This window comes from Helianthus annuus, chromosome 17 (genome assembly GCF_002127325.2).
Source record: "Helianthus annuus cultivar XRQ/B chromosome 17, HanXRQr2.0-SUNRISE, whole genome shotgun sequence".
NCBI classification, from domain to species: domain Eukaryota; kingdom Viridiplantae; phylum Streptophyta; class Magnoliopsida; order Asterales; family Asteraceae; genus Helianthus; species Helianthus annuus.
Genome location: NC_035449.2, coordinates 16,720,068 through 16,864,246, shown reverse-complemented (window position 1 = coordinate 16,864,246; position 144,179 = coordinate 16,720,068). Strand labels below are relative to the sequence as shown.

General features: G+C 36.0%; 6 protein-coding genes and 1 non-coding gene across 7 annotated transcripts; 4 read left to right on the top strand and 3 right to left on the bottom strand.

Annotated features, from left to right (window-relative positions):
• The first annotated feature begins 9,557 nt into the window (after positions 1–9,557).
• On the top strand, positions 9,558–12,386 carry LOC110925102 (F-box protein At1g67340). The gene is made up of 3 exons (XM_022169068.2): positions 9,558–10,463; positions 10,571–10,736; positions 11,512–12,386. The coding sequence occupies exons 1-3, from the start codon at positions 10,273–10,275 to the stop codon at positions 12,226–12,228; spliced, it is 1,074 nt and encodes a 357-aa protein (XP_022024760.1). The 5' UTR covers positions 9,558–10,272; the 3' UTR covers positions 12,229–12,386.
• A 23,489-nt stretch (positions 12,387–35,875) lies between these two features.
• LOC110922761 (mitochondrial import receptor subunit TOM20) lies at positions 35,876–38,001 on the bottom strand. The gene is made up of 6 exons (XM_022166967.2): positions 37,756–38,001; positions 37,272–37,350; positions 37,004–37,173; positions 36,868–36,915; positions 36,596–36,691; positions 35,876–36,164 (listed from the first exon to the last, which is right to left on the bottom strand). The coding sequence occupies exons 1-6, from the start codon at positions 37,852–37,854 to the stop codon at positions 36,051–36,053; spliced, it is 606 nt and encodes a 201-aa protein (XP_022022659.1). The 5' UTR covers positions 37,855–38,001; the 3' UTR covers positions 35,876–36,050.
• A 2,614-nt stretch (positions 38,002–40,615) lies between these two features.
• On the bottom strand, positions 40,616–47,376 carry LOC110926203 (mannosyl-oligosaccharide glucosidase GCS1). The gene is made up of 22 exons (XM_022169957.2): positions 46,923–47,376; positions 46,764–46,837; positions 45,649–45,900; positions 45,370–45,538; positions 45,190–45,276; positions 45,004–45,072; positions 44,818–44,914; positions 44,632–44,714; positions 44,397–44,504; positions 43,625–43,746; positions 43,427–43,534; positions 43,279–43,352; positions 43,076–43,201; positions 42,274–42,344; positions 42,029–42,178; positions 41,896–41,946; positions 41,758–41,814; positions 41,503–41,655; positions 41,320–41,411; positions 41,103–41,212; positions 40,968–41,031; positions 40,616–40,886 (listed from the first exon to the last, which is right to left on the bottom strand). Exons 1-22 carry the CDS (start codon positions 47,217–47,219, stop codon positions 40,742–40,744), a joined length of 2,559 nt encoding a protein of 852 aa, XP_022025649.1. The 5' UTR covers positions 47,220–47,376; the 3' UTR covers positions 40,616–40,741.
• Positions 47,377–53,199: 5,823 nt separating this feature from the next.
• Positions 53,200–55,025, top strand: LOC110921751 (aldehyde oxidase GLOX). Its single transcript, XM_022166099.2, has one exon. It carries the CDS (start codon positions 53,200–53,202, stop codon positions 54,868–54,870), a length of 1,671 nt encoding a protein of 556 aa, XP_022021791.1. The 3' UTR covers positions 54,871–55,025.
• Positions 55,026–78,773: 23,748 nt separating this feature from the next.
• LOC110926222 (U-box domain-containing protein 45) lies at positions 78,774–83,331 on the top strand. The gene is made up of 6 exons (XM_022169978.2): positions 78,774–79,120; positions 79,216–79,300; positions 79,501–79,686; positions 79,804–79,911; positions 80,422–81,539; positions 82,423–83,331. The coding sequence occupies exons 2-6, from the start codon at positions 79,247–79,249 to the stop codon at positions 83,198–83,200; spliced, it is 2,244 nt and encodes a 747-aa protein (XP_022025670.1). The 5' UTR covers positions 78,774–79,120; positions 79,216–79,246; the 3' UTR covers positions 83,201–83,331.
• Positions 83,332–98,917: 15,586 nt separating this feature from the next.
• On the top strand, positions 98,918–98,990 carry TRNAK-CUU. The gene has a single exon. It is a non-coding gene; the product is annotated as a tRNA-Lys (tRNA).
• A 104-nt stretch (positions 98,991–99,094) lies between these two features.
• LOC110926109 lies at positions 99,095–106,334 on the bottom strand. Its single transcript, XM_022169853.2, has 9 exons — positions 106,106–106,334; positions 104,833–105,530; positions 103,359–104,278; positions 102,957–103,155; positions 102,661–102,870; positions 101,815–101,988; positions 100,534–100,725; positions 100,314–100,427; positions 99,095–99,596 (listed from the first exon to the last, which is right to left on the bottom strand). The coding sequence occupies exons 2-9, from the start codon at positions 105,460–105,462 to the stop codon at positions 99,267–99,269; spliced, it is 2,769 nt and encodes a 922-aa protein (XP_022025545.1). The 5' UTR covers positions 105,463–105,530; positions 106,106–106,334; the 3' UTR covers positions 99,095–99,266.
• Between the last annotated feature and the right edge of the window lie 37,845 nt (positions 106,335–144,179).

Genomic DNA, 144,179 nt, shown 5'->3' with positions numbered 1-144,179 from the left:
TCATAAAGCCCCTGTGTAATCATTACTCTTTTTTCATTTTTAATTTTTTAATTCATTTTGTAAGTTTTTTAAAAATAAAATTCATTTCATTAAATAAAAAAAAGTACAATAAAATAAAAAAAAACATGAAACTAGAAAAAAAACATTAAACTAGCATAAAAAAAAAATTACACAATCAAGCGTTGGTACACGGTTTGAAAGTTTGTGCACCTCTTGTTTATATCGGTCCACTTCCCCGATATAGAGTCCGGTAGGCGGTATTCTCCCCTACCCATGAGCTCGAAAAAGAGTTCTCGTATTCGGTTCCAAAATACGGTTTTACTTTGATTGTTTGCTACAAACAAAACAATATTAAATGTTAGCTCAAAATTTAAAAAATAAAATCTGGAAATAATAAAAAACAGAAAAAAAATCAAAAAACAGAAAGTAATTAAAAACAGAAAAAAAAAACTGGAAATAATAAAAAACAGAAAAAAAAAACATAAAATAATAAACATAAAATAATAAAACAGAAAATAAATAACAGAAAATTATAAAACAGAAAATAAAAAAAAAACTGAAAATAAAAAAAACAGAAAAAAAATTTAAAAACAGAAAATAAATAACCGAAAATAAAAAAAAACAGAAAAAAAATATAAAAACAGAAAAAAAAAATAAACATACCTATGACCGGGTCCTCCGAAACATCGATGAAAGCGCGGGTTAACGCATACTCCTCTTCGGGCTCCCACGTTTGCACATTTTTTTTCGTTCGGGTGTTGGTTTCAACTTTCTTTTTATGTGCCCGTTTTGCTTTTCCTTTTCCTTTTTGCGTCTCCGGTTGCGTATCCGGTACCTCGGGTTGCGTCTCCGGAACAACATCGGGTTCGCGTAGTGGGGAGCCGAACGCTTGAGCCGACCCAAACGCTTGAGACGACCCCAACCCATCCATGTTTTGACTTGGGTTCCACCCGTAGAGATTAGGGTCCCATGATAGCGGTTGGTTCAAAAGATTCATGAACCCGGGACTTTGTTGATTGTAGTCGAGAAAACCGGAGCCGAAAGGATTGGGTCTAGTGGGAACCGGTGCCACGGGACGAGTAGGATTGCCACTAGATCGCGGAGGAATGAAGCCCCGGTTGAATGGATTCATTGTATAAAATATGAAGAATTGTAAAAAAATTTGGGAGAGATGAGAGTTTGAATGTGTGTGGTAAAAAAATAAAGAGATGAGATTGATTTTAAAGGAAAGTTGAAAAATAAATTGAATTTTTTTTTTTTTTTAATGAAAGTGACCGTTACAAACGGTCAAAAAAATTCAAAACAATTTCTTCACGCCGCTATGTTTATCGCGCTGGACAAAAAATTTAGAACATAGCGCCCAGGGGGGCGGTGTTCCAGGCGCCATGATGGCGCGATAATGGGCTAAAGCGCCCCAGTACACATGACCTTAGTAGAAAATGCTTAATAAACCAAAAAAATATGATTTCTTTTCTTAGTAAAAAATAAATAAAGAATGAATTATGCCGAAATTTTACATAATATCATGATGGAAAAGAAACAAAGATAATAAGTAAACCTGATCCGACCTATTTGCCCAACACATTTTATTTGTTTTCTAAAGTTGTTTGTTTCTGCCTACAACCTTACCGGACTCGAGTTCTAGTACTCATAATTATACTTTACCATAATCATCTTAAAAACGTTTATAAAAACATCTTACAATATAATATTTAATACATGTTTTAAGTATTTAACCGAACTAGTAAGTGTTATTATAATAATGTATTTTGATGTATAATATTAAATACGTGTTTTATACCCTAGTAATTGTTGTAATGAATACGTTATAGTTATAGTGTATGCTCTCATACCTTATATGCTTATGCTGAATAATGACGTGAACAAAAACCAAGAATCGATAAAAGTTCACATATTTGCCGCAATAACTTAATAAAAAACGGACAAAAGATATATACTCAAAAGTTTATAAATTTTTAGTGAGTTCGTTTGGTACGTTGCTTGGCATGCGAGATATGCTAACACCAAGTTCGTTCATTTGATGATTAAAAGTTTTCTAAAGGCGATCTGTAACATGTGTTTAAAACTTGTACAATATCATATTTATCTACAAAAGTTAAAACCAAATATACTCATTTTTATGCCTCTTCCTTTAAACATGCACAAAGATTACTCATTTTATGCCTTTTCCTTTAAACGTGCATAAAGATTAAAAGAAGGTAAAGTGTAAACATAATGTGAATGAAATAACAATCATATAATAAATTTATTTAATGTAAAAGATAAATATCAAACTTAAAATGTTTTGGAGTGAGTATCAGGGAGGCTCTAAGGAGGGGTAATTTGGGCGCCTGGCCGGGCTCACTTTTTCCAGGGACCCAAAAATTCTAAAAATGTCAGTTTTATATATATATATAGAGAGAGAGAGAGAGAGAGGAAGGTTAACGTACATTACGGCTTAGCGTACATCACGTACGACAGGTAATTACGCACGTTCATTTTAAAATCACTCACGTTATAACTAAAAAATCCAAAATCACGCATATTGAAACACAAAAGGTAATGTTTTTACGAAGAAGCGTACATGTCAATGAAAAGTTATACATGGAAACATGTTATATGATGATATTAATGTGTTCCATACATTAAAGTTGGAATCTTGTTATGATTTTAGTCCATAAGAGTAAAACTATCATTTTTAGGGTTTTGGCTAACGGAATGGAGTGATTACAGTCACTCGTGAACTCGATTCCTCCTGCTAACGAAATTGAATGATGTCGGTTACTCGTGAACGCAGTATCTTCAGCTAACGAAATGGAATGATGTTATATGCTATTAACATTATGATATGTTATGCTATACTATGTTACATCATGTTATGTTATGATACACGTTGAAGTTAATAAAAAATGCTTATGAAACTAGAATTCACTCAGCTATAGACTTATAGCATGCACCTTAGGTTAAAGTTTAGGTATGCTCTGGATGATAGGAAGGCATGGATCTAAAGGCTACTCTACTTCGTGATTGACATCCCATTTATATTTTGTTTTGCTTTGAACTATGACTTTTGTTTAAGGATTTATGTATTTAGTTTGGATGTCACGACTAGATGTTTATGTTGCTAACAAATAAAATTTCTAGTTTAATTAGAATCATGTAGCAATTTGTAAACCCAACCCGCGTCTGGTTGACAGGACCAAAACGCGGCCAAAGCTCGGCGTTTTGGTCCGGTCAACAGACCCGGCAGACACCCGTTAGTCTTTGTCTGGTTGACCGGACCAAAACACCGCGCTTTGGCCACAGCTCGACACTGTAGGGTATGCACATAGGACAAAAAACACCTTTTTAGGTTGGCTATCTATACACTTGGTGTGTCTGGTTGACAGGACCAAAACGCGGTCAAAGCTCGGCGTTTTGGTCCGGTCAACAGACCCGTCAGACACCCGTCAATCTTTGTCTGGTTGACCGGATCAAAACGCCGCACTTTGGCCACAGCTCGACACTGCAGGGTATGCACATAGAACAAAAAACACCTTTTTAGGTTGGCTATCTACACAGTTGGTGTGTAGATAGTTTGAGCATATTTCTACCGAATAATCAAGTAACAGATTATGTGACATGTTTAATGTGAGCTAAATAGTATTGTGTCACGTGTCATGATTTGTACGAGCCTAATATTATTTTCTCGTTTTTTTTATTTAACCAATTTGTATTCTATATCTTATTTTTCGTAAATATATAACATTTAACAATATCGATTTACATTTCAGAAATTTTTATTACCAACTATTTAAATTTTATTTTTTTCTATTTAACACATGTATTTAAAAAAAATCTCATTCTATTTTGAAACACTAGTTATAACTGTTGTTTAAAAAAAATCAAAAAGTTCTTATTTTCCATTAAACAATAGAGTCGACCGTAGGTCGACACCAACAAATATAAAATTATAATTATATAAAAAAATGGTTTAAAAGTTAAGCATACTAATTTATTTACGACCCGTTAAACTTGTTTAAAACATGATTACCCGTCATTTTGTATCAATTGTTTAGATAAACATGCCATATAAATCACATCTTAATTAAACGGGTTAAATGCGTCATTATTAAGTCAAAGCTTTTAATATGAATACTGACACATTATAGGATATCAACCTATCAACCCGAACATTTACCGCCTCATATTGTAAATAGACAACTTTAAGCTACTTAAGCTTTTGAAATCAGAGTTTGTCATATCATTTCATTAGATTTTTTTTGTGGTCATATTTTCCTTGAGCCAAACTTGAAAATAATCTTTTAGCTTTCGAATCAAGTTCAAACTTTGCATAACATCATCTAACGAGCCCTGAACTTTAGCTTTTCTTGACTCATTTGTGACCCAATTTATTTATGTTTTCTACTTAAACTCATGCTTAATATTGCGATAACCTTACATTTGTTTTCTTTCTCTAATTTCTCGTTTTCAGACATTAAGCTTTTCCTTGGATGTCCAAAATAAGCCTTAACTGACATCTTCTCTACTCTTATTTATTATTTAGTCACCATTAAAATAGTAAATAACTGCTTAATAGCAACTTTTGAATTTGATAATTATGGTAAACATCAACACATTTAAAGCAAATCAATTGTTTATAAGTAATCGAACACAATTCTCTCGTTGGCCCTTCATAAGTCATGTTTGCCAAGAAGTTTTGTGGCTTAATCACAAGTCTCATAGAATTAGGGTTTTTATTTATTGGAATGATCATGAGTGATGTTTCTTTAATTGTTGTTTCAATAAAGGCAAGTAGTTTTGGTGTTTTATATAGTAACTTGATGTTTAAGTTGAAGATGATGTGTTCATGTTAACATTGATCTAGTTCTTTGTTGATCATTCAAATTAGGTTAAAACACGGCTTTTGAAGATTTCTAGTAAGGTAATTTAATCAACATATAACTCCTTGATAATTGGTTTTTTACATTTTTTTTTTGTGCTTTAGGTATTAATCAAAACTTGTATGATCTAGTATGTCTCAGTGATGAAAAGATGTAAACTAGGTTTATTATCTCGAACCCTTTTATCTTTCAATCACAACAATCATTTATATCTCTGAATTGATACATTCTATTCATTTCGTAACTTTTAACAGTTTCATTGCCTTCCAATTAGGCTGAATGACATCTTAGTACGTGTGAGTGGTGTTCTTGTTGAATTTGTTATATAACATGATAGAATGCTTTGAATTTGTAATCTACAGTTTTATGTCGATCTTAAGTGTATCATCATCTATGTTAGCATGGATAAAGTTATTGGTTCCACTTATGAGTATGTTGGGGGGCTTTAAATCTATCTCGACCTTCGATTATTTTCAACCAGAGTCTTTAGAAACACCCTTATAACTTGTTTGGCTTATGTGTTGGTAAAAAAATTGTAATATCTCACATACCTAGGATATGCAAACCTAGAAAATATAAACTAGGTTCATTACATCAAATCCTTTTACCTTTTAATAATAACATTCGATATAATCTTCAATGTACTAGGTTTCAGCCTTTTTGTTATCATGTGTCGATCCAGGGTAGCTTTCTATTAGTTTGAGTTCTTTGTAATAGCTATGTGTAGTATCCCTGTGGAATTTGTTATTCAACACGATAGAATGCTCTATATTTATAACCTAGTGATTTATGCGAGCCTCGTGTGTATTTGCATTTTAAAATGCATCTCCTTATCAACTTGCATTTTCTTTTATAGAAAACAAATAAAGAGAAAGTAACACTTAAGTCTACAACGGAAGAAATTTATTTATAACATATAATAAAGATATTTCATTTTTGGCAACCCTTGATTCTAAATTATAAACGACATCATCTAACCTCTTAATCCATGTTTATCCACCATCAAAATAAGGAAATATGATTAATATTGACTTTCCAAATTTGACGCTTTCAAGACTGTTATTTTCTTTAGTGGATCAATACTTTTTGAGAATCTGAACACCGTTCTCACTTTGGGCCTTTCTAATTTAACGATTTTGGTCCAGACTACCATTTTTTCTAGTGGGCCATTTATTGTCATGAAATCAAACACCGTTATCACTTTGTCCCTTACATAGTTGTCTTGCTCGTTACTAGGTTTTGTGGCTTGATGACTAGTCCACTAGAATTAGGGTATGTAAATGTCACTTTAATCATCCCGAATGTACATAATTAAGTTTCAATCATCCACTAAACTCTTGTTTCATATAAGGCAAGTGGTTTGGTTGTTTCTTGCTCACTTGATAGAGACTCTTGCATCTTAATGAGAGGTCCTGGATTCTAAGCCAGGTAAGAGATGTATATATTAGAGTTGGGGGGGGGGGGGGGTGCCTATGGAATTCCAAGGTGTTGCCCTCCTTATCTGAGTCTCCAAGGTGTCGGTGTAAAAAAAGAAAGAAATCAAAGTAACTTGTGTTAGAGTTGAAGATGACTGGTGATATCCTAACATGGACTTAGTCTTGCCTTCACTTTCAATTTAATCTCCAATCTAGTATATTTAAGTTATTTTACTTTCTTGTTTCAATTTAGAGTCTTATTAGTTGCAATGGCTTCCTATTAGGCTAAATGTCATCTTAGTAAGCCTAATCTAATATATATAGTTTAACCTTTAGTTTCTTACATCTTAAACTCAAAATGCTACACATGAGTGGTGTTGTGTTGAATTTGTTATTCAACACGATAAAATGATATAAGTTTATACTCTATTGTTTTATTTCACCCTCAAATGTGTTTAATTTTTACAGCCCTAAAATGGTAAGGAATACCCCGAGCCACCTTCCCCTCGTTTTTTTCATTTCTATTATGGTGCACTTAGAGAGAGAAAGTGTTTAAGTTAGAGAAAAACCGGTTTCAAACTAAAAATACCATTTTCCATGATTTTTGCAATGGATGCTCACGGTTTGGTGTTGATTTTGTCATTTAAGACAAAGAGTGAATGTTATTGAGGTGTTCATTACTGAAAGAAGGGAAGATTTCGAGCTTGAAGAACTCGGTTCTCTTTCAACAACCAAAAGGTAATGTTTTTACGAAGAAGCGTACATGTCAATGAAAAGTTATACATGGAAACATGTTATATGATGATATTAATGTGTTCCATACATTAAAGTTGGAATCTTGTTATGATTTTAGTCCATAAGAGTAAAACTATCATTTTTAGGGTTTTGGCTAACGGAATGGAGTGATTACAGTCACTCGTGAACTCGATTCCTCCTGCTAACGAAATTGAATGATGTCGGTTACTCGTGAACGCAGTATCTTCAGCTAACGAAATGGAATGATGTTATATGCTATTAACATTATGATATGTTATGCTATACTATGTTACATCATGTTATGTTATGATACACGTTGAAGTTAATAAAAAATGCTTATGAAACTAGAATTCACTCAGCTATAGACTTATAGCATGCACCTTAGGTTAAAGTTTAGGTATGCTCTGGATGATAGGAAGGCATGGATCTAAAGGCTACTCTACTTCGTGATTGACATCCCATTTATATTTTGTTTTGCTTTGAACTATGACTTTTGTTTAAGGATTTATGTATTTAGTTTGGATGTCACGACTAGATGTTTATGTTGCTAACAAATAAAATTTCTAGTTTAATTAGAATCATGTAGCAATTTGTAAACCCAACGGATGAGATCCTTAAGTTTGGGGCGTTCCATCTTCGGATAAGTTAATAAGATGTTCAGAAGTTTTCTAAACTTGCAGTTGGCAAATAGTGTTTCTAGAAGAACATTGTTTAGTTTGTATCACTTTTGTGGTACAAGTATCTATAGTTGAATACTATAATGATCCTTTTAAAAGGTTGTTACTTACGGTTTTAAAAGACCTTATTGGTACATGATTGACCTTTGTATGTTATTTATAGTTATCTAGGATTTGTCGATCATGAAGTATGAAACAGGTTGGAATCATGATTCAGCCATTAAGGTGATCTTGAATGAGGTATGTTTGACCTTAGTATGTTGGAAATATGATTTCTGAAATTGAATCATAATACTTAGTCTCTTTATCTTTTATAACCCATGAATGACATTTTTGTTAACTTAAACGTTTCACATAAGTGATAACGTATTTCACTCTCAACCTAACTGAGTTTTGATATCATCCTTTGAACTGTTCGCTTCTCCAATTTGCTAGTATTAAAAGGTTGAAAGGTTAGTAGTTCAAAACAAGGCTATGCAATAGGTTGTGTTTGTTTCTCATTAACATCTAACATCAATATGTGTTTGTCTTTATTATTGGGCAAGAAACAACCTTCAATGTGGGGTTTAAAAGAAACACATAGTAGGTTATAAAGAGACATACTTCAACCCATTGTTAGTTTTTAAAAGAAACCCGATATTAACCCATACGTTTGCCATTACAAAAGTAGTTTGTGTTCAAATCGTACAAATGAAAGGTTATGTGATATTTACGAACAACAAAATTTGTTAGAAAAAAAACAATGCTAATATTAACAACGAGATTCTATCTCTTAATACAACACCCATTTTAATACCCATTTTAATGTATTTTATGCAAGATGCAATAAATGTGTATATACTATGGATGGTGGTTGTCAGATACAAAAGATTAAATGTATTTGATGAATAATAATAGTTTGCAGTAACACCAAAATCATGCACCTTTTACTTATTTTTTTTCTTTGAATAATGGTTAGGGTATTCAAATAATATTTAGTTACATTGTATCAAAGGGCATTTAGTCTAAGGGTTCCAAAGTTCTAAAAACTTATATGGTAACATACCTTTTATCTTTTTTTTTTTAACGGCAAATTTGGATCACTGACGGACCACTGAAGTATCATCGTGCCACCAGCAGAACCACCCGATCATGTCCATCCCCACTAGGCAATAATGCCTATACACCAATTCAAGAGGAAACCCAATAAATATAGAAAAACCCCCCTTTGTGAGAATCGAACCCATAACCTAATGGTCATAAGTCTTATCCCACCCCCAAGATACCACTAGGCTATAATGCCATGGGTAACATACCTTTTATCTTAGTGTAGAAAGTTTTAATATTATTAGATTGAATAATAAGCTGATTGATTTGTTTTGGACCAAAATCTTGTAGAAAGGAACATTATGGGGATAATATTCACAAGGACAACACCTAATAACGTTAAATAACTGTAATTTTTTTTATAAAATATTAAAATACGTATTCCTTTTTATTTTGCATAAAATTTTATAAAAATAAAATGTTAAAATGTCTTCTTTTTTTTTTTTACTTTATTCATTTATTGATAACCTTTTAGACTATAAACATTAAAATGTAATAAATAAATAAATAAATAAATAAAACAATATTATTTTATTGTTATAATTGTTTAGATTATATTTATCATTTACAGCCTGTATTACTCGCTAGACCGAGATCACATGTAAATCAAAAAAAAAAAAAAAAAAAATTAACGGTAAATTTGGTTTTGACGGACCACTATAGTATCATTGTGCCACCAGCAGATTCACCCGATCATATCTATCTTCACTAGACAATAATGCTTATACACCAATTTCACCCGATCATATCTATCTTCACTAGACAATAATGCCTATACACCAATTAAGGAGGAAACCTAAGGGTGAAGGGTATCATTCAATCACTTTAGGGTGTTTGAGTTTTCTCTATCCAATAATCTCATGCCATGAAAATTCCCCCCTTCACTCCCCATTTTCTACTCAAACACTAGGAATGGTTTAAATACCCACTCAATTAAAAAAAAATTGATTGGTTCTCTCTCTCTCCTCCATTTTTTCTTCTTCACATTCGGTGAATACTCACCGCCCACATCCATTCTCTCCTACACCCCACTCACCGATCCACCACCCGGAATCATTCCCCGTGCGGCTAACCCGATCTCCGATCACACTCCCCGCAATCGTACCGTCCCCTCTAATAAATATGGGAAAAACTCGTTTTTGTAATGGTTCTAAGAATTTAATAGTGAGTTGACTGTCAAACTTTAATATAATACAACCATTATTAAAACGACACAAAATATAACCTTAAAACCAGCAACAGTTATACATATATATTTTCCTTTTTGTTATTTCTAAGAAGAAATTAGTTGTCAACTAAAATCTATGTAATCACACTTCTTTCCCCTCAAAACAAAAAACGACAAATGCCCAGGGCATTACCGTAATTTACTCACCAGTCCCAATCCATTATATAAACTCACCAAAATCTCTCGTCAATGCACATCACTGTCTTCTTCTTTCTTTCACTCTAAAAATGAGAACCCGACGGGGCACCTCGTACCCGATTGTCGGAGCTCCGGTACCCAACAATCGGAAACGGGCGAAGTTAACGACGTCTGTTATCCGTAACTTCGATGCGTTACCAGACGACATCGTTTCGGCTATTCTTGTAAAACTCGGCTCTACTGCTGATTGTCCGGCTGATTTTGTGGTCGCTTTATTAACGTAAGGAACGAACCCGAAGAGAAACATTATTATTTTTGTTTTTATTTTTATTTTATTGAGTAGTTTTGTGACGTTGTTTTGTTGATTGGTGTGAAAATCATTATCAGATGCAAAAGATTCAATTGTTTGGGGTTAAATCCAGTGGTGTTATCACAAGCTGCTTCACCCGAAACGTTTGCGGTTAAATATACGAAATGGTCGCCGGAGGCTCAACGGTTTCTTCAACGGTGTGCCGATGCCGGAAATGCTGAAGCTTCTTATACACTAGGAATGGTCAGTTTTTGTTTAGCAGTCTGTTTTGTATATTTAATTAAACGGTTATTACACGTACGTGGTTTACTCATTTTCATATCTATTTATTTTATTTAAAATTATATCATTGGAAGTCATTTGTAAAAGTTTCTTTTTTTTTTTTTTTCCGAAAAGTCATTTGTAAAAGTTGGTTTCAACGTTGTAATTTTCAATAAATAAATATGAAAATGATAAAAATAGATAAAAGGAAAATCACGAAAATAGACAGTTGATTGGTAAAAATTACGAAAATGAACATGTTTCATGTCTGTGACTGTCTTAATCTTTAGAGATTGCATCTGTGGCTAACTGATAAATCATTAGATTTTTTTTTTTATGTTTTTCTATCACGATTTTTAAACGGGCATAACTTTTTATATGTTCATATCTTTTAAGAAAATTCACAACAAATTACAAAGAATTTTATCATTTTTAATTTGGTGTATTTTTTATAAAAAAATATAGACGTATGATAAAGTTATAATCGTTTAAAAATCGTATTGGAAAAAAATAGGAACGGAAACGCATGCACATTCTCTAACGCAAATTTTGTGTCTATTTTGTCCCACACACAAAAAGTGCATTGTTTTCAATGAAAGCGGTAGTCCTTGACACGTTCAATGTTTATTTTGATAAAGTGGTTGGTAAATTAAATGGTCGTGATTTTCTCATAGATAAATCACATGTAGTAACCATCCGTGTAATTATTTCTTGTATTTATATTAACGTTTTTATTTTGTTTTTATGTAATGCACAGATTCAATTCTACTGCTGTTGTAACCACAGAACTGGGGCTGCTCTAATGGCGAAAGCCGCGCTTAAATCACATGCTTCGGCACTGTACTCGCTCGCTATAATTCAGTTCAACGGCAGTGGAAGCTCAAAGTTCATCAAAGATTTAACAGGCGGCGTTACTCTATGCGCCCGCGCGGCTTTTCTGGGCCACATGGACGCTATTCGAGAGCTCGGCCACTGCCTAAAAGACGGTTACGGTATAAGTAAAAACATCTCAGAAGGCGAGCGGTTATTAGTTCAAGCTAACGCCCGCGAACTCGCAGTGATTTGTTCAACACCGGAGTTAATACCCGGTCCCAGGCTGCTACTGCCACCGTATCCGTACTGTGCTAACGGTATTGGGAGTGACTTAAGGTTTAGTTTATTGCCTCGGAAATGTCATCCGGCTAACCGGTTTCTAGCGGGTTGGAACCGTGGTAAGAGTTTGTATTCAGGGTATAGGATTTGTTCTTATGTGGGGTGTGGGCGATTGGAGACTAGGATGCACGAGTTTCGGAGGTGTTCGGTGTGTGGTGTGATGAACTATTGTTCGCGGGGATGTCAAGCGCGCGATTGGACGCTCGGGCATAATCGGAATTGCAGGCCGATGGTGAGGTTTGCTAATGTTAACGTTAACGGTGCTGGTGCTGGTGCTGGTGCTGGTGCGGGTGCGGGTGCGGGTGCGGGTGGGATGTGGTGAGAAAATAAGTTTGAGAGGAAAAAATCTATGAAGTGCAATTATGGAATTTGGAAGTTATGATTTTAAGAAGAAAAAGTTAAGTTTTAAGTTAAAAGGGTGGCAATTTTGTAAAAAATATAAATTATCAATATCAATATATAGCTACCTGTTTTTTCTTTTTTCTTTTAGCAAATATGAAATAAGTGTTAATTTTCAAATTTAGTCTTTTGCAGTGTTTTGAAAACCTATTCATACCGGCCGGTAGTGTTGGTCGAATCGTTTGGTAGAACCTGTTAAATCGCTCAATACACCCTGTTAAACTGGTTCTGAGTCCAATCCGATACGGTATAAAAACAGGATTTAAACATTGGTCTTTTGATCTCTAAAATAATACTAACCATCAAAGTTATTACATATTTTTTTTAAAATAGTTGATTTATTAATTTCAAAAATCAAGTCCATACACAGCCCGTATATATTTATTGCTACTACTAATAACAATATTTAAAAGTTATCAAAGCTAACCATTTGTTTATTTACTACCCGTTGTAATCATGAGATACACGAGCTCGCAAAAGAACAAAAACATGATGTTACTGCAAATAAAAGCATTATATGTTCCATTTAAGTTAATAGATTCATCATGTTGTTTTTATAAAATGTACGTTTATGTTGTACTAAAAAATGACATATTCTCTTTCATGAAATTCAAACATTAAATAATTTATTTCCAGGCATTAAGAATTTTAAAATATTTTAAGTGATCTTAGTTCAGTCAAATAAAAAATCAATTTAAAACAAATATAAGAGAATAAAAAGTCTGATGAAAAAAGCATTATCACCTATAGATCAATGTTAAAGCATATAGATAAAAACATTAGTTTTTTAAATTTAAAAATCTAAAACACAAAAAATGGTATTTTGCTTTAATTTATATTTGGTGGTTGGTTGTAGGAAAAGGCAAAAGCATTAAACATGCAAATTTCAAAAGGTATCCTATGAAATTTATCTATCATCTTTTTTTCATTTTAATTCATATTTCCCCCCTCTTCACGTTGAAAAAAATAAAGCTTTAATGTAAAAGCAAATGTATAATACCTTTTTATAACGTACGTAACTTAAATAAAAACCAAATCCATCATATTTTAAATTCCCGACGTAGTTTTTATAGAGGTCAAATGGATTAACGAAAACCGCATTGTTTTGAAAGGAAACATAATATGACTTTTGTGTATTATCGTAAAATCTTTTGCCGTTTAAAAAAACATAAATGGCATTGTTTTTGTGTATTATGCTAAACAATTGCTTACTTTCACATTTCTATTTTCCTTTTATTTGAGGTATAAATGGAGTATAATTATGTTCAAAATGTGAACGATAGTTTTGATTTATTTAAGGATCATCTCAAGCCGAATTAGCATATGGTTATGATGCATGATCTTACCTATTCCCTTTCTTAACAAAAAGATTTGAAAGAATAAAATTTGATTATTTCAAATTTCTCCTCAACAAGCATAAATAATCAAACATGGATTTGACGACTTGAGCACCAAAACCCTTAGTTGTAATTAATCGCTGACAGGAAGTAATTAACCATCAAACCTACGCTGGTCAGGAGTTACAAACGAAGCATGGTAGACTAAACACAATAACGCAAACCACTATATGCATTCCGAGAGTGTAAATGTAGCCACATGGTTATAATGTATACACTATAATATGTCATTATCCAACATACCATACCTTGGATTTGCTCCCACTCGACAAAGCATGGTATGTAACGATACATTTTATAATACTTTAGTGCATGCATTGAATGATGAACCGTGCCAAGGCCCATGGGTGTGCATTTCTTCATCATTTAATGTCGTATCAGTGTCACATCATTTTTCACTCCTATCACTTAAACCATGAAATACTCATCACTCACCATCACTCTACACTCCTCTTGAGGAGGGGGATTATTATCTCTTAATGTTCAATCATGTTCAACTTTATTATTATTTCAGTGAGCATTTTTATAAATAAACCACCTATAGTTAGATGAGATTTTTTAGTTACATGTTTATACCTTATTTCATATAAAAATATAATTATGTATAAATAAGGTCCAATATGGCAATATGTTTGACCATATAGACCAACTACCATGAAGGTAGCCCAAGGATCATAGGGCGTTTAGTGGCCCAAATCTGTATGATTGATGAACCATAAAAAAAATAAAAATAAAAATAAACCAAAAATAAAAATAAAAACTTTATCCGGATGATCTTGAACTTGTATAAACACAAAGCTGATTATCATATTCTAGTGTGTTTACACCCCTACTAAAAATGTAAACATAATTACGATTTCATTTACTGGAAATTATGGATCAAATTCTTAAACTTCATTTATTGGTTATTACTACTTTTGATATTTGGTCCTTGTACAATCTAAGCTAAAACTGTGATGTCTTAATATTTGATCATTTTGAAGTAATATTTTTCCGGAGCTATTTAAAGGCGATGATAAATAATCGAGTGTCATTGCTATGTGAATGATAACAAATTGAGGAGTAACATAAGTGAGAATCAAAATAAATAAAAAAATGATTTGGAGACATGGATGAGAAAATGGGTGGTTTTCAAATAGTATACTATGTTCAAGTTGTGAAGAGTAGTTGTTCAGCTAACATGGAGATTATGGTACTCGAAGATCTTGGCGATTGGGTTATCGATTTGGCTTTTGGGTATAATGGGGTGTCAAGTACGTTTTATTTTTTTTAGGTTAAAATATGCATTCATGCATATTGTGATTCAATGAAGAGTTATGGTTGGTCATAGTGAATCTCATTTCGACAATGTTGTCAGTACCGGACCAGTTGTCAAACCGGTCTCCTTACGGGGGTCCACTGGTCCGATCGGCCTGACCGGTTGGACTGGATGTAAGAACTAGATGTCGTCGTAAATATTATTAAAAATATATAGGGTAAAATGGGAAATTTCAATCAATTTCCGACTTAACACCCCAAAATTCTGGTTCAACCTCTCGGTTTTCCTGTCTGACCATCGGCCACTGACATTGCCAGCCGACTACATGTTGAACGGGTCTAACACCTTGAACCGGACTACCTAAGACTCTCGTTCGATCGGCCGGTCCCGGTCTGGATTTCAAAACATTGCATTTTTAGTGAAATAAACACATTGATAGTATATGATTATTAGTGGGGTATTTAGGATTTTGGTTCGAGATTGTTGGATTTTGACCCAAAAGGTAGTAGCATTAAGTATTAGATTAACGTGTGTATAGACTTCAATACATGTATAAGGCAACATATATGTGCATTAAAACTCATAAACAAAATAGCTTGTAGCTTAGTAGTATCAAGATGAGTGCATAGTGGTGTCTCTTTCACTATCGTTGAAGGTTTGAGTATCATGGTACACAATGTAGTAGATTTAGAAGTAGAATAATTTTTTTTTTTTTTTTTTTTTTGGGGGGGGGGGGGGGATTATGTTTTGTAGTTCTAAAAAGGTTTAGAACAAATGATTTGAGTTTGGAAAATCAACAGAGTCGGGATTCAGAAATTTGAGCTCCATAGGCTTGAGAACTAGTTATGTAACACGTGACATGAATTTCAGTTTTTCATGGGGTCACACATCAAACAATACGATCATATGTAACATTACACATGTCATACGTCATGTTGAAAATCCTGACATGGGAAAATCTATAGAGTATTTGGGGTTAGTTAATTCACATGTAAAACCTAGACGTGGTCATACATCATGCAACATGCTCATACTCTATGTTACACTTGTTTTTTGTTCGTTCTTGTTACAACTTGGGGTTTTTCATGATAAGAGTTCGTAGGAGTTTTGCCAAGGTTTTATGTGAAATTTAAAGAGTTATTAATCCATATGGAATACTTAAACAAGGTCACACATTATGTAACATGCTTGTACATTACATTATACATGTTCCATGATGTTTTTTACAACTTGGGTTTTCTTTAACGATAGGAGTTTGTAGGGTTTTTAGCTACGCTTGCTATATCCCCGCCCCCTACAAAAGATTTTTGTAACTGCCACTGGTTGGTCATAGTGAGTATCATTTTGAGTGAAATAAAAGCATTGACCAGATGATCACTAGCAGGGTATTATGATTTTGGTTCGAGGTTGGTGGATTTTGACCTAAAAGGTAGTAGCATTAAATTTGGATTAAGGTGTGTATAGTCTTAAATACATTATTAAAACAAGATATATGTGTATTTGAAGTCATGAACCAAAGGGCTTGAAGTTTAGTGTGTATCATGGTGTGTGTATGGTGGTGTCTCTCCCTATGAGGTTGAAGGTTCGAGTACCATTGTGAACACTGATGGAGATCTAGGTATAGAATAAAGAGAGGAGGTATGTTTGCAGTTCCAGAAAATAGAACTCATAATGTTTGGATAATCAACAAAGTTTGGGGATTTCTATAGGCTTGAGAACTAGTGACGTAATACGTGACATGAATTCGAATTGTTACGCCGAAAAAATAGGCAGGTTAGATGAAATTCTAGTTGGTTTGACATGACGCATAGAAGCCATTTCATGAGTCATGTTGAAAAGTTACAACATGAGAAAATCTATAGAGCACGTGTTGTAACGTGTGAAGTGAATCCACATGTAATGCTAAATTAGGGTCACACATCAGATAGTAGGATCACACGTAACATTACACATATCATACGTCATGCTGAAAATCCCGACATGGGAAAATTTATAGAGCACGTGGGGTAAGTAAATCAACATGCAAAACCTAGACATTGTCACACATCATGCAACATCCTCATATGTCACGTTATAAATGTCGTGTGGTTGTTCTTGTTACAACTTTGGGGTTTTTCACGATAGAAGTTCCTAGGGGTTTTGCCAAGGTTCTATGTGTAACTTAATGAGCTATTAATCCACATGCAATACTTAGACAAGGGCATACATTATGCAACATGCTCATACATTAAATTACACATGTCACCTATGTGTGTTTTTTTTACAACTTAGGTTTTTTTTTCACGATAGGAGTTTGTAGGGGTTTTACCTAGGCTTTATGAACAACATTAAGAGTTAATGTAAGGCCAAATTACGATGTGGATAGAACACCATAACATTTATTGCATTCGTTATTAAGATATGGATTGAACACCATAACATTAATTTGCATTCCTGTTATTAGAAAAAATGGAGGCAATCTGTTATTGTAAAAAATGGTATGCGATAATGAACAATATCAAACAACACAAAGATAAGCGACAAAAACGGTGACAAAACTTTATTGATTTACCCAAACCAAAAAGCCCCCAAAACCCTTTGATCTCACAAAACATGAGATCTAAAACTGTACAAAAGGAAGATGATCAACTGATGTATATCAGTTGATCTATACAAACCAAATACAAACAGATCTCACACGAGATCAAGCAGATCACAGATGATCAACTTCAACACAAACAAACGAACCCTAAATCGCCTGATGAGAGAGAGAACAGAGACTTTGAGAAGATAATCTACCAAACTCATCTGTTACACTCTTTATATATTGACGATAAAAGATACTTTCATAATAAACCTCCATGTTTCCTCTTTTAACACTTTAAACCCCAGAAGTTATATCTTTAGTCCCTGGACATAACAACCTGCACATCTTTTACCCAAAAGTTTTTAAAAACAATTTAACAAACTTATCAACTGTGTAACAGGATATTGAATGTTGCAACATGAATTATCATATTGCAATAATTTAATTTAACATGCCCCCATAATTCATGTGGCAAACATGTTATAAAGGCCCAAACTTTCACAAAGAGTTTGATGTTGGTTTACATTCAAACCCTTTGTGAAAATATCTGCTACCTGCATTTCTGTACTAACTTTTTCAGGTTCGACAATACCTGCAGCAATTTTTTCTCTTAGAAAATGTAAATCCAATTCAAAATGTTTAGTTCTCTCATGAAACACAGGATTTTGAGAGATTGAAATAGCTTACTTACTATCACAGTACAATTTGACAGGTAACTTATAAGCAACCTTTAATTCAGTTAAAACATTAATAATCCACACAATTTCACAGGTAGCTGAGCACATAGCTCTATACTCAGCTTCTGCAGTAGACCTAGAGATTACATTTTGTTTCTTGCTTTTCCAAGAAACAAGTGTTCCTCCCAAAAATATACCATACCCAATAACAGACCTTCTGGTCTTAAGACAATTAGCCCAGTCATAATCCACAAACCCAGTCATAACCATATCACTAGACTTTTTAAAACTAACTCCTTTTCCAGGAGATAATTTTAAGTATCTCAACAATCTTAAAGCAATATCAAGATGAGACTGACAAGGACTATGCATGTATTAACTTAAAAACTGAGCAGTATAACTAATATCAGGTCTAGTCAAAGACAAATATATCAGTTTCCCTATCAACCTTTGAAAACCATTAACATTTTGTAAAAGCTTTTGATCACTTTTACACTTATTTGTAACCAAAAAACTTTGTTCAATTGGTGTTGTAACAGGTTTACAACTGAAATACCCAAACTCATTTAACAACTCAAGACAATATTTTCTTTGGGATAAACAAATACAACCATCAGAGTATAACACTTCAATTCCTAGAAAATATCTAAGCAAACCAAGGTGTTTTTATATGAAAATTTTCTCTTAAACTTCTTTAACATTCTCTATTTCAGACTTATTATTACCTGTAACCACAATATCATCAACATACACAAGTAAGACAATAAACACATCCTGTTTAGACAACACAAACAAGGAATAGTCACAAATACTTTGAACAAAACCCATAGAAGTTAACACAGAGGTTAACTTTTCATTCCATTGCCTTGGAGCTTGCTTAAGGCCATATAATGATTTTACCAATCTACATACTTTGCTATTATCTTTTGAACTATAGCCTTGAGGTTGTGTCATAAAAACATCCTCGGACAATGTACCATATAAAAAAGCATTATTAACATCCATTTGATAAAGTGGCCAATTATTATTAATAGCAAGCTTCAAAACAATTCTAACAGTGGTCATTTTGACAACTGGTGAAAAAGTTTCACCAAAGTCAAGACTCTCTCTTTGATTAAACCCTTTGGCCACCAATCTGGCCTTATATCTTTCAACTTCCCCATTTGCCTTGTATTTAACCTTATAGACCCATTTACAGCCTATTGGTTTTCTACCTTTAGGGAAATCAACTAATACCCAAGTATTATTCCTATACAAAGCCTCCATTTCACTATTCATAGCATCAACCCACTTATCATCCTTAGCAGCTTCATTATAACAAGTAGGTTCTAAAATTTTATTTAACGAAGCAACAAAACACTTATTTTCATAAGACAAATTTGCATAATTAACAACCTTTTCTATACCATATTTAACTTTACCCTCAACAACAAAATCACCAAATTTTTTAGGCATAGAAGTATTTCTAGAAGATTTTCTAACATTAACATTACCCTCAGACTGGTTGGTCTCAACATTTGACCCTATAGTGTCCTCTGCCCTCTCATTTGTATCCTGTCCACTACTGCCCTCCTGCTCAGTTTGTTGAGTCACCTCAGCACCTGATACAGGGGCTGATGTAGAGGGAGACAATAGTTGTTGATCATCACTAATAGGATCTTGAGCACCATTTGTACCCTCTTCATCATTGGGTATGTTAGAAACTTCAGACGCAATATTATCAAAGAAATTAGCATGATTAAGTTGTTTATCAAAAATAGGTTCTTGATTATAAAAAACTTTTACCTTAAAAGGATATACACTTTCATAGAACTTAACATCTCTTGAAAACAATATTTTCTTACTATCCAAACTCCACAACTTATATCCCTTTTTAAAACTAGAATAACCAAGAAACACACATTTTTCAGCATTGTAAGAAAATTTATCTGAATCATGTAATATGGTACTAAAACACAAGCATCCAAAGTTTCTAAGATGAGATAATGAGGGTCTAAAATTAAACATCATTTCAAACGGACTCCTACCATTTCACACATAAGATGGCAACCTGTTAATAAGATAAACAACAGTCAATACACAATCAGACCAAAACCTTAAGGGTAGACCACCCTGAAACATCAAAGCTCTAGCAGTATTTAACAAGTGTCTGTGTTTCCTTTCCACCACACCATTTTGTTGTGGTGTATAGGAACACGTTGTTTGATGTAAATACCTTTGATTTTGCAAAAAATATCCATTTAGTTATTAACAAATTCTGTCCCATTATCACTTCGGATTATTTTAATTTTCTTTTTAAATTGAGTCAACACAAGTTCATAAAAAATCTTTAGATTTTCAAACACTTCAGTTTTATTAGTTAGAGAATAACACCATACAGCTCTAGAAAAGTCATCAACTATTGTTAAAAAAATATTTATAACCATCATAGCTTGTTACTCTATAAGGACCCCATACATCTAAGTGTATAAGATCGCCCACTGACTTTGACTTGTGTTCACTCAAAGGAAAAGGAACCCTAACTTGTTTAGCCCTATGACATATATCACAAGGACCATGTTCACTTGATTGAATTTTAAGACTATGTTATAATACTGCTAAAACCTGATCTAAAGGGTGTCCTAACCTACTATGCCAAGTAAAAGACTTAACAGAACTATTAAAACAAGCATTAATCATATTACCAGAATTGCCTACATAATACAGACCACAATCCTGACTACCACTCAGCAGGATTCTCTTTGAACTGGAATCCTATAACAAACAACTTGTTTCATTAAACACAACAGTCACATGATTATCCTTATACAATCTGTACACAGAAAGCAAATTCACATTATAACCAGGGACATAAAAGACATCTTTTAGCATTATTTCATTAGTTAGTTTTAGATCACCAATCTTTAACACCTTAACATTGGTTCCATTAGGATGACTAACAGTAATGTTAAACTCAGATACATCAACAACATTTACTAAGTCCCTATCAGTTCTAACCATATGTTGACTAGCCCCAGAGTCAACTATCCACCCATTCATATTAAAACCGACAGAACTAGAACAGCTAACAATGTTGGAAACATTAAGAACCTCACCTCCTACATTCTGATTCTGAGAATCTGATGCATTTTTTTCTCCAACTAGACTCAACAATTTTGCAATCTGCTCAGATGTAAAAGGAAAACCAGAACTCCCAACAGATGAAGAAGTACTATTAACAGTATTAGTTTTATTACTATTAGCCAAGTTAACTTTATTAGATTGATTGGTATTATTACTCCTTCTTTTAAACCCAGGTGGATACCCAATAATCTCAAAACACCTATCCACAGTATGTGTAACAACCCGCACGTTCGTGCATTGTTACTACTCGTTATACTCGTTACGCCTAGCACCAGAGATTCGGATCATAATGTAACTATATCGCATGCACCGCTATTTCGCAGTATTTTCGCATATTACGCATACTTTATCGCTATCACATCACATTGTACTTGCGGACAACCACGAAGATGTCAAGTGAGGACCAATTCTACCCTCCTTGATAGCCGTGATGTGTCGCAGTGCAACTCATTACACAAAAACGCACATCGCATCACACACATTAACGTTCACGATGACGTTGGGTGAGGACCTACTTTACCCTCCTCGATGGCCGTGAAGTGTCGCAAGTAACGCGTAATCGAAACGAAACCCGGTTATTGTATCACAACTTTGATATACGGATATGTACATACGACCCCCTTGTGATTAATTATATATATATATATATAATATGATAAATAAATATAGGAAAATGTGCAACCAAAACTCTCGCAACGCTCGCCACATAAATTGAACCGATGAAGTCTTCGCACCAAAGATCCAACCGGATTGGCTATCCGAACGGATTGCCATCCGAACGGATTGGCTATCCGAGCGGACTGCCCATCTGATCCGGATCACTGCACCTCTTCCTCCTCTCTTGCCTATAAATAGCCTTGCCACTTCACTTGAACAGTGATGTGACAACCTCCACTCGTCCAGAACGCTCTTGGCCCCCTTTCTCTCGATTTCTCGCGATTCCGGTAAGATTTCAACCTAAATCTTGTACTTCTATGATCTACACTCAATTCTACACCTTTCTATCTTTTAAAAATCAACTTTTAACCGTGAAATCTACTGATTTGAGGTGTTCTAAGATGATGTCATCAAGAGTTCATATGAACTTCAAAGTGTGACCTCATTTTCACCATGAACAGCTCAGATATGGGTAATGTCCACATGTCTTACAAACGATCCCATCTAAATCTATGTTATATAATCAAAAGTGTATGATTCCGGGTTAAACATGGGAAAAACTTCAAGAACGGCCAGATCTGACATAACGGGGTGGTTCCCGGCTGTTAGAACAGGTCGGATTTGATAGAGTTTCAGTTGTTTAACACGATGTCACACCGTCTCAGTCAAACCACTCGTATTCTTTCCAAAAACCATCAAGTACAGTTGACCAGGACGTTGGAACGAACTGTCCACCAATTTCGATGTCGTCCGACCGAACAGACCATCCGACCGGATAAGACCATCCGACCGGATAACCTCATCCGACCGGATAACCTCATCCGACTAGATAAGCTCATCCGACCGGATAAGGTCATCCGACCAGGTAAGATCATCCGACCAGGTAAGGTCATCCGACCGGATAAGCTCATCCGACCGGATTGACATCCGATCGGATTGCCACTAGGCCGATTACTCGACTCTTCACGTTTATCACACTGTGCATCGCTTACGATACCATTCCATGTTTAGGCTAACTCAGACGCGCTCTCAACCGATCCAATCAAGTTGTGTCCTAGCTAAACATGCACTGTGAGTATACTCGAACCCCCTTTTAATCGCATTTTTGGGTGTAACATACGTTCCTAATAAATCGAACTTATTAAACGAATTATTCAATCAATCTGTTTATCACTTGCGAATAACTGTTATGCATAATTATACGTGATGCTAGTTACATATGCGTTAGGACTTATACTCGCGAGGTCCCGCCTTAACTAGTATAGTACTATAGCACCCGACGGGGTCTAGTTAGGATGAATAGCAATCGCAATCGCAGCTTGAGTGACTTACTTGGTAGTATCTGTCTTATGTGCATATATGTTGAAGTATCTCGTTTATGTATTAGGTAATTCGCAGCACTTTCAACTATTTTACGCTACACTACCAAAACTTGTATACTCGCCAATACTTTTGTATTGGCGTTGTTTTAACGTATATTACAGGCTAGATCGCTATCTACATCAAATCAAGCTAGGAAGCCTAGAAACTTACCCAAAAGTCTAGGTTGTCGAATTTGTATTGTTCGAGAGGACAAGAAATCTGTGATGACTTATGTGATTGTATTATTTGTTAGTATGGGATAACAAATGTAATAAATATTATCGCAATATAGTCGTTATGGATTCTCTTGAGCAATCTGATTCGCCTAGTGCCGCGCCCCGATGATTCCGCCATCGGTTGGGGTGTGACAGATTGGTATCAGAGCCATAACTATAGGGAATTAGGTAAAATTTTGTGACTCGACCTAGTCCGGGTCGACGTCTTAGAAGTTGACCTAGTCTATTGTCTAAGTACCAACAGGCCGACTCGTACGAACCCAGTAGGGTTTGTATGGGCCTACTTGATGCTCTCGATCGACATTACTGAAAACTACAACTTTGTGTGAACACCGTGTACTATAGCTTCACACGAAGAAGCCTTTCCTAAGGCTAAAATATTACTTAGCCTTTCCTAAGGCTGACACAATGCACACGTTTTCGAAAATACTCGCATAACGAAACCGAGTGATCCAGTCGAGATCACGCGTGAAAACCAAGAACTCTCGACAAGATCGCTCCCTCAGCGCATTTTTCTAGCACGAGAACCTTCCATCGAGCTAGGAGTGACATCCACATCTCGACGGAAGTCTCCATTTTGAAATCTAGTGGAACTCACGAATTTATTCGAAGAGCATAACCACAAATAGGAACGAAGTAGTTAAGTCAGGGGTGAAACCCGTATCTTAATAAGCCGTTCCACTCTCTAAAATGGTTTTCAAAAAGCTCTAACCAAGGACTCGACCATAACGACGACTCGAGCCACGCAATGACCAGGAAGACGAATGTCATGAGTTGCATCCCAGTGGAAGCATGAGTCTTCCAGGTCAACGCGCTTGCACGAACTTGTTGGGTATAGTTGGGTTACTTTGGGTAGTCGACGCCTAAGACACCCGAGGCACTCCGATTATTTTGCTAAGCCTACGACTCGCCAGTTTTACGCTTTAATGAACTTAATTACGCTTTATGTATTTATTTTACGCCTTATCGATTTCTCGATTTATCAATTTTCGTTCCTTGTTTTACAAAACGCACAACTCGCACCGCCATCGCAATCTAAAACGAAACCCGAATGATCGCAACAAAGCTAATGTTTAATTACTCGCTTACGCTCTCGCTCTCTCCCTCTCATCGCGTCCTCGCGTATTCTACACCGATATGTATGTGGATAAGTATAAACTACAACTATCTATATCTAAATACAAGCAAATCATTGTGTGATAACTTAGGAATCTCGTGTCTCCTATGTGGCTCCTATGTGAAATCTATTATATTGCACGCTACAAGTTTTGATCGCGCTCAATCGCATCGCAAACTCAAAAACCATTATGATCGAATCTCACTCCAAATATCTCTCTGTCTAGATGCCTTCCAACAACCCTACCTCGAGACGAATAGCTAGGAGAAGAGCCAAACGAAGCGCCGATAAGAGGATTGCCTCGCTTGTGTCCAAGGAAGTGGCCAAAGACATTCCTCAAATTGTCGCTCAGGTGCACTCTCTCAACAACTCTCGAACCTCGGAAGACTTCAAGACAGAAGCGCCGCAATATGCTTTCCTCTACAAACACTTCAAAGCCTGTGATCCAATGGAATTCACGGGTGAAGGAGGTGTGTCCCAATTACTCCAGTGGTTCGAGTCTATCGAAGTTACCCTTCGACAGAGTGGGTGTCCTGATGGTTTTCGTACTACTTGCGCTACCGGAGTATTTCAATCGCGAGCGCTCGACTGGTGGACAGCTGAACGTAACAAACATGGAATCTCCTCAGCTTACGCTCTCTCTTGGGATGAGCTGAAAGAGCTCATGAAGAAAGAGTACTGCCCTCCCCACGAAGTCCAGAAACTAGAAGACGAATTATGGAAAACCAAGTCGAATGTGACAATAATGGCTACACCGCAAGGTTTAAACAGCTTAGCATAATCTGCATGAGTCAAGTAAACACTTCAAAGAAAGCCATCACGAAGTACATTCGCGGCTTGCCTGAATGTGTGGGCGATTTCGTCGAAGCTGCAAGACCTGCTACCATCGAAGAAGCCTACCGCTTGGCCGCAGAAATCAACAACAAACGAGTCTTGAACGGATTCTTCTCTAAGAATCCTGTCAAACAAGCACTTCAAGCAATCGTCATCGATTCATCCGATGATTCTACCAACGATCCTACCGACGATTGTTCTGAAGATTCCTCCGATGATATCTCCAGCGAATCATCAGACAAATCTGCCGACGATACTGCCTCATCTTAGGAAGCTCAGCCCAGCCGTGAACGAAAGACCATGAGCCCAAACTCTTCAACGACTAGACTGTCGCAACCAGAACCTCTCCAAGCAGCTCCAATTCACTTGAAACGCGCCTACAACAGAACTCATCCCCTGTGTTTCACATGTACGTATCATCACCCACTAGAAGCTAACTGTCGCTATTGCGCAAATTGCAACTGGTACGGTCATCTTACGCAACACTGTCGCACGGGACCGCAGCTTTGAAGAATTTCAGCAACAACCGCAGTCTCCGCAAAAGTACTCCATAGCAACGTTATTTTGCTTCTAATGTTGTTGTAATAATACGACTTATCGCCGTCAACTTCTTTTATGTGTGGAAACTTATTCAATCTCGCGACGCATGTGGATTCTATTTTCTCTCTCTTATACTCGCACACAATCTATATGCTAGCACTATGTACTATATAATGTATTTTGCCCTTACTATGCATTCTTGAGATAAGGTACGGTAAATATGCAAGGATCAGATTAATCACGGGTGCACACGGGATTATTGTGGTTAGTGCACGAAGATCGTAGTGAGTTTCAATGATGCCTCAACGTTCAGGGCATGGTTAAGCGTGGTGGATACGCCGCTGGTACTTCCTATATATAAGCGTCTTGACCATGTCTGACAAAGTGTGACACCTATTCACGAAACGAAGGTGTATGGTGTAAACATGACGGTGTTTCGCCATGCTAACCGAACTTTTGTGAAGAAAGTGCCATGTGGAGTTGGAACGTAAACCTATTATACTATTGTGGTGATTTTCGACACACTACACTACATCGCAAGGCGTAACAATCTCAATCGCAACTCAAGCGTGTGATCGCAAGACTTTTCGTAAGTCAACACGCTCGCAATCGCATTTTCGCTAGAATCTATCTCGCAAATCGCAATCGTTTATTATGTGTCTCGCGCTATCGCTTATTGTGTATTCGCAACTCGGACATTTATTATATGGATCGCTATCGCTTATGGTGTTTTCGCCAGATCGCATATTGTGCGTATCTCGGAATCTCTACCGCTGGTTATCACCTATTGTGTGAATCGCTATCGCTTTTGGTGTGTTCTCGCTTAATCGCTTATGTGTGTGTACCAGTTGTTATGCATCACTTATTACGTGTGTATCGCTCTATCACTTATTACTTACTGGGTATCGCTTGGTGTGGATCGCTAGACGAGTATCGCTAATCACTCGCCGCTTTTTGCTTTAACGCACTTCGCGCCTACCTCATCGCTTCGATACTCTTATCGCCTATCGCTATCGCTTATCGCGGTTCGTGTTATCTGCGTTATGTTAGCACTCATGACCTTGCCTCACGGGACGAAACTAATAGGGCTAAGGCATGGTGGTGTTTTAGCCATATCAGCAGACTTTTGTGGAAAAAGGCCATGTGGGGTCTAATGTTAGTTAAAATTTATGGTGTTGTTTAATCTAATCTAATCGAATCGCATATTCCCATCACTTGCAATGCATTGATCGTCGCCCATCGCTCGATGGTTGTCGTTATCGCTCGTCGCGTTTCGCTTATCGTCGCCGTCCTCGTTTTACTATGCTTGATGAATTGGTGTTTGCGTCATCAATTATCGCACTCGCTTATATCGCCAAACTGAGTTCGAAAACGACTTCATCACTCAGTTCGCCTGTCAAGACTTGATCCAACCCTTTCTCGCTTGGATCGAGTCTCGCAAATCTGTCTGTACTATGTCGACACGTATGACACTGCCTCACGAGACGGAAACCATATGGTTAAAACATGATGGATACGCCGCTGGTACTTCCTATATATAAGTGCTTTAGCCATATTGTGGAACTTTCGTGGGAAAGTGCCATACAGGGCCGACCCTAAAATTAAAAATTTTTGGTATAATAAAAAGGCTTTGCTTACACAAATTTTAAACTAATCTTTTCTTACAAAACTTTTCCCTATAAAACTTTTTCCAAATACCATTGTACAAAAAAAAACAAAAACAAGATTTTCTTGTAACACGGGTGTGACAATCGACTCAAGTCAACGCCGTGTGGCGAGCAAATTTCGTAAAACAAGTTTTAATCACTTTAAAATCTTTTAGTAACCTAACCAAAACTCTTCTCATAGCCCTGGTGTGGACATCAATACAGTTAACGCCGCACCGTGAGAAGATTTTCATAAACAAGTTTTCCAAATTAATTGACTTTTTGAAAATTTAAAGTGCTCTGGGATCGCATTTTTGTGTGTGTTATCGCCTTTGATCATACGAATCACTTTAACTCGTCACTCTCGCTTAGTCTTTGCAAGGATCTCGCGCGTTAATCGATCGCTCTCTATCCCGTCGCTTTTATCGCTTACTCGCTCGCATCAACCCTCGCAACCCTTCTTGTGGATTAATTTCGGGACGAAATTTCCTAAAGCAGGGGAGACTGTAACAACCCGCACATTCGTGCATTGTTACTACTCGTTATACTCGTTACGCCTAGCACCAGAGATTCGGATCATAATGTAACTATATCGCATGCACCGCTATTTCGCAGTATTTTTGCATATTACGCATACTTTATCGCTATCACATCACATTGTACTTGCTGATAACTACGAAGATGTCAAGTGAGGACCAATTCTACCCTCCTTGATAGCCGTGATGTGTCGCAGTGCAACTCATTACTCAAAAACTCACATCGCATCACACACATTAACGTTCACGATGACGTTGGGTGAGGACCTACTCTACCCTCCTCGATGGCCGTGAAGCGTCGCAAGTAACTCGTAATCGAAACGAAACCCGGTTATTGTATCGCAACTTTGATATACGGATATGTATATACGACCCCCTTGTGATTAATTATATATATATATATATATATATTATGATAAATAAATATAGGAAAATGCGCAACCAAAAACTCTCGCAACGCTCGCCACATAAATTGAGCCGATGAAGTCTTCGCACTAAAGATCCAACCGGATTGGCTATCTGAACGGATTGCCATCCGAACGGATTGGCTATCCGAACGGACTGCCCATCCGATCCGGATCCGGATCACTGCACCTCTTCCTCCTCTCTTGCCTATAAATAGCCTTGCCACTTCACTTGAACAGTGATGTGACAGGCTCCACTCGTCCAGAACGCTCTTGGCCCCCTTTCTCTCGATTTCTCGCGATTCCGGTAAGATTTCAACCTAAATCTTGTACTTCTATGATCTACACTCAATTCTACACCTTTCTATTTTTTAAAAATCAACTTTTAACCGTGAAATCTACTGATTTGAGGTGTTCTAAGATGATGTCATCAAGAGTTCATATGAACTTCAAAGTGTGACCTCATTTTCACCATGAACAGCTTAGATCTGGGTAATGTCCACATGTCTTACAAACGATCCCATCTAAATCTCTGTTATATAATCAAAAGTGTATGATTCCGGGTTAAACATGGGAAAAAACGTCAAGAACGGCCAGATCTGACATAACGGGGTGGTTCCCGGCTATTAGAACAGGTCAGATTTGATAGAATTTCAGTTGTTTAACACGATGTCACACCGTCTCAGTCAAACCCTCGTATTTTTTCCAAAAACCATCAAGTACAGTTGACCAGGACATTGGAACGAACTGTCCACCAATTTCGATGTCGTCCGACCGAACAGACCATCTGACCGGATAAGACCATCCGACCGGATAACCTCATCCGACCAGATAAGCTCATCCGACCGGATAAGGTCATCCGACTAGGTAAGATCATCCGACCAGGTAAGGTCATCCGACCGGATAAGCTCATCCTACCGGATTGACATCCGATCGGATTGCCACTAGGCCGATTACTCGACTCTTCACGTTTATCACACTGTGCATCGCTTACACCATTCCATGTTTAGGCTAACTCAGACGCGCTCTCTACCGATCCAATCAAGTTGTGTCCTTGCTAAATACACACTGTGAGTATACTCGAACCCCCTTTTAATCGCATTTTTGGGTGTAACATACATTCCTAATAAATCAAACTTATTAAACGAATTATTCAATCAATCTGTTTATCACTTGCGAATAACTGTTATGCATAATTATACGTGATGCTAGTTACATATGCGTTAGGACTTATACTCGCGAGGTCCTGCCTTAACTAGTATAGTACTATAGCACCCGACGGGGTCTAGTTAGGATGAATAGCAATCGCAATCGCAGCTCGAGTGACTTAGCTGGTAGTATCTGTCTTATGTGCATATATGTTGAAGTATCTCGTTTATGTATTAGGTAATTCGCAGCACTTTCAACTATTTTACGCTACACTACCAAAACTTGTATACTCGCCAATACTTTTGTATTGACGTTGTTTTAACGTATGTTGCAGGCTAGATCGCTATCTACATCAAATCAAGCTAGGAAGTCTAGAAACTCGCCCAAAAGTCTAGGTTGTCGGATTTGTATTGTTCGAGTGGACAAGAAATCTGTGATGACTTATGTGATTGTATTATTTGTTAGTATGGGATAACGAATGTAATAAATATTATCGCAATATAGTTGTTATGGATTCTCTTGAGCAATCTGATTCGCCTAGTGTCGCGCCCCGATGATTCTGCCATCGGTTGGGGTGTGACAGTATGTCCTAACATGTTACAGTGTGTACACTTTAAATTCAAATTAGAACCTCTATTAACCTTTTTTCTTTGATCAAAAGACTGATTTGATTTAGACACAAAAGCCACATTCTGAGTTTTTGACCCACTACTAGACATTCTATGTGATTCTTCTCTAGAAATAACAGAGAAGGCCACTTTAACAGAGGGTAATGGTTCTCTTGTTAATAGATTTGTTCTAACTGACTGATAAACATCATCCAGTCCCATGAGAAATTGCATCAATTTTATTAATGTTGAAAAATCATTAAATTCTTTTGCAGCTTGACAAGAACATGTAGGTAGATGTAACATAGCATCAAATTGTTTCCACATTGTTGTAAGCCTATTGTAATATTCAGCAACTGAAGTACCATTTTGAGAAACACTATTGATTTTTTTGTACAAATCATAAACAACAGAACCATCCACCCTATAGAAAGACTCTTTGAGATCTGTCCAGACCTCTGAAGCTAACTTAGAGAAGACTTGACCTAAGAAAAGTTCCTCAGATACAGAATTTAACAACCAAGTAAGAACCACAGAATTGCATTTGTCCCACTGACTGGCTAACACAGGATCACTCTCAGACCTAACACACTTTAAATCAATAAATGCATATTTGTTTTTGGCTTCTAGAGCCAATTTCATAGCACTAGACCATACAAAATAATTTTCTGTTCCTTTCAGCTTAATACTCACAATAGTCAAAGCACTAGAGTCACTTGGATGCAGATATAAGGGATCTCCTATATCTAACTTACCAATTAAAGTCTGTGAAGTACTACCAGTATCACCCATTTTCAAGCAACAGATAAAACAGATCACACAATAAAACAAGAATAGAGCACAATACAGTTATCAACAGATAACAAATAAGAAGCAAGCAAAAAACAACACAGTAGAACAACGGCGAAGCTGAGTCAGTGTCAAGACTCCAGGTTCATCACTCACAGGTGCCTGGACATGTCTTTACTCAGGAGCCACAAACAACAGTGAACACAACTAATAAGAAATGAACACTACAAAAAAAAAAAAAGGTAACACAGAATAGACAAGTAATCAACAATAACAAACAATCAACAGTTCCGGTCCTCACTATCCCGACTTCAACTAATCAACAACAACAGCAAAAAAAAAAAAAAAAAAAAAAAAGAACAGAATGAAACGATCTTACAGAGGGTGCGATTAACTCCAAAGCGGATCAGAACTATAGCCTTCACTTAGGGCTATAGTTACAGATCAGAAGACAAGAGAACAATATAACCGGTCAGTTTGCTCTATAGGCTTCTGGGGTTACAGAGACCAACACGGGTCTTCAAACCAATATAACCGGTCAGTTTGCTCTGTAGCCTTCTAGGGTTACAGAGACCAACACGGGTCTTCAAAGATACAGAATATCTTCGATTCACACCAAACCCTAGATTAGGGTTTCCAAATCTCCAAATATCAGAGATAAAAAAGAAACAGCGGAAAAAAGATGATAATCAAGAGCCTAAACGCTCCGATACCATGTAAAGAATGGTATGCGATAATGAACAATATCAAACAACACAAAGATAAGCGACAAAAACGGTGACAAAACTTTATTGATTTACCCAAACCAAAAAGCCCCCAAAACCCTTTGATCTCACAAAACATGAGATCTAAAACTGTACAAAAGGAAGATGATCAACTGATGTATATCAGTTGATCTATACAAACCAAATACAAACAGATCTCACACGAGATCAAGCAGATAACAGATGATCAGCTTCAACACAAACAAACAAACCCTAAATCGCCTGATGAGAGAGAGAACAGAGACTTAGAGAAGATAATCTACCAAACTCAACTGTTACACTCTTTATATATTGACGATAAAAGATACTTTCACAATAAACCTCCATGTTTCCTCTTTAACACTTTAAACCCCAGAAGTTATATCTTTAGTCCCTGGACATATCAACCTGCACATCTTTTACCCAAAAGTTGTTAAAAACAATTTAACAAACTTATCAACTGTGTAACAGAATATTGAATGTTGCAACATGAATTATCATATTGCAATAATTTAATTTAACAGTTATAAACTAAAAATCCAGGACTAGAAAGAAGTTAGACCAAAACACAACACCCCGAGTACATTACAAAATGAAGTAAAATTTACACCAATAACTCCAATCTATACTATCCACCTTGGATCTATTTTTGATCTATAGGAAACTAGCAGCCTTTATACCCCCCATGGTATTTCCAATGCAATCATTTTTGTTATTAAACACCTTTATCATTACGAGCCCGCTAAATACTCCAAAGAGTCACTAGGAAAATCCCATAAATAATCATTTGTTTCTTATCATTTCTCTAGACCATGAAAGGAGCTCCAAAAGATCTTTCAAACATAAATTAGGGATAGTCGTCAATGTAGGGCTAGCCCATTTGGTAGAGGGATATGCCTCTTAGAGGTGAGGTCCCAGGTTCAAACCTAGGCAAGTAGAATAATTTAGCGTTGTAGGTGTAATAAAGTAGGAGCAACATTTGTCGTTCAAAAATAAATTAGGGATAGTTGCCAATTTGCACCATAATTGAAGTTGCCACCGTATGTTTTTTTTTAGCAAAATCACAATGAAGTAGAACGTGCTTCAAGTCTTTGATATAAGACCGTGGGGTATGGTGGAGCGGGGGTTTGGGTATGGGTTGACACGTGGATTGGGGGGGGGGGGGCTTCGCTGGGCTAACGCTTATATTTTTTTTCTTTGTCTCTTCTCTCATCTCCAAGACTAGTTGCAACTCGTCACCCTGTAGGTGATCAATGGGCTGGGATAGAAATTTCAAATCATCCCGTTTTTGTTTCAGGGCATCTCTAGCATCTTTGCTCTTTCGAAGTTCGGCCCTTTGTTGTTGGAATACGTTGAATGTATCTAACTTGCATGCAATGTCATCCAACTGATCGTTGTATATTCCCCTACGCGAGCCCGAACTCCCAGCTGAAGGCGATGCCGTACTCGATCTTGATTTTTTTGCGCGCCTTTTGCGGCATCTCTTCCATATTCAGGTTGGTTTGGCGAATCGTCCAAAAGGTCCTCAAACTCTTGATCTCGTGCATCAGATTGGGCTTGGGACGAGGCCCTTGACCTTTTGGAAGACGTGTTCGATTCGCTACCACTGGGGATATTCGCCCACTTTGGATGGAATTTACAAATCTCCCAACAATGCATGAAACGGAAGTCGCTCCCCACATTTGTTTTGAATGTAACCAAAGCATTTGTCACAATGTCGGCTTCGGTTTCACCACTTTTGGGTTTTGTTTTGCTTTATTTAAAAAACCACTAAATTTTGTAAGTTGGCCGCTTATCTCGCTCCACTTCGAGGATAAGCTATCGTTTTCACGATAAGTCTCCCTTCCCATTTCTTCATGGAATGATCTACTAACCGCTTCCCACAAATGGGTTCGATGTTGAGGCGGAAGGACCATCGTTGGGTGGTTGAGTTCGGGGACGGTTTCGGTTTGTGAAAGGTCGATGGAGGTTGGTGAAAGGTTGATGGGCGTTTGTGTAAACGGGGTAGGTATCGAATCGTCGGTGTGTGGGAAGTTAGTAAACACACGATTCCTGAGATACGATGCATAACTCGCTTCAAGGGACATAGGGGAGTGTATGAAAAATGGACGACTGGACGAGGCATTGGACGATTGGGTGGTGGGCTAAGATTATTTTCTTGGAACCCAAACGGGTTGTTCGGGTCGTAAACACTATTATGGGGATGCATTTTCGGTTTTGTAGAATGAGAATTGAAGATGATTATAGAAGATGTGGAGTGTATTGTGGTTGAATGTGGTAAAAATAGAAATTGAAGTGTGATATTTATAGTGAAAAAATAATTTTTTTTAACATAGCCGTTGGCCAACGGCTAGTTTGCTTTGGTCATTGACAGCCTGCCATGTCACCTTGCTTCCCCCGCCCCACGCCCGGTTTCAAACCCAAGCCCCAAGGGCCACGCCCCGACCCAAGCCCACCCGGGGTGGTGACTTTAGCGTTTTCCCCCAACCCACGCCCCAACCCAAACCCCATACCCCATAGTCTAACGATCACAAATCAGACACAACCCATATGCATTTAGTAAAATCACCATCAATAGCATGAACTTAAGCAATCGAAACCAAAAAGAAGTACTTCCGTCTTTGACTCTCTACCATCATTTAGCTAAAAGAGAAATATTCATATTTTGGAGCCACAACTTTCTATACATAAACCACCCTTATATTTTGGAGCCACACCTTTCTCCCATGAAACCCATAAATTCTTTTATTAAAATTTGGACCCGACCATAGGATCATTTTCCGTATTTTATCCAAAGAAGCAATTTCATGAATTGGAGCCATAGAACAATGAGAACTATTATATAGGAAGGCAACCGCTTTAATCATAGTTAATCTCCCAACAAAAGATCATGATTTAGCCTTCCAAGTAGATAAATAGGATTTGAAAGTATCAATTACCGGTTCTACTGATGGCAATGGGGTGGGTTTGGCATGGGTTTAGCCGTTTAGGTAATCCGAACCCCAAACCTGATTAGACAAGCGTGTCCCAAACTCGTCCTAAAGCATGTCGAGTTTCTAGCGGGAAATTACCCATCGGGTATTGAGTAAACCCGTTAACCTAAAAAAAATTACTCGTTAGGTATACCCTTCTAAAAATCAGTCGGGTATTTATGGGATAATTACTAATAAATTACATTTAGCATTATCAATATAAAAATATATCAAATAACTACAATGTATATAAATAAAATACCAAAATGTATATAAAAATAGATGACATATATAGTATATACCAATAATTAATATATCATAACTAAAAAAACAAAGAAATTATATCAAATATATAACTGGGTGTACGGGCACACTTTATTGGGTAATCGGGTCGGCTAAACGGATATATCATCAAATCTCAAACCTGTCCAAACCTACAGAAAACATAAAAACTACTCCCAAACCCGAACACATACCCAAATATCCAACCCCAAACCCGCCCCAATAGTAATCCCCAAATATCGAAACGAAAACGTATCCTACTTGCCATAGAGCATCTAGCCAAGAGCATTCATCCGATTAGATTGCAAGCCAACACCATAACTATTGCTTTTATAAATAACTTTTAGACCGGAAGCTAAATGAAAACACCGAAAGTTTGCCAAAGAACCATTGTCAATAAAAATAGCATCATCGGCGTAAAAGAGATGGGAGACAACCATGAAAAATTCCTAAGTTCACTGCTTTTACGGCATACCAATTAGTGAAATATTTCCTAGATTGTTCAATTTGTTGAAAAGTGAGTCTATGCTGGTAAAACTGTGTACAGATTGAGATACAGTTTGTCAAATTTTATGCTTGAGTAATCAAATAAAATAGAGTCGAGATCGATCCGAGCTTTAGATAGAGCTCGAAAGGAGCCAACCTCGTACACTATTAATTTTTGCACTTGGAAATGAGCTAATTGCATTAAGAACTGCACATTCATGATTAGCATTGTGCGGTATAACCTCTCAAAAGACGCGCAAATGATACAAATCTTAACCATGTGTGAATAGTCTAATAACATATAACTTCTTCTCTAATGTTAAAAAAAAACTTCCAACTTACAAAAGGGACCAAAAGAAATTCTTATTGTGGCGTATGAGATTTGGCCATACCTACCCAAGCCATAATTCCAACTGCAAGAATTATCCATCCGCATATATCGTACTTCAAATCACTGCTCTTCTTATTCGCAGGTTTCTGTAACACATAACAACAATATAACATTATTTAAGCCACTAAGCCCACATCAGAATATAATTTCTTGATACATTACACAACTAATACATTTTCTTAAACCAAGAATACGTCAAATACTAGAAGAGAAATGTTCGGTTGATCAGCCAACACTCTTTTATCTTTCTAATAAAAGATTTCAAAAACTAATGTATTAATTACAATTAAAAAAATAAATATTATCATGAATTAAGTCGTTGAATAAAATGATTTAAAGAGTTTTTAGGCTTTAAAACCCATTTTGAATGGCTTTCAAATTGTTTGACCCGCTCCCCATTTAGCTTAAATTATTCAACCTGACCCATTTGGGGCAGAACATAGACACAAATCAACCCATTCACAAGCAAATGGGTCAAAATTTCCACCTTTAAAAAATACCAAAAAGAAACTACAACCTTTGCCTTTGATGAAGCAGCAGGTCCTGCGCCTAAAGACGGTTGGGGTTGATTAAACACTCCTTGTTTGACGATCTCGTTGTGCAAATCAGGTGCCTGCAAGGTTTTCGATCAAAATTGTAACAAACTCAGCAAAAGTAATTCACAGAGCTGAAAATAGAGAAAGATTCACAATTTTGATACAGAGTTACCAACTCTTTATCCAATAAAAAGCTATTAATAAAGATACAAATACAAAGTATAATTCAAACGTAACAACGGTGGTTAAATACCTTAGAAGAGTTAACCAATGATTGTAGATAATGTTCATTCCCTGGACACTGATACAGCAAATACAATTAACATCTCATAGATATTATATGCATACTTCGTACATACAAAGCAAACAAATAATATCGACAACAATACCTCATTCACCGCCTTTTGAAAACATTCAGCTGCTTGATCAAACTGAATCTGAGCCTCATCATGATCAGGGTTTAAAAATCCATTCGCAGTGTACGCGTTTCCTAAGCACCACAAAGCCTCGTGTTTCGCAGGGTTAATAGACAAAGCCTCATCCAGCTTAGAAATAGCATCTATAAATAACAACAAATTTCCACCAAACAGACAAAGTTTTAGTAATTCCTCGTATTCGTGTTAATCTGATATAAACTAAATCCGTTCAAAACAGTACCTTTAATCATGCTCTTTGATTCGTGAATATCTCCAAGTTGTGATAATTCTAGCAGAGCTCCACCCCATTTTGTCAAATTCTGTCACAAGTTATCATATATTATGTATTGACAACTTATGTTATACTGCCTTATTGCGATTCAAGCGTATCGAAAAACGCATCTAATCTCTATTTAAACCTTACCTTTATGGCTTTATGGTTTTGCTCAGTATTTCTTTCAAAAAATTAACAACTCAAAGAACAATTAACCAGTAATCATATGCCATATTAACAACAATTTGATTAAATTACATACAAATATTTGGTAATTTTATCTTCAAAATTGACGGAAATAACAGTCAATTTGACCTAGAGGATTAAAAACGATCTTAAATATGAAACAAATAGAATCATGTTACTAATGAAGAGCGTATTATAATCATGAAACTAATAACAAATTAAATAGAAACGATTTATAAAGCAAATTGAGAGTTGAGAAGCTTACATCGGCATCGTAAGGGTTCTTGGCGTATGCAGCTTCGGCGGTGATACGAGCATGTTCGAAGATCATGATCCTTTCGAAATCAATTTGAGTCGGATCCATTGTTGATCGATGTTTTGTTTTCTTGATGAACAGGCTAGGGTTTATGAAGAAGAAGAGGAAGCCGTGGTTACAGGGTTTTATGTAGGTGCGTGACGTTTTACACACGTCAGCGCATAGGGCCACCCGAGATTAAGCCCTATTTTTTTGTTTTTCGACAACATTTTTTTATGCTGAGTACCACTAAATCTTTTACATGTAATAAACATTTTGTAAGGGAGAGATGCGGTATTTTAAATGATTCAGGTTCACTTCTTGCCTTTACTATTTAGTTTCTGTGACACCTAATGATGATGGGAGAGTAGGTGAGTAGGCGGTGATCGCTAGTATGATTCTTGAATTAAGCAGGTTTTACCTCATCGCACTGTCGTGCCTTCGGGCAAGTGTTCACGGGCTTCAGCCCTAGGCGAGGGTTTTCCCCGGTTCAGAAGGCGAGTGTATCCTGCTATGGTGAATTTCGCCAGTAGCTCATTTGGAGGATAGTTGGTCGTTCAAAAAAAATAAACATGGTTGTAAGCCTTTAGTTACTCGTCGATTAATCGCTAGTCTCGGGTTTACCTAGTAATTTTATCTAATGTGTCAATTAATCAGTAGATAGTCAACCGTGGTCAAATCCAGTTCAAATTGGCCAAAAACCGGTAGTAGTCTAGTGATTCCGGCCAAATTTTGGCCAGATTCATGACCAAAACCTGTATATTCTGGAAATTAATTATATCTACTTGAAAATATGGGTCGAAGAAAGGTGTTAGTACATATTTACTTAAAAAATACCTATAATCTAAAAATGTGTGTGTATATATACAAAACTAAAAATTACATATAAAATCCTAATCCAATTAATCTCGATTAATGCCTATTACTCCCGATAAGTCGCTAGTCGGTACCCCACCGGCCGACTAACGGCTAGCGATTCTTACAACTTTGGTAATAAGAATTTGAATTCACGTCATATATTTGTAGAACTAATTACTTGATTGATTATTGTGATTTGCAGATATTATACAATTAATTCTCGTGGTTTAAAAATTACACATATGATCCTGCAAACAATCGGGACTAACTGTGTTGTTTTGAAACCACAAGGATCAACTACCACAATGACCAATTGAGCAATTAACTCTTATTGTTCCAAATCGAACAAGTCAACTATAACTGATTTGTTTATTTATCGTGACAAATCGAACCCGATGTCGTTTGAACAACATCACTACAGGTATTCGTTTTATAGTTTGCTCGACGGTCTGTCTAATATAAATTTCGTTGATATATCGAGTCTTGGTGTCGTACCAGTATTCGTTTTTATGGTTTTCAGTTGATGTAAAACACTTGTCAAATGCTATACCGAGTGTTGGTATCATACTGATGTTGTCATGAACCGTGATGTTACCAAACGAAACGTAGCGCGAGGAATCCCACTAGTTATATAACAAATGATAATATTAAAAGTCAAGGGGGCTTTTATGTAATTCATGTAACTCCAAACCAAATTTAAGAAGTCTAAGGGTCAAAATCATAAAAATCCAGAAAACGATATTTAAAAGAATATATATCTTTGTTGTTTATAAACAAGCATATATATCTTTGTTGTTTTTAAACAAGCATAACTGCATAAGGCTTCTGGCTTCATGCGCGTAAAGGAATCCGGCCTGCACAGTTTGGGCTCTATATTTGTGGGCTGTTTGTTGCTTTTCCTTGGCCCACACTTAAACCCCTCTCAACCAAATTACTACTATTTCTTTTGTTCCTTGGCTGGCTCACACGAAGCAGAACGAAGAAAAAAATATATTTTTGTGATCATATAGCTTCTTGTGAAACTCGTTGGTCGTAATATTCGAGTTTTCTAGGACATAATTATAAAACATGTTTTTAACCGACGACCACTATATGAGATTATTTCAACACATAACTCGTTGGTCACACGTCAAGGCTCTGCTCCACTCCACCAATAAGGGAGGACTCTTTTCTCTTATCCACTTCACCGGCAACACGAAAACTCTCCTCCCACTCGTGCGCCGGCTCACTACTAGCTCTTCCATTCTCTCCATCATAATCTACTCCATCCTTAAATCTCTATACATATACACATTATACATTACAAGTTTACATTTTTGTTATACAAACTACACAAATACACCACTGACTTGAGCATCAGAAGATGGTCATGAGACTACGACCTGGAAAATCCTTCGACTTGTTTATCTATGCTGCGGGTATATATAAAGCCCAGGAAAGGCTAGATCTTGTGAATACGAGTCCGAAGCCCAAACACGACAATCTATTGGTGGTATGTGTAATTTGGCCCAACTGAATTTGTATAATTTACTTTCTTTTAAATTGGCGATGGTAAACTGGTAAGTGGGTGAGAAGTTCGTTAAAATCACGAAACGTTGACCTTAGACCTGGCAGTCTCTACTCAGATGTGCAAGTTTGAATAGATTTGGACTCTTGATATAAAGGAATCGGTTGATTTGGGTTAGCTTATCAACATTGAGCAGTCAAGATGGGTAATTATAAAAGTAGCATGCTCCCATTGAATTATCCATCATAAACATCACCCGAGCATCCACCAAGTGTTCGATCACTTGCCTTGGTGAGGCTCGTAATCGTGATTGTCACAGCAGGCAAAGTGTCTTAAATAGAATTACCTTATACGAGTTCAACTGTATTTAACGTTTGTAGGAGAATTATGGCAAAATCTAAAACTGGCCCGTTCTGACTCACCAACCCGACCCGCCCATTTTGCCAGGTTGAGTACCAATGGACATGGACTTAAATTTCAAATATTTTGTGGGCTTTTAAAGTAACAGCTTTCTAAATACCATACAGATTACAGGTCCTGACAACGTGCAACAGATACTAACTTCTATAATGGTCAAAATTGTAACTTAACTTAACATTCACTATATGATTCTGCCATGATTAAAACAACCAGTGAAGTCCAACCAGTAAAAGGGTGTGCGCCTTTTCCATTACCCTTCTTCTGATCATATTGTTCCCATAAATAACCCGTCTGCTTGTAATTCTTCATCACATTTCTGTTGCACAAATAACCCGTATAAGTGTAAATGCTCAGAAATAACTAAGAAACTAGAAACGACAATGGTAAATAAACATACCTAATCAGATTGCCCCTCAACTCATTGTATATTGTCTCAGCTCTTTCTCTATATGGCCCTTCCTCTACAACAGAAAGAATGGTTAAAACCGGTCAACACGGGTTTTGTAAATAACTAATGGAGAAAATTTGATACCTTTTGAATAATGATGCAGTGATGAAAGAATTAAGTAATTCATGTTCATCCAAATCGGGCCTCTCCAATATGGTGGGTCATGCTCTGTATTTCGTTTCATGTACATTGAGCTGCAAAATATTCAAAAATAAATAAATAAATAAATAAATAAAAACAGAAAAAAAACATCAGTGTCAGTTATGCATAACACATGGAATTGGTTGTCTGTTTGTTTCACCTTGTTTTAGAGAGCGAGCGTAATCCATAATTAGTCCAGAGGGTGCTCGTGTTTGAAATAATGTCAAGCTGTTTTTCTAGGATCCATGATTTCTGTATGTCAATTAGCAAATGTGAGATATTTGATAAAATTGTGTAAATGTCATTAGAAAATTATTTTATTTTTTTAGTTGATCGGACTTACGGATGGGATGATTTTCGATATGAAGGGAAAAAGACTAACATATCCAACATGTGGAACCAGTCTCAACACCGGTTGCTCTAAAACTTCTCTGACAAGCTCTAGACTTGGTGGTTGGTTGCCGTTTTTCTCCACTAGTTGCCGTCTTAAACGAACCTATAAATATTTAGTCAACATTGGTCAACATATTTATCATCCTCATATATCTCAAGAACAGCTATTATAAACTGTATACAGCATATGCATGAGACAATTTACCTTTTCTGTGTGATTCCCGTAATCAAAATACGCTCCGTAATCTTCGTCAAAATGCATCTAGAAAACAAACAAAAATTCCGTCAATTATCATACAGAATAAAAAGTAAAGATTGATGCAAGTCTGTAACATGTACAAACCTTGTTAAGAAGATCAAAATCAGCAAGGAGTTCGGCTGTTTCTTTATATGCCTGAAGTATTCCAGAACATTTTTTCGGTTAATTTCGAATTATTTCCGATATTTATCGGTGTGTGTTCTTACGATACCATTACCTTCCAAGATTCCTTTTTATTCCTAAGCTGCTCTGAGATGGAGTGCATGCAATCTGCTGCAAGAAGCATCCAGCATCTAAGATCCAGGTGGCGTTCCTCATCAGTCGGGTGTGATGCGCGTGGATAATCGTCTAAACCGGAAGATAGGGTCTGGAATGCCAAAAAATAAGAAAAATAGTTGGTTTAAATGTTTAATGCTATAAAATGTAACAATTATTAAATAGAAATGTGAATGAGAATATAACCTTTGGATTTAGTTCAAAAATGGTCTGACTCTCTTTTCTTCCATGCCAATAATAGCTACTTGTATACTTGCCTGTCAGTTAAGAGTTTGATTTGTAAGGCTTAAATTATAAATTAAGTTAATTATGGAGATGGTCCCTCTACTTAAAATATATAGTTAATTATATAAATAAATGGCCCTATAAGAGTAAAATAGTCATTTCAACCTAATTTAACAAAAAATTGACATTTGTAAAGGGGTGTGAATTTTTGATACGACACGAAATTCGCGGGTTAGGGTTTAGTCTAAATGGGTTTAGGTCAGTTTCAGATTGAACCTGCGAACCCGTTTAGCTAAACCGGTCAGTTTCAGGTCAACCTGGTCAGGTTGATCCGTTTAACCCATTTATATTATATTATATTTTTCACAATATGTTTTATGTCATAAATTAAACTGAGTGTGTATTTTATGCAATAACTATAACTTAAAAAGAGAAATTGACATAAGCTTTTATAATTTAAACGTGATCGTTTTATATACATTGTGTTTTTTTAGTAAATTTTAATTTTAATATATTAACCTGCAGAAAAAAGATTATAAATAATAAAAACTGGTTGAACGGGTCGTGTTCGGGTCAACCTGCGAATACTCGGGTCGTGTTGGACTGTTGGGGCATATATATGACATGATTTTCGGGTTCAGGTCGGGTTGAACCCACGAACATGACCTGTTTAGTGTTAGACTTAGATCCCAACATTATCACTAAATTGAAAATTTCGTATCAGATATAAATAACATGTTTAACGATATTAAGTACATGTTACCTGATTGGGTGGTATTAAACCATTGAAACCATGCTTCTAAACGACCAAAAGATCGTTCAAAGAAAGCAGACATCTCCTTGTTTTCCGTAGCAGAAAATTGGTTTCTCTTCATACCACAAACCAGATCTGAAAAACATGATTAGTATAAATAACATTAAAAAAATTCTAAAAAATGAAAAAAGAAAAAAAAAAAAAAACTTTACCTTGTAGGACTAAAAATAACGTTGGTGGATTTCCATTACTTGGGCGTTGAACAACAAATTCTTCAGGCACCTTGCTGCAAATACACGGAAATCAATTATTTCAGGGAAACTAAACATACATAAGTCCCGATTCATAATTTAATATTACCTTAAAGCTTCAGCTCCTAAAATTTGCTCTCGTGGAATCCAACCATCGATGTTCATAAGATCTAACCAATGTCCGATAATATCCATGGAAATATGTGTGTCCCATCGCCTATGCATATTCACATATAAGAATATCATAATATTTAGAATAAAAATGACATAAAAAGAAATTCGGAAGGCGAACATGTATCAAACAAACCATATTAATAGTTGATGAAAACCCTCATCCCATAAGAATCCTCTTGGAAAAAAAGGGCGGCTTGGAACAGCAGTATACAGCTCAGCCGGCCAGTATAATATAGAATCACCATCAGATCGATGCTGCATTACACATAAATTATCGACTCAGTTGCATCCATTAGCAATAAAGATATTAATCTTATTACAGAAATAGAAAACTGGCGAATGTAATACATGTATTACTTCAAAACTGTATGGCAAAATACTCAGATCTGTGCTATATATAATGTTGAAAAAGAGTAAAATGTCATTTTCGTCCCTTAGGTTTGGCCAGTTTTGCGTCTGTCATCCAAAGGTTTGTTTTCCGCATCTGGATCCAAAAGGTTTGAAATCTTGCCATTTTCATCCAGCTCGTTAATTCCATCCATTTTTCTCCGTTAAGCCAGGGGTATTTTCGTCTTGTTTGTTAACTTAAAAGGCAATTCAGTCTTTTTCATCGGTATTTGGTCTTTTTACATAAAGAGAAAAAGACCGAATTGCCCTTTAAATTAATAAAAAAGACGGAAATACCCCCGACTTAACGAAGAAAAAATGAATGGAGATAACGAGCCGGATGAAAATAGCAAGATTTTAAACTTTTGGATCCAGATGCGGAAAAACAAACCTTTGGACGAAAGTCGCAAAACTGGCTCAGGGATAAAAATGACATTTTACTCGTTGAAAAATACGGGACTGTATGTGAATATGTGATAAGAATACAGTATTAAAATATTCAGATTCATGAAAATTACCTTAGAGGGTTGTGGAAACAATATTTTTGATTGGCCATAGAAGTACCCGATTCCACCTAACAAATTTCCAATAGCAGCCTTACCAACTTCCACAGATTCTAAATCAAGCTACAAATAACACTAGATTAACGGCTTGCTAAAAACAGAAAGTAGACATCAAATGTTGATAAAAATAAACTAAAAGCGAAAAAAGACAGTATGGAAGATTGGAACAGAAGCTTTTCATAAGGGACACCTTGTCAGACGGATTAAAGATTTTCTTGAATTTATCATCGAATTCATTTTCCTTCTTATGAAGTTGACTAGTCAATGATGTACCTACATATATGAAAGAGATACAAAAAACATGAAACTATTATATCCTGCCAAGACAAATAATAATACCCAATCGGTGATTATATTTTACAACACAAAAAATCACCTGTGAGGCTGTTGACACGTTCTTCGACTTTATCATTATCAATATCGGTTCCAGTTACAAAAGCAATGTCTGCTTTAAAAGGCGTTCGAGCAGTGATCTACTAAGATAAAAAGGAAAAGGCTGACATTTGTCTGGTGCTGATAGTAGTGCCCATAAAAACAGGTATTTAATTAATGAAAACCAAACCTGATAAACGAAAATGTTGGGAGAATCATCAGATGTGTCTGGAAGCTCTAAATGACCAAAGTTTCTTACCTATTGAAACACAAGGAACCCAATTTTATCACTAACAGACCCAGAACCAGAACCAGAACATTTACACATTATTTACAAGCAAACAATATAATCTAAGGTTAAATGTTAGCATGTTACTTGTAGGCCGAGAATTCCTTGAACCAGATCAGAGAGATTGTGAATGTGAGGCGTCTTCAAACCAATATGGTGGACTTCAAAATCATCCTGTAAACGTTTGAACAGTTTTCATTCCGCTTAACAATTTCTTAAAGATATAAAGGGTTAGCAACAAAAACTAGACACGTTTCATGATATTACCGTTGATTTTAAATGTATCTCCCAGTCACCAACATCAGCTCGTGATCCAAATGCCAATAGAGACTTCTCATCTATATCCGATACGCTTCTACCCAGTCTGAGCGTATTTTGGCCCTCATCAGCCACATAAAAGAAAAGATGTGCAGCATCTGGCATACCTTCAATTAATCTGAAATTTAAAAAATAAAAATAAACCATGACAATACAGTGTGAGTATATCATCTACATTAGCTCATGCTAACGGAAAATAACTTCACGGAAAACACAAAAGGCGTGTACTTTTCGTATTGCACTCCAACTTGAACAGCCCAGTCTCCTCCATAGCCGCTACCATTTCCTTTAGATTTCAAGAAGCTCGTCGTCAATGTCATTCCGTGATCAATTATAACCTGATGTCCATAATCTCTCCCATTATGTTTATTCCAACCATACGTTTGAAGGTCGTCTGCATCTTGACAGACATGTCTCATAAAATATCGACCGTCTTTTATACCAAGCCACATCAGTCCAGCAACCAATGATTCTGGAGCCCTGGCAAGTAATCATACATATAAAACTTGTTTCCCAGAGTTAATTTAACAGCAAATTACACTACAGGATCCAGCAGAATTAAGGCTGAAATGAACCGAACGTTCAGCGAACAGTTCGTGAACCGTTCGGCGGGAAGTTTGTTTATGTTCGTTCGATTAGCTTAACGAACGAACACGAACAAAAAGTTTCGTTTGGTTAGCTTAGCGAACGAACACAAACACAAGTCTCGTTCGTTGACTGCGTTCGTGAACATTTGGTAATATGTTTGGTTACGTTCGTTCACGTTCATTCGTGTTCGTTTGATTATATTAAAAATATAATAAATAATAAACCTTTTATCTAAACATAAACTTGAAACCCTATTATTTTCTAAGTTAGATAAAATTTGGACATTCTAAGACATTTTTTGGGATAATTATGTCCAAGTTAGTTAAACTTTGAATAATTATGTCTAATTAGTTAAACCTGATTCATCGTTTGGTGGTTGTAGTAGACTTCTTGTGTTTTGATTTATCATTTGATATTTGTTTTTAACTACTTATGTCCAATGTTTAAAGATAACAATGTTTTTATTTTTTTTTTTATTTTCAAGTTAAATGTTCGTTTACGTTCGTTTTTATTTGCTTGCATTCGTTTGTGTTCGAGACCAGTGTTCACGAACTGTTCGTGAACAACTGAATTTCCCTAACGAACACGAACATAAACTTATGTTCGGTATACGTTCGTGAACAGTTCGCGAACATGTTAATTTCCTTAACGAACGAGAACACGAACATGGCCTTGTTCGTGTTCTTTCGGTTCATTTACAGCCCTAAGCAGAATCAATAACTGAAGTTTAAACTTGTAGGATACTCTATAATTACCTTGCTCGGACGCCAAAATAGACGTGAGGGCGATAAGTTCCCCAATATAAGCTCTCCTTATGGTCACCTTGAAACTGAAAACAATCACACAATCAATCAACCAATCAAATTAACAGATTTGTAACAGATTTTGAAAAATTACCAAATAACCTAACTTACAATCTCAAGGTCCATGATTTTGGGAGCAGGAAAGGGCGTGATAACCCTAGGCAATGGATGATCTGCATCGGTGAACTGAACGGAACGGAAGACGAAGAGTAGGGCGACTAATGAGGTTAGAATAATAAACCCTAGAAGAGCGAAATTAACATCTAGTATGCGAAGTTGATCTTTGCCTCTTTCCTTACGTAAACCCTTGCGGTTACGAAGTTCGCGATGATCGTCTGTAGTGGTGGTGGTGGTGGTTGATGGTTTGATTCTGTTTCTAGCTGTTTTCCGGCCATCTCCTCCGCTCATGTTTCCGGTGATGTGAAATTCATCCAGGAGCGGCAGCCGGAGCTGGGAAAAAGGGAGTTACGAGGTAGAATTTGGAACCACTGGAAGTCAACAGATCACTGGGCTGTTTGTTCAGCTATTGTGTTCTGACCGGTTAGGCACTAGTGTGTTTGGGATTGCTTTGTCAACTGTGGTTATTCTTTTTTAAATTATATTCAAATAGGAGAAAATTTTGCATCGAAATAGTTGGTAAACGGGCAACAAGCTACGCCGCTACCCCTTTTTGAATAGAAAAACTAAGCCTTTTAAAAACTACGTTCATAGATCTCGGGGTCATAACATTACTATGCATGACCCTTTGAACTCGACTAAGTAGATTTTTAAATTGGAAAAAATCTTGAGTGTTTGGTAAAAAATTAATAAAAACTGATTTTTACGTTTTATAGAGATAAAAACGAGATAATTCAAAAGTAGGTCACTCCTTGCTGCAGGAAAATGTGATAATCTAAAAACTGATTTTTTAAGTTTTTCACTTATTTATTTTTTAAACTAGTAGGGTGCCCGCGCGATGCGACGGGGGCGACACTTTGCATTGCAACACTCGTTTCTGGTAGTTTTCTTATTCGTAAAATATTTATGATAACATTATTGTGGTGGATATATGTCATAAGTTTACACATATGTAAAAGTTTTGTTCTTTTATAAAAAAATAATAAACAAAAGACAAAAAATATTGTTTTTTTTGTATAAAAATTAATAATCAAAAGACAAAAAATAAAAGATAGGTTGTTATAATTGTAAAGTTTGTTTATTTTATTGGTTAAATTATAAAGTATAATTTTATTCTTTAAAGTTCATAACTTTTTATAAATATCCACATAGTACTCATCCAATAAACTTTTAAGTTTAAAATTTTCGTTTTTATAAAAATAAAAAATAGTATTTGACTCGTAAGTACGTTTTAGAGCTTTAACTTAAATTGTTAAATTTCGGGTTTTTACAAATATAAAAAATTTATATCTTTTATAAGATTTCATAAACTGTTTGTATAAAAAATAGGATGATAAGAGTTTATATCTTTATTAACTTTATATCATACTAAGTTCAAATTTTTAGTTCCTAACTAATCTTATCTATATGAGTCTACTTTTAACTAATAATCCCTAAAAATAATGCAACACAATCTACTACTATGTATCTAGTCAAGTTGGTAAATAATTATTTTAGAACTGACTAATATTATCTATAACAATATAGTTGAACTTATAATTCCTAAAAATTTGGAACCCAGTTTAGAATTTATCTAGTAAAGATTGTAAATTTCTGGAGTATTTTATTTATAATACTTGTTATAAAAATGTTTATAAAATAATAATTTTTTATTAACTTTATATCATAGTAAGTTCAGTTTTTTAGTTTAGCTTTAAAGTTTATTACTTTATTAATTTTAAATTAAAAAATGCAAATTATTAGATTAATATCCAAGAATAACTGCAATAATTTTTTTTTATTAGTTGACTTATAATTCCTAAAATTTTGGGACATAGTTTACTATTTATCTACTAAATATCGTAAATTAGTATTAAATAATTCCTAAAATTTTGGAATATAGTTTACTATATATCTACTAATCCGTAAATTAGTATTAAATAATTCCTAAAATTTTGGAACATAGTTTATCTTCTATCTACTAAATATCAAAGTTTTGTTTTGTTATAAAAATTAATAATAAATAAAGTATAGAAAAACTGTTTTAAACATGTAAAGATTCGTTTGTTAATAAAAAATACTAAACAAATGACAAAAAATAAAAAATAAGTTGCTATCGTTATAAAGTAAGTTTATTTTGTTGGTGAAATGATAAAGTTTATAATTTTATTGTTTAAAGTCCATAACTTTTTTAAATATCCACATCATACTCATCCAATAAACTTTAATTTTAAAATTTTCGTTTTTGAAAAAGTAAAAAGTAAAAAATAGTAGGTGACTTGTAGGTACGTTTTAAACACCTTTAACTAATGTTAAATTTCATTTTTATAAATATTTAAAAAATCATATTTTTATAAAACAGTTTTTATAAAAAAAAATAGGATGTAAAAGTTTATATCTTTATTAACATTATCTTTTTATTTAAGAAATACAAATTATTCGAAAAATATATAATATTATATAATTATTTTTTCATATCTCGTGTCGTCCAACAGTTTTTTTTTTATAGAAGGCACTAATGGATATATACGAAATCCTCGTGGAACATGACTGTTAAATTGAATAAGTTTAGTGTGCTTTGTAAATACAATCTTGAATTTACTCCAAACCAAGAGGTAGTTTTCATGTTTTGGCCATTCTTGGTAATCAAATTTATCTCTTTGGAAATGATCAAGTACGAACATGTAAATTATATAATACGAACATGATTAAGTACTAAAGTATATTAGTTCAATCGAGATGTAAATTATAAGTGTAATAAAATAACACAAAACATAAACTTCAAATATAAAATAAACTTTATTATTCATGGGATAGTCTATATCAAACAAAAACAACTGAAAATGAAAAAAACATAAAAACACTTGATATATTTCATCTAAAATCTCTTCTTTTTTTATCCGTTTTTCTTGTTTGTGCTCGAATCAGCAGTATCATCTAATTCATCTTCTTTCTTATCGTCCTCAGAATCATCTAAATTTATAACCTCGACCCATTTCCATTCAGAGAGTCTCTTAGATCTTTTCTTTTGATTTTCATACGTCCGATCCTTAAAAAAACAAAAATTTAATAAAAAAGTTAAAAAATGATTAAATAAATTTAAAAAAAATAACAAATATTGAATAAAAAAATTTAAAAAAGATTAAATAAATTTTAAAATTACCTCTTCACTAAATTGACGTTGAAGCTTAGACTTGTATGGACTGAACATTGCACCATAAGAAATAATTTCAACACTATTATCACCATCATCCTACAATAAAACACCAAATAATAACATAACGAACTTGTTAACATGAAAGATTATAAGCGAAAATATTACTTAAAAACTAACAAAAGCTTGTTCGACAACTGGGGTGTTTAAATTGGTGTGTTAAATCTGAAAAATCAAATAAGTTAGTATTCACACAAAAGTAAATAAAAGAAAACAATTATTCATTATTGCGATATAACAAAACTTATCATAGAACCGACCTTAGATTTTTCAATATCGCATGCTTGTTTTTTCGCATCAAGTGAATTCAGAACTGGCTCCATATTTTAAATCTATTTAGCAATAGAATGTAGAATTGTGACTGTTTGCTATGTATTTATAGTAGTCCATTAGGGTTTAGTTTTAGATTGGTCATCCATTTATTTAGGAAGTTTGTTGTGAGTTTTAAGTTTTTAAAATAAGATGCACATATCCTGTTTAGTTTGTTGTGGCATGTTTAATAGGAAGTTTGTTGTGAGTTTTATCTATACTTACTATATTAAACATGCCACAACAAACTGACTCTGTACAAGTAAAATTAGGGAATATTTTAGTTTATTAATGCCGTTCAAAATAAAAAACTTGGGTAAAAAACAAATGTTAATGTACAGTAGCTAGGTAATTGTCAAAGCTGGCTTGGGTAAAAAACAAATGTTGGCTTTAATCAATTGTACATTTACGCATCGGCTATTTGTACTTTATGAACGCACGACGAAACTAAAAAAGACAACTATCGAAACGTTTAAAAAAATGTGCTGATCGTCATGGTACCTTCGGAATTTTTTAAAACATTACGGGTTGTAAGATATCGCAGGAATACATTAAAGAATTAAAGAGGGGGGGGGGAGTGTAACTAATTACCCATAATTATGTTAAATGTCAAGGATTTAAATGTAATAGATTGAGGGACTAAAAAATAATGATGGTTTAAAAGACCACTTTACCCTCATTCTAGGGGTTTATTTATAAATAATGGGGGAAGAAGTTCTTAACTTTTGGGAATCCTTCCCTCATGTATTATAATATAGTATATGTATTATAATATAGTATAGATTATATATACTTGTCAAACACTCAAATAGTTGATTATCTGATTATTGTGATATCAAACAACATAATCAAATCCAAACACTGTTGATTATCTGATTATTGTGATATCAAACAACATAATCAAATCCAAACACTATCTTTCTGCAACACGTTATCTGATTCTGATTATTCAAAACACATAATCTATTTTCAAAACTCAACCCCAAACACCCTCTTAATGGTTTTTGTTTTGCGAGCCAAAATGTCTTCTGTACTAAGGGCTGTTTATTTACCTCTTAATGAGTCTCTTAATGTTTGTTTACCTCTTAATGAGTCTCTTAATGGTTCAAACCTCTTACTGGTTAAACACTTAATGGTTCAGACTGTTTGTTTCGTGAGCAGATATCTGAATGGTTCAGACATTTGCCTTTGAATGATTAAGTTTTATATAGAGTTTGAATGGTTAAGACCTCTAATCTAAATTGGTTAGACATTTGCCTCTGAAGGGTTAAAAGCATTATACTGGCTTTTAGTGGTTCAGACCTCTTACTGGTTCAGTACATAATGGTTCAGACCCTTATTGGTTCAGTACTTAACCATTCAGAAGTTGCCAAACAACCCCTACGTTTGAATGGTTAACACCTTTAATCTGTTTTTTTTTTTTTTTTTTTTGCCTTTAAACGGTTAAGCATTATACTGGGTTTTAATGGTTTAGACTTTTTTACTTTTACTGGTTCAACACTTAATAGTTCAGACCTTTTACTAGTTTTGCAGTTAGGTATTCAGAAGTTGCTAAGCAGCCAGCCAAAATTTAGCCCTGTGAGTCGATCATTCAATCGGCCCACCACTCGTTCACTCAAAAATTGAAATAAGCCCTGGTTCACGCAGGCTGCAGCTGTTTCTTTTTTGTTTCCGCCAAACTGATTTGTTAATTGGGTTTATTATTTATGGACCATGGGCTTTTCGGATCAGTTATGTTTTTCTCTTTGAGTAATAAAACTTTGTGGGCTTGATAAACAAAAAAAAGAGTGCAACATCTATAGAGTACTCCCCCTCGATATACATTCTTTTCAGGTGAAGGATATCGAACTTTTAAAAAGTAAGTGGTTTTAAGAATAGGCATCTCGAATACAAAGCGAAACTGAAATCTAAAATCTTAACAATAAAAACACCTTATTAGGCAAATAGCACGGAATAAAGCCTCTAGGGGCTTTATTACGTCACGTAAGCGACACGTAATCGGAGGACTTATTGTTAACTTGCATGGTGTGAAATAAAGCCCCATTAATTATATTTTAAAAAATAGTTAAAAAATAAATAAATCTGATTGGTTTGGGTCCCAATTACTCTCCTTTAACGCTCGCCAAGAGCTTGTTGGTTGGGGCAACCATAGCGCCGTGCTATGGCGGACGGTGGTTGGTATTGGGGCGTCACCCAAGATGGTTCGTGCCATTTCCCCACAACAATCACCCTTATACTTTCAGTATCCATCCACATCTTTTTGAGTTTGTCACAAAAATTATCTTTACTATTTTTGTAATAAAATATAGAGTTATGTACTTTCTAACTTACTAGACAATCATATTTTCAGTTTCCATCCACATCTTTTTGAGTTTGTCATAAAATATATCTTTACTTTCTAACTGTGATACAGACACGTCATTTTCTTTCTCCACAACAAATGATTGTGTATTTTTTAGGTTTCTTAATTTCATGATGAATATTTGACTTAATAATAATCTATAATGTTATGGACTTATGGTTGGATTCTAATAAAACTAATTTTGGAGAAGAATATGAGGGTAGATACATGGTTGGATAAATGGTAACATTAGAAGTAACAGTCATACGATTTTAATTAAACACACATTTATTTATGTTTGCAATCATTATTCATTATGTATCACACGTATTGTTAACCTGCCTACAACTCCTCAACCTCACTACTACACAACCAAAAGCACACCAATTTCTCAACAAACATCACTCCTTAATTTCCGAGCACCAAAAATGATCACCAACATTATCCTAGTTATGCTGCTAACATTTGCATCAACAACCACCGAGCCCATAATCCCACAGCCAACATCCGCTGGCATCGATGGCGAGTGGCGGTTGTTACACGAAAACATTGGCATATCCCCTATGCACATGCAACTCCTACACAACGACAAAGTGGTCATGTTTGATAGGACCGACGCGGGTCCTTCGAACATATCACTTCCTTTTCACCGTTGTCGACATGACCCTTTCGATTATATGCTCCCTAAAGACTGCACTGCTCACTCCATCCTCTATGATATATGGGACAACACGTTTCGTCCACTATCGCTACGAACCGATACATGGTGCTCATCCGGCGCAGTTCTAGCCGATGGGACCTTGGTCCAGACCGGTGGGTACAATGATGGGGACCATAATGTCCGAACACTGGTTCCATGCGACGATGGAACCTGTGACTGGGTTGAATCCACTGGGTACCTAACGGAACCCAGATGGTTTTCAACCAATCAGTTATTACCCGATGGACGGGTAATTATCGTTGGGGGGAGACTACAATTTAGCTACGAGTTTTATCCCACGGGTTCGATTTCTTTCTATAATTCTTCTTCTTTCTTGGTAGATTTCCTTAAGAATACAAGTGATGGGGTGCGCGAGAACAACTTCTACCCATTTGTGCATTTGTTACCCGATGGAAACTTATTTATGTTTGTGAACGTTCGGTCTGTGGTGATTGATTACAAGCAAAACAAGGTGGTCAAGCACCTTCCACCCATTCCGGGGGACGATCCACGAAACTATCCAAACTCGGGCTCATCGGTTTTGCTTCCTTTAGACGAAAACACATTGGTTGAACCCGAAGTGATGGTTTGCGGCGGTGCACCACGCCACGCCTTCTTGGATATCAAACGGGACCATATATTCGCTCGTGCGGTTCCTACGTGCGGACGGATCAAACCGATGGATGAGAATCCGAGTTGGGAGATGGAGAGCATGCCGATAGCGCGGGTGATGGGTGATATGGTAATTCTACCCAATGGCGATGTGATCATCATCAACGGTGCAGAGTCGGGTACAGCCGGATGGAACAATGCGCGTGACCCAGTGACCCGGCCCGTTATTTACCACCCAAACGGGCCTCCAAACACCCGATTTTCGGTTATGCAACCGGGCTCTAGGCCTAGACTTTATAACTCGGGTGCTATTTTAGTAACCGACGGACGGGTTCTAGTATCTGGAAGTAACCCGAACCCGTTTTATAACTTCTCAAACGTCGAATACCCTACGGAGCTAAGTTTGGAAGCCTTTTTACCACCTTATTTAGCTAGAGAAAATGATGCCATACGACCCGAAATTGTGAGCTTGGATGGTGAAGTTATGGAGTACAAGAAACCATTAATTGTGACATTTACAGTGTTGAAGTATCTAAAGTTGTCAAGGGTAACAGTAAGGATTATTGCACCATCCTTTACAACACATTCATTGGGAATGAATCAAAGAATGGTGGTGTTAAAAGAAGTTGGAAATGTGTCATTTGTAAATGGGTCGTTTATGCAGACTTATTACAATATTGAGGTGGTTGGGCCATCAACGGCTGAGATTGCACCACCGGGATATTACTTATTTTATGTGATCCATGCAGGTATACCTAGTCCTGGCATGTGGGTAAAACTTCAATAAGAAATTACCATCATGCCCTTTATCTAGAGAGGTATTCTTTCATCTTCATGTTTTGTCATAGTGAAAAAGGTTCTCTAACAAGATGATTGTTTGGGTTTTATAATGTTTAAACTTAAAAGTTAAAAACATCTCATGAATGTTTGTTTACCTTGGTAATTTGAGCAAAAACAAAGGTTTGTTTTGTCAATTTAAGAAACAAACGTCTTATGATTACATCAATTTGTTTTAATGATTACAAGTAATCTGTATATAAAAACTAGTACACTATATGCATATGTCTTGATAAGTTTTAGATATCAAAACATTTTGAATAGTAACATATGAGAAAGTTTAGACGAGTAGATCAACCGTTATAACAACTAACGTCTAAAACTAGTGTGTATGAAATTATATATTCATGGTCAGATTGTTGTTCCATGGGCCAATTGCTCAAACATGATACCAATATAACCACTAAATCGACGGTAGACTAGCTTATCATTCAGTTGGTTTCGCGCAAAAACCTCAAGGAATTGCCAAATCAATATAACATTCAGGCAATTGCGTGGATTAACTGAGATATAGCATATGAGAGCATTCATATTGGAATCCTCATCTTGTTCACCCATATAATTTAACTAAAAAATACATTTATCCTTACAGCTTGTTCACCTTTTGAAAACCCCCTACATCTAGAGGTGTACAAATCGTTTTTTTTAACCGATCCGATTTTTAACAGAACCGGTTTTTTTATCCAAAACAAAAATCGGTTTTTTATAACCGGTTTCGGTTATTAACCGGTTTTTCAAACCCAAAACAGTAACCGTTCTAACCGGTTTGGATCGGTTTTTAAACCGGTTGCCAAGATCAAGAATAGTAACTGGTCACAAACCGCCAATTTGGTTCGGTCCTAAAACCAGTTAAAAAAAACCGGTTCGGTTTTTTTTCCGGTTACAGTTCTAAAACTGGTTTTTATTACACCTTTACCTACATCTTTATCAATCTCTATTTAATTCAATAATATTTTTTATTCTTTATTATTATATATTCTCTTTCTTCCACTAACAATCACTCACAAAAAAAATTTATTTACTAGATATAAGGAGTGAATAGTAATTCCATATAGCTGTTACCCATGATCTAGTTTAACCCGGATCTAGTACAGAGATGAGCCAAGGGCCCAAGACTGGCCTGTTTTACTTCAAATATCCTAGTCTCCATCAAAATTTAGCATAACCAGTGGCGGACCTAGAAAAAAATTTCATGGAGTGCGTAATTTTTAGGATTGTTTGTCTAACACTATATAACATTTTATCTCAATACGGTTCGGATTAGTTCGGGTCAGGTCGGGTCATATATTCTCTATGAGTTTTCGTTTTATAAAATCTGACCATAACTAATATATTTTTATTATCAATACATTTATATGAAAGTTTTTAACGGGGTGGAAATTTTTGGGATTGTTTGTCTAACACTATATAATATTTTATCTCGATACGGTTCAGATCGATTCAAATAAATTCAGGTCGGGTCATATATATAGTCTCTATGAGTTTTCATTTTATAATTAAATAAAATACGATATTTCATATAATAATTAAATTCATTGACAAGCTCAGCTTATGAAACAAAAATGGTTTCACAAATAAACGAAAAAATAATTAATATCATTGTAAAATAAATATTTAATAAAAATAAGCTAGAATGGGAAATAAGCCAAATTTAGATGTCTTGTCACTCTTCTATCTTTCTTACCGTAGACCAAACAATGATTAAAAAAAAAAGATTATACTTTAAATATATTACAACTTTACCATCTTCTTCACCTCACACTTTATACTTACCTGCTACAAGTCATCGCCGGCCGGAAAATGCAATGCTATTAATATTCACTATTGTCTCACTTTCAACACTCAATATGGTTCAACGAGTTTAAGGGGTGCGACTGCAAAATTTTAAGGGGTGCGCTTGGGATTTTTACACTCGTATTACACTAAAAATACAAATTTTAAGGGGGGCGGCCGCCCACCCACGGCATACAGTAGGTCCGCCCAGGAGCATAACTAGTAAAATTTTCCCACGTATAGCGGCATGTATTTTGTTGGTATCGATTTGATTTATTACAATACTAGGTTAGAACCCCGTGTCTTACACGGGTTGAATAAATGTAATTTTATATACTAAATTAAAACAATTATTATTTAAAAATCTCGTTTATTACACGGGTTGAACAAATGTAATTTTATATATTAAATAAGAAAAAATTATATCTCTAAGAACCGCGTATATTGTACTGAATAAATGTAATTTTATATACCAAATAATAAAAACTCGTGTGTTGTACGGGTTGAATAAATCTAATTATATATACTAAATAATAAAAAAAGTTATATTTTTAAAAACACTGTGTATTACACGAATTAAATAAATGTAATTTTGTAACCTTGTATATTACACGGGTTGGATAAATGTAATTTTATAAACTAAATAATAAAAAAAAATTATATCTTTATAAACCTCGTGTATTATACGGGTTGAATAAATCTAATTATATATACTAAATCATCACCATCATACTCCGTAAATCCCACAAATAGCAAAGCTAAGGTAGGGTGTGAGAAAAGTAAGATGTAGAGGCTGCTTTCAGTAAGACCCCCGACTCGATAGTAGTTTTGCATCAAGCTTTGGACATAAGGCACATAACACTCAGCAATCGGGACAAAGACCGATTAGTGCATGTACCCTTTTGTCTTTCTGCTATCAACGCCACCACATGATGATGATGCATGATTAACCGTCCGCCGCTTTTAACGTTATTTTCACAAATTTAGTGAAATAACGTTAAAATTAGTGCAATTTCACTTTTGCCCTCCAAGCGTCCACACATATATACATTATTAAAAGTTAGATTGGATTATATATGAATTTAAGTGTATAACAAAAAGTCTTTATGAATTTCACGTAGAATTAATTGGAATCCTTTATTAAAAGTAGGTTAGATTATATATGGGCTTATACGTGTGAGTAATTGTGATTATTGAATGGTTGAATATTGAGGGTTTTGAAATGTGAATTTGATTATGGTAGATTATATTTTAGTTTTAAAACTTCTAGAATGATTGAATCAAATAAAAGGATTATGATTTCCTAGAAACAAAAATAACTGAGGTTTTTTTTTCTGGTCATTTTGAACATGAGCAAATAGAACGATAGCATCTTAATAAAAAAATAACTAATTACAAATGTGAAACCCAATAATTTTACTTCTGTCCCATTTGAACAGACAAGATAAGTACAAACTAAATTTAAAAAAAAAATGCAATATGAAAATAAGAGATAGAATAATCGATATTTTTTTTCATAAAATAAGAGATAAGGGTAAACTAAATAAAAATGTGTCAATTTGGTAAATAATAATATTAAGTATGAAAAGGTAGAAAATTACAAATGTAGACATTTTCAATGAATGACACGTGTCCAAAATCAGGTTTCTTTTGTTATATAGTATAGATTCGTATATCAATCAACATCTAAAAAAAACAATTTAATAACATCTAATTCGTTTACATGAATTTTAATTTAGAAGATCAACTTCATAAATTATAACTCCATATATTGAATTGAACATGAACCTTAGTTATAATAAAAAAAAAATATATAAATATCCAAAAGAATTGGTTTTCAATGAAATAGCCAATTACATGATGGCCTAAAGTAAAACGTTGAACATAAGCAAAACGAATTCAAAACAACCGATCTAAGATATTCTTTGTTTTATTTTTGTCGAATAATATAATATTATTTTGTTTTATCTAGGAAATTACCATGCTTATAATCGATATTTTTTTTTTCATAAAATAAGAGATAAGGGTAAACTAAATAAAAAAGTGTCAATTTGATAAATAATAATATTAAGTATGAAAAGGTAGGAAATTACAAATGTAGACATCTTCAATGAATGACACGTATCCAAAATCAGGTTTCTTTTATTATATATATAGATTAATACGCTATCAGTACATGGTATATCAACCAAAAAATAAAGTTATGATATGACCAAAATGATATTGACACGCGTTTTACATAAGTAAAAAAAACGAATATCGGTACCAATACTGGTACTAATGTTGCTCGGTCAACATCGACAGGGCATCGATTTCTAGGACAATATCAGTTTGATTTTTTACGCACCAATACTCAACACTCATTATAGCTTACAATATAGAACATACGTGATTGCTATAGATAACCATTTAATACAATTTTCTTGTTATAACTAAAACGTATCTTAGCATGTTGCAATCATAGTTTTGTCTTATGATAACCTTTATCATCATACTTCAACTAAAGTTAGGATATTATTTTGTCTCACTCACTCATGATTTTGTGCTTGTCGATCACCTAAGCACTTCCTATGGTGTGATAAGGATTGAAATTGAATGAACTTGAGATTGATTAACAATGGTCAAGTTCTATTAACGCTCAAGGAGCTCAATGATTGAATAAGCTCCGAAAGTTCGTTAATGGTGGTTGATAGAGAATTTAGGAGGGAAACTGATTATTATTTCACAAGATGCCCTACATTATTACAACTGTTATTATTTATAACCCAATTCCTAACAACCTTACAACTGTTAACTAACTACCCTTGTAACCGCTTAACTAACTAACAACCTCTACTGCTAACCCAATGTTAACTAATCCCCTGTTGTCCATCCACTGTTATGACTAGCCCTTAACCCCTGTTGATGGATCCACTAATTCCCTCAATCCCCTGTTGATGGATCCACTGATTCGTAACAAACACTCTATCCACTGCCGTCTAAACTACTGATCATTTACCCGTATCAATACCCTACCGATGACTTGATCCTTGACCCCAAGGATCAAAATTTGGAAATTCCTGCATCAGTATCTTAGCATCTTCCCAAGTTGCATTTTCCACACCCTCATGCTTCCACTTAATCAACCATTGTACCAACATTCTATTGAACTTTTTAAGAACCCTAGTGTCCACTACACTTTCAGGTTCCTTAGCAGTGGTTTGCAGCATTCCTTCATTATCCCTTGCTGCTGAATTTGGCTCAAGCCCATAATACTTTTTTAGTAATGATACATGTACTGTAGGATGAATAGCAGACCCTGTTGGTAATTGCAAAGTATACGCCACCTCTCCTACCTTAGACAAGATCAAATATGGTCCAAAATACTTAGCTGCCAACTTTTGATTAGGCCTCTGAGTCACTGACTGCTGTCGGTAGTGTTGTAACTTCAAGTACAGTCTCCTATTTTGAAGCTCCTTTCCGTTCGATGAGCATCAGCCAACTGCTTCATTCTTTGTTGGGACTTCTTCAAATTTTCTTTCAAAATATTAATCATCTCCTCCCTATCATTAAACTTCTATCCACTGCGTCATTATTACTTTCTCCTGGTAAGTATGGTAAATGTATGGGTGGTGGCTGACCATATATGACCTCAAATGGAGTGCACTTGATAGCTGACTGATAAGTGGTATTATACCAATATTCTGCCAAGGGCAACCAATTGGCCCACTCATGTGGTTTTTCAAAACACATGCACCTCAAATAGCTTTCCAAACATCTGTTCAAAACACCTCTGTCTGACCATCTGTTTGAGGATGGCATGAACTAGACATTTTCTGCTCCACCCCTTGCAGTAACATCAATTCTTTCCAAAAATTGCTAATGAACACCTTATCCCTGTCAGACACAATTGATTTAGGATGACCATGTAATCTATATATGTGATCCAAATATAGCTGGGCCACCTCAACTGCAGTAAAAGGATGGTGTAAAGCAATAAAATGAGCACCCTTTCTCAACCTGTCAACTACCACCAAAATGACATCTTTACCCTTTGATTTGGGCAAACCTTCAACAAAATCCATTGCTACATCTTCACATACCCCTTGAGGAACTGGCAAGGGTTGCAACATACCAGAGTAAGCCATTGTTTCTGATTTGCACTGTTGACACACTACACAATTCTTAACATAAGCCATCACATCTCTTTTTAGCTTTGGCCAATAAAACAACCTGGCTATCCTGTTAATAGTAGCATGAATGTTAGAATGCTCTCCCTGTACTGAAGCATGCATCCACTGCAGTATCTGCTGCCTTAAAATTGTAGAATTACCAATGACCAACTTACCATTCCTTCTTAATTCCCCTTTGGACCAGCTATATTGGCTATGGGACATAGGATCCTGTTGAAGATCCTGAACGATTTTTAACAACTGTGCATCCTTAACCCATGTTTCTTTAATTGCTGCCCATATGTCTGTATGAACAGAAGAAGCTGCCAACTGTAATATCTCCCCATGAGTTACTCTGGACAGTGCATCAGCCACCTTATTGTCCACACCCTTCTTGTACATAATTTCAAAATTGAATCCCATCAACTTCGATAACCACCTCTGCTGGAAGGGTGTTGAAATCTTACTATCCAGCAGATATTTCAGACTATGTTGATCTGTCTTGATCACAAAGTGAGCATGAGCCAAATATGGTTGCCATTTTTGGACAGCATAAATGATGGCCAACAATTCTCTTTCATAAGTGGACAAGGACATATGTCTTGGAAATAAGGCCTTACTAATATACGCAATAGGATGTCCCTTCTGCATTAAGACAACTCCTATTCCAAACCCAGATGCATCTGTTTCTACCACAAAGGTTTCTTGAAAGTCTGGCAGTGCTAGTACAGGAGGCTGACACATGTTTTTCTTCAATTGTTCAAAAGCTTGTTGAGCTGCTGACGACCACTGAAAAGAGTCTTTCTTAAGTAATTGAGTTAAGGGTTTGGTGATGCTACCATACCCTTGTACAAATCTTCGATAATAACCAGTGAGGCCCAAAAATCCCCTCAACTCTTTGATGTTAGATGGCACCGTCCACTGCTGTATTGCAGATACCTTTGCTGGATCAGTTGCAACCCCCTGTTGGGATATGATATGCCCCAAATACTCCAATGCAGTAGCTCCAAACTCACACTTGCTTTTTTTTAGCTACTAACTGATGTTGCCTCAACACAGATAGAACATTTTTCAAATGGGTCAAGTGGGTATTCCAACAAGGACTATATACCAATATGTCATCAAAGAAGACCAGAACATACTTCCTCAAATACTGTTTGAAAACCTGGTTCATTAAACCTTGAAAAGTAGATGGGGCATTAGTTAGCCCAAAAGGCATGACTAAAAATTCAAAATGTCCATTATGAGTTTTAAATGCTGTTTTATGGATGTCTGCCTCATCCATTCTAATCTGATGGTACCCAGATTTGAGATCCAATTTAGAGAAAAATTTTGTACCATATAATTCATCCATCAAATCCTCCACCAATGGAATAGGAAACCTGTCTGGAATTGTAGCTTGATTCAATTTCCTATAGTCTATACACATCCTCCATGTACCTTCTTTCTTTTTGACTAAAACCACTGGTGAAGCAAAAGAGCTGGTATTGGACCTAATTACCCCTTGTTCCAACAAATCATTAGTCATTTTTTCTATCACATCCTTCTGAACCATAGGATATCTATAAGGCCTTAAATTCACCCCATCAGTTCCTTGTTTCAACGGAATTCTGTGATCATACTGGCCCCTAGATGGTGGTAAAGTCTTTAAATCTTGGAAGATATCCCTGAAGTCTTCCAACAGCCTCTGTAACTGTTGCTGTTGTTCATTGGATTGTTGCGTTTTCTGCAGTACCATTGAAGTATTTGTACTATACCCTTCAATGGTATATACTTGTACCATAGACAATTCAGCCCTCTGCAGTTCCATTTTCTTCAAATTTCCCTTATTAAGTTGAGAAAACTTCTTCCCACATTGCCCTCTCAAAACAACTTTCTGACCATTAAACTTGAAAGCAATAGTTCTGTCATTATAGTTCATTTTGATGCTTCCCAAAGTTGTAAATAATTGTACTCCTAACACCATATCACAACCTCCCAACGGCATCACAAACACATCAGCTGTGAATTGGATTCCATGCATAATCCAGCAAAACCCTTTTACCATCTGATCACAAACTTCTTCATGACCATTTGCTACTTTTACTAGCATAGTCGGACCTTTAACCATCTTACACCCTAGAAGTCACTTGTTTCTTAACACTCCATGTTTGACCTTTAGGAGTACCTCGTTTGTAAAAATGTGACTCTTTTTGAACATTTTGAATTTGAACAACAACTTTTGGTTTCCAAAACTGGTTTAGTATCCAAAAAATTATGTGAACTCCCAGTATCCATTAACAATTGCAATTCATATTTCCCATAATGACCAGTGATTCTTATGGACTTATACCTGTCATTTCCCTCTACTGCATTAACTGAGATTTGAGCACACTCCATCACCACTTCTTCTTCTTCACCTTCAGCCTCTTCTTCTAACCATTCAACCTCTATGTGATACAGTTGAGGTTTCCTATTACCCTTGCATATATGTTCTTGTGAATACTTCTCATCACAGTTGAAACACAATCCCTTAGACCTTCTTTCATCCATTTCACTTTTGGTCAAGGTTTTCCTAATCACATTTCTTTTAGAATCTAAACCAACTGATTTACTAAAGGAAACTGGTTGCTTATTGTTACTTGGTTTAGGTAAAATGGGTGGTTTGAACCCAACCCTTCCCCTCTTAGCCTTGATAGTGGCTTCTTGCAGTTTAGCCAAACAGAAGGCTTCTTGAATATTCTTAGGGTTGAACATTCTTACCTGCAATTGTATCTCCTCTTCCAACCCTGCCATGAAACAACTTAAGGCATACTCCATTGGCAATTGAAGCCGGCTGATAATGGCATGAAACTTGTCATGATACTCTTGAACAGAACTGATTTGTTTCAAGTTCTTAAGATTAGTCATAGGATCATCAAACAACTTTCCAAATCTGACTTTCAAGACTTCTACCAATTCCCCCCCAAGTCAAAACTTCACCTTCCATTCGTTGGCTAATAAAAGATTGATACCATTGTAATGTTTTTTCCTCAAAGCGAATGGCTGCCAGTCTGACCTTTGTTGCATCAAACACTCTATCCAACTGAAAGAATTGTTCCACCTTAAACAACCATGAAGTCAGATCATCACCTTTAAACCGAGGAAATTCAATCTTGCTACAAAATTGAACCTTTCTCCATCATTCTGCCACTCCTGCCTTTGATGGGTTCTCCCATTGCCTTGATTGTTGACCATTTGAGTCAACTGTAAAGACAATCCAGTCACCATATTTCTCATCTCCTCCAATGCTTTTGTGTTTTCATCGATTCTGTTACTCATCTGCTGACTGCTTTCAGCATCATCAGCATCATTATGACCGTGTCTCTTTGTCATTTTGATTTAGGAAATTGATCTGAACCAAGATCAATGGAAAATTGAATTGAACGGACGTCAAATGAAGGAATTCAACCGAAACAATGATTGAATTCAGAATTTGAAATTGAACGCTACAAATTCTCCCCAATTGATTGAATTAGGGTTCGTGTTTGAATGAATCAAGAGTGTCCAAGGATAGACAGCTCTGATACCAATGATAAGGATTGAAATTGAATGAACTTGAGATTGATTAACAATGGTCAAGTTCTATTAACGCTCAGGGAGCTCAATGATTGAATAAGCTCCGAAAGTTCGTTAATGGTGGTTGATAGAGAATTTAGGAGGGAAACTGATTATTATTTCACAAGATGTCCTACACTATTACAACTGTTATTATTTATAACCCAATTCCTAACAACCTTACAACTGTTAACTAACTCCCCTTGTAACCGCTTAACTAACTAACAACCTCTGCTGCTAATCCACTGTTAACTAATCCCCTGTTGTCCATCCACTGTTATGACTAGCCCTTAACCCCTGTTGATGGATCCACTGATTCATAACAAACACTCTATCCACTGCCGTCTGAAATACTGATCATTTACCCGTATCATGGTGTCATCCATTCAAGTAATTCGTTTAAGTCGTCATCGCTCATAAGACGGATAGACGATGTATATTTGTTTAAGTCTTCATCACTCATGTACACGGTCTATACTAGGTTCACTTAATATGCTAAAAAAAACCTCAATAAACTAATCATACTAATTAACACAATTTACCTCACTATACCTAACAACACACATGTTCTTTTGATATCATGGTCATGGAAATCGGAAAAGATGTTGCAATATTAAGTCATGTATACTCATATTTATAGGGGTCAGCAAGTTTAGGTCTAGACTGAAAATAACCAAGAACCGAACCGAAAATAAACCCAACCCGACTCGAACCTAAGCACCAAGGTATATAGATCGGTTCCAGTTTTTCATATAAAAACGGGTCGAGTCGGTTCTCGGTTCTTTTCATGGTGAAACCCGACTTGGACCTATGGACCGAACTAAAGTGCTACTTAAAAAAGACTGGGCCATAGCCGAGTAGCGATTGGGGTTTGAATCCCTAAAATATATAACATACAACGACTGTATGTTGTTCCCACAAATACATTCGTATGGAGAAAGAAACCATTTGCATTGAATTTGCAATTAACTTCTTGGCTGCTACTGTGATTCATTGACGAGGTACATGATTTGATACGTATCATTACTTTTTATTCAGTGTCGTTTTATTGTTGTTTTCGGAGTCAAAGCGAATGCAAGAAGTTATAACATTCAAAGAGAATACAATAAGGTATAAGGCGAATAATCGATTAAGCGATAAGAAAGCATAGAATTTATATTAATAAGTTTGACTTTCCGGAGTCAAATCGAAAACAATAAAGCATATAATATTTATTTTTATACACTTGATTAGCTATAAGTATCATAAGAATAACCAATTTTGATGATATTGGAAAAGGTAAATTTGACATATATACTAATACTAAGTTTGTTGTTTATCAGTAGCCTTCCAAAGTTCATAACAAAACATGTTGAAAAATGAAATATGCCGGGTCGGTTCTTATACTTAGTACCCGACAAACCCGATTACATAAAATCCGGAACCGACCCAATATTTAGGGTAGTGAATCGGTTATGTATTTTATGTTTGATCGATTCTGGGGTCGAGTCAGGTAACTGTCGAGTAGGGTCGGATTTTGCCTTTTGCTTAGCCCTACACATTTAAAGCTATAACGAGAAACACATATTTAACGCACCACCAGAATGTAAATAGTTTTCGAAAAAAACCTAGTTGATTTTTTAAGAAGATTAAAAAAATAAATATCAGTTGTCGTGAAAGCGACCAATTATTTTGTTCTATGTGTTTAATATCCTAATAAGGCACATGATGCCATGTGATGTTGCATACATTGAATTTGCCAAATTTGGAATCTAAGCAAGATGCCTGCACTCTTAACAATTATGAATTATACACCTCGTATTGTTAATTTGTTTTGTCTTACAATGTAAATTTTTCTATGCATGAGTTATGGTAATTAACTAACTACATGCACCTACTTTTAGTGTAACATTTCAACATACGCATGCTATCATGTAACATAATATTGATATATTGTTCTAAAATTAATTTATTGCCACTTAATGTTCATTTTCATAACTTGAATAAATAAAAACATTCTACGTGCATGACACCTTTTTTAATAAACATAGTAAATGAATGCCACGGGATAACATTTTGATGTTGGTTCAGTTCTGTTTATGCATGAAGGAAAACATTAAAACATACATGTGATAGCAGACAGTGCGTTGGAGAATCCAGTAATGGAGTTCGACATGCTTGTCATCGTGATCTGGTTCCTCCTTAGGATGCTAACTGATGATGGGGACTTAGAAAACCGAAAAGGGTATCGGTTAGGAGAGGAGGTCGATTATGATGTTATGGCTAATGGGGTGTGTGTAATTGTGTAACTGAGTAACCCCTTAACCTCCACATGATTCTCCTTATATAAGTACCCAGGAGGAAACCTAATTAGTTAATAAGGGTAATATGATCCATCAACAATTACCAACTAATTATTTAATAGGTTCTAATATATTTTGATCTCTATAATGTAAATGATTATGATGGCTATAGATTAAATATCAATACGTAACATATTTAATCTTACATTCTCCCACTTAGCCGAGTAATCATTTACTATGAGTATTAGATAAGCCTGATCAGGAGTTAACACTCATTTTAGCCTTAAACAAGTACTATAGCAGAAAAATACAGTCGTTGAATCATTATGCGACTCAGGACCCCCATTAATCATACTATAGCATTAATTTAAAACCTAATCGTCATGATCAAAATACGCGTAAGCCCTTTGTTTGATTTGTAACTTTTATTTGTCTATATGCCATTATACCGGTTGAACATATTCTAACAGACATACAAAATCAAACTTGAGGAAATTTCATTAATCATAAAACATAAGCTAGTACAATATGCTCAAATAAGGTCTTTACTAAATCCCATATTCCGAACATGTTCTTCGTAAACCTTAGGAGGGAGACCTTTAGTCATCGGATCCGCAAGCATATCCTTAGTACTAATATACTCGATACAAAGATTATTTTCCTCAACTCGTTCACGTACAAATAGATATTTCGTATCGAGATATAAACCAGCTCCAGTCGAACTGTTACTGTTCGAGAAACTAACGGCAGCTGAATTATCACAGTAAAGCTTCAATGGTCTAGAAATAGAATTGACGATTTTGAGTCCAGTGACCAGGTTTCTAAGCAACATTCCATGACAGGTTGCGTTATAAACAACAATGTACTCTGCCATCATTGTGGAAGTTGTGGTCAACTGTTGTTTATGACTCTTCCAAGAGATAGGGCCGCCTGCTAACATAAAGATATAGCCCGAAGTGGATTTCTTGTCATCTTTGCATTTGGCAAAGTCAGAATCAGAATAGCCCACCACTTCTACATGATCACTTCTTCTATAAGTCAGTTTATAGTCTTTCGTCCCTTGCAGATATCGAAGAACCTTCTTAGCTGCTTTCCAGTGATCTAGGCCAGGATTAGTCTGATAACGGCCTAGCATTCCAGCAATATAAGCGATATCTGGACGAGTACAGACTTGAGCATACATCAAGCTCCCAACTACTGACGCGTAAGGTATCTGGCTCATTTGCTCCTTCTCAACCTCTATTGTTGGACACTGAAATGAACCGAAAACATCTCCCTTAACTACTGGAGCGACGGAGGGTTTGCACTGTTGCATGTTGTAACGTGTAAGGACACGATCTATGTAAGCCTTCTGGGACAATCCTAAGATCCCCTTGTGTCTATCTCGGTGAATTTCGATGCCAATGACGTAAGAAGCATCTCCAAGATCCTTCATGTCGAAGTTATGCGAAAGTAACCGCTTCGACTCATGCAACATGTCTAAACTATTACTTGCCAATAGAATATCATCTACGTAAAGGACAAGTATAGTAAAGTTACTCCCACTCATCTTGAGGTAGGTGCATTGATCCACTTGATTCTTCATAAAACCTTGCCTCTTCATGACTTCATCAAACTTGAGGTACCACTGACGTGATGCTTGTTTTAACCCGTAAATGGATTTCTTCAACTTACAGACTAGATGCTCCTGACCCTCAGGTTTAAAGCCTTCAGGTTGTTTCATGTAAACATCTTCGTCCAAATCTCCGTTAAGGAAAACGGTTTTAACGTCCATCTGATGCAACTCTAAATCGAAATGAGCTACTAGGGCCATGACGATCCTTAATGAATCTTTACGAGAGACAGGTGAAAACTTCTCTTGATAATCAATTCCCTCTTTCTGAGTGTAGCCCTTTGCAACCAATCTCGCTTTGTAGCGTTCAACGTTCCTATTCGGATCCAGTTTTGTTTTGAACACCCATTTGCATCCTACGGGTTTGACTCCGTTGGGTAATTCTACCAAATCCCAAACGTAATTTTTCTTCATGGATTCAAGCTCATCAATCATTGCTTTATTCCATTCAGAAGACTGATCACTGCTAATGGCTTCATTGTAAGAGATAGGATCATTGAGCTTTCCGGGATCCATTTCAGTCAGGTAGGTAACATAATCATCCCAATTAGTAGGCCTTCTTTGCCTAGATGACCTCCTGAGTGGATTATCGGGTACAACGTTGTCTTGGTTATGAGCGTTTGATGTGCCTTCGTCATGAGGTATAATGGGTTCTGATTGTAGAGGTGAATATGGAGTTGGTGCAGTAGCTTCAGGTGCAGTAGTTGCATTGGGTACAAGAGGAGTAATCGGAGTAATGGTACGGAGTAATGGTAAGCGACGAGTCTCTACCCCCCGCGTCTTGTACTTCTTGCAATTCTTCGTAAGGGTTGGTACTGCTCCCACTGACCTTAAAATCCTCCAGGAACGCGGCACGCTTGGTTTCAACAATACGGGTGACATGGGAAGGACAATAGAAACGATAACCCTTAGAGTTCTCAGGATACCCGATAAAGAAACAGGTAGCAGTTTTAGGGTCAAGTTTCCTTAGGAAAGGATTGTAAAGTTTTGCTTCAGCAATGCAGCCCTATACTTTCATATATTTAAGACTCGGTTTCCTTCCTGTCCAAAGTTCATAAGGAGTTTTAGGGACAGACTTAGAAGGAACTCTATTGAGTATATGAACAGCTGCTTTTAACGCCTCAGTCCAGAGGAATAATGGTAAATTAGTGTTGGTTAACATACTGCGCACCATGTTCATAAGGGTACGGTTTCTTCTTTCAGCGACACCATTCTGCTGAGGTGTACCAGGCATGGTGTATTGGTTCATAATCCCCTGGCCCTTACAAAACTCATAAAATGGACCAGGAGCTTGACCCACATCAATATGTCTTCCATAATATTCACCGCCTCTATCTGATCTCACAACTTTAATCTGATGATCTAATTGCTTTTTAACTTCAGCCTTATAATCTTTAAAAGTTGTTAGAGATTCAGATTTCTCCTTAATAAGATACAAGTACATGTAACGAGAATAATCATCTATAAAAGTGATAAATGAAGTATGTCCTGTTATGCCAGCGATTTGGTAGGGACCACTAATGTCAGTGTGAATGAGTTCTAATAAATTAGAACTCCTAGTGGCACCTTTCTTATTCGCTAATGTCATTTTACCTTTAAGACATTTGACACATGTTCCAAAATCAGAGAAATCGAGAGGAGGTAAGACTTCATCCTTTACGAGACGATTTAATCGTTCTTTTGAAATGTGGCCTAAACGCTGATGCCACAACATGGATGAAGTCTCTAAGTCTCGTTTCTCTTCCATCTTTGTGAGTGATTCATTAGTGTTATATGACAACAAAGATTTGGAAAAGTTATCTTCTAGTTCTAATCTATAGAGACCAACATCCAGAACACCAGTACCATAAAGAACAGAATCATAGAGGATAGAGAGTTTGCGATGACCATGGGAAACAATAAAACCGTCCATGTCTAACTTTGGTCCTGATACAAGGTTCCGAGTTACCTCAGGAACATATAAGGTATCATAAAGTTTAATACATAAACCAGTTTTTATAACTAATTGTAATGTTCCAATGGCCTTCACTTCTAATTCTCGATCATCCCCAACCTTAAGCGTTCTTTGGTTTCTTTCCAGCTTCCGGATTGAAAGGAATCCCTGAGTAGAATTGGTAACATGAACCATAGAACCAGAATCAAACCACCAAGAATTAGCAGGAACACTTAAATTATAGGACTCAAGTATCATAAAATAATCGTTACCTTTCTTAGCCAGCCACTCCTTAAAGTCAGGGCATTCCTTCTGCATGTGTCCTGTCTTTTTACAGAACTTGCAGCGGATACTGCCTAAGGAGTTCTTAGAGCTGGAAGGTGCACTTGTATTAGAATTAGGGTGATGTGCGTGAAGTGTGTTATATTTTAGATGTATATTTAAGCCCTTTTTACACTTTTAGCCAAGTTTTAAATTTATAAAACACGATATTTACTAACACTAAACACACATATGGGCAAGTGCACCCATCGTGGACGTAGTATAGTGTTGGTAAGATACCGAGGTCGTCCAAGGACACAAGAGCTTTTAATACCGGTTTATCCTCAACGTCTAATCAAATCAAAAAGTGAGAAAAATGTTTTAAACTAAGAAAAATAAAAACTAACTAAATGCTGAAAATTAAAATAAAATAAAAACAGATAGACAAGATGAATCACTTGGATCCGACACGTGTGTTAGTATAACCTTTGATTATTTTCGCACTTTTGCACTTGTTTAAGAGATTATCTTAGTTATTGTAGTAGGCCCCTCTTTTGAAGGCGACGTTACCCTCAACCCAGTAGTTTGAGTCAGCAAGGATACAATCCTAAAGGGTCGGATTATTGAAAGATAATGAATTAAGTTATTAATGCAAATTGTGGTAGGCCCCGCTTTCGGCGGTGACGTTACCCTCGGCTAAGTAGTCTGAGTCAGCAGGGATACAGTCCTAAATAGCCGGGTTATAGTATTAATAGTAGTTAACTTATGAGGGGGTCAAAGAGTTTGGATCCCCGCCATCCAATACCTATGGGTATTGAAGGAGATCCTACTAAATTTGACCCAGGTCCCAAGCAGGACCTCTAAACGCTGAACAAGGGCAAGACCCTTACCAAACCGTTCCCTTAACCCCCGACCAGGTAGCCAACATACCTCCATATAGACCGTGGAGATATGAATGGTGAAAATCTTTTATTTTATATAGACAGTAAAATAACGCCAAGACACCACGGACAAACGATAAGGAAAGATCACCTTCAACATAAGTAACTAGTTATTAAAGTCATTAATACAAAACCAAATAAAAAGTGCAAAAGATTAAAAATAAAAAGTATTATACTAAACACTTGTCTTCACCAAGTGATGTAAGAGACTTAGGCAAACATGGCCTTGATTGTCAAGAACTCTTACGATCAATCTTGGATCCCGAGACGACTCACACACTCTATGATGGACAATGGATGATGGTGGTGGATGATGGTGTTATGGTGGTGGTGGGTGGTGGATGAAGTGTGAGAGAGGTGGTGTGCCAAGGGATGAGATGGAATGAAACCAAGCACCCCTATTTATAGGCTGAACAGAAGGCTGGGCACGGCCCCGTGTCCGCTGGACACGCCCCCGTGCCCGTCTGACACTCTCTCTCTTCATTAATTGTAATTCGCAATTACAATTAATGCGCCTGCTGTACTTTCACCACGCCCCCGTGCCCGCTGGACACGGCCCCGTGGTGGGCAATGGAAGCTTCTACTAGTTTGTCTTTTCTGCTGCTTCTTGGGCACGGCCTCGTGTTCGCTGGACACGGGGCGTGTTCAGTCTTCTGTTTTCTCTTCTTTGCCTTGGGGGGTGCCGTTGAGGGTCCGGGCAGTCTACTTTTATTCCTTTTCTTGTATTTATGCTAGAATTAGTTGTCTTTTTGCTTCTTTTGTGATTTTGAGCTCATTTCATCCTGAAAATACAAAAGAAAGACAAAAACACTCTTTTTCCAACATTAGTACTTAAAAAGGGTTAGTTTTATGCCTTAATTGATGTGATTTATATGTTGCATTTTACACACATCATAGGGTTAGGCCTTTGGACTTTTGAAGCATCCTTCCTCTGATAATTGTTCTTCCTTTTCTTAGAATTGGAGGTAGTGAAGTTTGCAACATCAGTATGGCGATCCATCCTCATACGCTCTTCCCCCTGTACGCACATAGCGAACGCACATAGCGACCAGTTCACTCATCGTCCATTTGTCCTTCTGAGTGTTGTAATTGATCTTGAATGCTTCAAAGGACGAAGGAAGCGAAGTAATGATGAAATGAACAAGGAAACCATCACTGATTTCCATTTCCAGCCCCTTCAGCTTATTGGCCATGTCATTCATCATCATGATGTGCTTGCGAATGCCGCTCCTCCCATCATACTTAGTTGTCACCAGCTTGAGAATAAGGGTACTAGCGTGTGCTTTAGACGTCCCCTTGAATTGTGCCTCCACAGAAGCCAAGTAGGTTTTAGCATCTTCAGAATCAAGAATAGCTCCCCTGATAGCATTGCTTATGGACTGCTTCATAAACATGAGACACATGCGGTTACACCTAGTCCACTTTTCATGAAGTATCTGCTCAGCAGCAGTACTCTGAGTGGTAAGGTCCGCTGGCTTATTCTCCCTAAGAGCGTAATCGAAATCCAACAGCCCAAGCGTAAGCATGAGAGCATCCTTCCATGTAGCAAAGTTATCACCAGTCAAAGATGGAATCCCCTGATTGGGCGCTGATAGTGGAAATAAGATGAGCAAAAGTATGATACTAAGGAAGAAGTCCTAATGTGATCTTAGGGCACGTTAAACTAAGGCAGGCATAAATAATGACCATTTTACATTATAAAGCTGTGATAATGTCTATTACTAACATCAAAATAATAGACTTAGTTAAAAAATTCTACTTAAACGAAAACAAAACAGCTTTGGCCAGAAGTGTAATCATTTAAGCATATGTGCAAAGTGGTTGTAACAAATCAGCTTTGGCCAGAAATTGAAATAATCACTTTAGTTATGCACTTGTTAAGTATGTCATCCATGAAAGAATTAAATCAGCTTTAGCCAGATATTAAAACATTCATGCTTATGATGCACACTTAACATAGCTTTCGTAATACTTGAATGATAAGTAGATGTATTAAGTCAGCTTTGGCCAGAAATGACACATCAGAAGCTCATTCAAGTTAAGCTATTTTGGTTTTGCAAAACATTACATTATCTGATTCTGATTATTTAACTAAATAATTACAAAACCAATTATTTAATAGCAAACTACCCGTTAGCGCGGATCGAACTCCGCGGTGAGTTCGTTGGGGGGGTGCGGGGGACAGCGTGCCCCCGCCCGGGGTTCGGGGCGGAGCCCCGAAAAAAATTCTTAGTTCACATTTAAACAGCCTAAAATAATGAGGTTTCGAGTCAGGTCTCGACTGAGTTATGAGATCTCGAGTCATGATGAGGTCTCGAGTCGCAACCACGGTCTCGAGTTATGACGTTATGGTCTCGAGTCGCAACCTTTGTCTCGAGTTATGACGTTATGGTCTCGAGTCGCAACCTTTGTCTCGAGTTATGACGTTATGGTCTCGAGTCGCAACCTTTGTCTCGAGTTATGACGTTATTGTCTCGAGTCGCAACCTTTGAGCCCTTATGATTTCGAGTCGAGACCTTATGGTCTCGAGTCGAGATCTGTTGGTCTCGATTTGTGAAGGTTTTAATGACCTGATACCACATGTTGGTTCAGTTCTGTTTATCCATGAAGGAAAACATTAAAACATACCTGTGATAGCAGACAGTGCGTTGGAGAATCCAGTAATGGAGTTCGACATGCTTGTCATCGTGATCTGGTTCCTCCTTAGGATGCTAACTGATGATGGGGACTTAGAAAACCGAAAAGGGTATCGGTTAGGAGAGGAGGTCGATTATGATGTTATGGCTAATGGGGTGTGTGTAATTGTGTAACTGAGTAACCCCTTAACCTCCACATGATTCTCCTTATATAAGCACACAGGAGGAAACCTAATTAGTTAATAAGGGTAATATGGTCCATCAACAATTACCAACTAATTATTTAATAGGTTCTAATATATTTTGATCTCTATAATGTAAATGATTATGATGGCTATAGATTAAATATCAATACGTAACATATTTAATCTTACATTTGATGCATACCCGTTCCCAATCAAATTATATTAAAAAAAACTTTATTAATATAGGGTAAAGTTATTCTATAAAATATAATAAGTATACAAAGACACAAAAGATCGCAAAATATAATATAGTGTTGAACAAAATATAACACAATGCTGAAAAATATAAAACAATGTCGAAAAAAAGACACAATGAGTCACACAAAAGACACAATAGCGCAAATATAAAAAAGACACAATGATAAATAAAAAGACACGATGATGTAATAAAAAGTCTAAAATCTACAAGCTAAACATCTAAAGCAAAAATCTAAAATCTCACATCGTAGAGTTCGATGAGACGGTTCTAATGCCGCTTGAGGGTGAAGGGAGTGGTTAAACAGGTGAAAGTGGCAAACTTCAAAATCGACCAATCAGAGTGTGCCATGTCAATCAGTGTGAAGAGTTTAAACTTTGGCGAAAAATGTTGGCAGTGGTTAAACAGTTATATATACACACACATCAACACATACACACACACATCAATCATCATCATGTCTCCTTTCCCGAATCGGTGATGCTTCCCCGCTTGAACAAGTTTGCCGAGCGACAAAGGAGGCCGGCGGCGGTGTTGCCGCGCGGCAAACTCCTTTGCCGTCGAGTTCACCGCTCCACTCCCTTTACCCTGAATGAGGTCAATCGGAATGTATTTGATACACTTCTTACGATTTCTTATTTTTATAAGACTTTATATTTGATCCTAACCCCATAATCTATAAAGTCACAAACATTATAATCATGTAAAATAATCTAAGGTTAATAAATATGGAATCATTTCAATTTCACATTGTATAATTAAAATTTTGGTATATTCGCGCAAACTAAAACCAGGGGAAGTTCTATATGTGGCGTTAATTGAGTCAAACCATGTCAAATCAGCCTCCATAGCGACTCTCTTCTCATTTTCCAGACGCCAAAGAAGGCACTATGGAGGGGGCTCCATCCCTTTAACGATCGCCAATGCAATGTACAGGTGGGCCCAATGATTCCAACCAATAAGTTTTTTTCCTCTTTGATTTTCTTCTTTTTTTGTATTTTGTTTTAATATGGGCTTTAAAGGTGTATTATCTCACATCATGCTAGTTAACGATAAAATTCATTGCTTATATGGTACATACGTGATGCTGACGTGGCTCTATAAACCCCTAAAGGCTTTACACGACACCATCCAGCCTAATCGAGACTTGTATACAACTAAGCTGGCGTCAAAATCTTTTCCACGTAGAAGTTTAGATATATCCTATATATGTTCTAATACGTGGTATAATTTATATTTTTTTAAAACAAAATTGTTGGAGGTCTAGCAACACCACAAGATCTTGCGGGTGTGCCAGGCTGGAAAACCTCATTGGATTCACACGTGAATGGTTCGCATCATCATTTTGTTGTCTTAGGGGATAGGGAGTGGCTTTCGGCAAAGCCAGTTTACCGATCGGTAAACTTTGGCAAACCATTGCCAATCTTTTGCCACATTCATGTTTGCCGAAAATGGTGAGAAATCGGTGAGCCAACACCCCTGCGGCAAAGGGAAGAAGAGGAGAGAGAGAGGGGTGTGGGGTGGGGTCCATTCCAATCTCAACCAATCACATCTTTTTTCCTTTTTTTTATTTAAAAAGTTTACCACTCCACCAAATGTTTAAACCATTGCCAACATTTTTCACCAAAGTTTAAACACTTTTGCCTAATTGACATGGCGCGCTCTCATTGGTCGGTTTTTTGGTTTACCACTTTAAAGTGTTTAACCACTCCTTATACCCTTAATTGTTTTTCAACTCATGTCTCCAATAAGCCAACAATAAACGTGCCCTCATTATTTCGATTTTAGCAAGTTTTATCATCTAACTTATATTATATACTTTATTAATATTTTTTTTTCAAAAAGTATAATGATGTAAATTATATTATATTAACTTATATTATATACCTTACTATTTGTAATATTATGTTAACTCCAGTGGCGGATCCAGGGGTGTTTTGGGGGTTCCTGTGAACCCCCTTAGTTTGGAAAAAAAATGAAAAAAATAGTGGAAATTTTGTATGATTTAAAAAAAATAGTGAGAATTAGTGAAAATCTATTAAAAGGAACCTGGTTGGAAAAATTCTTGGATACGCCACTGGTTAACTCATCTCTACTCTTAACTCAACCAAAACTTCACAAGACCGACCCTATAGCGTTAAGACAGCTCTCGAATTCTTGGATTTGCATATACCACCGTGTTGAAACAATTAAACCCGTAATAGTGGCAATATGTGATGTTACTCCTTTGTCTTCTTTTGTGGTTAATTGTTCATGTCGACCCTTTTTAATATTATGTCGAGAAAACCTATAAGGTCATCGTTAAAAAGCTGTTAAAAATCCTATGAGGTTACCCAAATTTTGGTTGTATAGTATTTTATAAAATATAAGGGGTCACTTGGCATCCTTCGGTCCATCTTACTCATGGTGTTTTTCTTTTTAATTATGTGAGTATTACATTTGTTTATTAAAAAATAAATTTCATCTATGCAACAAAATAAATTATTATGGGTTCCACAAGACAAGTGCTTTAAATTATATCACGTCAATAAAGTTTGAATTATTTGGGGATGAGGAATGAAAAAAAAGAAAAGAAACTATTGATCAACCACAATTACTACTGAATGTAAAGTAAAAAACCTTTTACAATAATTTGGGTACAATCATTAGATTCTTAAGTTATGTTGATTATTCTTTCTAACTATCAACTTTTGAACTGATTTAGTTATATCAATTCAACAATTTAGTTTCTATAATTGGCTTCATGTGAGAGTCACATGTAGATAGAAGAAAGGCTCAATTCACATGAAAATTGCCCAAGCAATCATTTTCATAACAAAATAATAATTCACATGAACCATTATTGTATCTTCCTCATGTAAATCTTATTTGTTTAGCATTTTTTTGGAACAGAGACAATAAATTCGTACTAGATATATCAAACCTTAGAGCATCACCAATAGAGGTGTTTTTAGGTGGTATTTTTTAGTGCTAATGTGGCACCTGTCCAACCAATGAGAGATTTCTCTCACTTGCCCCTCTCACAAACACATTTCTTCTCTTTCTCCTCTCTACACTCACATAACTCACATTCATCCATTTTTTCTCACCAACATCTTCACACCCTCTCTCCTCCACATCACACACTCTCTCCTCCATATCACTTTCTCTCTCCCTAAAAACACCAACATATTCCCTTATTGTGGATGCTCACGAAAGAAAATATATATGAACAACCACTCCTTCAGTCATTTTTTTTAAATGACAATTGCTAGTTACTTCTCCTTTGTTTTATTGATAGGGTGATGTTGAGGATCATTACCATACCAATTCATAGGGTAGTGATAAAAGATTGTGTTGAAGGGATGATGATGTGAGTGATGGTTATGGAGTTGAGGTGTTCACATCCTATCTACCATCTTTATCTCTATAATTACATTTAAAAATCACTATTTTTCCTCTTTTTTCAATTAAATAATAGAGTAAAATGTCAAAATTGTCTCTCTATTTTGGTCATTTTTGTCATTTCAGTAAAAAAATGAAACTTTTTGTATCTGAATCCCTAATATTTCATTTTTATTGTCCTTTTCATCTAATTAGAAAGTTGGGTTAGAATTTTCTGTTAATTTCTCTAATTTTTTGTATTTATCATTACTTGTGTTTCTCTCCTGTTTCCTAAAAATATTAAAAGATTTATTAGGATGACGAGTGTTTTTTTCGTACCACCCTAGCACACCTAAATGTCTATATGCACACCAAAAAGGTCTTTTTTATCCTATATGCACACCCTGTAGTGTCGAGCTGTGGCCAAAGCGCGGCGTTTTGATCCGGTCAACCAGACAAAAGACTGACGGGTCTGTTGACTGGATCAAAACGCCGATCTTTGGCGTGTTTTGTTCCTGTCAACCAATTTGTCTGGTTGACAGGAACAAAACGCGCCAAAGCTCGGCGTTTTGGTCCGGTCAACAGACCCGTCAAACACCCATCAGTCTTTATCTGACTGACCGGACCAAAACGCCACGCTTTAACCACAGCTTAACAATGCAGAGTGTACATATAGGAAAAAAAACTCTTTTTAAACTGACTATCTACACCAAGTAAGTGTGCAAATAGTCTTCCCCTTCCCCATACCAAATGGGTTAAGCAATTATTCGCATCCGTACTTGATAAAATACCAATCTGCTTATGTTAATCTTAAAAGTTGAGAATAATAAGTCCAAAAGTAGAGTGGTAAATTTGACTTTTCTGCCCCTATCATTTATTATTATGAAGACAGATAAGTCAGCCGACAACTTTGGAGGTCGGCAGCTGTCGGCCGGTGACCGGGGAGTTGAAAGCGGGAACGATAGAAATACATGTGCTCGCTCTCTCCTTTCACTCCATTCTCCATATAACAATAATAAACAATCATACGGTTTCATTATTACATTATTATATTATTACATCTTCTTCATTTCAATCCCAACTTCTATTTCCAACAGTTTGGCTTGGCCCCTAATTAGTTATGCGTCAGTTTCGTATCTGATGAACCCAAAAATGATTAGCGGTTTCGTTGATTTCTGTTCCAGTATCCGTTTGATGAAGCATCGTTGGATAATTGTTGGTTAAATTACAGGTATTCTTTTCATTGTTTCTGTAGTGCAAGCAATTCTTCTGATATATTTTCATTTCATTTAGATTTTGATATATCTTTTAATTTTAATCACTCAGGTGATTTGAACTTTTGTGCTGGTTAATGTAAATGATGGACAATTCGGAGATTGAAGAGAATTTGTTTGCACTTGGTGAACCAAAGGTAAATAGTATTTTTGTACCTCACATCACAAGGAAATTAGGATAATTCCCAATTTGGTATTTCCTAGATTTCAATCATTAAAAGATTTCATGTTTTAATTACCTTATTATTTGGCACTATTGAAGAGTGTTTGAACATATGACAGTGGTATTATGGTTAAGATTTTTGAATATCTTTGCTCTGCTGATTGATGATTGTAGTTACATGGAGGAATGTGTTCATCACTTTCTTTGATCTATGCCAAAGTGTTGACTATTTTCCCCGACCTAGAAGCCGCGAGGCCTCGGAGTACTACAGGAATTCAGGCGCTATGTTCGTTGCATATAGCCCTAGAAAAGGCGAAAACGCTTCTTCAGCATTGTGCGGAATGCAGTAAACTTTACCTGGTATGTTCACTCGTTTAATCTTGTATGATAATTGATAGTTTATAACCTAAATGTACAATGTTGGGCATTTTTCGGGTAGTTACTAGTTGCTCACTTTGATGTAAATATCCGTTGCAGGCTATAACGGGAGATTCGGTTGTTATGAAATTTGAAAAGGCGAAATCTGCTCTGGAAGATAGTCTTAGACGGGTTGAAGATATAGTCCCACAAACTATTGGTTCTCAGGTACTAACAAAAACTTCAATTATTGAACCTTTTGAAGGGAAAATTTGTATTGAAACTGTTGATGTGGCTAGATGTTCAGGTTGGATAACGGGTCAAAACGAGTCTGTTTGAAATGGGCTGTATTGGGTTGGGATGATCCTCAAAATACCTTTTGTGTTCATTATTTTTATAAAGTACATAACGGTGTACTTATAGTTACAAAACAATTTTGTTATATTAATATTCTAAACATTTTAATAAAACGATACAGGAATATGACCCATTTCAACCCGTTAGACCTTTTTGACCCATTTTCCGTTTAGGTAATGCTTTTTTATTCAACATATTCGACCCGTTTGAAATAAACCAACACTCAAATCAACCAAGTGGCTCAAAATTACCACCTCTACTTTAAATAATTTTCTAATTTTGCTTTCAAAACCTCATCAACTATAGTAAGTTGCATAAATAATGCATTTAACAATTGAATCTAAGTTATTTTAAACTAAACTATAACTTCCGTACCTTCAGATTGCGGATATTATAGCTGAACTCAAGGGAATAGAATTTTCACTTGATCCGTCAGAGAAACAAATAGGCGATGAGATAATCGGGTTACTACAAGAAGGAAGAAATCTCAACAGCAGCTGTGAAAACGGCGAGTTAGAAACTTTTCACCAAGCAGCAACAAAACTCGGTATCAATTCTTCAAGGGGAGCTCTTCGAGAACGAAGAGCACTAAAAAAAGTCCTAGAAAAATCTAGAATCGAAGACGACAAACGAAAAGAATCCATCGTAGCTTATCTTTTACATTTAATGAAAAAATACTCGAAATTATTCCGAAGCGATTTCTCAGACGACAACGATTCACAAAGTGGTTCAACCCCTTGTTCACCAACAGTTCACGGGTCTTTTGAAAACGTGTTTGACCGTCAGCTATCGAAAATCCATGGGTTTGACCGTCAGCTATCGAAAATGAGTTCGTTTAACTTTAAACCGAACTTTAGAAGATCCGGGCAGATGCCGGTCCCACCTGACGAACTTAGGTGCCCGATATCGTTACAGCTTATGTACGATCCAGTCATCATTGCATCCGGGCAGACATACGAGAGGATCTGTATTGAAAAATGGTTTGAAAACGGGCATAACACCTGCCCGAAGACGCATCAAACCTTGGCTCATCTTTGTTTGACTCCTAATTATTGTGTGAAGGGTTTAGTTGCAAATTGGTGTGAACAAAATGGAATATTGGTTCCTGAAGGTCCACCGGATTCCCTAGACGACAACTACTGGAACATATCTTTGACCGAGAGCGAGCCAACTAGTTCTAGATTCGTTGAAAGTATCGGTTCCTGCAAGTACGAGAAAGAAGGCGATGAACTCGAAGTTGTGCCAGAGGATGAAGGTAGCACGTTCGACACATATGAGGGTTTGTTGGCCAGTTTGACCATGGAAAATAAGAGAATTAAAGCTGTAGAGAAAATACGGCTTTTGACGAAGGATGATGAAGAGGCTCGGATATTTATGGGTGCAAATGGTTTCGTTGAAGCTTTGTTACAGTTTTTTGAGTCCACTGTGCGTGAAAGAAACCTTGTTGCGCAAGAAAGTGTAGCCATGGCTCTTTTCAATCTCTCGGTTAATAACAACAGGTATGTCAGAGTCACGTTTGCATGTTCGTTTGTGAAGAAATATATGTGTTCACGAACTGTTCTTGAATACTTACTGAATGAGATTTTATGTTTGTGTTCGTTTGTTAAGGAAAGAAACCCGTTCGTGTTCGTTTGTGTTTTTTTGTTAGTTTTAGGCAACGAACGAAAAACGAACGTTGAAGAACACAAATAAACACAAACTAATGTTCATGAACACGGAAACAAACGAAAACAAACAAGCGTTCATGAACAGAATATATAATACACCGACACTTGTTAGATATTTTATTTGTCAGAATTTTGAAGTATTTAAATAAAATATAAAAACACTACTGAACTATCGAACACAATCGAACATAAACGAACACATTACCAAACGTTCACGAACATAAATGAATAAACGTGGCCTCTGTTCATGTTCGTTCGTTTAAGGCTAGTGGGTACGGAGAGCCTCATCCCCAAGGGGACGAGCCGCCACGTCAGCGCCACGTAGGCTCGGCTTGGAGGGGATGGACCTAGGGGGGCGGGGGATGAGCCCCTTTATGTATATATATGTATGTATGTATAGGTTATTGTGAGAGAAAGGAGGCCCGTCTCCTCCGGCTGTGGGGAGCCGCTTTTGCCGAACCGAGCCCAGGGGGGCAGTGTGGGGGACCGGCGCCGGTCCTAGCCGGGCCTCAGCCGGCCCCCATACCCTTTAGTCTAACTAAATGAACAAAATTTCTTGTTCGTGTTCATTTGTTTGATAAACGAACGAACACAAACGAACTTCCCGGTGAATAGTTCACGAATTGTTCGCCGAACGTTTTGGTTGGTTTGTAGCCGGTTTACATGTTGTTTTATATGCGCAATTTTCATGTTTTTGACCCAAGCCCATTTCCAGGAACAAAGAAACAATGTTAGCCGCAGGAGTACTTCCTTTACTCGTTAACATGATCGGAAATTCGGGTTCACCAGGGGCGGTTGCAGCCCTCTGCTTAAATCTTTCCAGTTTAGAACAAGCGAAGGCCGTTATCGGTTTAAGTGAGGCGGTCCCTTTCTTGATCCGGGTTCTAAACGATACTGTGGACCCGACATGTAAATCTGACGCACTTATCGCGCTCTACCATCTTTCAACTTTACATTCGAACATCCCTCGGCTCGTGTCGTTGAACATCCTGGATGCTCTTCAGCCACTCATAGATGATGACACGTGGACCGAGAAAGTGCTTGCCATCTTGAGCAACATGGTTAACTTAGCGAGAGACGAGATCGTATCAACTCATGGTTTGGTGAGCGGGCTTTCGTCAGCTCTTGATATGAACGAGCCAAATGTTCAGGAGCAAGCTGCGGCTTGCTTGTTGACTATGTGCACGGGAAATGAAACGTGCATTCAGATGGTTCTCCAAGAAGGGGTTATACCTTCTTTAGTATCGGTTTCGGCTAATGGGAGTGCTAGAGGGAAACAGAAGGCTCAGAAGTTGTTGCTGTTGTTTAGAGAGCAACGGCATCAGGACCCACCCGTGGTTCAGGATAGCGGTCCACAGCAATCATGTGAGATAGGTGTTGGTCCCGTTAATGAAGAAGTGCGGCCGTTAACCAAACAGGTGTCTAAGAGAAAACTGGGAAGGGGTTGGAGTTCTTTGTGGAGAAACAAGAGTTTTTTGGTGCACCAGTGTTGAGCCCTTGAGTCTAATGGTTAGGTGAATTGGTGCACCACCTGTTGACTCGGACTTGTGTATAGCTTTATCGGTTGTTTTGGCACTTGGTATAAAGTTGTAAATTCTCTTAAGCTATTTCTGTTTTCTGCTAATTTTGTTTTGTATTTGCTATCAAGTCAAATAGCAACTTAACTAGAGCTAGTGTGGCTAAACTAAACTTGGTTATAAGTTAAAACTTAATATCATGTACCTTTTTAAAAGTACAAATGGCACGGTTAGTTAGTGTAACAATGTTCTTTTAGTTAATGACTTAGTGTAACAATGTTCTTTTTTTTAACATGAATAAATGTATAACTTATATTGGGGTGTTTGGTTTATAAAGTTTCTATTGAAGCAATTAGAAAATGATTTAACAAACTAAAATTCATATGAAGAATATGAACCAAGTCAAAAAGAAGTGGAAATTGATAGAATTGGAATATGTTAAGGAATACAAATGAACGATGCAGTTAGTTAATAAATTAGTCATATTGGTTAATAAATTCATTAAGGAAAATGAAATATCGGTGGCGGGTTGGTGCCTTGCTGATGGTAGGGTGGCGGCGGCTATAATGACGGCAACAATAGTGGTGGTGACAATGTTGATGATAATAGTGACGGAAACAGTAAGGTCGGCCATGAGAATCCTCATAATTTTTTGGGTCTGGGGTGAGTAAAAAAACGGCTCTCTATTGGACCAATTATAAGTGGATTTAAACTTTAATTGAGGTTATTTTAAATTATGGGCCAATTTTAAATGGGAGACGTTTTATCATTTGAAATTAACATGAATAACAGCATCCACAATGGATTGCTCTTGGGATATCCCTCTCTTCCTATCACTTAATACAACGTCTCCCTCAAGCTCTCTCAAGTCTTTCTCACAATCTTCGTCTTTGAACGTTCCTCCACACGAACAAATCTCTCCATCTCTTCAAAGTTCAGAGACTTACCGGCCATGATTGGTACAACACCTATACGAAAGGCCGTTGCGGGTGGTCTAATGTATACCGATATCAAACTCTTTGTTTTTAGTTATTACCTATTAGACCACCCAACATAACGGGTTCTATGAAGGTGCACATGGCCCTTCAAACTGTGAGAGGGATGATTTGTCTATGGGGAGGATGCCTACTAACTGTGAATGTGACAATTATTAAAGAGAGGGTGGGGAACGTCCGCGAAAAGAAAGAGGACGTCCATGGAACAGCCTGTTACGGATGCTCTTATTGTTATCAAACTTTGGAACTATTTTTTTAAATTTGCTAAAGATACTGAATTGCGAAAAATTACTTCAATTTTTAGCTGATAATTTTTATCTTACACAATAGTAAAAGATAACCATGATTAAAAAAGAAACTTTTTTTAAATATTTAAAGCTATTGTAATCCAACCTTTTCTTACAATTAGTACAAATGATATTTGATAAATATATATGTCGAATCCCCTTACTCCGGTTCGTAGCTGAAGAGACTCGTCAGGGTCCAAAGAGATCTTCCAAAGGGTCTGCAAAAGAGAACACCGTTAGCCTCGTCACAGAGCGACCCAGAGGGGAGTCCGTGATCAAGCTCCGGCGTGAGAATAAGTAAACTTGCCGGAGAAGAAACTACATTTCGGCACGATGATGTCGCCGGAATGTATGGTGTGAACTCTAAGATTCGAGCATTCAATGCAAATCAGAGAATGTTCGAAGTAAATGTGTTTTCTTATGCAGGTTTGGGAGAGTTATTGAATGCTCACCTCACAGGTATGGCTTATATAGAGAGGTGAGCTTATGGGACAGTGAGAATCCCTTTGAGATCTAACGGTGTTCTACTGTGCCAGAAAGAATCCCTGCCACCGATGGATTCGTGTCTACTTCTTACCCGGGCGATGATCCTCTCATTTAATGAAGTCAGTACCAACCTCGTACTATTCCGGCCGGCACTTTCTCTCTCTTGTCGCATGTCATTAAATGCTCCTGGGAGGGACAATGACGTGAGGTGATAGCCTCTCTTGTTCCTGCTCCTTTTATTATACATGGTATCTTTGGGAATGTGAAATGGGCTTTTGTTACAAGTAGCACTTTGGGCAGGGGCGGACCCATCCCAAGCCCAAGGTGGGTGGGCGCACCCCCGGGAAAAAAAATTTAATGCTATTTTCCGTCGAAAATCTCGTTCGCACCCCTTGGATTTTTTCGTCCGCACCCCTTGAAGTTTTTCGTCAGCACACCTTAGATAAAAAAAAATGTTATCGATTTATATTTAATTTTTTTAGTAAACTCTGATTTAAAAAAAAAAAAAAAAAACTACCTAAATTTTATAAACTTATACTACCCAACTTAACCCAAATACCCAATACCTTAACCCACTATTTCATTAAACATAACTAGCCCACTAATTCCTAGCCCATTAACCAAACTCAACCTAAGATCAAACTATAATAATTAAAATAAGCTTAATAGTCCCTTAGAATTCCTCCCGCCCTCCCTCTCTTGCGTCGTCTCCTGCCAGCGATCAGCGAGCACAACAGCACGTCATCAGCAGCCGCGAACCACTGCCGTCTGACACCAAACCAACCGGAATCCGATAAAGGGTAAGTTTTTATGTTTTTTTTTTTGATGATTTTAGTTGATATTATAGAAGAAAAAGGGTAATAAAGTTCTTAAATAGGTTTGAAATTTCGTGTATTTTGACGTTGTTTATGGTTTGTTTAGATGATTTTTAGGGTGATTATGTTGTTTAGATGATTTTTAGGGTGATTATGTTGTTTAGATGATTTTTAGGGTGATTACACACGATTTTTAGGGCTTGAATAGTTGAAAATTAAAACTCAAACATTATGTTATGGAGTGATGAACTTATGGATCAATTTTTTGTGATAGGAACCATGAGTAGCGACGTTATGGCGCGATATCTTTTGTTTTACATGATCCGACCCGATACGAACCGATTTTTTTATTTATATACCTAGGGGCCTAAAATTTTAAAAAATGTTCTGCACCCCTATGGAAAAATTCATGGGTCCGCCACTGAGGAGCCTAGACAAGAAGCCCAGTGTCACGACCCCCGACCACACCCTCGACGGGAGCCGCGAGCAGTCAAGTGGTACCGGTGGTTATTTTGAAAATATTGCAGCGGAAAATTTCATCAGGACAGTGAGTTAGGAAAATACTAGAGTTTAGAAACACCGGATATTATTTATTAAACAGATGGGAATAAACCCATATTTTACAAATGTAGCTTTAATATGGGATAAACCCGAATATATGAAACAATGTTTTCTTAATTTAATTTAATTGATAAAATAAGCCATTTCTTTAAGCCTTTCGGTAACGTATCATCACTCTTATTCCAATCTACTGTAATCACCTGAAATGCGTTTTAAAAACATTTGGTCAGTAGGAAATACTGGTGAGTTAATTCATTTTTGTACAAAAACATATTTGTTATAATTTACAGTATTAAGAGCGATTACTATTGTCCATATCTTATAATTAGTTGGTCCAGTTGTCACTCGACCGGATCTATGACTGTGGTCATATCACTATTGGGTTCGTTCACCCAAAAGTGACGTGTATCACTATTTAGGTCCTTTCACCTAAAAGTGATAAAACAGCAGTAATATGCATAATACCCCACTTACTGCCAGTAACTTAAGATAACAAAGACTTAATCCCTGTAAAATATAACTGAAAAACATGTAGTGTTTTACAAAGTAACTTTGATAAAAATAGAATGACTCACCTTGTTAGCATATAGTCTTGATTAAACAAGTATCTTGATTCTAAGTCTTCTAATGATTATACATCTTGTTTGATAGTAGGTTTATGGACAGGAGTTTAGTTTAACAGAGTGGAATACGTATTAGTGTAAAACCACATTAAACCTAACGATGGTCATGAGATCAGAACCTTGGAGAAATTCACAAAGTACAGTCTTATTTAGACAGCACTTGGGCATTCGTTAGTTGGTTTCCGAATCGATCAGATAAAATATCGCATCAGTGATTATTGGTTAGAACACCAACGTATAGAGATAAGAAGAAAAGAAATGAGCAAGGAAGAATGAAATCCTATGCTCCTATTTATATGTAAGGCATATTCCTTTCTTAGCTAGGAAGTTTTCATAATTATTAAGTTTCCTTTCATTTATTTAGTTTTTTTTACTGCTTAAGTTTACTTACCTATTAAGTTTACTTATATATTAAGTTTACTTGATTGTTTTAGCTATCAAGTTTACTTGGCTTTTTAACGGATTATCCCACTTAGCTGTTTAACTGATTACTTTTCCTTAACTGTTTAATTAAGTAATTTACTTAGCCGATTAATTAATAAGCTTACTTAGCTTGCTTAACTGTTAAGTTTTCTTAGCTATTAAGTTTTCTTTAACTGCTAAGTTTTACATAACCATTAAGGTTACTTAACCATTAAGTTTTCTTAATTACTAAGTCTACTTAGTTATTAAGTTTTCTTAATTACTAAGTTTACTTAACTACTATGTATTCTACTTTAACGGCTTCCTGGTTATGAGTTTTAATTTCTAGATACAATGGAACTCGTATTAGGGTATTAACTCAATTCAACATTAACGATAATCACGAGATCAAACCCACAACGAATGACAAAGTATAGCCGTATACATGCATCACTTAAACATCCGTTGGATCAGTTTCAATCAATCGGATATAGTACCATGTTCGTGATTAGAGTTATTACCCTGATAACGAGCAAAGTTTCGGGAATTTAGGGCGTTGATTGAAAGAAACGAAGATACAAGGAGTAGGACGACGTTTTAGATTGTCGAATTGAGTAATCTGATCAAGTGCCAAACCAAAGGCTTTATAGCCAATTTTTGTTGCCTCCCGCGTGTCGCGCCAGGTTCGGCTTTCCCTGGCGCGTGTCGCGGGGATGGTTGACCTGGCTTTGGTCGCCACGTGTCCCACGTAGGTCTGACACGTGTCGCAGTGTCGTGACGCGTGTCCTTGGCCGCCCTTCCCGTCCAATCGCGCGTTTTTCCTCGATTTTCATGCTGATACTTATCGCGTATGTTTGGGTCTTGATTCTAAATGGTTCAGTTTATAATTACGAGTCTACTAAAGGTACTTTTGTGCGGTTTAGTTCATTAACCGTCAAGTTTTCAAGTTTCGTCGCGCACGTTTCGGATTTTGTTTATGGATTTTTCCGAGGGTTGTTACACCAGCTAGGGGCCCTTGTCGACAATATACTTGTGTAACCTATACAAAATATCTTAAATAATTCAATGGTTTTGCAGAAAATACATTAACTACATAACTCTTATTATACGTTTATATCTGATTATCTCAGTTGATATATGTGGTAATATGTCCATGGCTTTATAGCCTAATGGCATCTTGAGAGTGAGATAAGACTTTGAGACCAATAGGTCCTGGTTTCGATTCTCACAAGGGGGTTTTCCCATATTTATTGGGTTTCCTCCTGAATTGGTGTATAGACATTATGCCTAGTGGAGATGGGTATGATCGGATGGTTCTGCTGGTGACACGATGATACTCTAGTGGTCCGTGAGTGATCCAAGTTTGCCGTTCAAAAAAAGATATATGTGGCAATATGATGATGTAGTAGACAACAAAATTAACTTACGATCATCACTAAATTATTGTCTTTTCTCATGATTCATTATTAGGCTTACCTACAGCCCATTTATTTCGCTGACCTGTTTTAGTTTTCCATTGTTTACCACTTTCATCCTTTAACAAACTGGTATTTACATTCACCACCACTTATTTTTCACTGTTTTACAAATTCTGACATAAACTATGGTGCCATCAACCGGGCAGTTAAAAAATTTGTTCTAGACTACTGATATCTAAGCCTAGTCTCATGTCAATGTTTATGGTACTATTAACTAGGTAAGATTTCAACTGCCAATCATGGATCATGTTAGCCGTTAAGCTAAGATGGTATAGTCGATCATTCAAGCAAACTCGTTTTAGCTTGAGTTAAGACAACAAAATGGCAACCGCCTCAACATACTTTAGTAATGGTCATTACAATTTTAATAACATTTAGTATCTTTTATTTTTCGAATACATTTAAAACTTGCGCATGTTACAAGCAAATATCCAGCTCGTGGAGACTCATTGGTAGACCTGTGATTCAACGTCGGTGTGTTAAATACTTCACCTACTTTTCTTGCGTAAAAACAAAGAAAAATGTACCGTTGCCATATTACATATCTTGAAAGAGAACGGATTTTATAAGGGTATGTAGTTAACGCTTCTAACAAAAGTGGCGTATCTAGAGGGGTATTGTGTAATTAGTCAAAAGTGTGGGGTGTTGTTTGTATGGGAATGATTCAAATTCTTTTTAAGTAGCTGTCCTACTAAATTCTTCCAAATTCTGATGCCATCTGAAATGAGTTAATGCACTTTGGTATCACCATAAAAGGTTATTCTGTTTAAACACACACACCACACAAAGAGAGAGAGAGAGACTTAGCTAGAGAGCAATAGCAAGAGAGTTACAGAAATATATATATATATATATATATATATAGGGAAGGTTAACGTACAATATTTCTTAACGTGTAATGCGTACTATATTAAATCACGCATGTTATAAAATCAAACCCGAATCACACATGAACAAAAACACATAATAACGCATGAACAAAGTCAGAAATCACGCATGAACAAAATCGGAAATCACGCATGGGGTAAACCCTAATCATGCATTTTTTAAAAAAAATTACACATATAATAATTTTCTCGCGTACGCATCGTATGCTAAGAAATATTGTGTTTTACACACACAGGGTAAGGATAGTGTAAAAAGGGCCTAAAGTGTGAGAAGTGTATTATAACACTATATATAATACACCATATAAACACCGTATAACAATATGTAACACCATATAATACCATATAACACTATGTAACACTATATATCATTATATAACAAATATAACACTATACATCTATCATAGACATGCTATCAGATAACCTATAGTGTTATATTTGTTATATAATGATATATAGTGTTACATAGTGTTATATGGTATTATATGGTGTTACATATTGTTATACGGTGTTTATATGGTGTTATATAGTATTATATATAGTGTTATAATACACTTCTCACACTTTGAGCACTTTTTACAGGATCCTCTACCTACACATATATATATATATATATATTATATATATGTATGTGTGTATATATATATAGAGAGAGAGAGTGTGTGTGTGGGGGGGGGGGGGGGTTGAGAGAGAGAGAGAGATGTTGATATATCAAGGGGAGTTAATTGAATCCTTAACATGCAGGTAGCCAAATTTAATGTAGTTGAATTCTCTGATGTATACAACACCTTCTGTCCTTTCCCTCCATACTTCATAATCTTAACTCCCCCCCTGTCTCTCATTCTCTCTCTCTATACATCTTTTTCAATGAGGATGAAGATGGTGATGTTGGTAATATTGATAGTTGTACTTATAGGTACAACTCCAAATGCAGAGGGTACCAGAAAGAAGCTCATGGGAAGAAGATCATCATCACCAGTGCACATCAACCATACCACCTCCATTGCAAAAATCATCTACTTTTTCAAGTTTAATGATGAAGAGAGGGTGGTACCTACTGGACCTAATCCCTTGCATAATAGGTAGTAGTAGTACATTTCTTTATATTATTATTGTTTATATTTATGAACAACTCGTGTTATGTGAATTTTTTTTTATTGTCTCAGAACTAAAGTGTTTGCTTAAACCTTTTAAGTCTTTAACTAAATTAATCGGTTTTGATCATTGTGCGTTTGTTGCTATTAACTAAAAAAATTAAACTGCTATCACTCAAGACAAAAAAGCAAAAAAGAAAAAAAAAAAACAAGTATTGAATACACTAAATTTCTTTGACATTATGTAACACCGAATCCTTTTGTATGGGTTCCAAGTGACCATATATGAAGTAAATAAAACCTTACTTACATATGTGTTCGTATTTTTACATATCTATAAGAGTTTAGTTACGTTTAATTTTATTTAGCATGCAAAATGAATGATCAGAAAGGAAAAGATGAAGTTCATCCTAAAGTGTTTTCAAGCTTAATCTCATAAATTGATGTACCTAGTATTGATTAAGTTATTGTTCTAATAATATTTTTATATAATAACATTTAAATATTCATTATATAAATCCCAAAATTAATCAAAATTGTTTGGACTTGTATTAAAATCTTCATTGTTATCCCCAAACTCGTTCTGTTTGTATTAATATTTGCAAAGACACGTCATGTCCATGATCAATACATACCGGTTAATGTTAAGCATCAATCGGTTTGCTTCGCTTATAAGCCAAAATCAAGTGAATAACTAATGTTTGGATTTCACAACACATTAATCTAGGTTATAAAATGGTGTTTTCTTCGATTGTAAGAAAAATGGTTGGTTAATTTGATTGACAACATGTTTTGAGTCAAACAAAATTCAAGCTCATTTTAGTTTGTAAATCCAATTGAGTTTTAAGTCGAACAAAAAGGCATAATTTTCAAGAATAACGAGGAGAAAGTAGTAAATTAATAGTATATTTTACTTATTTATAAATATTTGGCTCAATTTTGACCGACAAGGTCTAATATTGGACGATTTTTACAGATTTTTCAGACTTTGATCCATTTTGACTTTGACTGCCTATTGTAAAGAATATAAAGGTTAAGTTTGTATCTTGTTGCAGTTCGTTTATGGTTATAACTTATAACTTAACAATCACTTTCTCAACCGAATAAGTTTAATTATTCCATGACGACATCCACATAAAATCACAAATCCTATAAATGCAAATGTTGATAAAAACCATATGGAAACACACGTATGAGTGTGCAATGATATGAAACGGTCTATGTAAGATTAAATATATTACGTATTAATATTTAATCTATAGCCATCATAATCATTTACATTATAGAGATCAAAATATATTAGAACCTATTATTTAATTAGTTGGTAATTGTTGATGGACCATATTACCCTTAGTAACTAATTAGGTTTCCTCCTGGGTGCTTATATAAGGAGAATAAGGTGGAGGTTTAAGGGTTACTCAGTTACACAATTCACACACCCCATTAGCCATAACATCATCACGAAACCTCCTCTCCTAACCGATACCCTTTTCGGTTTCTAAGTCCCCATCATCAGTCAGCACCCTAAGGAGGAACCAGATCAAGATGACAGGCATGTCGCACTTCATTACTGGATTCTCCTCTCCACTATCTGCTGTGACAGGTATGATTTATATTGTTTTCCTTCATGCATAAACAGAACTGAACCAACATGTGGTATCAGAGCATATGTTGATTAGTCAGTTCTGTTTTCGTATCCATAATTCTGGGATTGAAACTTGGAAAACGGAATTTTTCTTTAAAAACCGTATGACCTTAACAGCCGGTTTCGAGTCATAAGAATCGACTCGAAATCATGATTTCGATGAAAAGATTAATTGTTTTTGTTCACCGAATTAACTGGATTATAATTTTAGCCGAAATCTGTTTAGTAAAACTATTAAAATTCAGGTTTCGGGTTCCAGAATTTTATTTTTATGATTAGGGTTCATCATGTTCATGTGAAAATTCGAAAATTCTGTTATGATTTGGAATGATTTAGGATTAATGGGTGTTTTTTCCATGTTTGATCTAATTTTATCTTTTAATTTTTATTCGAAACTGTTATTAGATAAACAGTTATTATTTTCGAAATATGTTGATAAAATTAGATCACTTTAAAACAGGAAATAATATCCCATAATCCCTTAGATTTCGAATTTTCAGTTATGTCATCACAATTAACAGCTGTAACAGGAAGTTTCGAGAACATGAGGTTGCTACTCGCAACCATGAGGTTGCTACTCGAGACCATGAGGTTGCTACTCGCAACCATAACGTCATTAGTCGAGACCATGAGGTTGCTACTCGCAACCATAACGTCATGACTCGCAACCATGAGGTTGCGACTCGCAACCATAACGTCATCACTCGCAACCATGAGGTTGCGACTCGCAACCATAACGTGACTAGTCGAAACCGTAGTTGCGACTCGCAACCATAACGTCATTAGTCGAAATCGTGGTTGCGACTCGAAATCTCATTATTTTAAGCTGTTTAAATGTGAACAAAGAAAAAAAAAAAATTATTGGTTTGCTATTAAATTATCTCGATCCGCGCTAACGGGTGGTTTGCTATTAAATTATTGGTTTTTGTAATTATTTAGTTAATTAATGAGGATCAAATAATGTTTTACAGAAACCAAAATGACTTTACTTGAATGAGCTTCTGATGCATCATTTCTGGCCAAAGCTGACTTGATGCATCTACTTATCATCCAAGTATTACGAAAAGCTATGTTGTGTATGCATCATAAGCATGAATGTCTTTATTTCTGGCCAAAGCTGATCTAATTCATTCATAGATGGCATATTCAACAAGTGCATAACTAAAGTGTTTGTCTCAATTTCTGGCCAAAGCTGATTTGTTACAACCACTTTGCACATATGCTTAAATGATTACACTTCTGGCCAAAGCTGTTTTGTCTTCGTTTAAGTAGAATTTTAAGTAGTCTATTATTTTGATGTTAGTAATAGACGTATCACAACCTCTTCACATAATGATCCTTATATTAATGATCCTCAATTAATTTTTGTGATCATTTTGTCTGCCTTATTCTTAGTACCCATAATTTTGCTCACTATAATTTTCTTCTATAAATCTATATCTCATCCACTCTAATTCCTAAGCCTAAAATGTTTTGCTTTATTTAAAGTTTCTATAAGAATTAGCTCTTAAATTAAATCCTTGATTATCTCTTAAGACACGATAACCTTATTGCTCTCTTCTGATAAGGCACTACAGAAGAAAAGTAGAGCATGATGATTAGGATAAATCGAACATGATGTCTCTTATGATAATCAAGAACTCTCTAACATAATTGCTATCACTAAAGTTATTCCAGATTAAGTTTTTCCTAAGACTAATCTATAATTGTGGAACAATTACAAGAACTCCTAAGGTGCATGTCTTTATTTAACTAATTATAAATTATATGGTTAAGTGGTATATGTGAATATATTATAATGTACAATACCATGACCCATAAAGTTAAGGGCTTACGCATGGAAATAAGTACATTTTCCAGTACATTACATACTAAGTTTTCATTTGTACAATTTGATGCATTATAAATCAGCTATAACACTCAAAAGTACCAAAGTATAACGAGTGTGTTGATAAGCAACATATGTACATAGAAATAAATGTTTGAAACTGGAAAATAAGATGTTATTCACCTTAAAACCACTAAAACCTTAAGAAAGGATTGTTCTAAAGTCCATAGACAAATTACAAGTGCTAATCCCAACGTTAAGGTTCTTCAAGGGAAAATCTCAATGCATAATTATGTCATTAGACTAGGCATAAGCAACGAGACTATCCATTACTCTAAAGAACAGTTGGATAAGCTAATTAGATAGTCACTTACTAATGATATTTAAGTCTGATAATTTTAATATTCCAATTAACACATGATTAGTTGACTCTAGTTCCATACGTTTCCTTACCAGAACTCGACAAATAACTAACATGAGAGTTAGTGACAAAATTAAATGCTAAGACTATAAGAACCATAATGAACAGTCTTCCAACAACGCTTTTCGATACCTTATATATTCTGGAGATTAATCAGAATACAGTATCATAATTAAGCAATGTTATGAAGGTTGTGAGGTTTGCATAGTCAACATAAAGTCACACTTATCTTAAACTCTCCTCTTATTTGTTCTAAATATCTGGATAGAAACATTACTGAGATGAAACTAGATGATACCTTACTTTTTCACAACTTTTGTCATCATACAAATGAGAATTTGACAAAAGGAAAATGAGACTTATAAATTTCATCCATTAGAACCAAAATTCATGAGAAATCATAACATGGTTAATGAGGATGATTTTTTTCATCTAATCTCATTTTCAGTGATTCTAAATCATGACGTTACAGCCCTAAATATTACTTGGCTTAAGGAATAAGCATGGGTCCATCATAAGTCATTCATTGACATTTGTGGAACTTATTCCAAATGGAATATTCAGACATAATTCATTTATCATTTAACAGACTATCAACTTGTATCTAAATTTTGTCACATATGGCCCACGGTCTTAGAAGAAATTTATTCATACATATACTTTATAAGATTTCTATTAAATATGTTCCTAAAGTTTCTTATGATATCTGGACATTAAAGAAATCCAATAAAGTCTAACGTATATGTGATAGGTTCCCACGTCACGTAGCTCATTGAAACTTCTCTTGTAGCATTCTAGAGATATTAAAGATCAGTGGGAGCATTAAGTGTCTTAATAATAACTTGCAATAGTTGCAAGAGGTGGGGAAGAGTGTCATTAAATTCACACCTCTTGTACAAGACATCGCTCCATCACGACACTGTTCAATCAAACCTTATCTCCTTAAATCTAATGCTACTCTTACAAAAGTTTCATTGTTGCTTAATTGTGGGCGCACTTAGATTTCTTACCTAAACTAACATAATCCTCAACAAGAGAAACTACAACGATTAATGTCATTAATTTGTTTTCTCTATTAGAATTTGTTGGTCGTTAAGTATTGACCCTAAGCATGCTGAGTTCCTAAAGATTTCTAAGGTTAGTGGGAGCAGTCAAAGTCCTTATTATGACTTGCAAGGAATACAAGAGGCGGGGGGAAGAGTGTCATTAAATTCACTCCGAATTTAACTCCGATTACACCTCTTGTACACTATACTGTACCAACTCTTACAAACTTAGAATGAAAATGATAGCAACCTAACCAAGAGCTAATCCATAAAATTGAAACTTCTAATGAACCCAATAATCAACTCAGGAGGTCATCTAGGTTTAAAAGCCTACTAACTTTGATGATTACATAACCTCCCTAATTGAAGTTGAAATGGATTTTAGAAATGTTTACTGATCCTATCTCTTCAAATTAAGCCATTAGTGTAAATCAATCATTTGAATGGAATAAAACAGTTTTCTAGTAAAACTGACTTTGTGTGTTCTTATAACGTTTGGGATTTGATTAAGTTACCTAAGAGTGTTCATGACTAAACCAAATCCTAATATAAGCGTTAAGACACTCAAAAGCATGATTGATTGTCAAAGGTTATACTCAGGAAGAGATTAATTATTAAAGAATCTTTATTGCATATCTAACAAAAGATTTCTTTGAGGATCATCACTGTTCTAGTAGCTTATAATAGTTTTAAGCTACATTAGATGAACATTAAAACGATTTTCCCTAATAAATGGCTGACACATTTACATGTTCATTAGATAACAACCTAAAGTTTCAAACTGAAGGTTAAAGAACACTTTATTTGTAAGCCAATAATATCCATGTATGGGTTAATGCAAACATCATAATGTGATGAAAAGCTAACGTAATTATTTTCATCAAGAATCAAGTGGATTAATGTACCTACCTCAAGATGAGTGGGAGCAACTAAAATAAACTTGTCTATATAGATGACATTCTTTGACAAGCATATGTTACATAAGTCAAAGCATTGTTAACACAAACTTTGATATAATAAAACTCAGAGATATCTCTTACGTGATTGATATCATAACATACTGAGATAGACCCAATGGGATATTAGTTTCGTTCCATAAGTTTAACATTAAATGGGTCCTTACATATGTAACAATCAATATTGCTCTCCTTTAGAGGACAATAGGATAAATGAGATTATTTATTTATGCTTCATTAATTAGAAGCCTTATGTAAGTTTAAGTCTATACTCGTTTAGATATTACTCATATTGCAACACACTAGATATGTCTAGATTAATGTGTAGCATCTAATGGAGTATTACAATATCTTTAAAAGAAACGAGAGACTACAATTTAAAGAAGAAGTGAGAATTAAAACCGGTTTATTACTCTAACTTTGAGATATTCAAAGATGATAAAATGTAATTTCGGGTATATCTTTATGTCAGCAGACAAAACCTATTTCATGGAGGAGTCATAATGCACTGATATTAACAACCTAAGTTATAATGACATAACATGGTCACTAAATGTTGTTGGAAATTTATCAGTGGACTCATAAGTTTATTAACTCCATATAATGTTTTGAAGAATTAGTGTGATAAAGTCAGCTACCATAACTCCTTGAACAGTAACAGTTCAAGAGGTGCTGCATTAAGTTTCGATACGCAATTAATTATTCGTTTATGAACGAATTGAGGAAACTAAGTTTTGTATCGAATACATTCATGATATGCTTAAGGATCCTATAACTGAAGGGCTATTACCCATAAGTCTTATTAATAGAGCTCATAGACGGGTATTAATTAATAGTCGTGCGCAATTGCATATCGTACTATGAATGACTAAGTATTAGTTAATTTTCCTCAAGTTTGATTTTGTATGTCTGTTAGAATATGTTCAACCGGTATAATGGCATATAGACAAATGAATAAAAGTTACAAATCAAACAAAGGGCTTACGCGTATTTTGATCATAACGACTAGGTTTTAAATTAAGGCTATAGTATGATTAATGGGGGTCCTGAGTCGCATAATGATTCAACGGCTGTATTTTTCTGCTATAGTACTTGTTTAAGGCTAAAATGAGTGTTAACTCCTGATCAGGCTTATCTAATACTCATAGTAAATGATTACTCGGCTAAGTGGGAGAATGTAAGATTAAATATATTACGTATTAATATTTAATCTATAGCCATCATAATCATTTACATTATAGAGATCAAAATATATTAGAACCTATTATTTAATTAGTTGGTAATTGTTGATGGACCATATTACCCTTAGTAACTAATTAGGTTTCCTCCTGGGTGCTTATATAAGGAGAATAAGGTGGAGGTTTAAGGGTTACTCAGTTACACAATTCACACACCCCATTAGCCATAACATCATCACGAAACCTCCTCTCCTAACCGATACCCTTTTCGGTTTCTAAGTCCCCATCATCAGTCAGCACCCTAAGGAGGAACCAGATCAAGATGACAGGCATGTCGCACTTCATTACTGGATTCTCCTCTCCACTATCTGCTGTGACAGGTATGATTTATATTGTTTTCCTTCATGCATAAACAGAACTGAACCAACAGTCTATGTACATGTTCGTTTTTTATTGGTATCACAATTTGTTTTGAATTTAACACATCAAATTCTTATTTTAAGGTAAAATAAACACCTTTACAATATCTTTTAAATGTATTTTAAAGTACTTTCTAAGTCCAAAGTGTGTATAACCTCAAAAAAATGTATAATTCCAACTACCCTCGTAGCTGTACAACCACATAGGGCGGTTTCTCAAAACCGATCAAAGTTTTCGATTTGTTACATCGTCGGTAAACAATGATCAGCGCATTCACCTCTGGCAGCTCAAAGTTTTACGATTGTTTATTATTACTTATATTTTAATCAAACACTAATTGTGTTCTATCCGAATGCACAACATTTGCCAAAGGTGTAAAAATAAAAATTTTATTACTTTTGAAGTCATTAAAATTGTACTAGTATTTTAGTTATTTACGAAAGTTAAAAATAATAATGATGGCCCTACTACAGCGCTTCGCTAACTCGAAGTCTACCATCAGTATACTGAATTTGTGATTGTAAACTTCTATATTATGTATTAAATACTGAAATTGTGACATTAGAAACAAACCCGTCTAGCTCAGTTGGTAGAGCGCAAGGCTCTTAACCTTGTGGTCGTGGGTTCGAGCCCCACGGTGGGCGTTGTTTTACTTTTTACCAAATATTTTCTACTACAGATTTTTTCATATATTAACCAAAAGTCCTTGAAGAAAACTTGTGGGGTTGTATATATAAGAAACCTCATGAAATCTTTTAAAATTACTAGCGAGTAAACATTTTATTTCACAAGAAAACTCATTCTAATTGAAACATATATGTTGCTCTAGGAACCAAAACAAGATGAAAATAACATCAATAACTACATTAAATAAAGCCGTTCAAACAAAAAAAAAACCCAGAAAACGGGCAAACCCGGGCCTATTCACTATCTTTCCATACTTCTCGAAGGAGTTGATATCGCATAACGCTCCTTCCACCCTTGGGGACCGATTGAAATCCATTCGAACTTGAGGAAACCCGCGAACTGTCTGTGAGGATTGAGGTCAAAGGCGAGTCTAGCTCGTCAAGTTCATCATCACTAGTGTAGGATTTCTTGAGAACCGATGACGAACTTCTTGTTAGTGATTGGGACCCACCAATGGAGATTACGGATGAAAGTGAATGTGCCGATGGAGGTTTGTATGTTGATGGTGGCGCAATGCATGGAAAGTTTATAAGAGACTCTTCGGAAGCTTCTGTTTCATCATCCTGAATTTTAAAGTGTATACAGTGTTAAAACTTAGAAGAGCCCCAACCCGCCCGTTATATTACCAAGTAGAAAACTGAAAAAACCCATTTAACCGAACTGAAAAAAAAAACAAACCGAACCGAAATTTGCGGTTCGGTTACGGTTTTGCAATTTATCAAAACCAAAAAAATCCGAACCGAACCGAATAACCTAAAAAATCTTTTTTTTGTTATATTTGTTATATATTGATATATTGATTTAGGAATTATTAATTTTATTCTTGGATGTTAAGTATTTATAATAAGAACATTAACATGTTTATTTATTATTGAATGCATTGCCTACAAGAAATAGCAAAAATTTAACAAAAAATGAAATGATTTTCAAAGTATTAGAGTTTTATTAAAAGTTTTGAAAAAACACTAAAACGGATTTGAAGATTAGGTTTACGTGAACAATATTAATTAAAAAGATTAAATATATTAACTTAAATGTAAACATCTAAGAAAGATTCTTAAACTTTGGATTATACTCTTTTTGTTTTTGAATCTTACGTAATTTGTTCCAGAAACCGAACCAAACCGTTGCTAAAACCAAAACCGGACGGTTTTCAAGAACTGAAACCGAACTTTCGGTTACGGTTTCGGTTTTACCCAATAACCAAACTGAACAATGCACGCCCCTATTACCAATCTGGCAAGTAAAAGTGTTAAAACAATGAAAAAGCATATACCAACCTCGGCATCAAGGGTTTCGATAAGCGAGTTGGGAATCGGGTTTGGAGAAAACTCATCTGGCACGAAACTGTAAACGACCCTCCTGATCAATGAAGTAGAAAACGTTGGGCAAAACTGTGATGAAACAAAACGAAAAAAGTCGAAAATATTTAATCAAATAGTGAATATGAATTATATAAACATGAAATCCAAAAAAAATGGGGACGAATTATTTAATTACCTCCTTTCTGGTGGACTTATCTGCAAGCATTTCAAAAGGAAGCATCATGAGGTCACTTAAAGCATGGAGTAATCTAAAAGCCTTGAACGTTTCATGTTCTTTCTTGTTGTCGATGACATCATCGGCATCTTCGTGAATGTCATTATCCTCAATACCGAACAGATCCGTAAGCCATCTTGACCATGTCCCAATCTGGTAAGAGAGATATAGAATTTGTAGTTGAGTTTATAACTGGAAACTCATTAGGAGGTAAAGGTTGACTTTTTAGGTCAAATGGACTACTAAGTACTAACTTCCGATTTGATATACACAATCTTGTATAGATCAGATATATTTGACAGTTGACACGTATGTTGAAAATTATATAGAAAAATAAGCATAAGTAATGGTCTGTGACATTTTAATAATAAAATCTTACAAAATTTCCATTTCTAATGTAATCGGTTGACTTCAAAAGTCAACGTGAGCGCTTTTCCTAAATCAATGAGGTATTCTGGATACCGAAAGCTAAATGCTAAAAAAAGCTTAGCGCTTCATATAAGTGAATTGTATTACAGGTGGCAAAATATGTAAATTTTGGTATTTGTCACGTTGGGTTGATCCGAACACTATCTGTCCAAGAATTTAGTTTTATCATAAATAATCAGTGTGTAAAACGTGATTAAACTAATTATAAAATTTCAAGAGTAAACTGCCATTTTGGTCCCTGAGGTTTGGTTACTTTTGCCACTTTAGTCCAAAACTCAAACCTTTTGCATCTGGGTCCCTGTGATTTCAGTTTTATTGCCATTTTGGTCCAAAAATGAAATCAGGTCATACTTGTCTTATAGAATCCTGCAATTTTGTCATTTTCCTTAGGGGCAAATCAGGTCATATTTGTCTTATAAAATAAGGTATTTATTTATAAAAAAGAAATGATCATTTTGCCTCTGCGGAAAATGACAAAATAACAGGATTTTATAAGACAAATATGACCTGATTTCATTTTTGGACCAAAATGGCAATACAACTGAAACCACAGGGACCCAGATGCAAAAAGTTTGAGTTTTGGACTAAAGTGGCAAAATTGACCAAACCACAGGGACCAAAATGGCAGTTTACTCAAATTTCAATAATGGTAAGTTAATGAATAAAATGATTCAGGATTTATGAATTACAACTACACTTTGGCTGAATTTTTTTCCATTTTAGTTTAAGCAACTTATTAATTTTATCAGATTGACCACTCATAGGTCAACTGGTCAGAGTCACCACTTGTAAGTTATAGGGTTTAGCACTCACGGTATTTTTTAACTGAGCTCCAGCTCCAAAGCTTGATTTTCCAGCCGGAATAGGAAGAACCCTAAGATCACCAATTGGATCTGATAACGGATCCGTTGGCATTTCTTCAGCGGATTCACGAAGAATAGCATTAAACATTGCAACGTCTAGTCTATCCACCAGCTGCTCCATAACCTATAACCAAAATTATAAATGAAAATTTAGTATTATGATAGATCTATATCATTTAAGTAGGGCTGCAAATGAACCTAACGTTCAGCGAACAGTTCGTGAACCGTTCGGCGGGAAGTTTGTTTGATAAATGAACGAACACGAACAAAAAGTTTCGTTTGTTTAGTTAAATGAACGAACAGGAACAGAGATCGCATCTATTCGTTTATGTTCGTGAACGTTCGGTAATATGGACATTTATGTTCGTTTGTGTTCGATAATTCATTAGGGTTTTCACTTTCTATATTTTTATTTAAATACTTTGAATTTTCACTAATAAAATGCATTTAATAATTGTTAGTGTATAGTATATTACATAACTTTTAATATATGTTTGTTTATCGTTCATGAATGCTTGTTTGTGTTCGTTTTGTTCGTTTGTGTTCATGAGCGTTTGTTTATGTACGTTACCTAAAATTATTAAACGAACACGAACACATTCATTTCCTTCATTTCCTTAATGAACGAACACGAACATAAAATCTCGTTCGGTAAGTGTTCACGAACAGTTCGTGAACACATTTAATTCCTTAACGAACAAACACGAACAAGGGCTCGTTCGTGTTCGTTTGGTTCTTTCGCAGCCCTACATTTAAGCAATAAAAAAGTATGGAATGAAAAATAATAAAAAAATACCAATCTTGGAAGCACAGGTAAACAACCGCATTCATGGCCTCCCGCACGCGTAGGACATAGTCGTTCACACGCGTCTCTAAAAGCTTTTTTCCAAAGTTCAATAGAAAAGTTCCCTTGTTGATTTCCCAAACCATTTTTACTTCCAGACGGTTTCTTTGAATTTAAACCACTAGCATTTGTAGCGGTTGATTGCATGTGTGGAGTAAGAGTCTACAGAAAATCAAACCAATTAAAAAAGAGCAATATAATTTATAAAATATTGTAAAATATAAAAGAAAGTATTTTTTGAGTTTAACCTGCCACCACACGGACTCGATGATTCTTGAGAACATCCAAGCTTCAACCTTTTCTAATGCAATTAAGAACGTTTGTGGGTCCCTCCAGTCACTGGGAGCTTTCTTTGAACCGTATTTGTGTTTTCCAGTGGACGGTTCTCCGATAGTTTGTACGATAATCGCCCTCAACATAACCAAATTTGATAGCCAGAAAGTTAACCTACACAAAGGTCACACCAAATCTTGTAACTTCTAGAACACATGTCTACATATTTAGACGTTGGACTTTGTTCGATTACATTATAAACTGGTATATCTTGACTACTCGTGTTTGAATTGGTTAAACATTTGCTTATATTTGAATTATTTGTCTTTTACCAATAGTAAAACATAATATATAATAGAGTCAGCGTTAACACGAACCTTGGTACATCATTTCCGCATGATTTGGAAACCAAAACAAGCCCAGAACTAATAGCTTTAGCCGCGTTTACTCGTCTTTCTTGATCATTTTCTTTGCAAGCATGTAGATAAAATCGAGAAAGACGTCTAGCGGGTGCATGAACTTTGTTTGTCGAACTCCCGTGTTCCGCCACGATTGAATAAAGTCCAGCCTCTAGCGCTGCAGTTTCCCTAAGTTCTTCTTCAAGCATCTTTATTCTAGAACTCTCATCACTTTTACCGTTTAAAGATTCACTTTTTATAACACCAGTTCCAAACGAGTCGTTATTAGTTTGAATAACTTTATCTTTATCTGCTCTGTTTGGGCTAGCAGTAGGAACCCCGTTTCCTGAAAGCCCACCGGCCTTTGGTAACTGAACAGACTTTAAATGCTTAAGTTTATTACCGGACACCTGTCCTCCGGGCGGTTTTCGGTTAGACACAAGAGTGTTGCTTCGTAATTTATCTTGTTTTCTCGAAGCTAAAAATTTACCGACGAGATTGTCTTCTGATATTTGTTTTTTTTCTTCTTGCGTTCTTTCCTCCTGCTCACTTCCGGAGTTTGCAATTTCATCATGTAAAGATTCGACATTTATCGGAGATTTACTAACGGAAGTAGTTACAACGGACTGCGGGTTGCCTTTTATATCCTCTTGAAGCCCATGGATCTTGTTTTCGGGCTCCAATGTCCTCATTTGAGGCTTTGTCCCTATGGTCTTATTGTGTGAGCCCATGGTAGAGAAAGACGACTGGAGGAAAGGGGCAGGGGTAGTATGGTCTTTTCGAACCGATGTCATGCTTCTTTCAGGTGGTTTTGTAGAATTTTTATATGAAGATTCTGTTACTTGTGGAATAGCTGGCTGTTGTACATTCCTATCTTGTTTTGTGGTCTCCACAGAATCCTGCATGCCAACTTTAATTATTTACAAAACCGCCACAAGTATAAGTTGAAATAACCTAAGTTTAACAAATAAATCAAGCAGATGTGGCGATTTCAGCCCATATCTATGCAGTTAAATCAGTGATATATCACCGGTATATCGGTTATCGGTCCCCATGTAAAATATCAGTGTCAAATATCGGTCAGAATATCGTACCGATATTATCGGCGATACTGACCGATATATCACCGATTTTCCCGATATCAGTACCTATCTTATTAGTTCTACCATTCGTCTTTCTTCTTATAGCTTCTACTAGTGTTTTAAGTCTTAATCAGTTCCTACTTAAAAAAGAACGAGGTCGTTGTGGGTCAGCGTGGCATATATTGACTGGCATTAAAACTTTGGTGCTACTTTCTATACCCCCCCCCCTAATTACTTTTTACACCCCCCTCCTCTCACATACTTACAGGTGGGGCCCGCGTGGGACCGGCAGTTTTCCTCTCACAAGGGGGGGTATAATCAGGAGGGAGGGGGGTGTATTTAGACGCAAAAGATATAGTGCACAGTGGTACCTTATGACTTGGATATGATGACTGTTTATAATCATCTTCATCATCCTCATCATCTGTAAAAGAAGCTATCCCGAGTTCATTGTCATTCTCTTCATTCGTTACTTCCGATGCAGATTCTTGACCGTATTTCTCCAACGAAGATTGCTTCGATAGGCTACTCATCGATGAATTAGTCTCGTCTTTGTCATTCGACTGTATATTAAGATATAAAACCGGCTGTACAGCAGATTTCGAACTCTTTTTCCAGCTGATCGGTACACTAAGATTCAATACATTGTCTACGATCCCATAGTCACCGAGATTAACCACTGCAGACCCTAACAGCTGATCTTTATTCGGCTTATCTTTTCGCGGCTCATATAAATGAAACTCCAGATAGTTTTTTTGAAACTTATCGCGATCCCGTTTTTCTCTACGTAACGTTAACGGAAGTACGAAAGATTTGTTGAATTCGACTGTGGAGTCTATAACATTAGGGTTAAGACAACCGGAATTCTGATCACCGTTTTCCCATAGGAGTGCTAGAGATTGACTTGATGGCAACCATGGCTTAATTTCTTGTACATGAACAACATAATTTAGTTGAACAGAACCGTCTTTCCGGTGCTTAGACCTCAAACCAAGAACCATGATTTCAAGATCTTCCTGTAATTCCGTAAATACCCTTTTATGGGATATTGTTACAAATCAGAATGCATCTACAAAAACAAGACTAAATGTATCAGAATCATACAAACAGATTTGAACTTTAAGTGCACATTTCATTTAGGCAATTTTACAAACACTTGATATGCGTCCAAAATGTTATCTTTTTTTTTTCTATTTAAGCACGTGGATCTTTACACAACACTTGCTAAATCAGCAAATCGAAAGAACATAAACTCATAAAGCCCAGATAAGAATATCGAAATAAAGGCGAAATCTTTATTTAGTTATAATATAAAGGTAAATTTAACTTATGCAGAGCACTTATCTCGATAATAAAACAAAATCTAGCAAAACCCACATGAAATCTGCATATTACGTCTGGTATACGAAGCTTAATTTCAGCAAAAAACATAAACTTTTATTCGATTTGGAACAGAGTAGTGGATCGAGAAACACATGCAGTAAATCATACACGCATACAGCCACATAATGGAGATCGATCCACCTTAAAGATGACAAAAATGGGGGAAAAAGCTAAACAGTAACAAAACCAATTAACCAAACATCAGAAATAATAATAATAATAATGGGTCAGCAAAAGATAGAATGATGAGTGAAAAAGTACCAAATGTGATTGTGGGTATGGTGGGATTTCCCTGTGAATTGTTGTGTGTGATCTTGTTTGAAAGGTGTTTTGGGATTTGAATGTGATTTGTGCTTTTCTTTAGCTTGATGTTTGGTTTTCAAAGAGATATGAGAGAGAGAGAGAGAGAGAGAGAGAGAGAGAGAGAGAAGATGAAGAAGAAAGTCTTCTACTTTCAAAACTCCTTTCTCTACACGACGTAATAAAGCTCGTAAATCCCATCAACAGTAAAAAGTAAATAAGATAATATTCTTTCTGCCGGTAATACCGTAATATAAATACGTGTGTACAATAATATTATATCCTTGTGATTTTATTTTAATAATAATATGTTTTACTCATGAATAATAATAGATTATAAAGATGATATCTTGTTTATCCTTGGTGTCGATTTGCAAACTCTCCTCGTTCAGCTATTTATCCTTACCGTCCACCTACAGATCTTTCTTATCGTCCAGCTGCTAGCCCTCCTCGTTTACTTGCATTTGAGCAAGAGTTTAGCCAACTAAGAATAAGGAATGACAAATGGACAAAAGGAGAATCATGTGTTCGGTCAACTAAGAATTGGGGAACAACATGTCCCAACTTAGAGGATGGGTACGTAACTGGCCCAGGAGAGGAATACGTACCACATCCGGATGACGAGAACGTTAATGAATCTGAGGACGGGTGTTTGAGGAGCCATGATCCACAGGATTATAACCGCTCTACGAATTCAAATTACTCATTTGATTCATTCGAACATCTTTAGTTATGTTTAATATTATGTGGTTTTTTATTTTATGTGGTTTTTATGTTTAATTGTGGTTTTTTTAAATTTTGTAGTTTTTTAAATTAATATTATGTATGTTTTTTTTTAAGTTTATGATGTTTTTATGTTAGTTTTTTTTTTTAAGTTTACGTTGTTTTTATGTAAGTTTTTTTAAACTAATACTATTTACTGGTGAGAGTTTTTTTTTTTTAATCAAAACCTTGAAATTAAGGGCCCACTTGCTTGCCCGGAAAGTGGGACATGGGTTCGAAATTTCCTCACCGGGTCACCATCATAATGTGTGCGAACAAGGTGAGGGTGTCCGAGTATTGTCAGACCATATGTAATGGGGCTTTATAAGGGCATGAAAGATTTTGATAATGCCCTTACACCATTACTCATGGGCATTATAGGGGCATGAATAGTGAGGGGCATTTCTATAATAATGCCCAAAGAGAAGAAAAATAATGGAAAGTAATAAATAAAATGGGCATTAACCATTACACCTTTTTTAAAAGGGCATTATGATGATGATGTGGTGAAAAATGCCCCTTAATGGGCATTAACCATTACCTATGGTCTCATGTGAATTCGGACGACTTAGATAGTTCAGATTGTGAATACTCTTACTATTGTTGGTTAATATAATTTTGTTTGGTTTATATATCTTATGTTAAAAACAAATAACTTTTTTAAGGACACTAATAATTAAAGTATCTTTGAATTAAATTATGTCTGGGGTTAATAAAATTTCAATACTTTTTCTAATAAAGTCATTGATGTAGTTTTCTAATTGTAAATAAGGGAATTGACCTGTAATAATCTCACCTAGACTTTATTGGTCATTAATAATCCCATCTCAGAATATTCCCCCCACCAGTCTCACCTTTCACCTATTGTTTCTACAATGGTCTCTCGTTAAAAAAACTTAACGGAGTTAAGCTTTTTTCCAAATTACCAACAGATTTTTTAGGGCTTTTGATCAGAACGATGATACGAATCAATTGATGTAAAACTTACTTCGAAATGGTGCTCCAAGTGACTTGATTTTGGTTAATTGAAAATTTAAACACCCGAATTGAAGCGTCGTTTTCATCGTTTTGAGCACTGTTTCGAGGCAAGTTTTACATCAATGGACTCGTATCGTCGTTCTAATCAAAAGCCCTAAAAATCTGTTTGTAATTTGGAAAAAAACTTAACTCCGTTAAGTTTTTTTAACGGGGGACCATTTGTAAGAAAAATAGGTGAAAGGTGGGACTGGTGGGGAGAATATTCTGAGATAGGATTATTAATGGCCAATAAGGTATATGTGAGATTATTAGACCAATTTCCCTTGTAAATATCACTCAACAATATTGTTGTTGTTATAAATAAGCTATATTATGGTGACTATTCATATCCTAACTCCCATCTCTTCATTTTCTTTGTATTAATGTAAGAACCCTATATATATATATATATAGGTTTCTTTGTATTGCATGATCATACCTTAATGTATAAGAATTCATGTTCTCTTATTCTCCATATTCTTGTTATCTACATGATCTTTATAGTCTTGTTCTCGCATATTTATTAGAGTTATATACTGGTTGCTAATAGACCGTTGATTTACAACAGTTGTGATATTTTAGACGGTGTTTTTTCCGAAAGCCTTGTTTTTGTAGCCGCTAGCAACATCACACAAACCCGAATCACCTGTAAGGATTGTAAACACGGTGGTCACTTTTTCTGGATGATGTGAAATCCACACCTTGCAAAAGGATCCTCATTTGAGAAAAAAGGTAACCTTATAAAAATCCTCTTAGATTATGATATATTAAACATGTGCATGCCACTATTTTAAATTTTGCATTGCATTTTTATATGTATATATCTGACGGCATTTAAAAAGGTAAATAATAAAAGAAAAAATGTATTATCTAGAAATTAAAGTCAATTGATTTGTCTACTCTAGTGGTTAAAAATAAAATCATAAAATCATATTTTAATTTGAGTTATACTTCATGTGGTATGGTGTCCCACAGCTCAACTCTATTTATTCAAACATATGGCATATGATTTTCTTTATAATTCATTCTTGTTAATTTGATTTGAGTTATACTAGTCTTTTGGCAAATTCATTTGTTCCTATTTGATTTCGTTCAATGGGTTGGTGTTAGCCTATTACGAAGCTTGACCACAAATTATGTGAACCACCAACTATGAGATGTTTCTAAAATATCTATATAAAAAGGTTTTGGCTCATCTTATAAATGAGATTTAAATTGGGGGTTACACTATTTCGAAATATGGGTAATTAAACTTTTAGGTACATGAAGCAAAACCTATTAATAACAATAGAATATAAAAAAATAGAGGAAATTAGGAGTCTTTGCATTAACTAAAGCCTCTCTTAAATGTTATGTATAAAATTTTACTATGGCTTATATTGTTTGCATAATGTTCTAAAAGTTTTAAGAAAAATATCTATAAAATAATAATAGTAGTAAAATATTTATGGCTAAAAGTTTGTATGTAATATTTGAAAGCATTTTGTTTATAGTATAACCATCTTCTGTTCTTATAGTTTAGTAATAAACTACAAAATTAATTGTTTTGATTTGCTATTTTGATTATTGATATATATATATATATATATATATATATATATATATATATATATATATATATATATATATATATATATATTTATATTGTTGTGGCATTAAAATGAGAACATTCTTGATTGGAAATTGTAGCAACGTTTCATGTGGTTAACATATTTGTTGATATTTCAGTTAAAGTAACACATATATTTATACAAGATAAGATATACTTGTGATCGCTTATATCGTGATAAGCTAATATGCAAAGTATGTATCCTTTTTGTTAAATGATAAGTCGAAAATTTATGTCATTTGATTACATTTGCATTAATATGATTAGCGCATATATGACTATAATTTATGTATAATCTCATGGTGTCTTATATGTGGAACTTGATCCACATATTAATTATTATAAAAAAATGATTATTTGAAACTAATAAATAATCCTGTGTTTGAGAACTTGATAAAGAAAATTATTTATGTTTAAAGTTGAGTGAGATATATTTGTATTAAGATAAACCAATGATTGTTTATATATTATACATAAAATATATATTTGTTTGTAGTGGATGGGTAAGACATTTTATATGTAAAGTTCTATTATATGGTGATATGTTGTATAGTTTGATTTTATAGTATGCTCTTATATTTGGTTTGATATCTTTTATTTACAAAGATGATACGGAGAGAACAACTAAACCAAAGTTATGATCTATTATTACTATCATGAAAGAATACAACTATTATTCGATACGACACGAAGTGTCATACTCACGTATCTCATTATCAAGTTATGAAAGACCGTAAGATGTCAGACCGATAATATTATATAATCGGACATACGATTACTTCTCGATTGATATTATGTGAAGAGAAATTTATTTATAAGAGAAATCAGATAAAACAAATTTTGTTTCTCCTTCAATTATGTTTCTGAGGTATAAATATGCTTAAATATGACATCAGAAGTTTCATACTCCCTGAATCTGATTATTAATTTATAAAAGGTCATAAGATTTATAGACCGATAATACTACATGACTCGGTCATGTAACGATTTCTCAATTTATAATATATGAAAAGAAGATTGTCTTTAATGAAAATCTGGATAAAAGTTGTTCATTAGTCACACCTGAGATATGCTCATGAAGTAGTGATACGATTAACAAAATATGAGTTTAAAATGATTTCATACCCATGTGACTGAACAAAGAATGAGAATCCATGAATGTGTTCGGCTTCTATCTCATTGCATAAAGTGAATATGATGATGATCAGTGTAAAGGTCACGATCATGACCAAAGGAAATTATAATGATGCCACCATGAAAGTTTGTTATTATGCTCATGTTAATAATGAGATAAACTATGTTAATTATGTGGTGATTATACAATGATCGTTATAAAGGTTCGTGATCATGGTAAATGAGAAAACTATAATGATCCTATATTGATAGTGAGATCAACCATGTTAATATTGAAATCGACCACAAGAAGTAACTCACTAAGGAAATGATTATACGAGAATATAATATATGAAACATATATAATATGTATGATCCATGAAACCTCCGGTGAATAATGAAAAGCTATAAGACTTGTTTTGGTTCTACTTCATTCCCTGAATTGAATGTGATTATATAAGGATCATTGAAAATATCGTGATTATGGACATAATTGGGAAATTTGTAATGACGATCATAATAATAATGAGATCGGTCATCAGTAGTGATATGATAGCCAAGTTCAGAATTGTAATAATGGTCATAATGAGATTGACCACTATAAGTGGCAAATTATGGTAGTGATTATACAAGAACAAAATGTGAAAAAAAAGAAGATAAAAGTCATATAACAAAATAGTTTGCAATGATAACACGTTGTTCTCTCGCGTAATGCAACTACTACACATACGATCGTAAACTAGAAGTTTATGTATCATGATTAGATACTTAATTGGTATGACTGGTTAGACCACACCGAGTCAATGATGATGTGAAACATAATGAAGAAGTAGAAGATTCTTCAAGCTGATAATTTGTATGTAATGTTTGCTCTCAACGGAAATTTATATTTGCCAAATAAAGGAGGGTGTGTATCCCTAAATATTCTGGAAGTGACTGAAGGATACGCATATCCAAACATGATACCATTTAGTGTTTTAAATCGATGCATCGTCTAAATGGTTATCAAATTCACAACTTGAAGTTTGTGTGATATGTGGCTTAGCTAATGAGATAACAACCACAATATTCCAGATTACGTATTTATTTTGGTAATAATGGTAAATTTAATTCCTAAGCTCTTAAAAAAACATTCGTATAAGTGCTTTTGTTAAGACGATCACTGAACGTCTACGATTGACAGCAAAGCAAATAATCATGAGAGCAAGTTCATGTTTATATATGAGTACATGTAATTTTACATGCAATAACATTAATTCACATCAGGCCAACATGTTGTAATAGTTTCTCCCCATTATAGTTGGTTTTAGTCAGGAACCAAATATGTTCCTTCTAAGATTTTGGTTGTGCAGTATATATTGAAATTGATCCACCACTACGTACAAAGATGGGACCTTAAAATGTGGTTGGGAATATATGATAACGAATAGAGTCTTTCACGAGATATTTATTTATGGCTCATTTAATTGATATCCAAATGGATTAACATTCCCAACATCAGGGGGAGATAAAAAGCAGTTGGAAAAGAAATGAGTTGGTATGAATTATCATTGATCCTTAAAACTAAAAGTGTGAACCAGAAGTTCAAAGAATAACTCATTTACAAAGATTAGCGAATCTATTACCAGACGCATTCACTGACCTTAGAAAGGTGACTATGTCACATATACCAACTGCTAATGCTCCAATTAAGATGAGTATCCCAGAAGGAAAATCACCACATGTTTGTAATGAGTCTATTGCACGTCTGAAGCGTGGTAGACCAGTCGATTCCAACAATAAAATTCCTCGAAAGTTGGAGCAACTAATTAAGATGGTCAAGTCGAGGTTATATTAAAATGGTCTCTTGAAGAGACAATAGACATGATGGTTCAAGAAGAACCTCAGGTACCTGAAAATAAAGAGATCTCGATAAGTTGTATCATGTCTAAGAAATGTATGGAATCATAAATAAAATCGATGTCGTTATACTTTTGTATATAATATAGCGCTTGAAATGATGAAGTGATGAGGATCAAGATTTAAGATCTGCCTATGAATGAAAACATATAAATGATTGGCCAAAATGGAAAGACACAAATAAGGCAGAGTTGAATTCTCTAATAACATGGAAAGTTTCTGGACCAACAGTCCATACAACTGAAAATGTAAAATATGTTGGATACAAATGGGTCTTTTATGTGAATTATGTGAAAATTAAATAAAGTGATATAAGGCAAAATTGGTGGCACAAGTATTTTCGCAAAGACCTATGAATGATTATGAGGAGACGCATTCTCCGGTGGTGGATGTATTGGCTTTCCAATATTTAATTAGTCTGGTAATGTAAAGAGAGAATTGATATGTGTCTTATGAAAGTTATGAATCACTGGATATTAAAAGTTTACATGAAAGTCCCTCAAGGATTTAATTTATTAAAATCATGTAAAAATAAGTTCTCGAGAACGATATGACCGTTGTATACAGATTCATATTTGAATACATTGAATATAATTGGAACTCTTGATGAATATCCTAAAACATCTAAGTGCTTATAAGGTTAAGTGGAAACATCTTATGGATGTAATTCTTGTGCACCAATAAACATACATAGAATACCCGTGCTTGGTGATTATGATATCTCAATGTACAGTGTATAAGCATGGTACAATATGTATTATACAAAGGAAGCAAGTGTTCAAGACATCCTAGCATATGATATAGAAATCAATAAGGAGGTTTATGTAACAGAACTCCTAAAGAGTGTATGCACATACATTGTTTTCAAAGTGGAAAGAAGTAAGTGAATGATTGTAAATGCCTGAAGCATTGATTTCAAAACCCCATGAATGTATCTTTATAAACTTAAAAAGATAGTATGGATAAAATAGTTGGATTGAGTGTTGTACAACTCATGAGATATTATGATAAAAAGCAATACGAGTTTGATAATAGTATCCATCTTTATCAAAAGTCCTCTCCTAAAAGTTCACTATAATCGCAGTTTACAGTGATGATGTCTAGGCACCATCGAGAGAAATTCTCGAGCTTTTAGAGGGAGAATTTTTAAATGACCTTGACACATTGTAATTATCGCTCGACCTGTAGTTCGAGTATATGTGTAATCAATCAAACTATATCTATTAGAGGTTGACGCATTTTACTATGGACAAAGTTTATCCTTTAACTACGTTAAAGGTTGTTCAATTACTTTATATAAAATGGCTGTTATAGCTTCATATGAAAGAAATTGAAATTTTTGGTCTAGAGGTACCATCTTTAAGTGCAATTGTGCATTAGTATTTCTTGTTATCTATTTATGATTTTATATATCTTTATTGAATTTATCGATTTGATATAGCATGTGTTAAACGACGAAATATTGAAATAGGAAAACATCTATTTTAATACATCTAAGGTATGTAAGATATGAATTTATATTTTACTAACCTGTCAAAACAAGTTTGGTTAGTTTTGTAAATGCAGGGAATGTAACAAATCACAGTTGTGGATCTTATGATATTTATGTAAAAGAAGAGGCACTAGAAAGCTCATATGAAGATATACAACATTGCGAACATAAAGAATTATACATTAAGGGATCAAGCGGCAAATCATTGACTACAAAAACTTTGAGCAAATTTCAATAAAAATGGGCACTAGTCACTTGAAGAATACATGTTCAAATGAGGGGGGGTATTACACAAATTGCACTATTTTTCCCTTCACTAAGTTTTATCCCATTGGGTTTTCTTAGTAAGGTTTTTAATGAGGCAACATACCTGATCCAAAAGTATCAAGAGGAGAAAATACGCGCTGCACTCTTTTTCCCTTAGCTGAGGTTTTGTCCCACTGGGTTTCCCTAGCAAGGTTTTTAACGAGGCAGCATCACCAAGCGTATAATACATTGTTTTCTTTTATCACATGGATAGTCAAGGGGGAGTGTTATAAATAAGCTATATTATGGTGACTATCCATATCCTAACTCCCATCTCCTATTTTCTTTGTATTAATGTAAGAACCCTATATATATATATAGGTTTCTTTGTATTACATGATGATACCTTAATGTATAAGAATTCATGTTCTCTTATTCTCCATATTCTTGTTATATACATGATCTTTATAGTCTTGTTCTCGCATATTTATTAGAGTTATATACTGGTTGCTAATAGACCGTTGATTTACAACAGTTGTGATATTTTAGAGTTGTTTAAATTGAATAACTTAAATGTAACAATTATGCAACTTAATTATTATTTAATAATATAATTAATTTATACTTTAGGTTAAACTGATAATTGATCATAAATAGTAATTAGGTTTCATATATGTTATAGTTAAGATCATTTAATTATAAAAATGCTAAAGAGGTAGTGGTAGAGTGGTTAGGGAAAGACTTGGTTGGTGTTCCTTGTGACCCAGGTTCGACTCTCACTCTCTCCATTATTTTCTGCGGCATCCAGGTGAAGGGCAAATACGGGTGACGCCGGTTCGTCTTGGATGAGAGGCGAGGTTTTACCGATTATTCCACTGTCGTGCCTTCGGGCGGGTGGAGGTCAGGTTTTCGCGCATCTGGGAGAGCCAATGGGTTGGCGGCGTTCGAGTAGTCGACCTTTGCCACAGCGCCCAGTGTCACGGTGGTTGGCACGTCGTTGCTTGCCGTTAAAAAAATTAATTATAAAAATAATTAAAAAAAACATATATAATAAAATTGAAATGACTTTTATAGTTAGAACCTAGAAATATAATTAAGTGAATTTAATGGTGCAATAAATAAACTTGATTACTAAATTAATATGTTAGATCTGAAAAAATGTATTAAAATTGGAGAGACTTATTGATACATTTAATATATATATTGAACGGAAAATTACAATAATTCTAAAATCTAGATCATTTGTCTCTGATGGGGCCTATGGCTTTATAGCCTAGTGGTATCTTGGTGGTGAGATAAGACTTTGGGATCAATAGGTCCTGGGTTCGATTCTCACAAGGGGGGTTTTCTCATATTTATTGGGTTTCCTCCTGAATTGGTGTATAGGCATTATGCCTAGTGGAGATGGATATGATCGGGTGGTTACACTGGTGGCAAGATGATACTCCAGTGGTCCGTCAGTGATCCAAATTTGTCGTTCAAAAAAAAAGAAATTTATCTCTGATGGGATTAAAACTTTCGTCACTTTAATAAAGATACATCAATGCAACACTTTAATACAACTACGTTAGAAACTCTTTGGTATGTTAGAAAATATGTTCAAACAAACAATGCAAAGTTGAAGTCATTATGGGTTCCGTAAAGTCGGTAGGTTACTTGTGGTTCAAGTATAGATCTAAACGGCCGAGTATTGTATGGAACAAGTGGAGTAATTTTTCGTTATATATGTTCGGATTGTAAGGTTGGCCGATGCTTTTTGTGTCGGTGGCTCCTCTGTCTCTTTTTGTTGGCGAGGTTACGTTTGTGAATAAAAGTTAAATTTTAAAAATTAAACTATGTTGCTTTTTTACATTATATTTGTTAGTTGATAGACTTTTATTTTTAAAGTCGTTTTAGTCAAATATTATATTTCTATTTCTACAACGTAGAATTTTCTAGGTTGATGTATTCAAACAACTAATAGCTTTCATATTTGATCCTCCGTATCTAAGTGCATTCTATATATTTCTGAAGTGGTTATGAGTGGGAAAAAAAAAGAGAAAATGTTACTGTTTATCTATAAATCTAGAGGAATAATGTCCATCACTTATGTGGGGTTAGGAACGGGAGGTCTCAGGGTCGAATCTTGCGTGAGGGGGGAGGGGGCGAACTGTGTCACCGGTTCAAATTGACAATAATATGCCAACCGAGGGATTCCTACTCGTGACCTGGGTGATAAAGACCTAACGGAGGGAGTGATCTAGCCGTAAAAAAAAAGATAATTTATTATGAATGCTCTAACGATATATATCAATAATTAGTAGCATTCTTTGAAAAGTTGAACCAAAATAACAATTATTATTACTTTTAAGTAATGATGATTGATTAGAAAAAGAATAATCATCATATAAAAGTTAATAAAAAATTTTGGAGTTTTTTTATTTTTTTTTTGAAAGGTAACTTTTATTAACAACGAACGACGACCCAAACCGGGCCGACAAAACGAAAACAACTTACATATTTACAAAAGAGATCCAATCTTTCCACTCTACCCTTTTACATTTCGATCGACTAGAATACCATAAAAAACTGAAAGCCTTTACTTCACTAAGAATGCCGTCGATTTTGACCGGGGTGTTGGAGAACCTCAAAGAATTTCTGGCACGCCAAATACTCCAACAAGCAATCATGATGACACCCTGAATAATCTCTTTTTTTCTCTCCGAAACTCCGAGGCCGCTGTAGATTGAAAAAAGATCCTGAATCGAGAAGGCGAAAATTGGCGGGATTTTACACCAAACAGAAATACCATTCCAGACGGAAGAGGCAATGTAGCATGCTATAAAACAATGATAAACCGACTCCTCACCCGAGTTGCAGAGTTGACAAGTCAAATCAGCAACGTCAATGTTCCGCTTTGAAAGGTTGTCGAAGGTGGGAACCCGGTTGAGGTTCATCCTCCACGCATGAATATTGACTTTCGATGGAAGCCACCTGCACCACTCAGTGACCGGATGATTAACAGGGTCTCCAGCTTCTTTCAGCAATCTTTTGACCTCTTTCACCGAGAAACAACCATTTGAATCCGTCGTCCAAATCCACTTGTCCGCTCCGCTACTGAACCGAGTTCCAGAAATCAATGCCACCAGCTGATTAAGACTGTTACTCAGACCCACTGAACCCGGGTCCGAAGACCATCTCCAGCTAAAAACCACCGAACCATTACATGTTTCCACTCTTTCTGCCACAGTCGCCCTTTTATCCAGCTCCAGCGTAAAAAGATCCGGGAAAACAGACTTTAATGGCTCTTCGGACGCCCAGGTATCAAGCCAAAAGGCGATATCCTGACCGTTCCCGACAACTCCTTTCAAAAAGCTTCTTAACGGCCTGCCATTTACCTTAGTGTTAATAAAAACTTTTGCAATGTTCGACCAAACTCCGCACATCGATTTTTTAAAAGGAATACATTCCCATCCTCTCCTGTTCGAGTGAAGGGCACCGATAATTTTTTTCCAAAGATTTACTTCTTCATTTTTGAGTCTCCATCCCCATTTAACCAGCAGTGCGATATTAGCGTTTTCAAGTTTGTTTAGGCCTAAACCCCCCTCTTTAATTTGGCGAGTGACCATATCCCAAGCAACCCAATGTATCTTCTTATCTTCCGATGATCCTCCCCATAGGAATTTTTTTATAATCGCTTCCAGATCCGATATCACCTTCTTCGGGGCTTTATAAAGCGAGAAATAATATGTCGGAAGGCTTTCGAGGACGGATCTAATAAGCACCACCCTTCCCCCAATTGAGAGAGAATGGGACTTCCATTTAGCGAGGCGAGACCGAAAAATGTCCATAACCGGTTGCCAATTTGAAATCCTATTCATGTTCGCTCCCACTTTGAGGCCTAGGTATGTGAAAGGCGGACAATCCGGTTTGCATCCAACCACGTTGGCCATCTCATCAATTTCTTCCAGACCCACTCCAATCCCGTAAAGATTGGATTTTTCCAGATTGATCTTCAAACCTGAGCAGAGGTAGAAAACACGAAGGATTCTGACAATGTTAATAATCTCCGGTTTCGACCATTCGCCCATCACAATAGCGTCGTCAGCGTAGAGAAGATGAGAAATAACCGGTCCGTTATTAGGAGTAGTAATCCCATTAATGATCTTCGACTCTAATGCTTTGTTGATCATACAAGACAACGCCTCCATCACCACCAAGAAAATAAATGGAGAAAGCGGATCCCCTTGTCTCATACCCTTCTCACATCTAAACGTGAAGGTAGGAGATCCGTTAACCAAGACGGAAGAGTTGGCGGATCTTAGAACTCCCGATATCCAAGAAATCCACTTGCTATGAAAACCCATTTGGAACAAAATGCTCTCAACGAAATCCCAGCTTACGTTGTCATAAGCCTTCTCAAAATCGATTTTTAATATGAAAGCTTTGGACTTTTTCTTCTTAATCCATGAAATCAGCTCATTAACAATTAAAGGCCCATCTAAAATAAACCTCCCTTTGAGAAAAGCCGTTTGCGAACCCGATATAACGTCATCTAGAACCAATCTCATTCGGTTGGCAAGAACTTTCGATATCGCCTTACTAATAACTCCCACCAAGTTAATCGGTCTGTAATTGTTTAAAGAAACCGGGTCTGAAATCTTAGGAATTAACGCAATGAAAGAACTTCCGCTCCCACTGCTAATGTGGCCATTAATGAAGAATTCGTCGAAAATTTTACAAAAATCATCCTTGAACAAGTGCCAAAAATGTTTGATGAACCTAAAGTTCATCCCGTCCGGACCCGGGGCTTTCTCATCACCACATTCAAAAACCGCCTCCCTAATTTCTTCTTCTCGGAACGGCTCGATTAAGAAACTTTTACTAATTTCCGATATCTTCTTGATATGATGACATACCAACTCCGGCCTATTTGCCACACGTTCTTTAAACTTGTCACGAAAAAAAGATAAGATATGTTTCTTGATAAACTTAGGCTTAGAAACCCAAGCTCCATTAATAGAAAGACCGTGAATCGTGTTAATCGCTTTCCTATTGTTAATCATTGCGTGAAAGAATTTTGAATTTTCATCTCCGTCTAGGGCCCACTTTGCACGCGATCTCTGTTTAAGGTCGGAAATTTTTCTAAAATCCGCTTCTTTCACAATTTTTCTGTTTTCCGACAATATCCACTCTTCTTCTTCGGAAAGTACCCTGTTCTCCATCTCTTTCTCTAAGTCCTCCAACTCAGATAAAGCCAGATTAACACTTTCCTTTTCTTTAGTCAAGAATTCGTCTCTCCAGATTTTAAGCCGAGCTCTAATACATGCAAACTTGGCCGTGAGGTAATTGTCAGGAGGACCAAAATACTCACAGCTCTCGGCGGCCTCAGACACGGCTTCCTCGAACCCCGGTTGCCCAATCCATGAACTGAATATTCTGAAAGGTTTCGGACCAAAGTTCTGGTCATCGACCACCAGAATAATGGGGCAATGATCAGAATTTCTCCCGTGCAGAACCCTTACGCAAGCCGTCGGCCAAGAGTTGAAGAAATCCGGGCAAATCAAAAAACGATCCAGTTTGCTTAGCTTCCTACCATTGTCTCTATAACAAGTGAATTTTCGTCCCTGAAGAGGATATTCCAAAAGACCATTATCAAATATGAAACTGTTAAAATTTTCAGCACAGGCGGCTTTGAATTTCGAATTTAGTCTTTCTTCAGCATTGCGGACAGCGTTAAAATCTCCCGCTAAGACCCACTGACCATCGTATGAACCAATAAGAGTCGATAGCTCATCCCACAACAAGCGTTTAACAACCGTGCTTTGAGGAGCGTAAATGTTGACCAAATTAACAATCTCCCCTTTCCCGACTGACTTGCCTCTGATCATCAAAAAATTCCTATTTTGTACAGAAGACTCAACTTTAAAACAAGCAGGATCCCAGATCCATAACAAACCCCCGGATAATCCCACCGACTCAATAAAAGAAAACTCGAAATTGTTATTCCCCCACATACTAGATACAGTAGCTCTAGGAATAGAAACCACCTTAGTTTCCTGAATGGCAATGGCCCCAATTTTGTTCTTCACTTTCAACTCTCTAACCCAGATCGACTTAACATCCCCCACCAGACCTCTGATATTTAGAGACATAATATTCATGGTAAAACAGCGTACATACCTTCGGATCTAACCGTCTCTTTGATGAGCCCTCCATGTTTTTCAATCTTAGCACCAAGAATATTACCAATTTGAATGGTGGCGTTAACCTCATCCGTAAGATTTGTCTCGAAAGTATCGGCTATTTCTTCCTCCTCATTCAAGACCGGATTATCAACTTCATTACGGTCCCTGATTTCCTCTGTCTCATTTCTTTCCAAACAGGGAGGCGAGCTAGGCGGCTGCGTTTGTGTATCTCCCTCTTCCGTGTCAAAACTTTGGTTCTGAATTAAAGGGTCCTTGTTGAGGTCCCAGCAATATTCACCATTATCCCTAACTCTTTTTTTTGGTCTCTCACTCGAACTTGGGCTGGACCTCCTTTGATAGACATCAGATTTGGCTCTGGGCCTCAATAACGGTTTTCTTTTTTTAGGCCCAATTCCTTTATCAGTTGAAGAAAAGAAAAAAGGATCCCAATTACCCTCTTTATTACCTTGGGACCCACATGACTGCTTATACGGCTCCCCTTCCTCCTTGGAATTAGGCACATTCTCATCAGACCCGACATTGGAATTATAACACCTTTCCACCTTCTTGATGACATTGATTGTTTCAGACCCTTGAACTTCCTCCACCGACTGCAAGTTCTCCGGTGAGTCTACCGGAATTTCTTGATCTGGAGATTCATCATCCCACTCAGAACTGTCCATTGGTGAATCATCTCCGTCGTCTTCCTTGAAAGAAACCTCTCCCACAGAGTCCGGAGCCCAGTCAATAATTTCCTCATCAATCCAAATTTTAAATTTTTTGTCTCTCCAATGCAAATTCACGGCACCTTGGATTCTTTCCCCCTCTCCGACCAATAACCCGATCCACGTAGTAGAAAGGTTGTCGTCTCCGGCTTCCATCTTCGCTCCATGCACAATTAAGCCGAAGTGTTCTGCAATATTGTTTATGACATCATTGTCCGCGAGGTGCATGGGAACTCCTGATATCCTAACCCATGCAATTCTTTCAAACGGAAACGATTGGCACTCCCACGGATCCAATGAGCGAAACCAATCCTTCCATGTTTGATGATCCAGCAAGAACTTAGAACACGAACTTTCGTCGACAAATCTGACGAACATGGATAATCCACCCATATAGGACAGAGACACACCCTTGTAACTAGTCGCCGAGAGGAGCTTGTTTAGGTTTCTCAGAATCGAGAGGTCTTTGCATCTTCCGACCAACGCAATACCAATTAGGTCCTTGAACGCGGATGTCTCGTCCGCAACGTCTATGCAAATCTCCGCAACACTAGCCGTCTTATCCTTATCGTCTGACGTGGAACTCTTGTTAACAAACAATTCGCTGAATAATCTTCCATTACCTTTCTGAAACGAGGGGGCGAAGTTGATGACAGGAGAATTCTGGGCAGGTCTCACCTGGGTTTTCACTTTAGTTGTGTCCCCATCTGTCTTCCTTCCGGCCACGCTTACATTCTCCTTCGCAAACCTAGCTAGATTGGCAGTAAGTTTATGACCTCCCATCTTTGTTCCGTTGAGCACCCGTTCCATTTCCTTCACGTCCCGGACATCTTTGAAGCTCACAAAACCGAATCGTCTCCCCGCTTTGTCTAACTTCCTGGCTATGTAAACCCCCGTAACCTCACCAAAAACTTTAACGAAATCAGCAACATCCCAGCTATTGCAACCCCAGGGGAGGTTTGATACGTAAAACTTAGTAATATTCCTGCATGCTGATGGATTATCTTCGGCTCCTTGCTTCCTGTTCTTCTTTTTGGATGTGACGTCGTTCCATCTTCCTCCCTCGTCTCCCATCTTCCGCAACCAGAGGCAATCAGAACTGTGCTAACAATCTCGTTATGATCATTCGGAGGGTGTTCCGGCGATCGATTGATCGAACGGAGGGTGTTCCGACGATCTATAACCGGCTGTTATACACTGCTTGACCAGCCGCCGGCAGAACCCCTAACTTGGAGTTTTTTTTATAATCCAAGTGGAAAGCATTGCCATTGAGTAATACATATGATTTAACGCAAGGCCTAAAAGAATTGTTGAACGTTAGAATCAGTAGTACTATGATGTTGAAAGTTGAAAGTAATATTCAATGCAAATGAAAGATGTTTGAAATTAAATGCTTAGCAATTACTCCTCCGTAATCCAAAAAATATATTTATGTTTTTGTACTTTGTTTTTAGTAGAAAAAATATATATGTATTTATGTTTTTTGTACTTTGTTTTAGGAAATAATGACGTAAATGTAACGGTGGTGATAATATAGAAAAGTAGTACAAGTCAATGATTGATGAAAATGTTGAACATGTGTAACATGAGATAGCACATTATTGGGTAAACGATTCATATGTGGTTAAAGTTCAGTCTTATTCATTTGTGATTAACTAAAATTTTTTTATATACGGGTCCATTTATTTTATAGGAAAATCTAATTGAAGGAAAGAAAAATAGAAACATGATACACCGACCTTAAACAACATTATTGTGGAGTTGTTGAGTTAACAAAAGTTAAAGAAAATTGTTGAGGCATCCACATCGTCTATGAGATGAGCTTGAAATTTGTGGTGTTCGTTATCAAGCCGTACGTCATAATGTGCGGTGTTCAATTATAAATGATATAAGTGACAAACATCCATTTTAAATTCAATCTATATCCACATATGTGACAATGGTACTTTTGTTTCCAAAATAATGTAACTTCGTTTAAAAATATCTTAGAGTAAATTGCCAAAATCGTTCATGAGGTTTTGGTATATTTACTATTTTCATTCAAAACAACTTTTTTTACCATATACTCCTCCACTTTTAGAATTTTTTGCTATTTTGATATCTCTTTCTTTGACTACCTACTCTTTTGGAATTTCATTACTTCATGATATCTATTAATATCATGTTGGTGCATAAATTCACTCGACGTGTAATACAATTGCATATCGCATTTTAACAATAAGTTATCTCTAAAGTTTTTGTGCTTGCTAGTTATTTCGTTGAAGTGTTGTATTTGATTTATACAATAATATAGTAAAATCTATTATCTATTATCTATACTTTCTATAAAAGGAGAAATCCAAGTGACATAAGAAAAACTGATGTGTCAGCTTGAGAGCATGTCCAACAAGGTTTTTCTTATCTCATTATTATATCATAAAACCTAATATTAAAAGACTTTATAATTCAAAGTTGGCCCACATTTAGATTACAAAAGTCTGCCCATTCAAAATCTCATACGAACCACTGTCCATTCAAGCCACTGTAATCAAAACCATTGCCCATTCAAAGGTCTGCCCATTTAAACGAATGTAATCAAACCTCTGTAACCAAACCACTGATGATTAAAAATTCAAACTTCAAAATCTCTGACGATTCAACATTATGGCTCCAAATTCAAAATTCAAAATTACAGTGGCTCCAGATATATAACATATCATCTTCTTCAATCAATTACTCTCTCTAATCAACATCTTCTCCAATTCAAATTCTGGCTCCACATTCAAAATTCAAAATTCAAACCATTCTATAAATAAGACATAATTATCTGGCTGCACATTCAAATCTCTCTCGCTAATATCTGCAAGCGTGTCTCTCTCTCTCTCTCTCTCTCAAATGCATCTTTCTCGACTCTCGTGATTTAGCCGCTATTCTCCGATTACACAATTTTGTTCGAATGGTTGATGATTCTGTTTACATGTTATCGTTCCGGTATTATTGTTCCAACATCGTCGTATCAATGATGTTGGCCATCACACATCAACCTTTCAATGTCGATGTTGCAATATAATTGTTGCAACATCATGAAAAGTTGCATGTGTTACATTCTTTGATGGGAGAGTTGTAACTTCAACCGACGATATGTATCTTCTATCGTGGAAAGGTCAGTTGTGCTGCACCAGTTGAGAAGAGATCTTTGCATTTTAGGTTTGTTTCTTATTTTTTATTAACTGTTAAGATGCATTTTTATATTATTAAAATAAACTACTACATAGAAAAATATTGAATTTGAATGAAATATTTATAAAGTATTACACGCTAGGATTAACACTTGCTAAGATTTCGTAGACTCTAGCCTTTCTCCATGTGATTTCATGCTCTCTTTTTAATTTCAGGTCAGTTAGCATGTTGCAGATTTTCTGATCCTGTTCTAGAAGTTGTGTAAAAAACTCTTCTGCATTCTTCTGGATGTCTGATTAAGGAGAGTGGAGGACTTCATCGAGCAATGCTATGCTGTTCCAGGTTTTGTTGTTATTAGTGTTGTTGATTATGTCGACTTTCCTGTTTACTTCTTGGTTTGTTCTTTGTTCTTTGAGTGACCACATCGAGAATTGTGTTTTAAGATCGCTGGTGTCTGACCAGTGGTAGAAACTGAACTTTGCCATGTAGATTTTTTGTAGGTTTTCTGATTTGGAACTATTTTTGACAGAAAGTGATTTATAGGACGAGTTATTGATGTTTTGAATCAAAACGAATCAACGGTTTTTTATAGAGTTTAAAAAACGCGTTTACATGGAAAATGAATCGTTTAATTGTAATTTTCATAATCTGCTTTTGTTCTTTGAATTTCGATATTTTATCCCTTGGGTTTCTTGGTATTTAATTTTACGGATTTTCCATAAAAGTTGGGGTTTTGAATTAGTTTTTGCATTAAAAGACTGTTTAATGAAGCAGATTATGTTTATATATATTAAATCTACACGTTTTCATAATTACAAAGTTTAGTATATAAACTCATAGTCACTTCACCTGTTTTTTCATCACGTTTTCCTAAGAAGATATCATACTTTCAGGAATGTCGAGTTATATAGTTTATTCAAATGGCCTCATTCACAGATGCAAAATCGGATGATTTCAAGCAGCGTTTTGTCAGGCAAATCGAGGAACAGGTGTATGAAGACAGGGCTACTCTTCAAGAGTTAAAGAGATGTTTTGATGGATTGCAGGTTGGTCTGCTCACTAGAGAGCAGGTTTCCAGAGATCTTATGCGCATGCCTTCAACTTCTGTTCGTGAGCTTTGTGTTGTTAGTAATATAGAGTGCGGTGATAGAGACGTGGATTTCATGGCGATGCTGAAGGACATACATCGAGAGGTTCAACAATCGATGGAGTTGAAGCTAAAGTTTCTTCATTCTTGCTGTTATTGTTAGATTTGAACTTTAATGTTGTTCAGTATGTGATGTAATTTTTGGACTTTTAATGTCATGAATAAATGAATAAATTTTAAACTTATGAATCTATGTTGCCTTTTAGTTTTATTTATTTAGTTTTTAGTTTGAATTAGTTTAATTATTGGTAAATCAACAGAAGTTTAATAATATGAAGGGTTGGTTTGATGGCGAAGAGATAATGTTGATGTTGTATTGTGTCTGAACATCTGTTTGGTAAGTCAACAGAGGTCTAATAGTATCAACGGTTGGTTTGATGGTTAACAAATTATGTTGATGTTGAATTCTGTCTGAACATCTGCTTGGTAAGTCAACAGAGGTTTAATATCATCAGGGGTTGGTTTGATGGTGAACAGATGAGTGCAAAGATAAAACAAATGTTCAGAATTTGATCATTGATAGTAGTTTTTTGAAGAATCTGCTGATGATGAAACAACTGTGTATGCTAACGACTGTTTGATTTACCACTGTTGACTAAATGACATAAATTTAAATAGTATTAATCTTTGATGGTGAACAGATGAGTGCAAAGATAAAACAAATGTTCAGAATTTGATCATTGATAGTAGTTTTTTGAAGAATCTGCTGATTATGAAACAACTGTGTATGCTAACGACTGTTTGATTTACCACTGTTGACTAAATGACATAAATTTAAATAGTATTAATATTTGTTGGTGAACAGATGAGTGCAAAGATAAAACAAATGTTCAGAATTTGATCATTGATAGTAGTTTTTTGAAGAATCTGCTGATGATGAAACAACTGTTGACTAAATGACATAAATTTAAATAGTATTAATCTTTGTTGTCGCATCTTCATTTTAATTATTTCAGTCATTCTTAACAGTGGTTGGGCTAATAGCAGATGTTAGACTTACCACTATTGAATTACACTGATTGAAAACAACTGTTTTTTAAACTTATGCTTGCCTAAAAACACATCCACTGCTAAATGGTACCGTCTGTTATCGTAATTTCTGTTTTTCCTAATGACTGTTCATTTACTATAATGCTGAGTGTCATGCATTATGATAACAGAGGTTCTGACATGGACAAATGTTAGCTAAAAATAAAACAACTGCTGAAAGCTATCATCTGTTGTCATAACTTCTGTTTATGTAACAACTGTTTGACTTACACTGTTTCCAACAACCAACAGAGGTTTCCAAACACATTTTGTTAGACATCTTTTATTAAGTTTGTAAATGTAAATAACAAATTCAATAAGGGGTCATGTGTAAATATTTTTCATTTGTTGAAAATATGGGAAAACGAAAACACAACCGTCATTATTTCTTTAGCATCATTACACATCAAACATCTATCATCTGACTTCTTTCAAAAATCTCTTCTTCCCAGTCATTTTCTAGGGTTTCAACTTTTTTATTCTCCGTCTTCTACACTTGAATCACTGGAGGTTTTGTTGTTTTTTCTTCAACAACTGGTATGTAAATTCATATTGTAATACTTTATATTGTTTAACCGATTTTAATTCAAAAAAAAAAATTTCAAATCCTATCTTGCTAGAAATACGATTTTAAGTTTATTACTATACATTTAAGAAGGGTTTAGTTAGGTGTTTGAATCATTTGTTGATAACATATTAAAATAGTTATTATTTGCAGAAAATTTTTAACTCATACTTTGTTTCTATGATTAATTTCAGTAGATACTCTGTTAATACAAAAAGTTAATGTTCATTTTCGAAGCCAACTTTTTAATTTTAATGTTTTAACATCTTTACTGATTCAGGTTTTGTCATGTATACTACATTTGTCAAGTTTCTTTATAACCCAGAATCTTTGAAACTGGTATGAAATGTTTTTATATACATAATTTATTTTTATTGAGATATATATTTAACAGTTGTTATGGTTTATATTTTCTTACACTACTTAAAAATTATATACAGGATGTACCTATAGCCTTTGCTAATCAAAAGTGGGGAGATTGTTGGCAAAAAAATAAGTTGCGAATCTATCATGAGTCTGGTAAAAAATGGGTTATGAAGGTCAGAACAGAAAATTCAACACCAATAATAACTGACGGTTGGGACAATGTTGTTAAAGATCTCAATCTGCCGAGGGATACTTTGTTGGTTTTTAAAGCGTTAGATGATTTTGGGTTTGAACTTTCATGCTTTGTTGATGGGATGTGTGGTGAATCTTATTTCACGTTTAATCGTTATGCAAGATTTGGTTTTACGGTATGACTATTGATCTTAACTTCAATCCTTTTGCATCTTAAACGTGTCAGCACTTATTCTCATAAGTTACATAATTCACATATAGTATTCATTATTTTTAATTTTATGCAGGTAATCGAAGACTGCTTCATTAAACAGTTTTATGTAAACAGCCCACCAAGTGGCAAATTTCAAATCTGTTATAAGGGTTCCTATTGGAATGTTGAGGTGTCTAAGGTTGATACAAACTTTGTATTTGCTAGAGGATGGCCTGAAATGTGCAAGGGTGTTGGGATACTTGAGGATGATTTGCTTGTGTTTAGCAGAATTGATGATGTTGTTTTTGAGGTAGTAGTTTATAGAGATGAGATTGAGATTTGCTTTTCGAAGAAAGCTGGATCTGATGATGATAGTGTACTTGAGATATCGAAGGCTGATTATGTTGAGAATGCATTCAAGGTACGTATGTATTTAGCATTAGCAGTAAAAGTTTTAATTATTTTAGCATTATATTAATTATTTCATTAATGTTGACTAGGACATCTATGAGGATGAAGAAGTTGTGTCTGTAGGTGAAGGAAGAACTGTTACTCAGGTACTTACTAAATTATTAAAATTATTTATTTTTAATTTAACACATATAAGAATTTAATGTTTTTACAACTATTAGTAATGTTGTTTACTGATGTTACATTTATCCAATAATGTATTATTTAGAAGAAGTTACGAACGAATGCCGAATGCACGTCGAAGAGACGCACGTCTTCACGATTGAATAAAACACAAAGATGTAAGTTTACCGTGTTAAAGATTGTTATATTACTATGGTTATTAAAGTCACTGTATGACAACAGGTTAATAAGAAAGGAAAAGTTACTTTTGAGAGAAAGGAGACGGTCAAGAATATGACTAAGGGAAATGCTGCCTTACCTGTCGACACAAGTGATCATATTGGATGTTCTTCATCTGCTCATAAAGTTAAGGTATCTATACTCGCCACTTAATCAGTATATCTTATATAAACTGTTTTTTTTTGTTCATATATTGTCACACCCCGATTTCCACGTGTCTCACCGGTGGGCCCGGTGGGGGATTACCGTGACGTAGTTGGCAACAATATAGTCAAACCACACAATATATGAATGCACAACGGAAGCATAAAGATAATTATATTTCAACCATTGCTTGCAATATCAATGTATTACGAATAGTCGAAAATGTATCCACAGGGGATCAAATAAAATATAAGTATTGTTCAACAGACGTAGGCATCTTAAGCTTGCGAGACTCTTTATTGATGCTAAGGAGAAATAGCCAGCCAATTACGCTTAGTACCTGCATTTAATTTTTTTGGGAAAATACGTCAGTTTACACTGGTAAATACATTCAACCGACACTTTTGTAAAAATGTTTATTAAAATTGATTTGAATGCACAAGGCACAAACTCTTTTATAACTTGGGAGAATTATTTAAATTTATAATCTTGTGAACGGATTACATGTTCCTTATGCGTTCAGTAGCCCGGATCTTGTCCGGGTTAAAGATTAATAGACACACCACATCAACTATTTATGCACTGACGAGTGTACGCCTACACTCCGCGCTTAGGTCGTGGCCATTTCGTAAAATGCTGCCAGGGATATCCGGGACATGGTCATTAATGTGACAACTCGAACTTTAGACTTACTTTGATGTAACGTTACGTGCCTATATGACACTTTGAGTTAATGAATGTTATGATGTATGTGCACGAAATGTGATTATATGAACTTGAACGATTAATTGAAAGTATGATTGTTATGCTTTGTGTATGTAATGTATGTATGTATGGTTATAACCCGGTCGCACAACAACACACCCACACTTGACCGCACAAGCCTTTGGGCTACACATTGTTTACGGACTATAGGGCAGCCCATGTTAGGGTTCGGCCCACACACACATCACACGCATAACCCTTAGGGAGTAGTAACCATCTCCTATTTTCTTAACAAAACATAACACACACAAGAACCCTAGACTCTTTCTCTCTCTCGTTTGCTTGGAACCCGGCGGCACACACACACTCTTTCCAACCGAAGATTCATATTACTCGGATCATCCTTACTACTCGTAATCCGGTTAGTGTGATTATTGTTTGTATTGATAGATGACATGTTGTTTATACGAATTTCATGATTATATGTTTGATCGGATTGTTTTGATTGTATGTGATGATAATAGATTACATGGTTGTTGATGATGTTATGATCTTAACGTAGAACCGGATGTACGAATATATATATATATATATATATATATATATATATATCGGCTGTAATGTGATTATGTGTTAATCGGCTGCCATGATATATGTTCTAGATCGTAGTCATGCGATAGTGTTCTAGCCGAATCGGATATGATGTTTGATTGATGTTGATGTTCATGCAAATCGGATATGTTTAAGTGTTTCGATAGGTTGTTCTTGATTATGAGTTGTTATGATTCAATGAATTGTTAGGGTTCATGTGGATTAAATGTAAATTGGTTGATTTGATCGGATATTGCTTGAATGGAAAACTGTTAGTATTGTTAATTGATTGTGGTTAATTTGGAAACTAATGATAGTTGTAACCGATTGCTTATTTCACGAAAATTATTAACTGATCGCACAAGACCAAACGCACAATCCATTTTAGTCTTGCCTGATCGCACAACATCTTGTGGATCGCACAAGCTGGTGCGGATCGCACAAGATGTTGGGCCACACACTTATACTGAACTGTTGTTGACTGTTGGGCCACAAAGCCCATTTCCTGATCGCACAACCCAGCTGGATCGTACAAGATCAGCTGGATCGCACAATGTCTTTGGTATGTTAATTTTGGGCCGAGTATGTTTATGTTTGAACTGTTAAACTGTTTGCGGGTTGTTGGGCCGGGAATTAGTGGGCTTAGACTTGTACATCGCACAAACTGATTTGGGCCGGACAGCCCAAGTACCCAGTCACACAATGTTGACGGATCGTACAAGCTGGCCCAGTCGCACAAGGCTGCCGGATCGCACAAGTCACATGTCTTATTTAACTGTTGGGCCGGATGGTTTATTGGGTTGGGTTGTCCAATCGCACAACACAGGCCGAACCGCACAAGTCCACTTATGGGTTATAATTGGGCCGCACATGTTGTTGAATTACTTAAACTAATATTGGACCAATTCCTATTTTCACAAGTTGGATATGTTATGCTCGTCAACCATGTTACATGTTTGCCATGATTATTACATGCACGTTATCTGCTAACTTATGTGATACAAACGTGTATTATTTGAAGTCAAAACCTGACTTGTATGGTAACCCTGATAGGACGTGGTTGACCACCTACTAGCTTACCTGTACTTTTTGTGTACCTGCCGAGCAATCCAAGGTGAGTTCACACAGCCAAGGAATGGGATTCCCGGGTTGGGAATTGGGTTGGAATGTTTGATATGGAATGATTACTCGTACTTACGCAATCACTAGACTATAGACCATCGTCCTCAGGATAGTCAGGACACTTACGTAAAACCTACGTAAACTAGTATCTACCATTGTCTCCCGGGTCGGGAGGACACTTACGTAAATCCTGCGTAACCTAACACCCACTACTGTCTTCCGGGTCGGAAGGACACTGTCACGGCCCCCGACCCGGTTTGACCCGTTTCAGGAGCCGCGGAACAGAAATCCCGCGGTATTTAATTTAGGCGACAGCGGAAGTCTTTTTAAAACAGGATCTTTAGTAGTAAAACTGCTCATTATATAATTTAGGGATAAAACCCAGTAATTTACAATAATGTGATTTCAATGGAAATCTTTATTTTCCAAAACATGTTTCTTTATTTATTTACACTGAGCCACTTTTCTAAGCTGGTAGTGCTTCCTGGCACTTTTCTTTGCTCACAACAGATTACCTGAAACATGTTTGAAAAAGGTTTTGTCAGCGGGGAAATACTGAGTGAGTTCATTCAGTTTTTAGGAAATGACCCATAGTTATAAATTACAGCATAAGAGCGATTACAATGGTTTACATCTTTATCTTTATCTGGCTTTCTGCCACAATGGTGACAAGTCACAATGGTGACGATGGTCATACCACTATTAGGTTAATGAACTCTAATAGTGACGTTTCTCCCTAGTAGGTCAATGAACCTAACTGGGAGAAATAGTAATGTGCACAATACCCCACTAACCAATAAATCAAGATATCCACGACTTAGTCCCTGTATTTATAACACTTTGAAAATAATTTGGAGTATTGTAAAACAATTGATAAAAAGAAGAATGACTCACATTGCAGATTTAACGAGCAGTGTATAAGCCTACTGATTAGCCTTGATTATTTCTAATTTAGCAATAATGCACACAAAACAGGATTAGTGATTAATACAGCAGTTACGATAATTCCCCGAGATCAATTTTGACAATGAATGTCCAAGTGCAATACTTCGGCTCATTTATCAAAATGACAAACGATAAAGTATAGTACTTCAACTCGTATATCGAATTATCGACAATGACAAAGTACAATGCTTCGGCTCATTATCGAATTATCGACAACGATAAAGCATAGCCCAATGTGGGCGGCACTTAGACATTCTTTGAATGTATTGATTCCGGAAACTGAATCGTAATAGCGATTGAGTAATTACCCTGTTCTGTGGCAGCAATTCGATAATTGTGTGTGTGTTGGACTGTTTTGCTTATAACTCGACCTATGTAACTCCGCTTTTCGTCGTTTCAGTACCAAAATTCAAGTCCCAACCCCTGCTATTTATACTGAGATTTTGACACCGTCGCGTAGCGCGAGGGGTACCCCCTTAGCCGTCGCGCTACGCGAGTGACCACCCTATTTTCATAGGGTAGCCCTTCGTGCAGGTAGGCTTGCTGTGTTGTCAGTTTCTTAAAATTCGATTTTTATAATTAGTTATGAAGATAATCGTTGGCTAGGGTTTATCCCCCCCTGAGTTTTAGGGGCCCTGATCTTGATTCTGAAAATTCTGAAAATTTTAGGGTTTGTGTGGAATCACTTGGGTTTCTCAATTAGGGTTTTCTTAATAGATAATTAACATCCTAATTAGGGATTTTAGTGACAGTTGTTACATCCTCCCCACCTTAAGAAAAATCTCGTCCTCGAGATTCACTGAAATAGATGAGAGTATTTTCACTTCATCTCTGATTCCAGTTCCCAAGTGTACTCTTGTTCTCTTCTGGATTCCCATTGGACTTTCACTAACACTAGTTGTTTGTTTTTGAGAAACTTAATCTTCCGATCTTCTATTTGTAGGGGTTTCTCTGTCATTTATCTCTATATCTTGAAGAGGTACTACCAAGGATTCGCCTGATAGAAGTTTCTTAAGATTGGATACATGAAACACATCATGTACTTCAGCTAATTCTTCTGGTAGTTGTAAATGATAAGCTACTGGTCCTATGCGTTGGATTACTGAAAATGGTCCTACGTATAAGAGACTTAGCTTTTTCTCTTACCGAATTTATAAATTCCTTTCCAAGGAAATACTTTCAATAGCATTTTGTCTCCAACTCGGACTTCGACGGCTTTTGTTTATTATTTGTATAGTTCTTCTAACCGTCTTCAGTCTTTCCTTCGTGATACTGAATATCACAGTTGTAATCACTGAGGATTTCCTTTTCCTTATGTTTAATTCTTGTTGCTCAAATATGTATCTTAAATTCTTATGACCCATATGGATAGTAAGCTTGCTTAGATAATATTTCCTAATCTTAAGGATAACTTGTGGTTTCTAATTTTTAGGCTTACAAGTGGTAAGGTTTTCTTCGTGCTTTTGCAATTGCCTTGATGCATACACAATTACCTTTTTGTGTCGCATTACCATATATCCAAATTTTAACTTTGAAGCATTACCGTATACTTTTAAAATCTTCTGTTCCTTCTGGTAAGGCTAGCTAGAGGCTTCTTTTTGTTTAGGTTCTTATTTAGAATTAACTGTGTTAACTTAGTTAAGGATGTATCTATCTAAAAGAATCCTTAATAAACTGCCTATAGTATCCGGCTAAATTTACAAAATACCTATTTTCCATTTAAAGATTGCGAACTCTTCCATTGCTATCTTAGCAGGATCTAAGTGAATATCTTCATGATTTATCATGTGACCTTACGTGGTTTATTTCCTATAATCATAAATACTTCTCCGGCGATTACCTGGATTTTCTATAAAGTTCTTATCACAGAGAATTCGAGTAGGGTTGGCTATTAACCAATCTATTTCTAACACAACATTAAACTTGGTTAATTTCATAGGAATTAGGTTAGCAAAGAAAGGTTTGTCTAAGTTAAGAGTTTGACAGAATGAAGTATTTATAAAACTTTGGTGTGCATCAGAGTCAGTTAATACTTTTTGTGTAAACGTTGTAACCTAGGACGTACCGGCTATTACATCTGGAATGAGCTCTGTTTCCTGAGCAGTCAATTGAAAGGCTCTTGCATTCCTTTTTGCTTCTTCTGCAGGTTTGGCTTTAGTGTCAGATGGTTTGTTTAGTTTTGGACAATTTGGCCTAAGATGTCCAGTTTCTCCACAGTTGTAACAAACTGAAAATTTCTTCCTCCTGCAGTCTTCTTCCTGATGCCCCGGAATTTTGCAAAAATTGCAGTATCCTTTGCATCTTCCAAAATGCTTTCTTTTGCAAAAATTGCAAAATGAACTAGTAGAAGATTGCCCATTCCCTCCTTTCTTAAAATCGTTATGGTTATCCGAACGGATTACCTGGGTAATCTTTTGGGCTACTTCCTTCCTTCTATTTTCTTCTCTTGTCCGTACTAGTTCGTCAGTCAGAGTATTGGCTAAATCTACCGCATCATCAATCGTGCGAGGTTTCGCAGCCTTGACGATGTTACGGATTTCAGAAATCAATCCCCAAATATATCGAGAAATAAGTACTGGCTCTGGCGAAGCCAGGGTTGGTACTACTCGAGCATATTCGAAGAATGTCGTAGTATACTTTCGACAATCTACATCAACCATTTGGTGGGTTAAAAACTTGTTTGTCATTTGTTCTTTTTCATATTCGGGACAGAATTTTCTTTCTACCAAGCTCTTAAATTCTTCCCAGTTCATAGCATACGCCATCCTTCTTCCTTTTGATTGTAACACCGTATTCCACCATTCTAGCGCTCCTTCTTTGAAAAGATTTGACGCGTACATGACCTGATCATCCTGAGCACATTTACTTATGGCAATTACTGCCTCAGTTTTCTCTAACCAACGTAGTGCCGCAGTCGCTCCTTCGTTGCCTGCAAACTCAGATGGTTTACAAGCAAGAAATTCCTTGTAAGTGCAACCAGGTGTTGCAACTTTCATTTTCTTAGGGAGCGGCGCTGGTTGTGGTTCATTGTCATGATTAACATGATCATTGCCTCCGTTTACGCTATTACTGAAGTTATCTTCAGAAATACGTTTGCTAGGAACGGGTTGTTGTGGTTCTATTGGATTTTTAACAGCAGCAACGATGGCTGGAATAGCGTTGGCTATCCCTTGAGCTATCATTGTTGGAATAGTGTTGGCTATCCCTTGAGCAACGATATTTTCTATATCCTGCCTAGTCATATATTGATCCCCCGGTTGTTGCTCAGAATCATTAACCTCATTAACTGGTTCATTATTAGCGTTTTCCATTTGACAACTAAGTTATAGATAAATAATTAGTATACAAAAAAAATAATCCAATATCACACTTAATTGCACATAATCACATATACGAACAAAATTTGTAAATTTTCTAAAATTTCATGCTTCTATATATAACCGTTTTATTATTTATCTTACACATACTGATTTTACTATTATTATTACATAATAACAGTTTCATAAATCCCCTATTCTTTTTTTTTCAACGATATTCTAGTAATTGTGTTCCCTCTTATCGTAGTTCCAGGAGATTTGTCCCCCCCCAATCTCTTGGATCCTATTCCCAGTATCCATTAGTTCTTCACCAAAGCGAAGTTCAGCCTTATTCTTGTTACTCATTGGTGGATTTGGTAAAGGTTCTAGATGGAACTTGAGGAAAAAGCTTATAGGGATAGTTTTGTAACTGTATTTCATTAATTAACCATTCGTCTATTTGCGAGTGGATTGAAGGGTTTGGAATAGATGGTTCTAAGTTCATTGGTAGTGGTGTTTCAAGAGAGCAATTAAAAATATTTTCATTAACAGGCTTAATAGTATTATGGCTTGCCATTATAGAATCTAACTCTTCCTGAGATGGTAACTTTTCAATTTGCCTAGAACTTTCCCCAATTTCTATTTCCTTGGGCTTGGGTTTCTCGAGAGGTAAAGCATCGAACTCTATAGGTTCTTCTATATCTGGTATATACCTATTGAAATCTCTGGAAACTTCTACTCTTACTGGATAGAGATTTAAATTCTGAAGGGCCTCAGACATGTTACTCATGCTGTTTAGCAAAAATAGACATAGTCAGAATTCATAAAATTTATAGAAAACTTTTTAAATATTAGTTCCTACTGGGTATTATTGAAATTTACATCATACGAGGTTTTATTTTGAAAATTTTATGATTTTCTTGATAAGACTTCTAGATTGTAGATAATAAAGGTACTAATACTTGAATCAATTTATTTGACTAACATATAAAGATCTGCTCATACTGTACACAATTAGTCAGATAAATAAACAAATAATCACAAAATAGCAATTTATGGAGATTAAGTATTTTCTAAATACTTAATTGGCTTAAATCAGTGGCTTGAGAAGTGGCTCTGATACCACCTTATTTCTGTCACGGCCCCCGACCCGGTTTGACCCGTTTCAGGAGCCGCGGAACAGAAATCCCGCGGTATTTAATTTAGGCGACAGCGGAAGTCTTTTTAAAACAGGATCTTTAGTAGTAAAACTGCTCATTATATAATTTAGGGATAAAACCCAGTAATTTACAATAATGTGATTTCAATGGAAATCTTTATTTTCCAAAACATGTTTCTTTATTTATTTACACTGAGCCACTTTTCTAAGCTGGTAGTGCTTCCTGGCACTTTTCTTTGCTCACAACAGATTACCTGAAACATGTTTGAAAAAGGTTTTGTCAGCGGGGAAATACTGAGTGAGTTCATTCAGTTTTTAGGAAATGACCCATAGTTATAAATTACAGCATAAGAGCGATTACAATGGTTTACATCTTTATCTTTATCTGGCTTTCTGCCACAATGGTGACAAGTCACAATGGTGACGATGGTCATACCACTATTAGGTTAATGAACTCTAATAGTGACGTTTCTCCCTAGTAGGTCAATGAACCTAACTGGGAGAAATAGTAATGTGCACAATACCCCACTAACCAATAAATCAAGATATCCACGACTTAGTCCCTGTATTTATAACACTTTGAAAATAATTTGGAGTATTGTAAAACAATTGATAAAAAGAAGAATGACTCACATTGCAGATTTAACGAGCAGTGTATAAGCCTACTGATTAGCCTTGATTATTTCTAATTTAGCAATAATGCACACAAAACAGGATTAGTGATTAATACAGCAGTTACGATAATTCCCCGAGATCAATTTTGACAATGAATGTCCAAGTGCAATACTTCGGCTCATTTATCAAAATGACAAACGATAAAGTATAGTACTTCAACTCGTATATCGAATTATCGACAATGACAAAGTACAATGCTTCGGCTCATTATCGAATTATCGACAACGATAAAGCATAGCCCAATGTGGGCGGCACTTAGACATTCTTTGAATGTATTGATTCCGGAAACTGAATCGTAATAGCGATTGAGTAATTACCCTGTTCTGTGGCAGCAATTCGATAATTGTGTGTGTGTTGGACTGTTTTGCTTATAACTCGACCTATGTAACTCCGCTTTTTGTCGTTTCAGTACCAAAATTCAAGTCCCAACCCCTGCTATTTATACTGAGATTTTGACACCGTCGCGTAGCGCGAGGGGTACCCCCTTAGCCGTCGCGCTACGCGAGTGACCACCCTATTTTCATAGGGTAGCCCTTCGTGCAGGTAGGCTTGCTGTGTTGTCAGTTTCTTAAAATTCGATTTTTATAATTAGTTATGAAGATAATCGTTGGCTAGGGTTTATCCCCCCCTGAGTTTTAGGGGCCCTGATCTTGATTCTGAAAATTCTGAAAATTTTAGGGTTTGTGTGGAATCACTTGGGTTTCTCAATTAGGGTTTTCTTAATAGATAATTAACATCCTAATTAGGGATTTTAGTGACAGTTGTTACAGACACTTACGTAAATCCTACGTAAACCCCACGCGTACCACTGTCCTCGGGGAAGGGCACTCACGTAAATCCTACGTGACCTCGTACGTATTCCTGTTCTCGGATTATGAAGAACACATGGTTGCAAATAGTCTAGTAAGTACCATAATGGGAAGCCCCCATTGTAAAGGATAAATGTGAGAATCCCTCACCAATAGTATATACTTGTATGGGAAGCCCCCACTAGATGAACTTACACATTACTGTTATGAATTTACTTTCTGTGAACTCGCTCAACTAGTTGTTGATTATTTGCTGCATGCCTTGTAGGACCTTAGGTACATTCTAGGAGCTTGCACAGGGAGGAGCAGGTCGTTGTGGGCAAATGGATCGAGATTACTTATGTTATTTCATACATTAATACTTATGATTGGGTTTTACATTAATGCTTCCGCTATACTTAACTATGTTGGTTTGATAAACACCTTTCGTATTGATGGATTACTATTACTATTTACTTACATGTTCAATATGATTGGTGGCTTGATCCTGGTCAGTCACGCTCCCAAGCGGTGATACTCCGCAGGTGGATTTTGGGGGTGTGACAATTAACCCCCTAAAGGCTTTAAGTAACAAGACTGTTTAAACGAGCCGATCAAATTTATTCAATTACCCACTCAACGGTGGAGAATTTGATGCCCGATCAAGCGGTATGCTATATACCGTAACCCAAGCCCGTATAACGGAAAATAAGTTAAAAGTATTTACCTTTGCAAGTATAAATCCTTAATCGAATAAATTGCAAATAGCTTTTACTGGTCTCCTATTCTTGAACGAATGTTTAAAATAACCTATTAGAATCCTAACGGGTCTTTAATTTAGCTGTAGCTTAGACCGGTCAGTTTCAAAGGATAATTACGGTTTAATCGCGTGAAAGGCGAAAACCGGGAATGGAATGTGATTTGGACCCAACAAGTTTGAAGACTTGTTTTATATGGGTATAATAACCACACTCTGGATTTTGGGGTCAAAACAATATGGTTTGACCCGTTTCGGCTAGTTTATGTAAACTAGTTACATAAGCCGAACCGTGCGCGCAAAAGGCGCAACGGGTAACCGTAAGAGTCCTACACTGGTTTCCTAAGTCAATATGCTTTAAAGAGGTCGTGTTATCAGTAGGATACCTTCCATAATGCCCGTAACGAGTTTAAGTTCATATTATGCCCCGTAGGGGTATTTCGGTCTTTTTAAAGATTATAAAAGAGGTTTCTGAGTTCTACAGGAAATCTGAGTTTCTAACAGTTTATAAAGTTCAAAATTCTTTATTTATTATTTAAAATCAGTAGCAACTAGAATCGGGTCAAAAGACCTTGTAGAACTCAAGTTATGGCCGAAAATGGTATATTCGGTATTTACCGAACTGTTGCCATAACCGCAGGTTATGAGCAGGTTAAAAATAATTAAAAATCTTTAAAAATCCCAAAATATTATTTTACATCGGTGTGTAAAAGGTTTGGTGTCGAAATCTGGGTTTAGATAGGCGTTATGCTAATTGCGCTATTTAATTACTAAAGTTTCCGTAATTTGCGCTATTTAGCATAACTCCTATTCTGGACCTCGGATTGATGTGAAATTTTAGGGACATGCTTAGAAATCAGTAACTAAGGTTATGGTCCTTTCACATGTCCGAAATTCTCGTTTTAAATTAAAAAGGGCGTTACGGTCAACTTTTAAGCATTTAACGGAAAAGTGTAAAAGACTCGGACAAACAACGAACCGGTCACAGAGGGTTATACCATCATGTAACCTGGTCCTAAGAGAGTCCTAAGGCATATCTAAATCATACTTTAACGGGTCAGAACTGAAGTCAAAGCAAAAGTCAAAGTTTTGCGACTTTCGGCTCTGAACCGGGTCACAACAGTAAATGGTCGGATCAAACAAGCTTAGACTAGTTAATATACTTATTATCATGTTTTATGAGTGTTAAAATAGGTTACACACCATCTACATTACTGATTATGCATGAAATCGCAAAATAGCATTTCTGTTGACTTTTTCTAAGCACGTTTGACTCGACATTCGGACTAGTTAGAGTGGGAATCAGAGGGTGCCCTTTTAGGGGTTTAAAGCCCACATGATTACCAACATATAACTACCTTTGATTCGACAAACCACTGGACCATTTGTGATTTATCGTAAAGTCAATTGTTAATTACGACGTATTGACTTTTAAGCTAAACTATGCGAAAACTAAGCCATAAAAGGGTAGGCATACTTACAGAAGCTTGGTGCACGACTAGTGATGTTAGAAGAATGCTTGAGAGCTCCAGAGATGAACTAGAAGGCAGGTTTGAGGTGTGTTTCACATTGGTGCAATGCCTTGCCTTTTATAGTGAATTATGGTGCACAAGATCATTACAACTCACTCTAGGATTGCTCATGGATGATTAGCAGGTGTCACACCCCAACCGATGGCGGAATCATCGGGGCGCGACACTGAGCGAAACAGATTGTCCAGAAGTTTCCACAACAACTATAATATAAATTCAGTTTAAATGACACGTCCCATACCGTGTTCCAAATAAATAACAGGTTATCATAGAAAACAACAAGACAAGTAATTCTGTTCCGACAACTCAGATTTAATTATTACAGACAAGTGTTTATTATTTCTAGACTCCCTAGCCTCGATTTCATCACCATGCGCCTAAGCATCCTAGCAACTTAAGCACCTGTCACATACATTAAAATAGAGTCAATACATAAAATGTAAAGGTGAGCACACAAGTTTGATAATAGCATATAGAGTTCAAATAGTTTGCGCATAACCAGGCACGTACACAGAGGAAAACGATGCATGTAAATTATCGACGTGGGACCATCGATACCAACGACTGCGGGTTGACCGTCCGAGACGGTTCGCAATACATGATTACCACCGTAATCCATGCAAGTAATTGTCCTTAACAACCCCCGTGTGAACGGGTGCTGAGTCCAAACTATAGTACTATGTTGCTAAGGCAGCTAGATAGCATTCCACATGTAAACATAATAAACAACATTCATTTAGTCAAATAGCACATGCATTCGGTTAGCGTTCAAATAGTTCGTGTTTGATTGTGATTTGATAAGTAACGTACGTAACACCCAAAAGTGCTAAAAGAAAAAAGGATCGAGTATACTCACAGTGATTGATTATGGATTGAAGGGAGCGCTGAGAGTAAGATTAGCCTGAATAGTTCGATAGCATAACGATAAGTAACGCGGAAAAGTAAACAAGTATGGATGGATCGAATGGGCGGGTCGATCGAACGGCAGGTTCGATCGGACGGCCCGTTCGATCGGCTGGTATATCCGATTGGACAGTCCTGTTCGATCGGCCGGTTGGCTCGATCGGCTGGACTATTCGAGTGGATTGTTTCTTCCTCTGGTGTGTTTGTGTTAGAGGATTTGAACTTTTGAAGTTTTCGTTGCAGCATTTGAGAACACTGAAGTGTTCCTACCTTTCAAGTCGATCGGTCGAACGGTTCGTCCGATCGGCTAGCTCACTCGATCGGCTAGGAGCTTCAAGGTTAGTCCCCAACTAAATGTCACTCGATTGAACGGTCTGTTCAATCGGCTGGCATTCCCTACTACAAACGAGTTGTGAAAACGATTAAGTGTTGAAGCATAGTATCTCATGATCCGAACAGTAATGTTCACCAATCGAGTGCCATACTTGATTGAACACTACTTCGTCAATACTATACCTCAAAAGGTTGAAAAAGTAGGACGCCATGTGCTAGCCGATCGGCTGGCCCGGTCGATCGGCTGGTGTGTCCGATCGGTTGGGCTGTTCGAACAGCCTAGCCGTTCGGCCAGCATTTCTGACCTGGTCGGCCTTTCGTCTAACACTTGGCTGTTTGTTTACTTGTCATCCTTTCAAGGTAACTTGACAACGTGTTGAACTATGATAACCTCCGTTCCTACTTGTTTCCTTGGCTCGAACAGGAATCACCCAAGTCCGGCCGGTGAACGGTTCGGAATGTCGGTTTAAAGTTTAACCCGAAATCGGTGAACCTTGTTCATAGAATCTGAATCTTGAACCCTTTAACTGTTTGAATGATTAGTTAGCCGGTTCAAGCTTCGTTTCTATTGATTTGAAGGCATTGAGTGTAAAAGAGTTGAAAGAAAGTTGGAATTCCTTCTTTCAATCCTTCACAACTTGTAAATGTTTAGATCTTTGGTAGATCTTAGCTTGTTTATGTGGAAATCAGTTAGGTCTAAGCTAATCATAGTTGAATGAGGCCAAAACATGATGTACTTCAAGAACACCATGATGACATCACCCAAGAATACTTAGATCTTGGTGATTTCACGGTTAAAATCCAAGTTTTGAAAGATAGAAAGGTGTAGAATCAAGTAATGATAAAAAAACGTACAAGAATTAGAGTGAAAACTTACCAGGATTGAGAGAAATCTGAGAAAAGGTGAAGAAGATAGCTGGTTCGGTCAGAGCTTTCCAAAAATGGAAAGTATGACAATGACAGCCCTATTTATAGGCTTCCAAAAGAGGAAAGTGTCAACCGATCGGCCAGGGGCTCCGATCGAGTGGGCTGCTCGATCGACTGGCAAGATGCTAGCCGATCGGCTGGCCTATTCGATCAGGTTGCCTCCTGTTCGATCCGCGACACGCTTTGAGTATTTTGCGACGATTTTCGACGTTTTCGATTGCGATGGACGATGATACGAATATGATAGAGTTTTCAAGTCAAATTACTTTCAGTCCCAAACACTATATCTAACATACAATCTCGTATAAGTCACGTTTCGATGTCGGTTTCGATTGAGTTCGATTGCTTTCGAGTTTCGATTCGATTTTCGATTGATTTGCTTGAATACCACACCAAACATAAAGTAAACATGCACAAGTAACACATAAGGCACACACACACGTATATCGATACCATAATTCGCATAATTCGAGTCTCGAGTTCGATTGATTGTTGGATCGGTTTGATTACTGATTAGTTAACTTTATCGCATTGTTACTTCCTACTATTCACAGTCGTAGATCGGTTCGCGTTAAAACACATTCGATCACTTCGATTCTTGCTGATTACAACACTTACTCCACATAATACAACTAAAACATAAAATCGACTATTTACAGTCAAAGAAAGCCAAAGTTGACTGGACTTTGACTTTGACTTTGACAGTCGAAAACACGGGGTGTTACAGCCTCCCCTTGTTCAGGGAATTTCGTCCCGAAATTAGGTTCGAAGGCTACACAATGCCGTGATTTACCAATTTGATGCTTCAGTTCTATTTATTTAAACAACTGCGGGTACTTGGCCTTCATGTCGCTTTCGAGTTCCCAAGTGAAATACGCGCCTCGTTTGCCTTCCCATCGGACCTTCACGATCGGGATGCGAGAGCGCCTGAGCTGCTTGGTTTGGCGATCCATGATTTCGACAGGCTTTTCCACGAAGTGTAACGTTTCGTTGACCTGAAGATCGTCGAGTGGTACGATTAGATCATGATCAGCAAGGCATTTTCGGAGGTTAGAGACGTGGAAAGTCGGGTGGACGTTACTGAGTTCCTCCGGTAATTCGAGTCTGTAGGCGACTTTTCCGATTCTTTCTAGAATCCTAAAAGGTCCAACATATCGAGGCGCGAGTTTCCCTTTCTTGCCGAATCGGACTACACCCTTCCAAGGTGATACCTTTAGGAGTACGTAGTCACCAACTTCAAATTCAAGGGGCTTGCGTCTTTTATCGGCGTAACTTTTTTGCCTGTTCCGAGCTTTTACCAAGTTGTCTCGAATCTGGTGGATTTTGTCAGTCGTTTCTTGTAGAATCTCGGGACCGGTTAGTTGCGAGTGACCGATCTCGTGCCACACAATAGGCGATCGACATCTTCTACCATACAGAGCCTCGAAAGGTGCCATTTGGATGCTGGCATGATAGCTGTTATTGTACGAGAATTCCACCGCAGGTGTTTGTCCCAACTACCGCCAAAGTCTATAACACACGCTCGGAGCATGTCTTCAAGAGTACGGATCGTTCTTTCAGTCTGTCCGTCGGTTTGAGGATGGAATGCAGTACTTAGATTAAGCGACGTACCAAGGGCCGCTTGAAACGTTTCCCACAATCGCGAAGTGAACCGAGCGTCATGA

Bases quoted from the DNA above. Each gene is read 5' to 3' on its own strand.
- LOC110925102 (XM_022169068.2), top strand. From the start codon at position 10,273: ATGAGAACCCGACGGGGCACCTCGTACCCGATTGTCGGAGCTCCGGTA. The intron at 10,464-10,570 runs GTAAGGAACGAA...AATCATTATCAG, and splicing joins TTTGTGGTCGCTTTATTAAC to ATGCAAAAGATTCAATTGTT. The intron at 10,737-11,511 runs GTCAGTTTTTGT...TGTAATGCACAG, and splicing joins CTTCTTATACACTAGGAATG to ATTCAATTCTACTGCTGTTG.
- LOC110922761 (XM_022166967.2), bottom strand. From the start codon at position 37,854: ATGGATCCGACTCAAATTGATTTCGAAAGGATCATGATCTTCGAACAT. The intron at 37,174-37,271 runs GTACTGTTTTGA...TGTTATTTATAG, and splicing joins ATCAAAGAGCATGATTAAAG to ATGCTATTTCTAAGCTGGAT. The intron at 36,165-36,595 runs GTTGTAGTTTCT...TATGTGTTACAG, and splicing joins CTGCTTCATCAAAGGCAAAG to AAACCTGCGAATAAGAAGAG.
- LOC110926203 (XM_022169957.2), bottom strand. From the start codon at position 47,219: ATGAGCGGAGGAGATGGCCGGAAAACAGCTAGAAACAGAATCAAACCA. The intron at 46,838-46,922 runs GTAAGTTAGGTT...GATTGTTTTCAG, and splicing joins AAATCATGGACCTTGAGATT to TTTCAAGGTGACCATAAGGA. The intron at 41,656-41,757 runs GTAAATTGTCTC...AAATATTTATAG, and splicing joins ACGGGAATCACACAGAAAAG to GTTCGTTTAAGACGGCAACT.
- LOC110921751 (XM_022166099.2), top strand. From the start codon at position 53,200: ATGATCACCAACATTATCCTAGTTATGCTGCTAACATTTGCATCAACA.
- LOC110926222 (XM_022169978.2), top strand. From the start codon at position 79,247: ATGATGGACAATTCGGAGATTGAAGAGAATTTGTTTGCACTTGGTGAA. The intron at 79,301-79,500 runs GTAAATAGTATT...TGATGATTGTAG, and splicing joins TTGCACTTGGTGAACCAAAG to TTACATGGAGGAATGTGTTC. The intron at 79,912-80,421 runs GTACTAACAAAA...CCGTACCTTCAG, and splicing joins CACAAACTATTGGTTCTCAG to ATTGCGGATATTATAGCTGA.
- LOC110926109 (XM_022169853.2), bottom strand. From the start codon at position 105,462: ATGGTTCTTGGTTTGAGGTCTAAGCACCGGAAAGACGGTTCTGTTCAA. The intron at 102,871-102,956 runs GTTAAACTCAAA...GATTTTCTGTAG, and splicing joins TCGAGTCCGTGTGGTGGCAG to ACTCTTACTCCACACATGCA. The intron at 99,597-100,313 runs GTTGGTATATGC...TTTAAAATTCAG, and splicing joins TCGAAACCCTTGATGCCGAG to GATGATGAAACAGAAGCTTC.